At 51.3% G+C, this 120842-nt stretch overlaps 1 protein-coding gene across 2 annotated transcripts; it reads left to right on the top strand.

Moving 5' to 3' along the window:
- Positions 1-44289: 44289 nt before the first annotated feature.
- Positions 44290-118733, top strand: LOC123372400 (class I histocompatibility antigen, F10 alpha chain-like). Of its 2 annotated transcripts, XM_045020462.1 has the most exons (8): positions 69163-69289; positions 79613-79876; positions 90283-90558; positions 92247-92522; positions 108377-108478; positions 108895-108927; positions 116315-116356; positions 116915-118733. In XM_045020462.1, the coding sequence occupies exons 1-8, from the start codon at positions 69205-69207 to the stop codon at positions 116917-116919; spliced, it is 1083 nt and encodes a 360-aa protein (XP_044876397.1). In that variant the 5' UTR covers positions 69163-69204; the 3' UTR covers positions 116920-118733. The 2 variants fall into 2 exon arrangements, 1 of the variants encoding a protein (XP_044876397.1); XR_006580267.1 differs by lacking the exons at positions 69163-69289; positions 79613-79876; positions 90283-90558; positions 92247-92522; positions 108377-108478 and adding an exon at positions 44290-46953.
- The last annotated feature ends 2109 nt before the right edge of the window (positions 118734-120842 follow it).

Raw genomic sequence — 120842 nt, 5'->3', positions numbered from 1 at the left:
CGCATCCCTCTCCGCCGGAGAACTGGCAAGGTTTGCAGGGCAGGGTGGCGGAGCGGCTCCGGAAATGGACAGGACTCCTCCGGTGCCTTTCCCTCCGAGGGAGGGCACTGGTGTTCAATCAACTGGTCCTGTCCATGCTCTGGCTCAACACCCTGGTCCCGGCCCCGTTTTTTCTGGCCGACCTCCGGAAGGTGGTTCTGGAGTTCTTTTGGCCGGGACTGCACTGGGTCCCTGCAGGGGTGCTCCACCTGTCCCTGGAGGAGGGAGGGCAGGGCCTGAAGTGCCTACACACTCAGGTCCACGTCTTCCGCCTCCAGGCACTGCAGAGGCTCCTTTATGGTGCGGGTAGTCCGGCATGGAGAGCCCTGGCACACGCCTTCCTGCGCCGCTTCCGAGGGCTCCGATACGACCGGCAGCTCCTTTATCTCCATCTGAGGGGCCTTCCACAAGACCTCTCTGGGCTGCCGGTCTTCTACCAGGACCTCCTTCGGACCTGGAAGCTGTTCTTTGCGACCAGGTCCATGGCGGCCACCAAGGGGGCAGATCTCCTCACGGAGCCCCTGCTACACAACCCCCAGCTCCGTGTGCAGGTGGCGGAGTCCCCCGCGGTGCGCCAGAGGTTGGTCCTGGCGGAAGCTACCAGGGTCGGAGACCTCCTGGACTACGACCGGGGAGACTGGCTGGATCCCCTGACGCTCGCTCAGCGGATGGGGCTCTCCAGACCGTGTACTCCCCGGCACGTACTACAGGAGGTGAAGGCCGCTTTGCCGCCCGCTGCTCGGGCCTACCTCGACCGGGTCCTGCGTGAGGGCACGCCCCGCCCACCCCCCTCCCTGAACCCTCCGGACCTTTTCATAGGGCCCCTGCCCCGTGGACCTGACCGGCCCCCCCGCCCCTTCTCCGCAAGCCGGCTGCACGATCTGCAGCCGGTCTGTTTTCAAACCGCGCCAAGGAAACATCTCTACACACTCGTGCTCCATACCGTTCACTTCCTCACCCTCGTGTCCCGCCCCGACACCAAGTGGCGGGACCTTCTGCCACCTGTGGAGGGTGAGGAGCCCCGGTGGGCCAGCCTGTACTCCACCCTGGTCCCGAGGCCCGCCGGGGATATCAGCTGGCGGCTCCTTCACGGGGCCGTGAGCACGGGCGTGTATTTGGCGCGGTTCACCCCTGTCCCGGACACCTGCCCCTTCTGCGGCGTGAGGGAGACCCTGGCGCACATTTATGTTGAGTGCGCCAGGTTGCAGCCCCTATACCGGCTCCTCACCAACATCCTGTTACGTTTCTGGCTGCACTTTTCCCCCCACATCCTTCTCCATGCACTCCCTATCCGTGGCCCCACAAAGTCGCGGGACCTCCTGGTCAACCTCCTCCTCGCCCTGGCTAAAAAGGCCATCTACGTGACCAGGGAGAGGAGGTTGGCCGACGGAGACTCCTGCGACTGTGGGGCTTGTTTCCGGTCCCTCGTCCGCTCACGTCTCCGGGCGGAGTTCCTCTGGGCGGCGTCCGCTGGCTCCCTTGACGCCTTCAAGGAGCAGTGGGCGCTGTCCGGGGTTCTCTGCTCGGTGTCCCCATCAGGCTCCCTCCTTTGACCTCACTCCTGTCCCTGTTCTTCTATTCGTTGTCCCCCGCACTTAGTGGGTTTCCGTGGCCCTGTGGATCCTCCCCTTAGGCTGGGGGTGGGGGATCCGTTAGCATGGGGCGGGCTTCCGCCCGCCCCCTCTCCCGGATAACCCAATAGTACCTCGACCGGGTCCTGCGTGAGGGCACGCCCCGCCCACCCCCCACCCCGGCCCTCCGGATCTTTTCATCAGGTCCCTGCCCCATGGACCCAACCGGCCCCCCCGCCCCTTCTCCGCAAGCCGGCTGCACGATCTGCAGCCGGTCCGCTTCCAAACCGCGCCTAGGAAACATCTCTACACACTCGTGCTCCACACCCTTCACTTCCTCACCCTCGTGTCCCGCCCCGACACAAAGTGGTGGGACCTCTTGCCACCTGTGGTGGGTGAGGAGCCCCGGTGGGCCAGCCTGTACTCCACCCTGGTCCCAAGGCCCGCCTGGGATATCAGTTGGCAGCTCCTCCATGGGGCCCTGAGCACGGGCATGTATTTGGCGCGGTTCACCCCTGTCCCGGACACCTGCCCCTTCTGCAGCGTGAGGGAGACCCTGGCGCACATTTACTTAGAGTGCGCCAGGCTGCAGCCCCCATACCGGCTCCTCACCAACATCCTGTTACGTTTCTGGCTGCACTTTTCCCCTCACCTCCTTCTCCATGCACTCCCTATCCGTGGCCCCACAAAGTCGCGGGACCTCCTGGTCAACCTCCTCCTCACCCTGGCTAAAATGGCCATCTACGCGCCCAGGGAGAGGCGGTTGGACAATGGAGACTCCTGTGACTGTGGGGCTTGTTTCCGGTCCTTAGTCCGCTCACGTCTCCGGGCGGAGTTCCTCTGGGCGGTGTCCACTGGCTCCCTTGACGCCTTCGAGGAGCAGTGGGCGCTGTCCGGGGTTCTCTGCTCGGTGTCCCCATCAGGCTCCCTTCTTATCACCCTTTGACCTCACTCCTGTCCCTGTTCTTTTATAAGTTGCCCCCGGAATCAGTTGGGTTTTTGAGATCCTGTAGATCCGCCCCTTAGGCTGGGGGAGGGGATCCGTTAGCAGTGGGTGGGCTTCCGCCCGCCCAGTTCCCAGAAACCCAATAGGTACAGAGGCTAGCCCCCAGGCCTCCCCTTCTGCGTGTGCCCTTCCCCGTGCAGCCACGAGTCTCTTTCCCCCTCCCCCCCCACAGCCAGTGAAGGCCCAGGCCAGCCCAAGCCCCCAGTCTCCGCCTTGTCCCCCCCACCTGCCCAGAGCTGCCCTGGGCCAGCCAAGTAGCAACTCCCCTCCCCAGACCCCAACCCCTAAGGCCTCTCACTCTCCTCCGTCAGAAGCTTTTGCTATGCCCCATGCAGGCTCCCGGGCAGCGGAGGAGGCTGTTTGCCACTCAGCTTCCTGGAGTCCAGGGAGGTTACTGATGAACCCAGGGAGCGGAATAGCACATACAGCCTCCTCAGCCACCCCGGAATTGCATGGGGCACAATAAAGCAAAAACTTTGCTCCAAAATCCTGCAACCAGGGGTCCAGCAGCAGCGCCAGATTATACCCGCTACACCTGCCCATGGCAGTCATCGGTGCCAACTTTAGCCAGCACTGGTGGGTGCTCACACCACCCCAGCCCTGGCCACACACCATCCGTTCCCTGCCCCCAGCCCCACCCCCATTCCAACCCCTTCCCCAAATCCCCTCCTCCTCCCCCGGGCACACCGCAGTTCCCTCTCTGGCAAGCCTGGGAGGGAGGGGGGGAAGCGGAGTGGCAGTGCACTCAGGGGAGGAAGAGGAGAACAGAGGTGATCTGGGGGGCCCCACAGGAAGTAGCCCTTGGGGGGGCAGAGGAACTGCTCCCCACCCCAGCTCACCTCGCCTCCACCTCCTCCCCTGAGTGCACCACCGCCACTCCGCTTCTCCCCCTGGAGAAGTGGAGCAAGAGGGAGAAGTGGAGCAGCAGTGGCATGCTCAGGGGAGGAGGCGAGGTGAGCTGGGGGGCCATGGGGAGAGCACCCACCAATTTTTCCCAGTGGGTGCTCTGGCCCCAGAGCACCCTGGGAGTCGGCACATATGATGGCAATGAGTCATATCTCTAGTGGAAGCAAGTCATTGGAGGTGTCATCCTAGGGAGGAGATGTTAACCTCCCCTCTGTCTCTGGCAGTTTGTTGGCACCCTTGGGTGGGGGGAGAGTTTGGAGCCCCTGGCTCTGTGCATTAATCAGGTCTTAGTTTGGGCGTGAGTTCCCATTGCAGAGCACAGAACAGCTGCTGCATTTGTGCTGTTAGGTTTCAGAGTGGTAGCTGTGTTAGGCCTTGTCCTAAACAGATAGTTAAGGGTTAAAGTCTCTTTTACCTGTAAAGGGCTAACAAGCTCAGTAACCTGATGAACACCTGACCAGAGGACCAATCAAGGGACAAGATAATTTCAAATCTCTGTGGAAGGAAGTCTTTGTCTGTGTTCTTTGTTTGGATTGCCGTTCTCTCTTTGGATTTAAGGGAGGCCAGACATATTCTTCAAGTTCTCCAAGGTTTCCTGAAGTATTTTCTTCTATTCAGTTTAGTGAGTATTAGAAGGTGGTTTAGTCTTATAATTGATTTCTACATTTGCAATTGTGTGTTTGCTGAAGAAATATCTTTATTTCTGTTTGCTGTTACTTTGATTATTCTGAGAAAGGGGGTGGGGGGAGAGCCTCTCCAGGTTTATTAGTTAGACCCTGTATTTGTTCATCCTGGTAGTACAGAGATAGAAAAAAAAAAGTACACTTTCTTTAATAAAATCTTTTCTTTTTAGAACTTGATTGATTTCTTCCCTTGTTTGGATTTTCAGGGGAAGGGGAGGGGGGGAAAGTGAATCCCTCTTTGTTTCGATTCAAGGAGTTTGAATCCGTGTTGATCTCTCATAATGGCTAGGGGAGGGGAGAAGAAGGTGGAGGGGAATAGTTTATTTCCCTTTGTGCTGAGATTCAAGGAGTTTGGATCTGTGTTCCCCAGGGAAAGTTTGGGGGAACAGGGAGTGTGCCAGACACTAAAAACTTGGCTGGTGGCAGCTTTTACCAGATCTAAACTAGGATTTTAGTTTAGAGGAGTCCATGCAGGTCCCCATCTTGTGAACGCTAAAGTTCAAAGTGGGGAACAAACCTATGACAGGCCTGGTCTACACTAAGGGGGGGGGTCGAACTAAGGTACGCAAGTTCAGCTACGCGAATAGCGTAGCTGAACTCGAACTACCTTAGTTCGAAGTACTCACCCGTCCAGACGCCGTGGGATCGAAGTCCGTGGCTCCCCCGTCGACTCCGCCACTACCGTTTGCAGTGGTGGAGTTCCGGAGTCGATGGGAGCACGTTCGGAGTTCAACATATCGCGTCTAGCTGAGACGCGATATGTCGAACTCCGAGAAGTCGAACGCTACCCGCCGACCAGGCGGGTAGTGTAGACTTACCCTTAGTCTGTATCAGCAAAAACAACAGGAGTCCTTGTGGCATCTTAGAGACTAACACATTTATTTGGGCATAAGCTTTCGTGGGCTGGAACCCACTTCATCAGATGCATGGAGTGGAAAATACAGGAGCAGGTATAACTACATGAAAAGATGGGAGTTGCCTTACCAAGTGGGAGGTCAGTCTAATGAGACAATTCAATTAACAGTAGGATACCAAGGGAGGAAAAATAGCTTATCTAGTGGGTCATGACTCACCGGCGCAGCGCCTCCTGCTGGCCATCCTGGGAATTAGCTCTTCCAGCCCAGAGCACCCTCTGTAGTCTGGTGTCTCACCTATTGCTGGCCCCCCATGTCCCTCCTGGACGCCAGTGCCCCTCCATGTTGAGGTCCTGCACCCAGCAGTAACCTGCTGTCTGGATCTCCCCACCCCAGGGAACCCCCAACCCCTACCTCATTTCAGTGGCTACTGCCAGTCACTATCCGCCTCCCGCTCCCTGGGGCAGCCTGCAGTCTATACCACTCATCACTGCCGGCGGGGGGGTTGGACCTGCTGCCTTTGCCTAGATCTGGGCTGCCCCTCTGCAGCCCTAGTACCCTTTTGTGGGCCCTTATCTCAGCCTGGGGCTTTGCTAGGCTGGAGCTCCCCAGCTCCTTCTGCCCTTCCCCAGCCCTGCTCCACCCTAGGTACCACCCCTCCCCTCAGCTTCCCAGGCAGCCAGGTCCTCCTCCCTCCAGGAAGCTAGAGAGAGAGACTCCCCTGCCTGGTGGCCCTGCAGCTCTTTTATAGGGGCAGCGGGGCCATGATTGGGCTGGCCCCAGCTGTGGCTGCTTCCTCAATCAGCCTTGCTGTTCCCTTGCCACAGCCCTCTCCCAGGGCCGCTTGAAGCCCCTTGGGGCAGGAGCGGTGTTACCACCCGACCACACACCCTCCCCCTTAAGAATACCTGGGGAGGGGAGTCCCTGTCTCCCCAGCATCCCTCGCAGCTAGGCCCACAGGGAATCCCCCTCACGCCGCAGGCTTTCCACTACTTACAGCCACCTGCTTCCTTCAGTTGCAGTCTGGGTGCCAACCATAGCCCTCCCAGCTTCTGTGAGGGTTTCCCTCCCTGTTTGGGTCTCCACCAGGGCCTGTCTTGCCCCCGTGTGGATTCCCTGGCTTGTCAGGGGCCTCTCTGCCCCCAAAGCCCCTTGTTAGGGGTTCCAGCCTTGCCTGGCCCTGCAGCTGGTTCAGGCTCAGCCTGGGCCCCTTAGTCAGCACCCGCCTTTCCCAGGGGGCAGTGCCTTTTGAGATGGCCCCTCCTTGTGGCACTGGACGCACCTCTTGTGCCTTCCCTTGGCCACGGCCCTCACACCGTCGTCAGGGTTAGCCCTTCCCTACGGGCTAGCCCAGGGCCTGCCAGTCCCGTAGGGGCACCCTCTCCTCCCATGTCCAGGCTCCGCACAGGCCCAACACGTTTGGAGCCCCCCTGTTGCCTTCACAGGGGGGGCCCTCTCCTAGTTCTGCCTTTCCCAGGGTGGGGCCTAGTCTGTGCCCTGCGAGTCCCCTGAGGGCACTCCCTCCTCATCTGCCCCACTTCCCTACAGGTCCAACACGTTTGGGGGCCCCCGTTACACTCCCTCTGTTCCTTTCTCGTCCATGTGGGGTCTCTGTGCCCCAGCCCGGTAGGGGCACTCCCTTAGGTAGTGCCCTGGTCGCCCGCTGGAGGTCGGCTTGGAGCAGCAGAAACCTGGGGTGGGAATTCTCAGTTTTTAAATGAAGGGACCCGGGGTATACAATCTTGACCAAGGACAGCTTTTCTTTCTAGTGCTTGACAGGTGCTTGGTTAAGTAGGGCCTTTTCTACACTTCAGACTTGCTCTGGTTTAATTAAACTGGTTTAGATAAATCAGTGCAAACCCCTTTGTGGATCCTCTTATTTTGGCATAACCGTGGCCTTTTTTAGTTTAGCTTAAACTGATTCCCAGCAACTTAACCTGAACTGAAAAAAGCGCCTCTTACATCGGAATAAGAGTGTCCACGTGGGGCTTTGTACCAGTTTAGCTGAATCACTTGTGTTTAGTTATACTGGTGCAACTCTCCATGTGGACAAGGCCTAACCGACTTAAGGTAAACAGAAAACAAGACACTCTTAGGCTACACTAGACAGTTTGAAGTGCTGCCGCAGGAGCGCTCCCACGGCCGTGCTTTGACCTGACAGTGTGGGTACCCGCGAGCACGGGGGAGAGAGCTCTCCCTGCGCTCCTGGTAAACCAGGTCGACGAGGGGAGTAGCTCCGAGCGCTGGGAGCCTGTCTACACTGGCACTTTACAGCGCTGAAACGTGCTGTGCTCTGGGGGGTGATTTCTCACACCCAGCAACTGTACTCAAGGCTTAAATTGTCATAGTATTTCCCAGAGCCCCCCATGCTTCCCCCCATTCAACAAGATCAGGCTGGAGTCAAGGTTTGAAAATAATTCTGCTGAATTTAAGCCCAGGTTATATTGGTACAGATTGTTCCCCTACATTTACTGCTGTAAAGCACGGCTGTACCGATAGAACTGCACTTGCAGTAGGTATTTTAATTATTTTGATAGACTAAAACTCTTTTGGTATTTAACCAATTTAATTATTTTGGTCAAAAGAAGCAAACAAAAAAATGTAACAGTTAAAGCATAAGAAAAACTGTGTAGAGTTGGTCTCAGTGTAGGATGCCAACCCTCCAGGATTGTCCTGGAGTCTCCAGGAATTAAAGGTTAATCTTTAATGAAAGATTATGTCATGTGATGAAACATCCATGAATACGTCCAACCAAAACTGGCAACTACAATGAGTGTAATTGGTTCGGAGCAAGGACTGTCACTTGCTCTGTCTGTACAACACCCAGTACAATGGAGCCCCAGCATGATTAAGCTAGAATGTGCTACCATGACATGAAATAATAATTCCTTCCCCTCTCATTTTCTCAGTTTACACATCCGCCTCTCAAGTTCTCCAACTGACCGTAGAGTCTTTCATGCAAAACAGGGCCAACAAGATGGGCCTTGCTAGTGGGAAGAACAGGCCAATTAAAAAAGTAAAGCTCCCTGCCCTGCTATCGTCATCATTATTTATTATTGTTTTATGGCAGCAGCCAGGCGCCTCAGTCCTGGTCCTGGACCCCCGTGTGCCAGGTGCTGTACACATACAAAACAAAATATGGTCTCATCAGAGTATAAGGCAGATGGGGGATTATAAGGAAACAGCACTGGTTAGTGTGACAGGCAGTGGTCTCAGAGCACCAGTGGTCTAATGGTTATCCAGGTTTTTAGGCATCCTGCCAGAGGAGAGTGTTGAAGAGAGTGGGGAGGATAATGACGTAGTTTTGCAGCCATTTACCAGGAGCTCCTCCGAGGTGTGAGGGGCAGCATGGGACAAAAAGGGGCTTGTTTGAAAATGTATAAAGTGGGTGATGGAGGCCGGCATCATGTGCAGATCGGAGGTGGGAGTCGACATTTTGGTAGCAAATGAGAGATGATGGGTCAGGTGGGGTTAGGCTGTGAAGGGCCTCACAGCTGAAATCAGGCAGTTTATATTTGATGCAGTGGAGATGGAGGAGCTAGTGGAGGGAGGCAAAGAGAGGTGACATGGTCCGATCAACGGGCTAGGAAATGATCTTTTCAGCATCTTCTGAATGGATCTAAGCAGGATGAGCCTGCGTTTGTCAAGGCCAGAGAAAAGGATGTTGCAGCAGTCGAGACACGAGAGCCTGGAGCAGAGTTTTAGCTGTGGGGGTGGACAGGAAAGGCCGCATCTTAGAGAGGTTCTGCAGAAAGAGTTAGCAAGATTTAGACATAACCTGGATGTGAGGACCTAGAGAGAGATCCGAGCCAAAGATGACACCCAGGTTACGGACCTAAGTGACAGGCAGGATGGTGGCGTTGTCCACAGTGACTGACAAAGGAGGTAGCAGGGAGGTCTTGTGGGGAAGATTGGGAACTCTGTTTAACCACATGGAGCTTGAGCTGATGATGAGACAGCCACAAGGAGCCGTCAGAGAGACAGGCCAAGATTGTAGTTTGGGCAGAAAGGGACAAGTCTGGAGTGGATAGATAGATCTGTGAGTCATCAGCGTGGAGATGGTAGTTGAATTTGTGTTTGCAGATGACTTTGCCCAGAGATAAGGTGTAGAGGGAGAAGAGAAGGGGACAGAGTCCTGGTGAGGACGGAACCCCACGGAGGGCTGGAGGGGGGATGAGGAAGATCCTCTGATGGACATGGTGAAGGAGTGATTAGAGAGGTCAAAGGGGGCAGAGTTAAGGAAGCCAAGGAGGACAAGAGTTTAAGAAGAGTGGTGAATGGTGCCAGAGGCGGCTGGCAAACCAAGGAGGGTGAGGATGGAGTGCTCAGTCTGAGTGCTAGCTAGGAAAAGGCATTACAGCCTTTGGCAGGAGCGATTTCTGTGGAGCGCAAGGCGTGGAAGCTGGGATGGGGAGGGTCTAGGATGTAACCGGAGAACAGGAACTCCAGGCAGCAATTGCAGAGGCACATTCAATGAACTGAGAGATGAAAGGGAGAAGGGGCGGGAGCTGGGGAGGCAAATGGAGTCAAAGGTCTTTCTGATGGAAGACGCTAAAATGTGTTTGTGTTGTGAGGGGAAAGATCCGGAGCAGAGTGAGAGGTTAAAGAGAAGAGGGAGGGAGGGAGGAGAGTGGGTGTGAGGGAGATCAGGAGATGGGGTGGGGTGAGTGGAAGGTTTAGGAGAAGAGCAGATGAGAAATGTTGGCATCTGTGAAGGAGAGGGAGGTGGGAATTGAAGGAAGGGAAGGGAAGGCGGATGGGGGAGAGGAGGGGGAAGGTCACGTTTCATTGTGCGACAGGTGCAGTCACACAGCTCTAACCCCCTTAGGGTCACACACTCTCACTGGAGTAAGGTGCTTGGCTTCACCTCCTCCTGGGACAGAACTTCAGAGCCTTCAGCACCCCACTTCCTGCCATGAGCTCCCCTCAGTGGCTATACCGAAATCAGACACCTGGGGAGACCTGCACCCCCAAAGGGGACAATGTGCTCCCGACTTCCGGACTCGGGGGTGACTCTCAGCCAGTGCTGTACAAACAGGAGGGTTTGCTGGGTGTCTGGAACACAGTGTAGAAAATCTTTAGTTAACGTAGAGAATGGAAAGTTACAGCAAAGACCTGGGTCAGTCCAGAACCCAGAGCTCTCTCTCTAGTCCCAGTCCAGATGCTTCTCCTCCTTCCAGAAGCCCACACTTAACCCCAAGGGCCCCCGCCCGCCCCGTCCTTTGTTCTCGGCAAACACTGTCACCTGGCCTCCTCCTCAGCCCTTTGTTTCCCAGCTGGTCACAACCCGCTTCCTGCAGAGGATGGGTCTCACTAGTTGCTAGGTTCCAAATGTCCGGGCAGTCCCCATTGGCATGGGGCTAGTTTACTCTGCAGAGATCCAGGTGTGACTGATGCCTGGTATCAGTCACACCTGGCATCAGTCACACCTGGATCTCTGCAGAGTAAACAACCTTTTTCCCCACCTGTTTAACCATGCAGCTCATAGGGGAAACTGAGGCACACACATTACAAATCATGGGGAGAGGTGATTGGTGGGTGATGCTGAGAAAAAATGGGTGATGGTTGGAGAGGGGGAATCCGCACCAGAGAGCTCAGAGAACAGGGCTTGGTGAACCCAAGTCCAGTGCATGGCCCTTTTGGAGACTGGGGGAGCTGACCCAGGGCAGCTGGGTGAATGCAGAGGGGAGGGTGAGGAGATGGGAGCAGAGGGTCGGATGGGCCATCCCTTTGGAAGCCGAAGTTACCGAGGACGAGTGTGGGAAGCTGAGGAAAGGAAGGGAGAGCTGGGGTGGGGATCAGAGAGGGTGACTGAGAGGCAGGAGCGGGATCAGACTCTGATCCATAATGTCCCTGTTGCTTCCATCACTGCAGTGTCCAAGGGCTGCAGTGTAAAGGGACAAAGGTGCCTAAATCACAGAATCATCCCCACCCCCGGGCTGCTGCCAAGCCCTGTAGATGCCTGAACTCACTTGGCACCTCGGGATCTGTGTTCCTGCCTCTGGGCTTGTGCCCCGCAGCTTCCCCGCCAGGTGCCCAGATGCCTGAGCCCCAGAGCGATGCATGGACCGAGGGACGACAGGTGTCCTCCACTTAACTCGTCTGGGGGCCCGATGCGGTGGGTGTGCTCAGGCCGCTTGCTGGATCGGACCCGCACATGAGCTCACACAACAGTGTGGGAGGAGCCAAGTAGTTTGGGCATCACCTGGGGTGAGGAAGACTCCTGGTTCCAGGCCTCCTCTGACCAATCCCCAACTAAATCATCCCAGCCAGGGCTTTGTCAAGCGTGACCTTAAAAACCTCTAAGGAAGGAGATTCCACCAGCTCCCTAGATAACCCATTCCAGTGCTTCACCAGCCTCCTAGTGAAAAAGACTTTCCTAATATTCAACCTAAACCTCCCCCACTGCAACTTGAGACCATTACTCCTTGTTCTGTCATCTGGTACCACTGAGAACAGTCTAGATACATCCTCAATGGAACCCCCTTTCAGGTAGTTGAAAGCAGCTATCAAATCCCCCCTCATTCTTCTCTTCTCCAGACTAAATAAACCCAGTTCCCTCAGCCTCTCCTCGTAAGTCATGTGCTCCAGCCCCCTAATCATTTTTGTTGCCCTCCACTGGACTCTTTCCAGTTTTTCCACATCCTTCTTGTAGTGTGGGGCCCAAAACTGGACACAGTACTCCAGATGAGACCTCACCACTGCCGAATAGAGGGGAACGATCAATCCCTCGATTTGCTGACAGTGCTCCTATTTATACAGCCTAAAATGCCGTTAGCGTTCTTGGCAACAAGGGCACACTGTTGACTCATGTCCAGCTTCTCATCCACTGTAACCCCTAGGTCCTTTTTTGCAGAAAATGCTGCCTAGCCACTTTGTTCCTAGTCTGTAGCGGTGCATGGGATTCTTCCGTCCTAAGTGCAGGACTCTGCACTTGTCCTTGTTGAACCTCATCAGATTTCTTTTGGTCCAATCCTCTAATTTGTCTTTGAGCAGGGCATTGGATTAGATCAGTGGTCCCCAACCTTTTTGCCAGACGAAGGACCGGGGCGGCGGTGGCGCATCCGCCAAAATGCCGCCAAATTTCGGCAGCATTTCAGCAGCGACGCCTCTTGATGACGCCACTTGCCGCCAACAAGCGATGTCATCGAGAGGTGTTGCTGCTGAAAGGCTGCAGAAATTCGGCAGCAACGCCGAAATGCCGCGGAAATTCAGCGGCATTTTGGCGGATGCTCTACCGCCGGCCAGGACGTGGGTGCATTCATGGCGCCCGTGGACACCGCATTGGGGACCCCTGGACTAGATGATCTCCTGAGGTCTCTTCCAACCCTAATCTTCTGTGATTCTATGATCTTACAAAACTGGGTGACTGGGCAACAAAATAGTAGGTGAAATTCAGTGTGGATATGTTCAAAGTAATGCACAATGGAAAACATAATCCCAACTATACATATAAAGTGATGGGGTCTAAATTAGCTGTTACCTCTCGAGAGATCTTGGAGTCATTATAGATAGTTCTCAGAAAACATGCACTCAGTGTGCAGTTTCAGAGGGGTATCTGTGTTAGTTTGTTTCAGCAAAAACAACGTTTAAAGACTAACAAATTTATATGGGCATAAGCTTTCATGGGCTGGAACCCACTTCGTCAGATGCATACACGAAAGCTTATGCTCAAATAAATGCATTAGTCTTTAAGGTACCACAGGGCTCCTCGTTTTTCATGCACAGTGGCCATCAAACAAGCTAACTGAATGTTGAGAATCATTATGAAAGGGATTGATAATAAGACAGAAAATATCATATTGCCACATCTTGAATACTGCGTGCAGATGTAGTCCTCCCATCTGAAAAAAGATATATCGGAATTGGAAAAGGTACAGAAAAGGGCAACAAAAATGATTGGGGTGTGGAATGGCTGCTACATGAGGAGAGTGTAATAAGATTGGAAGTTTTCAGCTTGGAAAAGAGACGACTAAGGGAGATATGAACGTCTATAAAATCAAGACTAAGGCTATGTTTTTTTCACAGAGGTCGCAGAATTCCTGGGATCTGTGACTTCCAGCAAACTCCATGACTTCAGCCCGTGGCGGCCGAAGCTGTGGGGTCCCCCTGCCACCTGTAGCAGCTGGGAGTGGTGGGGGGGCTCCGTGGGCTGTGGGGGGACCAACCGCTCCCAGTTGCTGTGGGCGGCAGGGGGACCCCGGAGCTCTGAGTGGCCCGCAGTTGCCTGGCCCCTGCTGGTGGTATGTGGGTCACGCAGCTGAGCTCCCCATTTTGCCATGGATATTTTTAGTAAAAGTCACAGATAGGTCACAGCTTCCGTGAGCTTTTCTTTGTTGCCCGTGACCTGTACAGGACTTCTACTAAAAATATCCATAACAAAATCATAGTCTTCATCATGACTGGTCTGGAGAAAGTGAATACCCAAGTGTTAGGTACCCCTTCGTGTAACACAAGAACCTGGGAGCAGCAGATGAAATTAATAGGCAGCAGGTCTAAAACAAACAAAAGGAAGTATTTCTTCACACAGTGCACAGTCAGACAGTGGAACTCTTTGCCAGAGGATGCTGTTTTGCCAAAGAGATCAGGATAGTGGCACCAGACAGAGAAAGGACATGAGTCTCTAGAACCAGAGTTGTCAGGCCAAACCTTCATAGTGCATAAGAGCAGATTCACTACTTCAGCAATGACTACCTGAATCCCACCAAAGAGGATGAAAAGGAGATGGGGTGAAAGATTATTGATGCAAGGTCTAAAAAAGTGCCAGATCTAGAGGTCTCCTCAACACAGCTGAATTGAGATCTAGTGGGATGTCACCCAGTGTCCCGCTATCCCAATAAAAGACTCACTAGGGATTGATATGGGGTTCATCTACCTACCTCTGTTCCATTAAAAAAAAAAGCCCCGGGGGCTGAGGGAGCTGTGTATGGCAATGCGTACAGTCATGTAGGGGTGTGTGATCAAAATGAAAAATGTCTCTGAGGTTCAGTACTGGGTATGCTATGGCACCAATGGCACTGCCCCACCAGGCCCACACTCGGAGCCCACAGTCACTATATAGGGGCCTACAAATATGTTTGGTGCCGGGACCCACAAAAGGCTAATCCGGTCCTGACTGCCTGAGCACTATTTCAGCCCCACATTTTTGGGTGGACCTCCCACAGTGGGAGCTGCAGAGCCCTCCCCCGCAACACACACACACACACCCCCCTCCCTCCTGGTGTTGGGAGGGAAACAGGAGAAAGAACAAAATAAGCAAGAGAAGAAGAGAAAGGAGGGAGGAAGGGATGGAGGAAAAGGTGAAACAAAAAGGACAAACCCTAATGTCCCCAGTGATTCTAAGGGACAAAATCCCAGGTGCGCAATAAAATTCTGCCTCTTTAAGCTCGTGTTTTCCATGCCTAGAATTCAACTCTCACCAGATGGATCAGACGGAACAGGTTTCAAACCTCCAGGAGGCTCTTACCTTCTAAACAGGGACGGCTGTTTTCTAGTAAAATCACTACAAGGGAAGGAGAAAACTCAAAAGAGGTTCCTCCTGGCGCTCACGTCCGTGAACCCGAATACTCCCTCAGTTCTCAAAGAGAGACCTGGAGAAGGAGACTTGCTGAAGCAAAGCCACAGGGGTCTCTGAGGTTTCCCTGGCCCCTCGCCCCTGTCCTGCCTGGCTGATGTCAGCATCTCTCTGTGACGTCACCACCTCCCCACCACCTTGGACCAATAGTCTGAGGTCCTGCAAAAGGACTTTGTGATCTCACTGCCACACCCCTCCCTTGCTGGGCTAACGTCCTGCCCCTGGCCAGGCACTTTGCAGGTTTGAGCTACTCCCTGTGGATCACCCCACTCAAGAAGCTTTCGTTCTAGGCAGCAAGCCGCCTAGACAGGGAAACATCAGACGCTGCTCCCAATGCTACCCTCAGATTTTCAGAAATTAGTCGACTTTATGGCCAGAAGAGACCATTAGAGCATCTAATCTGACCCCCTGCGTATCACAGGCCTCCTGTAGGACACAAGAGCTACTTTTGGGGCAAACACATTCCAGAAAGGCATCTAGTCTTCATGAAATGACATCAGGAGATGGAGAATCCACCACTTTCCTTGGTAACTTGTTCCTGGTGAATCATCCTCGCTGTTGAATATTTGTGCCTTAGTTGTAATATGAATTTGTCTCTTTTCACCTTCCAGCCATTGGGTCTTGTTATGCCTTTCTCTGCTCGATTAAAGAGCACTTTAATACCCAATCCTTTCTCTCCATTAAGGCACTTCAATGAAGTCACCTTTCAATCTTCTTTTGATAAGCTAAACAGGTTGAGCTCTTTCAATAGCTCACTAGAAGGCATTTTTCTCCGGCCCTCAGAACATTTGGTGGCTATTTGCTGCCCCAGCTCCAATTTCATTGATGCCGTGTCACCTCCTGTGACATTACTGACATAATCTGTAACTGTATAGATCACTGTTGCGACCACTGTTCTATATTCGCAGCCAATATTGTAGAAAGGTTGTTGTGTAAGAGGTCTATGGAGAGGTTCTGATTGGCTGATTATAATGATGCTATCTCTCACTGTGTATCATTTTTGTAGTTGATGTTATGAATATTGGCTCTATGCTGCCTGTATTTCAAACTTGTGCTCTGCTTCCAGGGAACACCCCAGCCAGACAAGTTGGTGTCAGTTCTGCCTCGCCTCCTTGATGGCCCATTACAGACCATCAGCTCTACAATCGACCCACTGAGAGAAGGCAGATACGCCTTGTGACTCAGCAAGCTATGGAAGGACCTGCCTATGGACAGAACTCTAAGGCTTTTCTATGCCATGTGCTTAGGGAAGATGTATTTTCCATGCCCTGGTTCCTCGCTGACCCAGAGAGAACAAAGGAACATGAAAACAAAAACCTTCCCCCACAGATTTGAAAGTATTTTCTTCCCTTATTGGTCCTTTTGGTCATGTGCCAACCAGGTTATCGGAGCTTTTTAACCCTTCACAGGGTATTTAATGCTACCTGTAGCTATACGTTTATGACACCCTGTAAGTAGCAATCTGCAGAATGATTCTGAGAAAGGGCAGGGTGAAGGGAAGTGGCTTCAGCAGATTTACTGAGCATGCTCAATGCACCCTAAGTAGCAAATTCCTACACACAGCAGTTTCTCACACTACACCTGAGGCAGCATGAGGCAGGGGCTGCATCGCTGTCCAGACCCCACCCAAGAGCAGATCCCCAGGGGCTGCGAGACCCTCAGCTTCTGGGACCTGTGTGTGGAGTCTCTCTTCTGCCCACCCAGGGCTGCCCCTGGGGTCCCTCTGGCCCCTGGTACCTGCAGCCCCTGGCCAGGGGCAGCAGAGCCTGGGACTGGGTCCAGCTGGAGAAAGTCCCCACCTCGGATGGGCACAGAAAGTGCTTCAGTGAACGTCTATCCCTGGAGCAGCCCCTCTGGCGCCGCAGCAGCAGCCCGGAGCTCAGCCCCGGCTCCCAGCGCACACTGGAGGCAGCAGCACCAGCAGTGTCTGGTACCTTACAAAGCCCGGCCACCAGGAGCTGCCCCACGGCTCTTTTCCTTGTTTTTCCTGCTTCCTTCCTACCAGCCCCCCACTGCTCCAGCCCCTTCCTGGCTCCTTCAAGCCCAACCCAGGCTGCAGCTGCCGCACTCACCGGGCCAGGGACTGTCTGAGGTGGGAACTAGCCCCATCTCTGCTCCTCCTCCTGCCCCTGTGTGTCCCAGAGCCGCTGCAGGGACTGACCCGCACCCAGGCTCTCGCTCCTATTAGCGCTCACAGGGGCCAATCCAGCTACGGGAGAGCGAGCGCCCCTGGGAGCAGGGAAGTGACCACGTCTCCCTGCCAGAGGGTGGAGGAGGGGGAAGAAAGGGAAAGAGGAGAGACTGAAAGGGGATAAGGAGAAATAAGTGGGGAAAGCAGCACCCAGCTCTTTTCTACTGGATCACCCCTGAGCAGATTGCTCCTGAGCTCTGGGTAGATAGCCCCCAGTGTCTCCCAGATCCCCCTGCTCCCCAGGCAATGCACATCGGGATCTCCTTCCTGCCAGGCCTGATTACAAGGAGCTGTAGGTGTCACCCTTACGCCATGATTGGAGAAAGACAGCAAAGCTTGGGAACACGCCTCTGTATTTCCAGTCCAGTGTGACAATCCCGGCTCCAGGAGGGGTTTGTTCTCTGCTCCTGCTGGATGGGCACAGAATGGGGCAGCAACAGGTTTGTGTCAGTTTTTGTTGCTCCACGTTCCTTAACTTAGAACAGTGTGAAATGAAGAAAATGGAGATTGAATTAAAGGGAAATACACAAAGAAAAGTTCCAGCCCCCGTTGCTTATTGAAAGAAATGACTCAATTTCCCAGTTACTTGTTTTATTAACATGAACAAATAATCCCAAGAGCGCACGTCACTAAGGCTAAATGACTATAGACACCATTCAGCTAAGGGTTAAACAACACAGTGATAAAGTTCAGGTCAGATCAGGAAATCAATGAGTTAACAAGGATATTGCGCTGGAATCAAGTCGTCAATTTAGTCCAACCATCAGATTAATACAGTAGAAAAACCAACCCCTATAAATCCTAAAAGAGCAACCCAAGAAGGCAGGTGCACATTTAGTGATGCCAAAACCCCAATCAGAGATTTTGACCCAGGCAGTGCAACCCAGATTTACCCAGCTGAATATTTCAATGCTGAAACCAAATCATTGCTGACATTTAGCCCACAACCTCAAAGCTAATTACAGTTTTCTCCTTAGATTTCACTATTCTGTAGCTAATACTTCTCCTCCCCCGCTCGGCCCAGAACACATACAGACCTTAGAGAGACATTAGTAAAAGAAGTTCAAACAGCTCTCGCTGAACAATACGTATCTGACCGCTCAAGTCCTTCCACTGCTTGCGCAGGTGAGGAGCATTCGTTCAGTGATTCTGTAGGGCAGGGTTTTAAGGCTATTAAGATTTGGGGAACTATTCTTCCTAACATCTTCCCGTTGTAGATTTCAGAGGTGTTCACACACTGACACCCACTGAGCGACATTGTTACACTCCAATATAATAGAAAGGCTGGGAGGTCTCCAAGTTCATAAAAAGAAAGACAAAAAATAGAAAAGGGAACAAAGCGTTTCTAAGATAATAAGGGGTTGGATCTCTGCACCTCTCGGGCTTTGGATTCACCCAGAGTAGGAACTGTAGCTGCAGTTTAGGAACCAGGTAATGGCATAGATTTCCTTTCTCTCAGGAGCAGGGAGTGACCTATGTCTCATTCTCTCTGTCTCCCATCGGGTGATGGGACCGTGAGTGAGAATGAGGAGGGGAAACCCCAGCAGGAAGATGCTGAGGAATTAGAACCACCTGTGCTCTATTTTCACACTTTCTAACCTTTCAAAGAAGCAGGAGGCAGAGAGGTGATACAAATGCATTAGACTCAAGAGAAAAACTAAGGACAGGTCTACACTAGGAGGGGGGGATCGATCTAAGATACACAACTTCAGCTACGGGAATAGCAGAGCTGAAGTCGACGTATGTAGGTCGACTTACCTCGGCATCTTCACGGCGCTGAGTCGACTGCTGCTGCTCCCCTGTCGACTCCGCTTGCGCCTCTTGCGGTGCTGGAGTACCAGAGTCGACGGGAGAGAGCTCGGGGATTGATTTATCATGTCTAGACTAGATATGATAAATCAAACCCCGATAGATCAATCGCTACCCGCTGATCCGACGGATAGTGTAGACCTGCCTTAAGAGACGAAACCACAGACTCTGGACTCGGCATTCATGTATCCTGCAGTCTGAACTTGGAATTTGATACATTCCCCCATTGGCTACCACCATTTGCCCAGCATGGAAGTGCTTCTTGTCCAACCAGGCAGCCAGATTGGGCCCCATAGGCATGGAATGGCTCTGAAGGAATCAGCTGTTTTTCTCTCTGTGCTTCATCTAACTTTGGATCCAAATGGTAAAAGACAGTTGTTCCCAATTTAATCATGGCGTCCTTCAGGAGTGTGACCAATGTCACTTAACTAGGGAGCCGGGTTCTAAAAATAGTTTACCTGGGCCACAGGTCACCATAGCTTCCATCTCAGGGGTGAAAATCAACCACTAGTACCTGCAATTTCTACCTGAGCTCTTGTCAAATCTTTGACCTTCCTTGGAGTAATTTGACACTTCTCTGGTGTAGAATTCTTCACCAACCACACAACAGATCAGTAGCGACAGTGAGGCACAACTCCCTCAACTATGCCCTTTTATTTCTTTAATCTGGTGGCACAGATTTAAATTAGGGACTAAATTCAGGTGCGGCTTAGAGTCCCTGTAAGACACCAAATGTCAGGTCTCTATTAAAAATAGGTCTCTTTCTGCAGCAATATCACATTCAACACGGATTTCATTTTCTACACATTTGCAGCATCTCCCAGGGGTGAGCTGAACAGAAGTGTCACTTCCATTTTTCCCCATCTCTACCTAGATAGGGATTGCATTTCCCAAACAATAGGCAACATGCAGCTGATTAGGAAGGAGATATTTTCAGGAGCCACCTCCTGCAGCACCTGGGCCACAACGGCTTTGGGAGCCCAATGCATGGGTACTTTTCTTATGTACAATTCATTTACTAGGGTATAAATCTTCCCAGCCCCTTAGAAAAAATACTGACCTAACCAATTGAACAACAGGGGGGATTGGGATGGTGATGGGGAATAAGGGAATCCCTCTGACTTACACTATCTTCTTCTGTTGTTACAGAGGGTGAAATGACGTTTTCCCCTATCCCTGCCCTGTTCCTGCTCTTTGTTATAGTTCAATATATTTTAAGTGAGGAAAATGGTAGTAAAAATATCTGCTCTGCAGCACAACCTGAAGCAACATCAGAGCAACTGGGAATGAAACAATTGGTTTCCAAAGGGGGAACTCGATGACTAACACTTGGTTTGAAATGGGGGAACAGTATATCCGTGATGCTCAGGGTTTGTTTAGACTAGGGAAAGTGATGGAGTTTAGGTCAGGTCAAGGGGGAAGCTAATGCCAACCCCTGCACCTGGGCTGCATCTGCTCTACAACTATAATTGTCTTTTTACCCCAAGATCACTAACTCGAGCAGCCAATGCCATGTACAGCCCTAGCGGATGTCAGGCACAGGTAGTTTTTGCCTCAGTGTAGCTTGTTGGGAATCAAACCTCTCTCCCACCTGGAGCTGATGGAGTTTGGCTGTTCTCAGTGGGAGCAGATGACAGAACAAGGAGCAATGGTCTCAAGTTGCAGTGGGAGCCATCTAGGTTGGATATTAGGAAACTAATTTTGCTAAGGTGGTGGTGAAGCACTGGAATGGGTTACTTAGGGAGGTGGTGGAATCTCCATCCTGAGAGATTTTTAAGGCCCGGCTTGACAAAGCCCTGGCTGGGATGATTTAGTTGGGGTTGGTGCTGCTTTGAGCAGGGGAATGGACTAGATACCTACTGAGGTCCCTTCCAACCCTGATATTCTATGGTTCTATGACATACACTCCTACGGCTCAATAGAAAAGATCACAGGACTGACCCCAAAGAAGGGTGAGCTGGAAAAGGCAGAAGCAGGCAACTCATCTGGGGGAGCTGAGCTGAGCTACTACGGTGAAGATGGTGCAAAGATCACTATGTGGGAATTAGCAAATGTGATTTAAAAAACAAAAACAAAATCTTTGCTCAGCAAGGCATTTATTACAGTTCTCTCTTACGTGGATTTTCTGATGCCTGATAAGGGGTGAGCTCCAACTGACGCTTTTCCCGCACTCAGAGCACGTGTAGGGTTTCTCTCTTGTGTGGATTCTCCTATGTGTGATAAGGTGTGAGCTCCAATTGAAGCATTTCCCGCACTCAGAGCACATGTAGGGCATCTCCTGTGTGTGGATTCTCTGATGTGAGATGAGGGCTGAACTATCAGTGAAGTGTTTCCCGCACTCAAAGCATGTGTAGGGCGTCTCTCCTGTGGGGATTCTAAGATGTGTGATAAGGGGTGACTGCCGACTAAAGCTTTTCCCGCACTCGGAGCACATGTAGGGTCTCTCTCCTCTGTGCATTCTCTGATGAGTGACAAGGTTTGAGCTCCCATTGAAGCTTTTCCCACACTCATGGCATGTGTAGCGTGTCTGTTCCAAGTTGATTCTCTCGTGTGGAATAAGGTCTGAGAGGCTACTTAAGTTTTCTTCTGACCTCTGCTGAGTCTCACAGGCTGTTTCTTTTTCTGGGAGTGCACAACTCCCGGAAACGTTCCCTTTGGGTCTTCCTGATAACGTTCCATGTGTTTCTACTTGCTCAGCATCTTCCTGCTGGGGTTTCTGGTCCTCATTTTCACTCACCATCCCATCACCTGATGGGAGACTGAGCGAATCCAGACATAGGTCACTCCCTGCACCGGAGAGAAAGGAAATCTCAGAGAGAGGAATGGTAAAAGGGATGAACAAACCAAAATACGTGTGGGAGAGATCAAACCTATCAGGTGCTGATTTTCACCAGAACACTCTGGGGAAAGCTACATTGGGCAGGGACCTGCTGCCACTTGTCAGAGCATAGGTGGGAAGCCATGAGTCACATCTGCCTAATGATTCCACACCTGCAGGGAACAATCCTGAACTTGGAGAGCTCATAGGGTCTTTGTAGGGCATCCCAAATGTTTCCTGAAATCACAGACAGTTTTTGAGCTGGTTTAACCAATTCCTTACCCGTGCAGGCAGCTCTCGGGAGCACTTCTTTCTCAGAGCCCTGGAGATCTGGGATCCACGGCTCTTCCTCTCGTTCCAGCTGCGAGATCACATCAGGTGTGGAATCTGGAAGCCCTACTCCAGGCAAAGGAAACAAGGGAGGTGAGTGGAATTTGTGGGATACTTGTCACAAGGAATAGTCCGTGGTTTTACCCCCAGCTCATTTTTAAGCAGTAACATCCCAAGGCCAGCTTCCTTGGCTCAAAGTGGCAAGAGAGTTGTTAATCATATTCGTTACCTTAGTGCCTAAGAACGAACTAACAGTGAGTCCCCATTGTGCTCGGCAAAGTACAAACACAGAATAGTAGATGGCCCATGCCCTGAAGAATTTACAATCTGAATAGACAAGACAGACAGAATGGGGGAAAGGGTAGAACCCACTGTTAGAATAGAGATATTCAGCTCTGTCTGTAAAGCCTAGACTTTAAGAATTTAGGTGTATTTTTATCACTTAGCTAGTTACAGGGGTATAAAAACAAAGAATCAAAATCACAGTCCGCCTGTGTCTGGGCCGTCTCTCACTAGGATAGTCTGAGGTCTTGTTCTTAGGCTAAGGCCTTTGGCTAAGCAGCAGGGGCAGCCATAAGCTGGGAAGCGAAGGGTCACATCCTCACACCCCAAACCAGTCACACTGAAATAAGGTGCTACTGGGCTGTTAGGAAGTCGATCCTGTCCTGATAGTGCCCATCACCACGAGATAAAGAAACAGATCTTAAGATGGTTAAAGAAAACTTAGTTTGAAGCATTCTGTCTGGCAAGAAATCACTTCTCAATGGTTGCGGTTGTGAAACTCTTTTCTGTATTGCTTTTTCTTTATGTCCCACAATTTTCTATTGTTAATCTGTCTGGTTCTCTAATTGCTTCTCTCTGCTGTATAATGAGTTTTGCTAGGCGTAAGTTAATTAGGGTAGTGGGATATAATTGGTTAGAGAATTATGTTACAATCTGTTAGAATTGGTTCATTAAATTTCAGTACAATGATTGGTTAAGGTATAGCTGAGAATATTACTCTATAAACAGGAGGGGGAAGGGAAATTGGAATCATGTTTGTTAACGGGGGAATGTGGAACAGGAACACAGGCAAGGCTCTGCGGCATCAGAGCTGGGAAGGAAACACTGGGGAAACAGACTCTATGGGCGTATAGAGATAAGCCCGACTGGTGTGAAGGACTTCGGCATATGCTTGCTTAGAAACTAAGCCCAATAAACGTGGCATTGTCTGCGCTTCAGACTTCTGGTCTTTTGCTGCTTGCTGTCTGCGTGACAAGAACCAGGGAAGTGGGAGGCCTCTAACATAACTGACATGACCTGATAACTAAGAGGTAAGCTTTTAAGGAAGATTTTAATACACTTTGGGAATGATCAGGGATTCCCATGAGCACTGATGAGGGGACCATGGAAAATATGCATTTAGATCCTTGTCTTGTTTTATATCCTTTCCCCGTTAGGCACACTGGCACTGTCATGAATCCATGGGATCTGTGCAATGCCTGGGCTTTTAAACAGTGCTTGGGAAGCCTCTGGCTTCAACACTCTTACTTCAACCTGTGAGTTCTGCCAGCAGGTCCAGCTGAACGACACTCCTCTTCAGAGACTGTTCCTCAGACAATGCACAGAGCAAGTTTTTGCTGTGGCACTGGGCAGACTGTTAAAACATAGCAGGATTCATTAATGAACCGAAACACAGCACTGGAAAGTCCTTAGATTAGCACAGGAAGCGAAGAAGACAATACAGTCCATATTGGCCAATGCCCTTGAGCCAGGCTGCTGAAGAAAACGCTTTGGTTTCCTTTAACTGCACCTGTCCATTTGTCTTTGCTCCAGTAGAGCTCCCAGTGTGACTTCTATGAGCCCAGTTATTCCTGCTCCCAAAAATGTAACGAGTCCATGTATGCTTCACTCAGCCAAGCGGAGATCCTCCCATGGACAGGTGACAATCATTCCCTTGTCTCTGTTGGGTATTCCATTGATGTAGGTTGGTCCCAGCCTGTCCTTAATGACCCATTCATATCACTCCATAACAGCTATGTGACAAAACACCTCATGTCTCCTGCTTTTTATAATCATAGCAATACCAACCACAGAGGGAAACTATGATGTGTATTGGCATCATACAAGTATCACCAAAATTCCCACCTCTCTCTCACACACACTGCTCACAGCCCTTGGAGAGAAAGCAACGCACAGGAGCTGGACGTTAGTCCAGTGAACACAGTGGAGGACAAGCTGCAATCCTCAAACCCTGGTGAAAAAGGAGAGGCAAGCGCGTGCCCGGGATGGCAGGCCGTGGGGGCCGCCCGGATGGTCTCTGTGAGGGTGGCAGTCAGGCAGCCATCGGCGACTTGCCTGCGGGAGGTCCGCCGGTCCAGCGGATTCAGCAGCGGGTACGTTATGTGGATTGATCCTTGCCTATGATTTCAGTTATAACTGCCTCTATTAAATCAAGTTTCTGTGTGTTTCACCAAATTTCATCTTCTCCATTAACTTTGCGTAGCCATGTACAAGGGGGAGCTGTACCCCCAACACGTCATCTTATCGGTGTAAAAACTGTACAGGCTACATCACTAGCCTGTGACATCATCAACAAAGTGCCCATTTGTGCCTGGGTAGGGGCCCTGCTCTGGGAGGGAGGATGCAGCAAGGACTCAGGGTCGGTGGCCGGGGTCTCTGTGCTCAGAGATGGGGAGGTTATGTGGGGAGGGGGGTAATGAGCGGGAGAGGGAGGTCAAGAGTTAAAATAATAATATTTGGGGAAAACATGTATATAAGTGAAACAGAACAGAAAGAAAACTGGAGTGTGGGTCAATGTCTCCCTCCTTTAGAGGGTATTATTGGTGCACCCTGGGGCACGCTAACGAGTCCCTCCTCCCCCCATGGAGGGTATTGTTCACGCATTCTGGGCAGGGGCGGCTCTAGGGATTTTGCCGCCCCAAGCACGGCAGGCAGGCTGCCTCCTGCAGGCGTGCCTGTGGTGGGTCCGCTGGTCCTGCGGCTTCGGAGGACCTCCTTGCCTGCGGGAGGTCCTCCGAAGCCGCGGGACCAGCGGACCCTCCACAGGCAAGCCGCCGGAGGCAGCCTGCCTGCCGCCCTCGCAGCGCTGGCAGAGCGCCCCCCACAGCTTGCCGCCCCAAGCACGCGCTTGGCATGCTGGGGCCTGGAGCCGCCCCTGATTCTGGGGCAATTCATAAGACATTATATCCCAGCTTCCTGAACCCCACTTAAGCAGCACTTCAGGCGAGATTGACTGAGCACACCCTTGTACTCGGTTTACTCCAGCACACACCCTGATGCTCAGTACTTGGCAGTGCAGCCTTTGCCTCCAGCGATTCCTGCACCCCAACAACCTTGGCCACAAACACAGTCCCATTCAGTCCTCTTGCCTGTGCATCCTATATGTGGTTCATATTAAAAAAGGGGTGTGAAGGGGTGCCTCGGGGAGTCCCAAACCAAGGTGTGCGCTAGAGGTGGTAAGTAAAAAGGTCCTCATCTCTATCACTGGTTGTGAGAAACTCTCCGAGGATTCCCGATCACACCCTGCTCGCTGCGCCAAAACTGTTAGGCAAAAAGATTCTTTCCCCAAGAATCAGGCAAGCACAGACAGTACTTAAGGGGGTTTATTTACAGTACCGGGAAGACTGACAAGCAGCTTCAAAAATATGGTGCCATAGTGGTCAATTATATACATTTTTTATTAATTTATTTGCAGTTATTTGTATATACAGAGACAGACATTGTTACAACTCAAAAAAGAACCCTGAACAAAGATAAAAATAAGAACAATATGTACATATAGAGGTCATTCTAATTGCATTAAGCTTTTATGACTACCTTGTGGAGGAAAGAGATCCGGTGGGCTGTGAAGGGAGGGTTTATTCTGTTCTAAGAACTAAATTACTGAGCGGCATAAGCTTATCAGTTGTTTATAATGGTTAGTGCCTTTTGAGCTACTGAAACATTCCTGCTTGTTTTGCAGTTTTTTGTTTTAGCTTTTAGCTAAATTATTATGTATTGACAGAGACTATGTCCTTGCTGCTTAGCAGCTTTTGTCTTTTTTGCTGGCTAAATTTTAACTCCTTCCTGACAATTGGTAATGTTTCAATTTCTTTCTTAGGAGTTTTTTTCACTTAAACATTTTTCGTTTCCAATACTAATTATTTATTCAAGAATTCTTTATGCTGTTTTTTCCAATACATCTGTTGGGTTACCAGCATTCCTTACTTATTGTCCTGTATCCTTAGGACCCTATATGAGGGAAGAATGGAGGCACTAAGCTTTGTTCTTTTGGGCTCAACCCTACTATGACTGAGGGTATACCACCTTTAAATTATTCCCCAGCAACTGGGTTGGAGAGTGGAATACTAAACCTCCCTCCTTATTTGACTTTGCTACAACTGAAGGTGTGTATACCTTTAAGACAATTCCTTTCCCCTGCCAGGTGAGGGGTGGGAGAGCAAGAAGTCTAATTCTTCTCCTCTCTTTACCGGGGCTTCTACAACCGGGGCTGTGCACACCTTAATGACTGATCCCTTCAATACCCAAAACACTTCTGCAGTAGAAAACACTTATCACTGTGCTCAGACCCTTCTGCAGTATAAAACACATATTACTGCAGTCTATTTTCCTTTTACCACTGGTTCTTAAAAACAACAGTGCATGCTACCCCCCTTTCACAATTCTCCACCAAAAATGTTATGCTTATAAGAAGCACACGGGATCTTTTTCAGGGGATAAGGCAATACGCTGCGTTTATTAAGAATACACTAGTAAACAGCTAGAATGTGCTCACATAAACACACACACACATACATTCAGACACATGCACTGTCCCACCACTCAATGTTATAATTACCAGTCTGTAGCTCGGACTAATCTAATGCAGGGCCGCCCAGAGGATTCCGGGGGCCCGGGGTCTTCGGCGGCGGGGGGCCCTTCCGTTCCGGGACCCGCGGCGCCCCCCCCCCGCCGCTGAATTACCGCCGAAGCAGGACCCGCCGCCGAAGCGCAGCCCGGTCTTCGGCGGTAATTCGGCGGAGGGGGGCCCCCGTCGCGGGTCTTCGGGGCACTTCGGCGGCGGGTCCCGGAAGGGAAGCCCCCCCCCCGCCGAATTACCGCCGAAGACCGAGTTGAACTTCGGCGGCGGGTCCCGCTCCGTTTTCAGCGGTAATTCGCCAGCGGGGGGTCCTTCCGCCCCGGAGTGGAAGGACCCCCCCCCCTTGCCGGCGAAGACCGGGAGCGAAGAAGCTCCTGCGCCTGGCCCCGCAAGAGTTTTCCGGGCCCCCCGGAGCGAGTGAGGGACCCCGCTCCAGGGGCCCTGAAAAACTCTGGTGGGGGCCCCTGTGGGGCTCGGGGCCTGGGGCAAATTGCCCCTCTTGCCCCCCCCCCTCTGGGCGGCCCTGATCTAACGGCCAGTTAGATTGGTCACGAGTGTGGGAGTGGGGTCCTGTCGGTTGTGATCCGATGCTCCGAAGTTGTGGCAAGAGGAACCCAAAGCCCCTCGGCACTCGCCTATCTTTTATAGCAACAAATCCTCATGGAAGCTTATGAACTTTGCTATGTCGTGCTTGAATCATTAATCACAAACTAGTTGTTTCCGCAGTTTCTCTTTCATCATCAGCATGTTGTTTTCACAGCTATTCTCCATTTCCTTATCTTGTGTCTTGTTCTTGATGTAGGGCAGATGCCTGTGCACTTTAGGGTTGTCAATCTTCCACTCTCGTCCAGCCATCAGGGTCTCAGGATGACGACGCTGGCATCTTGTTTCTTCACTCCCCTTTTTGTAATTTACTGCAACTCATCACTCTGGGGTCCCACCAAGAGCCTTCAGGCCCGGATGCCTCGCAAATTCCCCCAGAGGCCCAAGTAATGGTGCAACCCTTTAAGGCCGACTCTTTTAACCTGCCTACAGCCAAGTTGCCTGTCCAGTACAAGAGCTGGTCAGGAATATGGACTTTTGCATTCTGTGACGATTATCCCATTCCCATGCTGCTGGAAGAAGACTTAGCCAAGCATGTGAGGCTAAACAAAAGGGTGGGGGATGGTCACCCACAGCCAGGCTAAACAGGCCTCCATACCTAACTCCATTCCTGAGCCTCCTGCAAGGGCCCAGTCTGTGTCCCCAGATACCACAGGCCCAGGGATCCAGGCAGAGGTGGTGGAATCCAGCCAGAGTCTATGGCAGCGGTTGTAAATCCAGTTCCTGGGACCCTGCCAGAACCAGCCCAAGCATCGGAACCGACGGAGCAGTCAGCACCAGATCCCATGCTTGCAACCCCACCAGAGTCAGGGGAGCCAGCACCAGAGGGCACCACAGAGCCTGCACCTGCAGCAGCAGATAAACCGGTGCAAGAGGCTCAACCGGAACCCGAAATACCACTTAGTGCACCAGCGGAGAGCGGTTCACAGTCATCACCTGCATCGCTTGCAGGGGGACCAAGCCCAAGTCCACAACCGAGCGAGGAGCTAATGTCTCCAGCATCAAGGGAGCAGTTCCAGGCAGAGCAGGAAGCGGATGAGAGACTCAAGGGAGCTTGGACGGTGGCACAGAGTGACCCACCACCTCTCAGCTCTTCTAATAGGTCCTGGTTTGTTGTAGATGGAGGACTTTTATACAAGGAAACCCCTTCTGGTGGGAACAAGGAGGACTGGCATCCTCAGAGACAGTTGGTAGTTCCAACTCAGCCCTGGTCTACACTTATCTGGAAGTTCGACGCGGCGAGTTCGACTGCTCGGAGTTCGAACTATCGCGTCTGATCTAGACGCGATAGTTCGAACTCCGGAAGCGCTAGTTCGAACTCCGGTACTCCACCGCGTCAGGAGGAGTTGCCGGAGTCGACCTGCGAGCCGCGGAGTTCGGTTCCCCGCCGTCTGGACGGGTAAGTTTTCGAACTAGGGTAGTTCGAATTCAGCTACGTTATTCACGTAGCTGAATTCGCGTACCCTAGTTCGACCCGGGGGCTACGTGTAGACCAGGGCTAAGTATAGGGTAAAGCTCTTGAGCTTAGCCCACGATCCTCCTAGTGGCCATGCTGGGGTGAACAGGACCAAAGACCATTTGGGGAAGTCATTCCACTGGGAGGGAATGGGCAAGGACGTTTCTACCTATGTTGTGCCAGCCACTCCCCATAATTGAGGTTCCATTTGTTGCGGAAAAATTGACCACACCTTTGATTTTGGGTCAGACACGCAAGGCACCTTTATTAGGGTACACAATACAATTATGCATAAAGGGAAGGTCGGCGTATCCCCAAGCAAGGGGAGTCAGCCGCCTTGCATAAACCACACAGCTTTAAGCTTATAAAGGTAAAAACCGCAACGCGTAATCATGCATTACAAATCTTATCAGCCTTATTTGGTATTTTTATTAGCAAGCCAATCAGAGCCCCTCTGGGGCCGTGACTCGGACCCCCTACCATCTAGGGGTTTTCCTGTTTTTGTCTCTAGGGGCCCCTGTTTTTCGCCACGTCCCCCCCTTCTTGTGATACCTTCTCTTGCGTTATCTTGAGCACTAACTTACCTAATACAATTATTTTCCATTAGAGTTGTACACTAAGCACTTTCCTAATTGAATGCACACCTATTTGCAGTTTCCATTGTACAAGACTCTTCTGCAATTATTAATTTTTCATAGCTAACAAGCTGTTATTTTAGGTCAGGTTACCCAATTACCAGTAGGCATGGGTTCCCCTTTTTCTCCTGTTGGCCTTTTGATTATGCCATACAGGCTTCTAATTGTGTCACACAAGCTCTTACAAATCTTATGCCTTAAGGTCAAATTGGCCTGCAGTGGCCTTCTGTTACCTATGTTTAGCTAACTTAGCTTGGGGCAGACAAGACACAGTTTCAGGGTAAACTCAATCTGGGGTACGGGGGGTCCCTGAAAATCCCCATCACATTTCAGCATGTAGCTGTGGATTTTCTGGGTCCTTTCCCTAAGAAGACATCCAGAGGAAAGCAGTACATACTGACTTTCTTGGATTTTGCCCCCTGATGGCTGGAAGCAGTAGCTCTAAGCAACACCAGGGCTAAAAGTGTGTGCTAGGTATTGACAGACATTTTTTCCAGGGTAGTTTGGCCCTCTGACATCCTTACGGATTCGGGAACTAATTTCCTGGCAGGGACCATGAAATGTCTTTGGGAAACTCAGGGGGTGAACCACTTGGTGGCCACTCCTTACCACCATTAAATTAATGGCCTAGTGGAGAAGTTTAATGGGACTTTGGTGGCCATGATATGTAAATTTGTAAATGAACACTCCAATGATTGGGACCTAGTGTTGCAGCAGTTGCTCTTTGCCTACAGGGCTGTACCACATCCCAATTTGGGGTTTTCACCCTTTGAACTTGTTTATGGCCATGAAGTTAGAGGGCGATTACAGTTGGTAATGCAGCAATGGGAGGGGGTTACATCTTCCCTAAGAACTAACATTTTGGACTTTGTAACCAACCTAGAGAACGTCCTCAAAGACTCTCTAGCCCTTGCTCGAGAAAACCTATAGGATGCTCAGCAAGAGCAAAACGCCTGGTATGATAAACATGCCAGGGAGCGTTCCTTCAGAGTAGGTGACCAACTCATGGTCCTGAAAACGCTCCAGGCCAATAAGGTGGAAGCGTCATGGGATGGGCCATTTACGGTCAGAGAATGCCTGGGAGCTGTTAATTACCTCATAGCGTTCCCAGACCCTACCCTAAAACCTAAAGTGTACCATGTTAATTCTCTAAAGCCCTTTTATATTCCTGCGAAATCAAGGGTCTCCAGTTTACAGCCCAGGAGAGAGATGATGCTGAGTGGCCTGAAGGAGTCTACTATGAAGGAAAAAGCAATAGTGGTGTGGAAGCCATTGTGTATGCTCTGGAGAAGCTACGCCCATACATTTTGAGGATGGCATTTCCACCCGCAGACTGATCATGCTGCACTGAAGTGGCTTCACACCATCAAAGAGACTAACAAGAAATTTCTTTGGTGGATTTTAGCTCTTCAAGACTTTGATTTTGAAATACAACACATTTCAGGAGCCTCTAACAAAGTGGCTGATGCACTCTCCCAGGAGAGTTTCCCAGAATCAACTGGTAAAAACTGTCACTGTATTCTAAGTCATTGTACTCCTTGAAATGTGGAAAATGCTGTTTAGTCCTTCATGTACTTAGTAGTAAAATTAGAGCTGCATGTATCTTATTAACTTTGTTTTCCTAAACCTCCAGGAAGAAATCACAGCCAGTGTGAACCCGACGTGGACCAGGCTGGCCAGCACTGTCTGTGATTTGGGGGGGCGTGTGGTAAATGGGGAGGGGGTAGCACCCTCTTATGGACACCCAACCAGTCAGTTAGCTATAAAAATCCTTCTCAGTAGTTGTTCTCTACTTGCCTTGCCTGTAAAGGGTTAAGAAGCCTCACTGAAATGCTTAGGTAAGAGGAAGTGAGTTGGCACCTGGCCAAAAGAGACAATGGAAAGACTAACAACTTTTAAAATTGAGAAAAAACTTCCCCTTTGTCTGTGTTGTTGATGTTCTCTTGGCTGGAGAGACACAGAGAGCAGCAGGGGATGCTGTAAAGCTTCGGCCAGGTATGAAAAATCATCAGCATCATACCTAGAAATCAGTCATTTGGAACCACAGATATGTAAGTAGAACAGGAAAGGTGTAGTTTAGACGCAATCAGGTTTATCTCTTTCTGTGCTAAACACAGGTGGTTTTGTAATCTTTAAGATGGACCCTAAGAAAGCCCTTCTTGGTGCTTAATCCTTGCAGGGTTGCTCTTTTAATATCTAGCAACAGCCTGATTTCTTTTTCTTTCATAAAATTTACCTTTTTTAGAACATGATTGGATTTCTGTGCCTTAAGAGGTCTGTGCATGTGTTTTTCAGTTAGCTGGTGGCAACAGCTGATTTATTTTTATTTTCCTTCTCTCAGCTCTTCCCTGGAGTGGGGGTACCCCACAGGAAGGAATTCCCCATTGTGCCTTCCTGGGCTCTCAAAGGGGTTCTGCACTTGGGTGGTGGCATCATTTACCAACCTAAGGCCAGGGGGATCTGTAACCTTGGGAGTTTAATACAAGCCTGGAGTAGCCAGTATTAATTTTTAGAGTCCTTGTGGACCCCCACCTTCTGCACCCTAAGTACCAGAGTGGGGAATCAGCCCTGACAGCATCCCAGATGGGGAAGTTTCCCATTAGCCTGGCTCCCCAGACCAGGAGAGACCAGCCCAGGGCAGTATCCAAACCCCAGTGATACTAACACCCACAGTAACTGTACTGCAGCACCGGGCAAACTTCACAGGCTCCAGAGCCTTGGTACCTCCTCTCCCACCAAGAAGAGGAGACTAACCAAAAATAGTTCCCAGAAATGATGTAAACAGCCCAGTGACTTGCAAAAGCACAGAAAATACAGGGGTTGGGTCATTAGGGAAAGGAGTGGCATCTAGTGGGTTAGAGCAGAGGCAGGGCCCCTGAGAACGGGTTCGGGCCCCAGTGAAAACTTTTTTTCCGGCCCCCCAAGGGCGGACTGGCTAAACAGGGCCGACAAAGCGAGGGAAGCCAGGCCCGGGCCCCCTTCCGGACCACCTGGCCCTGGTAATTTGTACTGGCTCCCCACCCCCCGTTGGCCCTGAGCCAGGGGCGGCTCTACGTTTTTGGCCGCCCCAAGCAGTCATGCCTGGGAGGCGCCCCGGAGCCGCGGGAGCAGCGGACCTCCCGCGGGCATGACTGCGGAGGGTCCGCTGGCCGCGCGGCTCGGCTGGACCTCTGGACGGTTGGCTGGTCCGGCGGCTCCGGTTGAGCTGCCGCAGGCATGCCTGCGGCAGGTCCAGCCGAGCCGTGGGACCAGCGAACCGTCCGCAGTCATGCCTGCGGCAGGTCTGGTCGTCCCGGGGCTCCGGTGGACCTCCCGCAGTCATGCCTGTGGCAGGTCCGCCGGCCCAGCCTGCCGCCCCCCTGGGAAAGGGCCGCCCCAGGCGGGTGCTTGGCGCGCTGGGGTCTAGAGCCGGCCCTGCCCTGAGCAGAGGGCTGGGAGCCGGGACTCCTGGGTTCTATCCCTGTATTTGCTGCATCACCGGCCTGGCTTTGTGCCGCTCTCCCCGCCCACAGACGGGGGGTGACGATGCTGCAGCCGTGCGGGGGGTGACGGTGGGAGTCGCACCCCAAGGGGGCAGTGGGGGGAGGGGCTAAATCCCTAAAGGGTTTAACGCTCCGAGCCCGGCAGAGCCCAGGTCCTGAGCCACATGAAGGCGTCGCGGGAGGGTCTCAGGCCCGGGGGCTGCTGGGGGGGGGGGCAGCCGGGCCGGGGGGTGCGGGGGGGGGAGCTGCGTGTCGGGGGGGGCGGCTGGGACGGGGGGTGCGGGGGGGGGAGCTGGGTGTCGGGGGGGGGAGCCGGGCCGGGGGTGCGGGGAGGGGGGAGCTGGGTGCCGGGGGGTGGCTGGGCCGGGGGGTGCGGGGTGCCAGGTGCTGCCAGGGGCGCTGCTGGGACAATGTGTGTAATGGGGGGGGGGCTGAGAGCCGCTGACCCGAACTGTGACCCCTTCATCTAATGCCACCGCCCCCACCCAGGGGGTGCGGCACCGTTGGGGCAGCACCTGTGGGTGCTGCACACGCTGACAAGCCCCTCGCAGCCCCGTGAGGCGCCCAGGCTGCGGGGAAATCCCCGGTTCCGGGCGCTGCCCAGGCTGTTCCATTCCCAGCGCCTCAGGGCAGGTTAGGGTTAGTGAAAGGGAGTAAATCACCCCCCAGATAGACCAGGGTTAACTGAAGGGAAAAGGCTTCTTGGATCTCTGACCTTTAATGGCTCCCAGAAGGTTCTTCACGGTGGGTTTCACCCCAGTGCCTGGAACTCCCCAGTGTGGCTTGTCCTTGGCTACGGACAGCTAAGTTGTGTCAGCATAAGTCTAGTTGCACCCACACTCAGCAATGGGTCATATCTGTAGTGGAAGCAGGTCATTAGAGGTGTCATCCTAGGGAGGCAGCAAAGAGTCCTGTGGCACCTTATAGACTAACAGACGTATTGGAGCATGAGCTTTCGTGGGTGAATACCCACTTCCTCGGATGCATGTAGTGTAAATTTCCAGAGGCAGGTATATATATGCAAGCAAGAAGCAGGTTAGAGATAACAAGGTTAGTTCAATCAGGGAGGATGAGGCCCTCTTCTAGCAATTGAGGTGTGAAAACCAAGGGAGAAGAAACTAATAATAGGAGATATACCAATCTCCTAGAACTGGAAGAGACCTTGAAAGGTCATCAAGTCCAGCCCCCTGCCTTCACTAGGGATCAATTTTTGCCCTAGATCCCTAAGTGACCTTTTCAAGGATTGAACTCACAACCCTGGGTTTAGCAGGCCAATGCTCAAACCACTGAGCTATCCCCCCATACTGGTTCTGTAGTTGGCAAGCCATTCACAGTCTTTGTTTAATCCTGAGGTGATAGTGTCAAATTTGCAGATGAACTGAAGCTCAGCAGTTTCTCTTTGAAGTCTGGTCCTGAAGTTTTTTTGCTGCAGGATGGCTACCTTTAAATCTGCTATTGTGTGTCCAGGGAGATTGAAGTGTTCTCCTACAGGTTTTTGTATATTGCCATTCCTAATATCTGATTTGTGTCCATTTATCCTTTTCCTTAGAGACTGTCCAGTTTGGCCAATGTACATAGCAGAGGGGCATTGCTGGCATATGATGGCGTATACTACATTGGTGGATGTGCAAGTGAATGGATCGGTGATGGTGTGGCTGATCTGGTTAGGTCCTGTGATGGTGTAGATATGTGGGCAGAGGTTTGTTGCATGGATTGGTTCCCAAGTTAGAGTTTCTATGATGAGGTGTGTAGTTACTGGTGAGAATATACTTCAGGTTGGCAGGTTGTCTGTGGGCGAGGACTGGCCTGCCACCTAAGGTCTGTGAAAGTGAGGGATCATTGTCCAGGATGGGTTGTAGATCCCTGATGATGCGTTGGAGGGGTTTTAGCTGGGGACTATATGTGATGGCCAGTGGAGTTCTTTTGGTTTCTTTCCTGGGCTTGTCTTGCAGTAGGAGGCTTCTGGGTACACGTCTGGCTCTGTTGATCTGTTTCCTTATTTCCTTGTGCGGGTATCGTAGTTTTGAGAATGCTTCGTGAAGATTTTGTAGGTGTTGGTCTCTGTCTGAGGGGTTGGAGCAGATGTGGTTGTACCTCAGTGCTTGGCTGTAGACAATGGATTGTGTGGTGTGCCCGGGATGGAAGCTGGAGGCATGAAGGTAGGCATAGCAGTCGGTAGGTTTTCGGTATAGGGTGGTGTTAATGTGACCATCACTTATTTGCACCGTGGTGTCTAGGAAGTGGACCTCCCATGTAGATTGGTCCAGGCTGAGTTGATGGTGGGGTGGAAGCTGTTGAAATCGTGGTGGAATTTTTCCAGAGTCTCCTTCCCATGGGTCCAGATGATGAAGATGTCATCAATGTAGCGTAGGTAGAGAAAGGGAGGAGATGTTAACCCTTCTCTGTCTCTAGCAGTGAGTTGGTGCCCCAGCATGGGGGGAGAGTTTGGAGCCCCTGGATTTGTGCATTAATCAGGTCTTAGTTTAGGCGTGAGCTTCCTTTGCAGAGCACAGAACAGCTGCTGCGTTTGTGCTGTTAGGATCTCCTGTACCTGCCAGATAAAGAGCTTCTGAATCCCAACAGGGTGTGGTGAGGAGAGGGGAAGGCACGTCCTGCTTTTGCTTGCATGGACTTGAATCTTCCTTGTTCCCCATGAGGCTGCAGCTCAGACCCTGGGGAGGTCAGCGGCCCGTGTTGAGCTGGGTGAGGCTGCGAGGTGGGTTTGGGGTTTGTTTGACATGGCTTAAGGTGCATTGGTGCCCTTGCATCACATCAGTAACAGGCTTGGTTTGACCTAAACAGGGTTAGGCCTGTGCAGCCTGGCCCTATGGGGTCATAGGGTATGGCTACACTGGCGATTTGCAGCGCTGGAAAGCCTCCACCAGCGCTGCAATTAGTAAGTGGCCACACCTGCAGGGCACTTCCAGCGCTGCAACTCCCTGGCTGCAGCGCTGGCCATACACCTCACTCAGCATGGGGAATAAGGATTCCAGCGCTGGTGCTGCAGCGCTGGTCATCAAGTGTGGCCACACACCAGCGCTGTGATTGGCCTCCAGGGTATAAGGTGTATCCCAGAATGCTTTTATAAATTACTCTCTTTGTTTTGTTATGTAGCCTCTCTTTGTTTTGTTGTGAACGAGCTCCGATCGGAGCTCCGTTGCCGTTGCCGCTTATCTAAAAAACAAACAGAGCTCCTGTTTGCTGTGATCATCTGTACCTGGCTGTAAACAATCAAATGAGATTGCAGGGAGGGAGAGTGAATGAAACAGAACGGAGGAGCTCCGTTGAACTGCTTATCTAAAAAAACAAACACTGATCACAGCAAACAGGAGCTATCTGTACCTGGCTGTGAACGATCAAATGAGAGGCAGGGGAAACAGCGTTGGATGCAGGGTTCGCAAACATTTTGTGATTTTTCCAATCTCTCTCTTCCCCGCTCCCTGTCACAGTACACAGCGGGGAGTCCGTGTTGGAGGCAGGCTGTTTGCAATTAAGAGTTAAGACTAAGGAGTCGGAAAAATGTTCTGATTTTTCAAGTCAGGAAGCTAAACACACAGTGTTGGCTCCAAAAATCCACTCTCTCTCTCCCCCCGCTCCCTGTCACACTAGACCCCACTCCACCCCCCTCTTTTGAAAAGCACGTTGCGGCCACTTGAATGCTGGGATAGCTGCCCATAATGCATCACTCCCAACAGCGCTGCAAATACTGCAAATGTGGCCACACACCAGCGCTGGTAGCTGTGAGTGTGGCCACACACCAGCGCTGGCCCTGCACAGCTGGATGACCAGCGCTGCAAACCGTAAGTGTAGCCATACCCATAGAATCAGAGAAGATTAGGGTTGGAAGGGACCTCAGGAGGTATCTAGTCTAACCCCCTGCTCAAAGCAGGACCATCCACAACTAAATCATCCCAGCCAGGGCTTTGTCAACCTGGGCCTTAAAAACCTCTAGGGAAGGAGATTCCACCAGCTCCCTAGGGAACCCATTCCAGTGCTTTACCGCCCTTCAAGTGCAGGGCCGCCCAGAGGATTCAGGGTGCCTGGGGTCTTTGGCGGTGGGGGGCCACCGCCGCCAAATTGCCACCGAAGACCCGGAGAGGAAGAAGCTCCAAGAGAGTTTTCCAGGGCCCCCGGAGCAAGTGAAGGACCCCACTCCAGGGGCCCCGAAAAACTCTCATGGGGGCCACTGCAGGGCCTGGGGGAAATTGCCCCTCTTGCCCCCCCCCGGGCAGTCCTGTCCAAGTGAAATAGTTCTTCCTAATATCCAACCTAAACCTCCCCCACTGCAACTTGAGACCATTACTCCTTGTTCTGTCATCTGCCAACACTGAGAAAAGCCAAGTTCCATCCTCTTTGGAACCCCCCTTCGGGTAGTTGAAGGCAGCTATCAAATCCCCCCTCATTCTTCTCTTCTGCAGACTAAATAAGCCCAGTTCTCTCAGCCTCTCCTTGTCAGTCATGTGCTCCAGCTCCCTAATCATTTTTGTTGCCCTCCACTGGTCTCTTTCCAATTTGTCCACATCCTTTCTGTAGTGGGGGGCCCAAAACTGGACGCAATACTGCAGATGTGGCCTTACCAGTGCCGAATAGAGGGGAATAATCGCTTCCCTCGATCTGCTGGCAGTACTCCTACTAATACAGCCCAATATGCCTTTAGCCTTCTTGGCAACAAGGGCACACTGCTGACTCATATCCAGCTTCTCGTCCACTGTAATCCCCCGGTCCTTTTCTGCAGAACTGCGGCTTAGCCAGTCAGTCCCCAGCCCATAGCGGTGCATGGGATTCTTCTGTCCTAAATGCACACCTCTGCACTTGTCCTTGTTGAATCTCATCTGATTTCTTTTGGCCCAATCCTCTAATTTGTCTAGGTCACTCTGGATCCTATCCCTACCCTCCAGCACATCTACCTCTCCCCATAGCTTAGTGTCATCAGCAAACTTGCTGAGGGTGCAATCCATCCCATCATCCAGATCATTAATAAAGATACTGAACAAAACCGGGCCCAGGACCGACCCCTGGGGCACTCCTCTTGATACCGGTTGTCAACTAGACATCAAGCTGTTGATCACTATCCGTTTAGCCTGACAATCTAGCCAGCTTTCTAGCCACCTTATTCTGTTCATCCAATCCATACGTCTTTAACTTGCTGGCAAGAATACTGTGGGAGACCATATCAAAAGCTTTGCTAAAGTCATGATATCATGTGCACCACTTTCCCCATATCCAGAGAGCCATTTATCTCATCCTAGAAGGCAATCAGGTTGGTCAGGTATGACTTGCCCTTGGTGAATCCATGTTGACTGTTCCTGATCACCTTCCTCTCCTCCAAGTGCTTAAAAATGGATTCCATATTTACCTTTTCCCAATTGTCCGGCACCTCCATCGATGGCCATGAATTTTCAAAGATAATGGCCAATAACTCTGCAATCACATCAGCCAACTCTCTCAGCACCCTTGGATGCATTAGCTCCGACTCCATGGACTTGTGTATGTTAGCTTTTCTAAATAGTTCTTAACCTGTTCTTTCACCACTGAGCGCTGCTCACCTCTCCCCATGCTGTGCTGCCCAGTGCAGCAGTCTGGGAGCTGATCTTGTCTGTGGTGATCGAGGCAGAAAAAGCCTTGAGTACTTCAGCTTTTTCCTCATCATCTGTCACTAGGTTCCCTCCCTCATTCAGTAAGGGGCCCACACTTACCCTGACCACCACATTGTTGCTCACATACCTGTAGAAACCCTTCTTGTTACCCTTCACATCCCTTGCTAGCTGCAACTCCAATTGTGCTTTGGCCTTCCTGATTACACCCCTGCGTGCTCGAACAGTATTGTTATACTCCTCTGTCCAAGTTTCCACTTCTTGTAAGCTTCCTTTTTGTATTTAAGCTCACTGAAGATTTTCACTTTTAAGCCAAGCTGGTCGCCTGCCATATTTGCCATTCTTTCTGCACATCGGGATGGTTTGTTCCTATGCCCTCAATAAGTCTTCTTCAAAATACAGCCAGCTCTCCTGGACCCCATTCCCCTTCATATTAGCCTCTCAGGGGATCCCGCCCATCAGTTCCCTGAGGAAGTCCAAGTCTGCTTTTCTGAAGTCCAGGGTCTGTATTCTGCTGCTCTCCTTTCTTCCTTGTGTCAGGATCCTGAACTCGACCATCTCATGGTCACTGCTGCTCAGGTTGCCACCTACTTCTACTTCCCCAACCAATTCTTCCCTGTTGGTGAGCAGGTCAAGAGGAGCACGGCCCCTGGATTGTCTGTGCACTGCTGTATTGCTCTCCCAGCACATGTCAGGGTGATTGAAGTCTCCCATGAGAACCAGGGCCTGTGATCTGGAAACTTGTTAGTTGTCTGAAGAAAGCCTCGTCTACCTCATCCCCCTGATCTGGTGGTCTATAGCAGACTCCCACCACAACATCACCCTTGTTGTTCTCTCCTCTAAACTTAACCTAAAGACTCAACAGGCTTTTCATTAGAGAATGGAAAGTTACAGCAAAGTCTATCTGGGTCTGTCCAGAGCCCAGAACTTTCTCTTTTGTCCCAGTCCAGAAGCTTCTCCTCCCTCCAACAGCCCACACTTAGCCCCAAGGGGCCCCTCTTTAGTCTTTTGTTCTTGTTCCTGTCAAACATTGTCACCTGGCCTCGTCCTCAGCTCTTTGTTTTCCAGCTGGTCACAGCTGGCTGGCTTCCTGCAGAGGATGGGTCATGCATGGTCATTAGTTGCAAGGTGCCAAATGTCTGGGCAGTTGTCTTCTGGGACTCCCCATCAGCATGGGTCCCAGACCCCAGATAGTGAGGCATCAGTCACACCTGGATCTCTGCAGAGCCATTAATCTTTTTCCCCACCTTGTTAACCATGCAGCTCATAGGGGAAACCAAGGCACACACAATATTCATTATAACACATGGGGAGAGGTGGCTGATGGGTGATGCGGAGAGAGACCTGGTGATGGTCGGAGCGGGGGAATCAGCACTGGAGAGCTCAGAGAGCAGGGCTTGGTGAACACAAGTCCAGTGCATGGCCCTTTTGTAGAGTCGGGGAGTTGACCCGGGGCGGCCAGGTGAATGCAGAGGGGAGGGTGAGGAGATGGGAAGCAGGGGGTCAGATGGGCCATTGCCTTGGAAGCTGAAGTTCCCAAGGATGAGTGTGGGAGGCTGGAAGGGAGAGCCGGTTGTGGGGATCAGACAGGGTGGGTGTAACTCCCCTGAGCCGTGTCTGGTGTCAGTGGGACGCTCACTGGAGTGAAGGGATCAGGGGTTCAGTCTCTGCAGCACCAGGCCCTCTGTCTGGGAGCTGTCGCCCTTCCCCACCCCCCGCTTTGGCCCTGATCCTGCCTGTGGATGTGTGGTGTGAACCCGACTGTAGGGACGGGTGATCAGCCTGTGAGCTCCATGGGGCAGGGCCTGTGCAGTGACTGGCACAAGAGGGGGCCTGGTCCCTGCAGGGGACCTAGGTGCAGCCACAGCATGAATAAGTTAAGTCCGAAGCAGACTGCGGAGCGTTACAAAGGGATCTCACAAAACTGGGTGACTGAGCAACAAAATGGCAGGTGAAATTCAGTGTGGATAAATGCAAAGCAATGCACAAATGGAAAACATAATCCCAACTATACATATCAAATGATGGGATCTAAATTAGCTGTTATCACTCAAGAAAGAGATCTTGGAGTCATTGTGGATAGTTCTTTGAAAACATGCGCTCAAAAAAGCGAACAGAATGTTGGGAATCAGTAGGAAAGGGATAGATAAGAAAATTATCATATTGCCTCTATATAAATCCATGGGATGCCCACATCATGGATACTGTGTGCAGATGTGGTCACCCTATTAGAAGAAAAGCTCTATTGGAACTGGAAAAAGTACAGCAAAGGGCAACAAAGATGGTATGGGGTATGGAACAGCTTCCATAGGAGGAGAGATTAATAAGACTGGAACTTTTCAGCTCGGAAAAGAAATGACTAAGGGGGTTCTAATTGAGGTCTATGAAGTCATGGAGAAAATGAATAAGGAAGTGTTACCCCCTTCTATTTATTTCCTCTGGGGCACCTGGCATTGGCCACTGTTGGAAGATAGGACACTGGGCTAGATGGACCTTTGGTCTGACCATAGGCACCAACTTCTCTTGGCACCAGTGGGTGCTCAACTGCCCCCCTCCCCGCCCCGACCCTCCCCCATTCCAACCCCTTCCCCAAAGTCCCCGCCCCAACTCTGCCCCCTCCCTGCCCCTATTGGACTCCCACCCCGGCCCCGCCTGCTCCCCTGAGTGTGCTGAGGTCCCTGCTCCTCCCCCCTTCTTTTCTCAGCTTGTTTTGCGATGGCAAGCGCTGGTAGGAGAAGTGGGGACGCAGCACGCTCAGGGGAGGAAGCGGAGGTGAGCTGGGGCGGGGAGCTTGGCTGCCGTTGGGTGCAGAGCACCCACCAATTTTTCCCCGTGGGTGCTCCAGCCCCGGAGCACCCACAGAGTTGGCACCTATGGGTCTGACCCAGTCTGGCCATTCTTATGTTCTTAATAAATTATAGTAAATTGTGTGCACAGCTGGGGCCCTGGCTCCCACCTGCAGTTTGGACACATTCCCCCTGCCCCCCCCTTGTGCTCCCAGCTTCAGCTCTTGCATCTCCTACAGCCCCAGCCCTTCTCCTGCTCCATCCCCCTCCAGCTCTGCCCTTCCTCCTGAGCCCCCTTTCCTTCTGCACACTCCCCTTCAGCCCCCGTGCACCCAATACACTCCCCCGTCTGCTCCCCTACTCCTCACACGCTCCAGACCCCCTCCCATCTCCCCCTCATTCCCCCCGTCCATCCTTGTCCTCCTTCTCCTTCTACCCCAATCTCTCTTTCTCCCTGGTCAGGCTATTCTGTGGGCCATTCTGCAGGTCTCCCTCCCACAGGAGCGCTCCTGGGGGCCAGCTCCGCCTCTCGTGTATTGCCAGGGGGTCCATGGCAGGGTTGGTGCAGGTCTGACCTCCCTGCCCCAATCTTCCTCCCCGCGGCCTGCACTCCAGGTGCGTATTGGACACGGTGGTGTCGGAGTCCGGCCCGGGGCTGCCCTGGTTCAGCCGTGTTGGGTACGTGGACGATCAGTTCATCTACGTCTACACCAGCGGGATGCAGAGGGCGGAGCCCCGCACAGTGTGGATGGCGCAGAACGAGGGTCCAGAGTTGTGGGACGTGAGGACCTGGTGGGCACAGCGCCACCAGAAATGGTACAACGTGAGTCTGAACACTCTGAGTCAGCTCTACAACCAGAGCGAGGGTGAGTGTGGGACACGGCCAACCTAGGGCCATGGGGACACAGGGACGCAGCGGGAGATGGTGGTATCAGTGTGAGCGGGGGAAGGGGACGGAGGGGCTCGCAGGGCATTCCAGGCAGGAGATTGTTGCTGTGGTGGAAGGGAAGGCGGTGGCCAAGGCATCCCTACAAGCCACCCTTGACACAGCGGATGTGGTGGCTGGGGCTGTGGCATCAGCAATCGCCACGCAAAGGGGCTCCTGGCTTCAGTCCTCTGGCCCCCAGACAGAGGTCCAGCAGGCTCTTCAAGACCTTCCGTTTGAAGGGACTTCGCTTTTCTCAGAGCAAACAGATGCCAAACTGCACAGCCTGAAAGACTCCAGAGCAGAACAGAAGTTATAGGTGCAGAGAGCCACCCCCATCTGCCTCAGCCTCACTGCCTGGCCCTCACGGATACTCAGGGGCTCCAAGCAGAGCTTTTGACAGGGTGCCTGAGGGCATTATACCAGTCCCCATACCAAATCCTGCCCCCCTTTTGTTTTGTTCAGGGACACAGCTTAGTGGGCTTGGCTCTCACCTGTGTCTGTGATACCAAATTGTATTTTAATCCCTTGGCCTACATTTTTCCAGAAGTGATTAGTGATATTTGGGTGTCTGATATGCAAAAGCCAGGTGCTCTCACTTTCTGATCAGGCCCCTTTAAAAGGTCTCAGTTGGGCACCCAAAATCACTAGTCATTTACTTCTGTGTATCTAATGGTGGGGGGTGGGGGTGTGTGTGGAAAATATTTGGGACCCTGTGTGAATTATTTTTGTGCCCCCACATTCTGCCCTGTTTGCCAAGCTAGGGGTCTGATCTGTTCCCCACACGTTTCAGTCTTCCTTGTGATCCCCACAATGTTCTCTGTTCACCACAGCCTCCCTCCCTGTCTCCTAAACTCTCCTGTCCCCATCCCCACAGCCCCTTGCCCCCCTCTCCCAGTCTCCCTCCCTGCCTCCTGTCAGCCCAGGAGTGGCTGTATTAACCGAGTCTGCACTTGGTTGTGTGCGAGATGGGGGCCGTTGCTGTGATGATTAGCCTGGCTGTGGGAAAATGGCGTCCAGCTGAACTAAGGGCCGTCAATGGTCTGATCCTTACAGGGAATCACCTTGAGACAGTGGCCATGTGAAAAAGAGGCCAAGCATCCCAAGCTGGTTCTTTGCCGTTCCTAGATTGAGTTGGGGGCACGGGGAGATGGGGCAGGGAACAGAGTGACCCTGTGGATTCTGTGAGGTCATTAAACCAGAGCAGAGGTTAGTGTGGGGGACAGACCTGTACCCCCTCCCCACAGGGACATGGGGGTACTGTGAATGGAGGAGGTGGGGGACCAAGTGACCCTGAGGACCCTGCAAAATTAATACAACCAGCGCAGGAGAGAGTGGGGTACAGACCCCCTGCACTCCCTCTTTTCTCCAGAATGACCCTGACTACCAGAACTGGGGGGATCCTCAGAGAGCAGAAGAGAGCTGGAGGGGACAGACCCCTGCAGTATCCGGAGTACTCCCTTTGGGGTCGTGCCGCCCTGCACCCCCTGCAGGGAGCATACAAGAACAAGCAGCAGTGAGTTACTCCTTGAAGGTTGTGAGCTCTATGCGGTGGGGGGTCTTGTAAACTAAAGCCCCAACATATGGAGAGGGCACCTCCTGCGAGTTTGGATTCCCTCCTGAAAGGAGCTGGGAGGGTGCAGGACCCAACAGCATAAGGAGAAACCCCTTTTCTCAGGGGAATGAGGGCCCAGTAGCAAGGAGAAGAACCACTGGGTACCTGCAGTGGGGTCTTGGTGAGATTTTCAGAGACAGGCTGCTGCTGACCCTCCGCTGTGTTTCAGGGTTTCACATTATCCAGACGATATTTGGCTGTGATCTCTGGGAAGACGACGTCATTCAGGGGTTTTACCAGGATTCATATGACAGACGAGACTTTCTTACCTTCGATAAGGAGACCATGACTTGGGTAGCAGCAGATATTGGGGCTCAGATCAGCAAGAGGAGATGGGATGTTGAAGTAGATGACAATGAAAGATGGAAACACTACCTGGAGGAGAGATGTACAGAACTCCTTAGCCGGGAAATAGAGTGCGGGAAGGAGACTCTGCAGAGGAAAGGTAAGATGGGGGACAAGCCTCACCGAGAAGGTCACTACAAATTACATCTCCATTCCCCAGCCCCAGTTCCAAAATGGGGCAGGGGGCGGATCAGCTAACCTTGCTCCCTGGGCAGCTCTGCTGGAAAAAAAGGTAAGAAATTGAAAATGTTAAAAGCAGCTCACTGTAGAGAAGCTGCATCTCCAGAGCCACTTGACCAAATGAGCCCAAATTCACTCCACAGATTCTACCTCTTCCCCTGGTGTGACGCAGCGTTATCAAGGCAATCTGCCTGTGCACGTGCATGATGGAGCACTCTGAGAAATAGACTCTGTAGAGAAAGTGCCACTGAACTTTGATCATGGAAGTGCCACCACTTCTATGGGCACCAGCTTCATTCACCATGTAATTCTTCCTCATTCACCGTCTGCACCATCATATTTGTTGTGTTACCCCCAGCCCCTGTGTCCCACCAATGACGGTAGCTTTGTTCTTGTTGCCTCTTTGTCCAAACTTCTCCCACAGTCATCGATGTGCTTTCTTTCATGCCATCCCCTACATATGGAATTGCCTTCCCCATATCAATCTGGAAGAAGGCTCCCCTTGTCCTTAAAGTTTTCCCCGTCAAGATCTACCTTTTGCTGCAACACTTTCATACTTATTACTTGGTTCTTTTATCAATAAGACCTCAGATAATCACACTCAGTCAAATTTATTACCAAAGCTTTTTAGTTAAAGATTAATCAGCACAAACATAGCAGGGGAAGAGGTTAAATGCTTTAACGCTTCAACTCAGGAGGACAGTTGCAACCTAGTCTGCTTCAAAATGTTAATTCACTATTGCCCATGTATGTACCTTGTCTGTTACCATGGCCACAAATATCCCAAATTAGTTAGCATCATTACACACCCTAATGTTTCCCTTCCCAAACAGTTTGCGCTTGCTGTTCAAGGTTACTTGAAATTTGTACCCAGTTTTTTTGCAACAGTTATACTAGTTGCTTATTTCTCTCACAAACCTCAGCAGAAAATGATCTTGTCCTTGGCCATCTTTACAAATGGCAACAAGAAACAGCCATACACAGCAATGTAATGTGTATTTCAGTGCCAAGAGGCTGGGAAACTGATTTTTCAACATGTGTAAATATTGGGTAAATAGTTTTGTTAACAACCTACAAGAAACTAGCCAATTAATATTAGCTAGTTTGAGGGGCAGTTTACAGCCATGTGTCATGGTTTTTTGTTTAACGGTCCTTTCCATCTCTAATTGGTCAGTTTATCTAATTCATTTTTTGCTTCCTGGCCAGGGCAAGATTCTTTTCTCTTTCAAATCCAGGGACTGAGAAGAGATGGGCACAAACCTAGCACATGATTGGCACCTGTATCTGGAGCTTAGTGAAGCCTTTCAAGGTTCTTGTGTCACTGTGGCTGGGAGCAGAGGCTTTTGGTTTCCACACATAGAATCTGGTCAGGGACCTGGATTCAGGGTTCACCATTGCTGATGCCATGAATTCAGCACAGAAATCCAGAAACATGGCTCTACGGGCCCTTCATTCTTGCCTATGTGGCCAGAGAGATGTTTAATTTGGGGAGCAGCTTGTTTCTGTGTTCCAGCATCACTGCAGAGAGGGTGTGGCCTTGGAATGGAGCGAGAAGGAAGGTTAGTGCCCTGCATCGGGGGGAGAGTCTCCTATGCCCCTAGCACAAGAAAGTCTTGGAAGAATTTTTTACACATGGAGCTGCCTTCCAGACAGCTTTTTGCTTGGTTAATTCAGATGTGGAAAAATGCAGCAGTTGGAAGTGCAAACCATTTCTAAAAGGGCAGCCTGCACTGGAAATCTAGTCATCAGATGGTTTCACAGCAAAATCCTACCACCACGTCCCCTGCCAATTTTTGTGTCATAAACCACATTTCCTTATTCTCTTAGAAATATTTTTCTTTTTGCTGTATTATTATGTGAATCCTTCAGATAACAGGAGAAGCTGATTAGTGAAACTGAAAGTGTATACAGAACTCGGGGTTTAACAGGTGTATATAAGCCAAGAGCAGTATTAAAATATCTCTATCGTCCCTTCTTCATTTCCTGCCCCCCTCAAAAAACACACATTGTGTCTGTACTCCATTCATGGCAGGGAAATCCAGAGCTTTGAGGTCAGTTTCCAGGTTGTCACCAGACTCCCACAGGGGGACTGTGTTCCGTTAGTTATGAAAGTCATCATGGTCAAGGTGGGTTAGAGGCTGGGAGCCAGGACTCCTGGGTTCTGTCTCTGGAAGGGGAGTGGGGGCTGGTGGGTTAGAGCAGGAGGTCTGGGAGCCAGGATTCTTGGGGTCTGTTCCTGGCTTTTGCACTGATCTTCAGCAAGTCTCCCCCTTTCCCGTTTAGGGACGATACTGACATCCCTGCTCTCCCATAGTTAGGTTTATGAAGATTGATTAATGCTGTAAAAGTCCTCTGTTTTAAGTGCTAAATATTTATTACGAATTGAAGTGGTAGAGGCTGGGTCTAGTGTCCAAGACTTTCTGTGGTGAGGTGCAATGCATGGTAGCTGCACTGGAAGGGGTGGAGGGTTCAGGACTCAGCCCTAACCTGGAGAGCTGACTGACTTATGCCTGCAATGGGATGAAAGGAGGGTTTTAGTGCGGAGGGGGGATTTCCCCCCATTGATCATTCTCTCCATTCCATTTCAGAACCAAATAACAGTCTGATTCCCGTTGTGGCTGGAGTTATCTCTGCAGTTCTCCTGATTGGTGGTATAATTGGAGTAGTCGTCTGGAAAAAGAAACGCCCAGGTAAAGAGCCTGGGATGGGGGGATTCCCTGGACTTGGTGGGCCCTGCCCGTACCCCTAAGGGCAACAGCAGTACAGGAGCCAGTGGTCAGTGCGGTGTAACTGCCCCACTGTGGGACTGAGCTAATGACACCCATGGGAGCTGCTGGAGGGCCAGACCCAGAAACTGGGTACGGGTTACAGTTTATATGGGGTTAGGTTTTCCAAAGAGCTCAGCAGCCAGTGCACCGAGGTCTTTGGAAACTGTCTGATTGTGTCTTTCTCTCCTGCTGATCATGAGCGCCTGGGATCTTGAGTCCATTACTGAGCGCCAGGGAGCTGTGCTGGGCCAGGGGCCCTGTTTCTGAGCTGCAGACACTGATTGCAGTCGGTTCCTGCCTTGGGAGCTGCATTCACTGACATTTGCCTTCTCTCTGCAGGGAGGAAGGGAGACGGCTACACTGTAGCTCAGGGTAAGTGACAAGAGACCCATCGCCTCTTTTTCAAGTGGCCACCTCTGAACAGCCATCAGTATTTCCTTGTGGATTTTAGGTTAGAGGCTCTGACACGGAAGTGGGCAAACTACGGCCCGCGGCTCACATCCGGCCACAGGACCCTTCTGCTCAGCTCCTGGCCTGGGAGGCTGCCCCTGGCCCCTCCCCCGCTGTTCCACCTCAATGGTTTGGCCGGTGGGGCTGTGAGCTCCTGGGGTAAGGGAGCAGGGGGGGTTGGATAGAGGGAAGGGGAGTTCAGAGTGGTGGGCAGGGGACAGGGGTGTGGATGGGGTCGGGGCGGTCAGAGGGCGGGGAACAGGGGGGTTGAATGGGGGCAGGAGTCCCCAGGGTGGCAGGAAGGAAATGAGGGATTGGATGGGGGGGCAGTCAGGGGCAGGGGTTTTGAGTGCTGTCGGGATGGAACAGGGGGGATTGGATGGGGCGAGAGCAGGAGGGGTCGGATAGGGGATGGGGCTGGGCCACACCTGGCTGTTTGGGGAGGCACAGCCTCCATTAACTGGCCCTCCATACAATTTTGGAAACCCAATGTGGCCCTCAGGCCAATAAATTTGCCTGCCCCTGCACTGACAGGAGATCCTTGCTCCCAATCATAGGCCTTGTCTACAATGAGGATTTTAGAGAAATCTCCAACTATTGCTCTAGTACCATAGAATCGTAGGACTGGAAGGGACCTCGAGAGGACACCCAGTCCAGTTCCCTGCACTCAGGGCAGGACTAGGTATTATCTAGACCATCCCTGACTAACCTGCTCTTAAAAACCTCCAATGAGGGAGATTCCACAACCTCTCTAGGCAATTTGTTCCAGTGCTTAACCACCGTGACATTATTTTTTTCCCTAGTGTCCAACCTAAACCTCCCTTCCTGCAATTTAAACCCACAGCTTCTTGTCCTATCCTCAGAAGTTGATGAAAACATTTTTTTTCACCTCCTCCTTGTAGCAACCTTTTATGTACTTGAAAACTGTTATCACATCTCCTCCTCGCTTTGAAACGTTTTGGTGAAAACTGAAACAAAAGTTATTTAGCCTGTCATAAACAGTTAGTTAAGGGTTAAGGTCTCTTTTACCTGTACTGGGTTAACAAGCAGTACCTGATGACCACCTGACCAGAGGACCAATCAGGGACAAGATAATTTCAAATCTCTGTGGAGGGAAGTTTTTTTCTGTGTTCTTTGTTTTGAGTTGAGTCTCTCTTGGGAGTTAAGGGAGTCCAGACATCTTAATCAAGTCCTCCCAGGTTTCTGCAGTATTTTTCATCTATTCAGTCTAGCGAATATTAGAAAGGCGTACTAGTATTTTTTTACTTTTATTTCTGCATTGGCAATTGTGTGTTTTGCTAAAGGAATCTCTTTATTTCTATTGCTGTTACTTTGCTTTTACTGAGAAAGAAAGCGGGAGGGGGAATTCTCTCCAGGTTTATAGGTTAGACTCTGTGTATTGTTCCATCCTGGTATTACAGAGATAGTGTACTTTCTTTTTGTTCTTTTAATAAATTCTTTTCTTTTCTTTGGACTTGGTTAATTCCTTCTCTTGTGGAAATTCAGGGGAAGGGGGAGGGGGGAAGAGTGAGTTCCTCCTGGGTTTGATTCACGGAGTTGAATCGGTGTGTATCTCTCCGGAGTAGGCTAGGAGAGAGAGAGGGAGGGGGGAAGTGGGCTGCTTCCCTTTGTGCTGAGATTCAAGGTGGTTGGATCTGTGTTCCCCAGGGAAAGTTCAGGGGAACAGGGAGTGTGCTAGACACTTAAAAACCTAGCTGGTGGCAGCGTAGTAGATTTTAGTTTAGAGGAGTCCATGCAGGTCCCCATCTTGGAACCCAACAGCTCCAAGTGGGGGAAGAAGACCTATGACATAGCCCTTTTCCCATTTTCACGTATTCTGTTACTGTCTTTCCTTCCTCATTGACTGATGGGTCTGCCCCGTCCTTGGTCTTCCTCTTGCTTCTAATGTATTTGGAGAATGTTTTCTTGTTTCCCTTTATGTCTCTAGCTAGTTTGATCTCATTTTGCACCTTGGCTTTCTAATTTTGCCCCTACAGACTTGTGTTATTTGTTTACAGTTATCCTTTGTAATTTAACTATGGGAAATATTTACATAAATTATGGACTGTCTTGGAAGCCATCTAATGCCTGGTACCAAGAGCCAGTATAAAGTGCGCAGGTCTGCCGGGTCCCGCTAGGGTGTAGGAGTCCAGCTCTCTTTACCCTCTCAGGGGTGCCTCCAGCGGGTAACGGAGGGGGTTTGAGAAGTGCCAACAAAACCTCCTCAGAGCACCACCCTTCCTCCTACAGTTGGCCCTCAGTTGCGCCTCCCTCGCTGCTCCTCGTTACTCCAAAAAAACAGAGGTGACGTGTGACAGATCACCCCATATTAGGGCACATATCAAAATGAATGGGGTGGGGCTGAGGGGTTTGTTTGGTGTGTGGGAGGGGGCTCCAGGCTAGGGCAGAGGGTTGGAGTGTGGGGGTGAGGGCTCTGACTGGGGGTGAGGGCTCTGAGGTGGGGCTGGGGATGAGGGATTCAGGGTGCAGGAGGGGGCTCGGGGCTGGGGCAGAGGGTTGGGGTGTGGGGGGGGATGAGGATGCTGACTGATGATAAAAATAGATAAATACACCAGCCAGATTAGATTTACCAGAAACTATAAACTGTTCAGCCCCAGTTTGAGAGTGTGTGTTAAATTGTCTTGCTGTCAGACCCTATCTGTATAAAAATTGCATTAAAGCATAAATGTACGTGAATTGAAAATGTATACGTTTTATATAGGATCAAAGAGACTGTTGTATTGGGACTAGCTGGCCTTTCCCAACTCTTCTCCATCCCTTGCAGTCTGATGCTTCCCACGCAACTCGAACTCTGCCCCAGTAGGTCTGGGAATAGGAACAGGAAGTAGAACAGCACCAGGCCAAACCAAACTTGCCCTTGTCTGTGTGCCCAGCACCACCCCAGATCAGCATTCCTCTTCATACCGTCCACACTGCTCTGTGCAGTGCCGTTGATTAAGGCAAGAATTTAACTGATCTTGATTGGCAGGGGGACTGTTCCCTCTAATTTTTTTCATTCCTGTGCGCAAAGAGTTTTGTTATGTGCACCAATATGAAAGTACTGTGCAGATACGTGCCACCAGTAGAAACAAAAAACCTAGATTTGATTTTTTATATATAGATATATATATATATTAAAAGTTACCATAGGGATAATTACTCCAGCCAGGGTTGGTTAGGCATCTTAGAACTCACTACTCAAAGAATTAAACTTAAGTATAAGAGAAATAAATGTTTAACTGCACAGACCAGTCAGAAACCTAAAATAGCAGCACTTGGAAAGAATAAAATTACAGAGAATATCTGTGCATTGCAGGAAGTACAAAGAAATAACGAACAACACCACAAGTATGTGTTGGAGGTGAGTGTGAAAGAGACAGTGTGAGGGAGAGGGAGAGTGAGTGTGCTGGCTGCTGGGGAAGTCCATCCACTGTCTCTTTAAGGCACTCACACCAGAAGGCTCAGACCACAGCAGCTGAGCTCTCCAGCTCCTGAGGCTTGTCCCCAGCTCCTGCACTGCAGAGATGGGGTACATGGGTGGGGGTAGAGGAAAACCCTGACATCAGCCCCACCCCCTCCTCCCTGTTCTGCTCAGCCAGCAGGAGGGTCCCAGGAGCAGCTGGCCAGAGGCTCTGAGGCAAAGTGCAGAAGCAACGTGGCTGCATGGCTCTGCTAATTAAGTGCTCAGGATTTGATTCACTCCTGGGTGGCCGTGCGTCAATGGTGTCCTTAGCCTCTCTTTGCCAGAAGCTGGGAATGAGTGACCAGGGATGGATCATTGATGATTGTTCTGTTCTGTTCATTCCCTCTGGGGCACCTGGCACTGACCACTGCTGGAAGACAAGAGACTGGGCTATATGGACCTTTGGTCGGACCCAGTACGACCGTTCTTATGTATCCTTAGCCCAGCATCTCCTGGTTTGCTAGCCGTTGAATGTTGAGTATTCAGTGCTCCTGTTCTGAAGAGGCGTGAGAAGCACAAAGCAGTGCTGACCCCCTACAATGGTAACGTTTTTTGCATGTGAATAATGGAAATCCAGGGAAGCTGCACTGTAGACTGATCTGTGCACCAACCGCCTCACTGCTAGGGAAGAGTCAGGTGATGACTCTTCCCTTGGGATAAGAGTCTAACTACGCTGAAACCTGCCTTGTGAGAGATGCTAATATACTCTCTCTCCTCCTCCTCCTCTGCACAGCAAATGACCAAGAATCTAGTGGCTCTGACCATAGGCGGCAGGTTTGTATAATTTTTGGTGGGACCCAAAATGGTGGTGCCCCCCCGCTCCTGCCAGGGGCAGCTCTAGAAATTCCGCCGCCCCAAGCAGGGCGGCGCGCTGCGCCGCTTCCGCCACCCTTCCCCGGTCCCACGGCCGGGGCTGAAGTGCCTGCGGACGGTCCTGTGGTCCCGCAGCTCCGGTGGAGCATCCGCAGGCATGCCTGCGGGAGCTCCATCCGAGCCGCGGGACCAGCGCACCCACTGCAGTCATGCCTGCGGCAGGTCCGCTCCTCCCAGGGCTCCTGTGGACCTCCCGCAGGCATGACTGCGGAAGGTCCGCCGGAGCCAAATGCCGCCCTGCCAGGACAATGCCGCCCCACGCTCCTGCTTGGCACGCTGGGGTCTGGAGCCGGCCCTGGCTCCCGCCCTGTAAGCCGATATAAAATGAAGCTACAATGCATCAGTGCCACAAGATTACAAAGGTCAATTAAAAGTAGAAAGTCAGAAGCAGCACTTGCCTACTTCAATATACAGTATTATATTTTGTTGCACCTGTTGTGATGAAGTGGGAATGTTCTTAATATTTTCTCTGAATACTGTATGGGTGCCTCAGTTTCCCCTGCAAGATGCCAACTGAAGGTGTTGTGGCCAAAGATCAGGTGGCCTCCTTGTCCGGAAGAGAGACAGAGGCCAGAGGAGGGAGTGTCAGTTTGGAGCTGGCTGGGGAAATGGGGAGAGACCCAGAACTTGGTTCTGGGCTCCCCACCCCCCAAGATGCAGCACCATTGGAATCAAATCTATTTGATCCTTGCCTCTGAAAATCAGGCCACTTATTTAGCCACCTAAATTAGGTTGTAGCATCTAACTTTAGCAACCCAGGTTTGAAAATGTTGGCTTCAACCTTTCTGTGTCTCCGTTCCTCCATCTGTGAAATGAGGCTAATACTGAACAGTAAAGCAAGTTCAGCTCAGCTCCATCCGGAGAGTGGAAGGGTGTTTGCTAGGTCATTGAAAAGCAAACCGCTGAGCAATGCAGGGGTCTGAATGGCTCAGAGAGGTGGTAAAGGAAGACTGGCCCTTGTAGGCCCTAGTCCAAGTGGGTAGAGTTGGAAAGATGCCACCATCCGATGGAAAAGAGCTGTAGACAATGTCCCCTGTCGTTGGCTATCTCAGCCGTGAGGCCTGCTTCTGCCAGCTGAGAGCCACTCTTTTCCCAGATGGGCCAGGGTCGAGGCACATTTGTGGCTAGCAGGGGTATACCTGTTCCCTAGACAGAGGTCTCCCCCCCACCCCAGGTCAAACAGCTCAGCAGTGACATTCTTAGAAGTAAAATCCCACTCCCAGCCCCCCCCCATTTAAAGAAACTCCCTCCCCGTGCAGCACAAGGGAAAGGAACCCCCCCCCAGCCCAGAGCCACCCTAGCTCACCTTCAGTTGCTCTATCCTCGGGGCTCCTCCTCTCTCATGTGCCAATGATGCTGCCCTGGGGACTCACCTGTGGCCACCCGGCTGTGAGAGCTCACAAGTATCATGCAAGAGTCCCCGCCCGCCCCCACGCAGTGATCTCTCCCTCCTAGGGAGCAGCATGGGAAAAGAGTGGAGGGACCCAGCCGCAGCCCTTTAAACAGCAATGGCTTCAACCCCCCCGCCCCCCCAGCACAGGCTGAAAGAGGGGTGTTGTCTGCATGTGTAGCCCGGTGCTGGGCGGGTGGATGGGTTAGACATGCAGAGAGAGAGATCGCTTCGGGGTGCCCACCCGGGGGCTTCAGCCTCCCAAACTCTCCTGAGGGGGCGGCCCCGCCCCCAGGACAGGGCATGCCGGCAAGCACACACCTCGCTCCTCCCTGCACAGATCGGACCGGCCGGCAGCACCTGTGAAATGGGAGAGAAATAAGCCCTGGTTCAGGCCAGGCCAGTGTCATTCCCGGGACCTGGTGCATCCTCTGAGTGCCTCTCCGCTGTTCCTGCAGCAGCCCCTCCTTCCCGCAGCGGGGCCGGGCTGCAGCAGCGCCGGGTGGCTCACGGGTGATTCGAGTTTGCAAGTCATCAGCCTGCGCTGGTCCCTTGCCCCCAGGAACAGGGCCCGTGCAGCAGCGATCGCCGCCAGGGAAGTGTCCCCCGGTCCCCACTCCCTCCGCAGGCTCCAGCTCGGGGGAGTTACAATGAGGCGCCTGGTTTCTTTCCAAGCGTTTGCCCGTGAGCGGGAGGCCAGAGCAGGCCAGCGAGCCCGCCACGGAGAGGAGCGCAGGCCTGGGAAGAGCTCCTAGCACAGCTCCAGGCCCCTGCCCCTGCTGGGGACGGGCCAGTGACCAGCCTGTCCTCTAGCCCACAGCGGCAAAGCCCGGCGGCGCGACCCCTGCAAGCGCCGGGGATGGAGCGGAGCGGCCGAGCGGCGGGGACCTGCCGCCCTCCCATCACCTGAGACACACAGACACAGCTGCCTGCGTTCAGGCAGTTAAGCTCTCTGGGGCCGAGCGGGGCGGGGAGGGGAGGGGGGAAGCTCTCCAGCCCTGGCGGCGGCGGCGGCGCGCTCCAAGCAGGGGAGAAAAAACATTGGTGGGGCAGAGCCCCTGCTTGGGATTTATTCATGGGGCTAAAGCCCCAGAGCCCCATGTAAGTCAGCGCCTATGGCTCTGACGTATCTGCCAAGGGTAAGTGAGGGGGGCTCTAGCCTACGAGTTCACTGCTCTCACTGAGGCCTCTGGAGAGAGACACCTCGTCCAAGTCATTGGACCCCGAGTCTCACTGGCCCATCCCCTCTAGCAAACCAGCTCCAAAGAGCAGAACAGAGAAGTTCTGAATCTCTTATTTCCCTTTTATTCACACGGGGGGTTCAGGAACAGGTTTGCAGCCAAAACCTCCTTGTTTTCTCTGAGATTAATTTAGGTGTGAAAGACTCTAGTGAGAGGGATTTCTCTGTGGCTGCTGGTACAGCCTGGGCTGAGATCAGCTTTTGTAATGATAAATCCAGCTGCTTCAGAGAACAGTCTCCAGTGAAACTGCAGGGAGGAAGCAGCAGGGCTATAGCCCAGCACCTCATCTTCAGGAACACAGGATCTCTGAGGGCTAGTCTACACTTACCTGCCGGGTCGACGCGGTGAGTTCGACTTCTCGGAGTTCGAACTATCGCGTCTAATCTGGACGCGATAGTTCGAACTCCCTGTGCGCTCCGGTCGACTCCGGTACTCCACCACTGCAAACGGCGGTGGCGGAGTCGACCTTGGAGCCGCGGACTTCGATTCCGCGGCGTCTGGACGGGTGAGTAGTTCGAACTAGGGTACTTCGTAGCTGAATTTGCGTACCCTAGTTTGACCCCCCTTCTTAGTGTGGACCAGCCCTGACACTGGAGCTAAAAGCTTTGTCAGCAGGTTTAGGAATTTTGTCCACTGAACACTGCAGCAGCTAGAGGGCGACCGTCCCACAGCATATGCACTTAAGCATTGCAAAACATGGCAGTTCTTAATAGATGTTGCCTGTGTTTAATTTCTGCAGCTTAACAGAGCCTGTTGGAGTCTGTGTCACAACCTGAAGGGATCCCAGAGAGGAAGACCCAGGACACCGGACGAGAGCTTTCCAGCAAGTTGAAAGAAGATATAAAAGGAGAAAGGAACACACATAAGTGACCTCACTTTCCCCACAATGCCACACCTACAAGGACTGGGGGAAAAAGACTGAACTGGGGGGGAGTTGCTGGTCTGAGGCAGGAAAGAAGGAAGCCTGCCTGTGTATGCAAAAGCTAACCCGCGTGTACTGGGTAAGACGCTGCTTGATACAAATCCTGTCTAGTGTATAAAACCTAGCTTGCAATTTTCTTTATTTGCTAGGTCATGTACTTTGGTCGGTTTGCTATCTCTTATAATCACATAAAATCTATCTTTCTGTAGTTAATAAATCTGTTTTATATTTTACCTAAAACACTGCGTGTTGTTTGAAATGCAAAGAGAAAACTCTCAGCCCAGGAGCAAGAATTGGTGCATGTCCACTTTCCCTTGTAGAAGTGGTGAACTGGTTAATAAATTAATACTGGTCGGGTTTTGCCCAGGGCAGGACGGTACAGCTCCGGGGTCCTAGCCTGAGGAGTTTGGGGGTATTTTGGCTGTAGCCTGTCTATTGTGGGTTCATGATTGGCCAGACCATTCATGAACATAGCTGGGTGTGGTTCCTACCGGTGGATGTTGGAGTGAGTGCAAGCTTGGAGGGCTTTGCAGCTTGTCACAACATCACAGTGTAAGAGGATCCCAGATTGGTGAGACAGAGGGCTCAGCTGTGCCTCAGAACCCAGGAGTCCTGGCTCCCAGACCCCCCTGTTCTAACCCACAAACCCCGCTCTGTAGCTGCTGACACAAATCTCCCCCCGACCTCCCATGGGGCTGTTCCCATCTCAGTCGCTGCTTTCCAGCCATGCTGCAGCCTGCTTTGTATCTCCCGAACTGTCTCTGGCCTGCCCGCCTTACCCAAGGAGGGACTGATGGCCAGACTGTCAGGCAAGAGGGGTAGGGAGCCTTGTGTCTCTGATCCCTGCCCAGCCATCGCACAGGGCCTGGTTCACCCACCATCACCCTGCTGCTGGCCAGCGTAGAACGGTGGGAAATGCTGGCACCAGGGTGGGGCTGACTGGGGGGTGTCGATGCCTGGTCTGCAGAGGTGCCACTGGCAGTACAAGGTGCCTGGCAGGGGAAACCCAGGCCTATGGGGATAGAGAGCCATTGGCCTGGCTGCCCCTGGTATCCGTCACTGGCAGGGCCTGCCCCAGGGTGGGACAACATGGGGGGGGGCTGCCCCAGCAGCATGTCAGTGCTAAGCAGGAACATTCCCCCTTGTATCGCTAGACTCAGCCAGACGGGAACTGACGTCTGGGCTCAGACCCCGGGTTCCCCTCAGCCCAGCCCTGCATGACGCCCTTTCAATTATAGGTCTCCCCAAATCCTGGAGTATTGCTCGCCTTTAATAATGCCTCCCCCTCTCCACAGCCCCCTCAAGGCTGACGGGGCTGCCATCTGTCTGGAAATGTAATGCAGGGGCAGTAACAGGATAGTCTGTGATGAAGCTACTGGCCTGGGGATCAGGACACCTTGGTTCAGTTCCTGGCTCTGTCTCCGACTCTGTGTGCAACTTTAGACAGGTCACTGAGTCACTTTGTTGCCTCAGTTTTCCCATTTGCACAATGGGGATAATAATCCTTCCTCTGTCTATTTAGAATGTAAACTCGTTGGGGAAGAAAGTGTCTCTGTGTGCATACAGCACACAGCTCATGGGGCCCTGATCTCAATGTGCCACTTATGCCCTCCAAAAATCAGAACACTGATTCACAAATAATGAGACTTTGAACAAAAGTGTGGAGTTTATTTGCCTTCTGGGTTTTGCGCCTCGGGCAATCATATTGTCAAGATTCTCCCTCAACTATGAGGACTAGACATTTACTTCTTTTCTTTTTAAAGCTGAAATTCTCACATCGTCCCATGACTCGAAGAGCTGGGGTCCTTAGGAAAATGCCAAATACTGTGAAATTTTCAATACAATACAATGGCCAGAACTGTGTTTAGACGAGCTCTAATTCTCAAATATGGATCAGGCTAAAGTTTCCCGTAAACACAGAGTGATTCCTCTGAGTGGTGGACGGTGTTCCCCAGCCCCTGAGACAGGAATGGTCTCCCCACTGCATTGAAGGGGGCGGGGGGGGGGATCTGGGCCCAGACCTATGGAGAAAAGGCCCAGCAGAGTCAGCCAAAGAGAGGAACTAGAATGAAATTCCCCCTCTCCCTCCCCGGCTCAGCCTGTATCTTTGCTCCTGGATTCCCGGTATCAGCCCTACAGACAGCTGTGCTGAAAAAGGGTCAGCTGTTTAAATGGCTGCTGGGCCGATGCTGGAGTCAGGCAGTGCTTTGTAGTCACAGCAGCCTGCAGGGATGATTCAGGGCTGTGAGTGTGTGTGTGTGGTAAGCCCCAAGGTGTGTCAGATGGGTGTAGGTTGAAGACCTCATGGGGCACTTTCCATAAGTGCAGGTGTTTGCCCCATAGCCCTTGGCTGACATTTCCCCTGTGTGTTTGGCTGATGTGCTCTTCCCCAGAGGTGGCTGCATCTCCATGGGGGTGTGGGGGCTGTGCACAGCCAGTGAGGCACTTAGGGGTTAAAGGAACTATAGAAATGGCAGGAAAGCAGTGAACCCCAGTGTGGGGGGAGCTCACCCTGCTAATAGAGAGCTGGGAATACAGGACACCCCGTCCCTGGCTCTGTGCTTTGCCTGTAGGGCTCTGATGCTCTCATGGTCCCTCTGTGATCACACCCCCACCCCGGCGGGGCTCAGAGGCAGGTAAGGAGCCTGCTTTCCCAGCTTGTAACGGTCAATTACTGGCCTGGCTGGGTGAACCTGGGACCATCCTGAATCCACCGCCCCCTCTTGCCTACGTCTCGGCCCAGGGAGGGTTTTTCCCACTCCACGTTCCCAAAGAAACCCACCGGGACACATCCCATCCCCTGAGCCTCTGGAGCAGGGGGAGAGAGGGGAGATCCCCGATGGTGGTGGGAGCCCCTTGCAGAGGGGCTGCTGAGCCATGTTCCGTGCAGGAGGCTCCCAGGGTGAGGAATTTCAGGTATTTGCATTGGCATACCCACCCCACCTAGCATAGCCCACAGCAGCCTGGGATGGTTATTTTGACAGCTCTAGGATCCCCAATTTCTTTGTTATTGGGGCAGGAGGAATAAAGTGTTGTCACCCTGATTATGTGAATGAGGAACTACGAGACTGCCTTATGACAGAGATGTCTCAACACCAATTATGTAGCACTTGCTAGACAAGGGATATGGGTGCCAAAACTCCATGAATTGAGAGAGGTTGGGGACTGGTGTGTGTATCTGATGGCATGGGCCCCCTTTTGAGGGCTTGGAACACCAATTGCACACCCTCCTCTCTCCACTGTTGAAGAGCAGAGCTAATTTTGATTCTGTTAGGAGTCCATCTAGAAGCTGCTGAGCTGAATTCACGTTGGGCCAATGGTGCACCAGCACTGGGGCTCCCCTACTACAAGCTGAATCACTAAGAGCTGAAATTACTAAAAGAGCTAAGCTTACTGAGCTGAGATCACTGAGTGCTGTGTTAACTAGTGGGGGAGCCTGAAGATCTATTGCTAAGCGGCTGGCAAAGCGGAGCAGTTTGCAGCACAGTTGGAGCAGCCCACGGAACAGTGAGCGGAGTGGAGCGGTTTGCGGGGACGGCTGGAGCAGCTCACAGGTCGGCTGGTTGAGCGGCACAGCTGGTGGAGTGGAGCTGGTCGTGGTGAAGGCTGCAGCAGAACCCCACGGAGAGGCGGAGCAGTTGGCCCTGGCCCACGTAAGGTGCCCCTTAACACCCTGTGTGTCCCCCCCCCATTTCCACCCAGGCTGGGGGTGTAAAACTCTGCAGATAAACTTGAACTCTAGGGTGGCACTGACCAGAGACTTTTGGGTTGTTGGACTTTGGGGTGATTGGACTTAAGACTCTAAGGGGGAAAGGACATTGCCAAACGTACTTGGAGGTGGGTTTTTTGCTTATGGTTTGTGTATAGTCCTGTTTGTGGTGTTTCTCCAACGAGATGCCGCATTGTTTCCCTCCTTTATTAAAAGGATTTTGCTACACTCGGACTCTGTGCTTGCGAGTGGGGAAGTATTGCCTCCTGGAGGCGCCCGGGGGGGTGGTATGTAATTGTCCCCAGTCACTGGGTGGGGGCTCGAGCCGGTTTTGCATTGTGTTATTGAAACGGAACCCCTGGATACTGAACCCGGCCCTTGTTGCTGCCAACTAAGAGGGGCAGAAGGGTTACACTTGCATTCACTCATGCATGTCAGATATACAAAATGGCTGCCTGGCCCAGAATGGGGCCAGAAATGTCCCGCCTTTAGGGTCAGTGCCAGCAGCTCAGAGCCACCCATGGGAGACAGTCAATCTGGGAGTCATTGGGCTTGTGGTTGACCTCAGCCAGTGTAGGGGGAGGCTCTGAGCAGGGCTGTGGGGAGCAAGAGGTGTGCACGGCCGGGGGGGCAATGCTGGTTTATGTCCAAACTTCCCTGTGATACAGCAGAACTGAAAGCAAGTGAGAGATCCACCGATATTATTGGGAGCTAAGAAACAGGAAGCTGTGTTGGGGCTCAGCCCCTGTGAACACCCCCTTGACCCGCCCAAGTGGGGTGAGCATCCCAGATGGTGGAGTCTCCCATTAGCCTGGCTCCCAGACCAGAGGCAGTATCCAAACCCCAGTGATACTAACACCCACAGTGACTGTACTGCAGCACAGGGAAAACGTCACAGGCCTCAGAGCCTTGGTCCCTACCCCCAGGGGAGGAGACTAAGCAAAATAGTTCCCAGAAATGTTGTAAACAGCCCAGTGACTTGCAAAAGCACAGAAAATACAGGGGTTGGGTCATTGTCCACCTGTGCTTAGAGCAGGACTCCTGGGTTCTATCCTCTGCTCTGGGAAACAAGTGGGGTCTAGTGGGTTAGTGCAGGGGGCTGGGAGCCAGGACCCCTGGGTTCTATCCCTATATTTGCTGCTTCTATGGCAAATCACTGTCCTCTGTGCCTCTCTCCCCAGCCACAAACTGGGGGCAGTGATGCTGCAGAAGTGCCAGGGATCAGGCCTGGCTTTACCATGAGGTGAACTGAAGCAGCCACCTAAACTGCCAGATGGGGGCGGGGGGAAGGGGGCACCACTAGGACCCAGAGTGTAGAAAATTGTGTCTGGTGCTGGTGCATATGTATTCTCTCTGCTCTAGATGCACAGAGATGGTGGAGTGCTGTGCTGGAGGAAGGAGGGCACGAGAGACATAACAGGCAGGCAGGAGAAAAGGTGAGAGGGAATAACAGAAAGCAACAGGAGCTGCAGGGAGAGAGAGGAGGAGGCGCCTCTTATGTACCTCTCGAGCACCCCCAGGAGTCTGGACTGATTCACACCAGCTTCTCAGGGAGCTTCCTATTTCCTGCTGCTTCCCTGAACCCACTTGAGGAGAACAGGCAGCCAGCTGAAGTAGTAGGAGCCAGTTGGCCCTTAAGATGCTGATATCTTCCCTCACTCAGGCCCTGCTACCAGCCTGCTTATTTGTCCCCTTCAAGTGAGTGTTGAGAGCCACTCTAGCTGGCACAGAACAGCAGTCATGAGTGGAAGAAGAAAACGCCCCTCTGGGGCAGCATTCAGAAAAAGAAAGAAAGCAAAGGAAGCTTTTCTGTCTAAGCAGGAAGGAGCTCTCCTGAGATACACAGACACCAATGTTCACAGTGAGCCTTCTGGCCCCAGTGAGGATGTGAGTGGTGAGGAGATGCCTGATCTTCCAGTAAGTCAGAGTGCAGGTGACCTGGCAGCTACTGCAGCATCCATATCGCCATCTCAGATGGATGTAACCATGCACATTCCTGAAGAAAAGCGTAGATCAGAGAAGAGTGTGGTGGAGGCGCAAGAAACAGCTGCTGCTGAGTTTAGTTTAGTTCCTTAAGTCTAGATGATCCAGGACTGTGGACCCACTTGAGCAGTAGCCTGAGGGACTTCCTTGTACTGCATGGGCCACAGCTAGTGAAAAACGTCATGTTCTTCTTCGAGTGGTTGTTCATGTCCATTCAAAGTAGGTGTGCGCGTGCTGCGTGCACACCAGTCGGAAGATTTTCCCCTAGCAGCGTCCGTAGGGTTGGCCCTGGCGCCCCCTGGAGTGGCGCCACTATGGCGCCCTATAAAGGGGCCTGCCGACCCTCCACCCCCTCAGTTCCTTCTTACCGCCGGTGATGGCTAGCTGGAACTTCTCTTGCGCATAGCAAGTTAGCAGTGTCCTATCCTTGTGTATAGTCCATGTATATAGTTGTGTTATAGTTAGTTTACTTAGATTATTGTATATAGTTCTTCGTAGTTGGGGGTCCCCCCCGCAAGTCTTCGTCGCCCGCTGGGGCATGCCCGGGTCCCCTGGGTTTAAACTCTGCAAGGACTGTGGGAAATTCATGCCCAAGAGTGACCCGCACTCTGCTTGTTTGAGGTGCCTCAGAGAGAACCTCCAAAAGGACCGGTGCTCTATCTGCAGAGGCTTCTGCCCGAGAACTCTCAAAGACAGAGCTCAAAGACTTAGAGTCCTCCTGATGAAGGTTGCCCTGAAGCCACCCTTGGACCCGGAACCGGCCGAGGCGGTGCCCAGCACGTCTTCCTCGGTGCGGAGCGCCCCGGCACCGACATCAGGACTTAGGGCCCAGCCCAAGTCGTCTAAAACCTGGCACCGGACGGAGTCAGGTCATAGGAAGTCAGCCTCAGTACGGCACCGCTCACCGTCGCCGGTGCCTGCCAAGAAGAGAAATCCGGTGAGGGAATGGTCACCCCACCAGGATCCGAGGCCAACGCCGTCCGCGGGTGGCAAGCGGACAGGCTGGGCTACAGCCCTCGGCTGCTCTGTCGACTCCCGCACCGCAGAGCGGGTGGTGGAGTCCGGACCGGACTAGATCCCCGGACCTCAGCGGAGACTTGCGCCTCCCTTCAACGCCAGAAGCGTTCGAGGCGGCCTCAGACTTGATGGGACTCTCGGCACCTGCCTCCCCGCACCGTAGGGAGTTGCCTACCGCGGCCTGTCCCCCGGTACAATCAAGGGGCAAGCCGGCCATGCTGTCACCTCCCTCCCCACACCGCGCCGCTAAGGTGGCACCGGACCAGATAAGAGGCTCCCCACCGCCTCAGCACCGCTCTCCAATGGCCAACCAGCGGGAGGGTCAAGGGTTTCAGGGGTCAACACCAAAGAGCAGGGACGCTAAAAGACTCGACCTCTTTGGTAGGAAGGTGTATTCCACGGCAGGCCTACAACTCTGCATTGCCAATCAACAGGCAATTGTAAGCCGATATGGTCATAACACGTGTTCGGCCATGTCGAAGTTTATGTAGCTCCTTCCCCAGGACTCGAGGTCAGAGGTTTTGGCCCTAGTGGAGGAGGGGAAGCTGATCTCCCGGGCCTCTCTCCAGGCTGCCTTAGATGCGGCGGACTCAGCCTCGCGCACCCTGGCCACGGGCCTGGTCATGCGGCGGGGAGCCTGGCTCCAGGTCTCGGGCCTGCCCTATGAGGTCCAGCAGACAATCCAAGACCTCCCCTTCGAGGGGCAGATGTTATTCTCAGAAAAGACAGACAAACGTCTGCATAGCCTAAAGGACTCGAAGGCCATGCTCCGCTCGCTGGGCCTGCATACCCCTGCGACCCAGCGCAGGCAGTTCAGGCCGCAGACGGCCCCACGCCCCTACCAGCCTCAGACTTGCCAGGAGCTGGGGCGCAGGCGGGGCAGAAATATCAGGAGGCATCACCAACGCCACCCCTCCGGCCAGACGTCCGGTCAATCCAGACCACCATCAGGGCCTAGACCCCCTATTTGATGGTACGGTCAAGGGCGACCTACATATCGAGACTCTGGATCCTTCTACCCCTACCTTTGAGTCACGTCTGTCCCCCTTCTACCGTGCCTGGTCCCGAATCATGTCGGACAGCTGGGTGCTCCACACTGTAGAGAGGGGATATTCTATCCAGTTCTCCTCCCTCCCGCCCCACCAGCCCCCCTCCCCGTCCCTCTTCAGGGACCCATCTCACGACCAACTTCTAATTCAAGAAGTGCAGTCCCTCACGCAGGCGGGGGCGGTGGAGGAAGTCCCTCGGGAGCTCAGGGGCAAAGGCTTCTACTCCCGGTATTTCCTAATACCAAAGGCGAAAGGGGGCCTGAGACCCATCCTAGACTTGCGACGGCTGAACAAGTTTGTGCGAAAGCTCAAGTTCCACATGGTCTCCCTGTCCTTGATTATTCCCTCCCTGGATCCAGGAGATTGGTATGCCGCCCTCGACTTAAAGGACGCTTATTTCCACATTGCCATAATTCCCCGACACCGTCGGTACCTCAGGTTTGTCGAGGCCGACGCCCATCTGCAGTTCACGGTGCTCCCGTTCGGCCTGTCAGCTGCTCCAAGGGTCTTCACGAAGTGCATGGCAGTCGTGGTGGCCTTCCTGGGCAGGCAGGGCATCCAGGTATTCTCCTACCTGGACGACTGGCTCATAAAGGGCCGCCCCAAGGAGCAGGTGGAGACCCAGGTGTTGTTCATCAGGCGGATCTTCCTCGATCTCGGCCTCCTCTTGAATGAAGCCAAGTCCACCCTGTCTCCGACGCAATGAATAGAGTTCATAGGAGCAGTTCTGGACTCCACCCACGCCAGAGCGTACCTGCCGGAATCCAGGTTCCGTGTGATTTCCGAGCTCATCCTCGGACTACACTGCACCCCGATTACCACGGCGTGAGTTTGCCTCCAGCTGTTGGGTCACATGGCGGCGTGCACCTATGTGGTAGACCATGCCAGACTCCGGCTTCGCCCGCTACAGTCCTGGTTAGCGACAGTTTATCGCCCGGCCAGGGACCCCTTGGACTCGTGGTGTCCATTCCCCGCTCGGTGCTGAGCTCGCTGCGGTGGTGGCTCGACCCGCAGAAAGTGTGCATGGGTGTCCCCTTTGCTGCCCCTCAGCCCTCCCTCTCCCTGGTAACGGATGCCTTGGATCGGGGTTGGGGAGCGCACCTGGGACACCTCAGGATGCAGGGCTTGTGGTCGCCGGAGGACCTTGAGTTGCATATCAATGTCAGGGAGCTGAGAGCGGTTCGCCTGGCTTCTGGTCCCACCTGGCCGGCAGATGTGTTTCAGTCCTCTCGGACAACACGGCGGCAGTCTTTTATATCAACAAACGGGGGTGCACGCTCCTCTCCCCTGTGCAGGGAAGCCCTCGCGCTGTGGGATTTCTGTGTCCACAATGCTACCTACCTGACGGCGTTCTACCTTCCGGGGGAGCAGAACGGTTTGGCGGACACCCTTAGCCGCTCGTTCCGGGGTCACGAGTGGTCCCTCCGACGGGACGTGGTACGCTCAATTTTCCGGCTCTGGGGCTTTCCCCAGTTAGACCTGTTCGCCTCGAGGGAAAACAGAAAGTGCCGACAGTTCTGCTCGCTCCTGGGCCAGTCAGGGGTCTCTGTCGGATGCCTTCCTACAGTCTTGGGGGGTCGGTCTGCTCTACGGCTTTCCTCCAATCCCCCTGATACACAGGGTGATTTTGAAGATTCGCAGGGATCACGCGCGGGTAATCCTGATAGCTCCGGCGTGGCCACGCCAACATTGGTACACGTCACTCCTGCACATGTCCGTTCAGGCGCCCCAGACGCTGCCCCTGCTCCTGGACCTGATCATGCAGGACCGGGGCTCCCTCCGCCACCAGAACCTCAAGTCCCTTCACCTCACAGCATGGATGCTCCGGGGCTGAACCCGGTGGAGATGCAGTGCTCCCAGCAGGTCAGACAAGTGCTGCTCGGTAGTAGGAAACCGTCAAGTAGGGCCACCTACCCGGCCAAATGGAAGCGCTTCTCCATATGGTCGGGTCAGCGAGGTCACAATCCGCTGGGGGTCCCAATCCCCATCGTCCTAGACTATTTGCTCCACCTCAGACAACTGGGCCTCTCCCTCTCTCCTCGATTTGTGTTCACTTGGCGGCCATCTCGGCTTTTCATCCGGGAGAGGGGGGTACCTCGGTGTTTGCACACCCGCTGGTCGGGCGTTTCCCCAAAGGTATGGACAGGCTATTCCCGCATGTTCGTCAGACAGCCCCTGCCTGGGACCTGAATCTGGTCCTCTCCGCCCTCCCGGGACCTCCCTTTGAGCCTCTGGCTTCATGCTCCCTGTTGTACTTGTCGTACAAGACCGCCTTCCTGGTGGCAATCACCTCGGCCAGGAGGGTGTTGGAGCTCAGGGCGTTAACATCCGAGCCCCCGTACACTGTCTTATATAAGGACAAGGTCCAACTTAGACCTCACTCAGCTTTCCTACCCAAGGTCGTCTCACAGTTCCACATGGGTCAAGATATTTTTCTCCCGGTGTTTTATCCGAAACCACACTCTTCCAATGAGGAGTGGCAGTTACATTCCCTGGATGTCCGCAGGGCCTTGGCTTTTTACATCGAGCGTACCAAGCCGTTCAGACTCTCAACTCAGCTCTTCATCGCAGTGGCGGATAGGATGAAGGGGCTCCCGGTCTCCTCTCAGCGCATCTCTTCATGGATCGCGACCTGCATCCGGGAATGCTATCATATAGCTAAGAACCCGTCCCTCTGGTCACAGCCCACTCCATTAGGGCGCAGGCCTCCTCTGCGGCGTTCCTGGCTCAGATCCCGACTCAGGAGATTTGTAGAGCGGCCACGTGGTCCTCCATCCACACGTTCTCGTCACACTACACCATCACACACCAGGCTAGGGATGATGCAGCCTTCGGTTGTGCAGTACTCCAGTCAGCAGTGATCTCCAACCCCCCACCTAAGGTTAGGCTTGTGAGTCACCTACTTTGAATGGACATGAACAACCACTCGAAGAAGAAAAAACGGTTACCCACCTTTTAGTAACTGTTGTTCTTCAAGATGTGTTGTTCATGTCCATTCCAATACCCACCCTCCTGCCCCTCTGTCGGGGTGCCGGCAAGAAGGAACTGAGGAGGTGGAGAGTCGGCGGGCCCCTTAATAGGGCGCCAGGGCCGATCCTACGGACGCTGCTAGGGAAAAATCTTCCGGCTGGCGTACACGCGGCGAGTGCACACCTACTTTGAATGGACATGAACAACACATCTCGAAGAACAACAGTTACTAAAAGGTGAGTAACCGTTTTTTCCCCAAAGACAATGAAAATAGAGGTTTCCATCCAACACATTAGTGACGTGAAATCCCCAATGGTGACAAAGTGGAGAGGCCATGACTTACGTACTCAAAAACCCAGAATGCTGCATACTGTTTTTGTTGCAAACTCTTCCAGTCTAATGTTCTCGCCACATTGGGTTCTGCAGGAACAAAGGACTGGAAAAACCATAGAATCATAGAATATCAGGGTTGGAAGGGACCTCAGGAGGTCATCTAGTCCAACCCCCTGCACAAAGCAGGACCAATTCCCAACTAAATCATCCTAGCCAGGGCTTTGTCAAGACTGACCTTAAAAACCTCTAAGATGGAGATTCCACCACCTCCCTAGGTAACCCATTCCAGTGCTTCACCACTCTTTGAGTGAAAAAGTTTTTCCTAATATCCAACCTAAACCTCCCCCACTGCAACTTGAGACCATTACTCCTTGTTCTGTCATCTTCTACCACTGAGAACAGTCTAGATCCATCCTCTTTGGAACCCCCTTTCAGGTAGTTGAAAGCAGCTATCAAATCCCCCCTCATTCTTCTCTTCTGCAGACTAAACAATCCCAGTTCCCTCAGCCTCTCCTCATAAGTCATGTGCTCCAGCCCCCTAATCATTTTTGTTGCCCTCCGCTGGACTCTTTCCAATTTTTCCACATCCTTCTTGTAGTATGGGGCCCAAAACTGGACACAGTACTCCAGATGAGGCCTCACCAATGTCGAATAGAGGGGAATGATCACATCCCTCGATCTGCTGGCAATGCCCCTACTTATACAGCCCAAAATGCCATTAGCCTTCTTGGCAACAAGGGCACACTGTCGACTCATATCCAGCTTCCCGTCCCCTAGGTCCTTTTCTGCAGAACTGCTTCCTAGCCATTCGGTCCCTAGTCTGTAGCAGTGCATGGGATTTTTCCGTCCTAAGAGCAGGACTCTGCACTTGTCCTTGTTGAACCTCATCAGGTTTCTTTTGGCCCAGTCCTCTAATTTGTCTAGGTCCCTCTGTATCCTATCCCTACCCTCCAGCGTATCTACCACTCCTCCCAGTTTAGTGTCATCTGCAAACTTGCTAAGGGTGCAGTCCACGCCATCCTCCAGATCGTTAATGAAGATATTAAACAAAACCGGACACAGGACCGACCCTTGGGGCACTCCACTTGAAACCGGCTGCCAACTAGACATGGAGCCGTTGATCACTATCCGTTGAGCCCGACGATCTAGCCAGCTTTCTATCCACCTTATACTACAATCGTCCAGCCCATACTTCTTTAACTTGCTGGCAAGAATACGGTGGGAGACCGTATCAAAAGCTTTGCTAAAGTCAAGGAATAACACATCCACTGCTTTCCCCTCATTCCCCAATTATCTCCTCATAGAAGGCAATTAGGTTAGTCAGGCATGACTTGCCCTTGGTGAATCCATGCTGACTGTTCCTGATCACTTTCCTCTCCTCTAAGTGCTTCAGAATTGATTCCTTGAGGACCTGCTCCATGATTTTTCCAGGGACTGAGGTGGGTAGAAATGTGGCATGCCATGAGAAGGCAGCAAATCACCAGAGAGCATTCCATACGTGGAAAGAGCTTGAGATGAGACTAAGGTTAAAGGCCACCATAGATGATCAGCATCAAGAGAAGATTGCATCAGAGTCTCTTTACTGGCAAAATGTTCTGAAAAGCCTCATTGCCATTGTGAGCGTGCTTGCTACCCAGAACCTAGCACTGCATGGCACTTCAGCTCATCTGTATGTGCCAAACAATGGAAACTTCCTTAAAATTGCAGCGCTGATGGCGGAGTTTGATGCTGTACTCCAGGAGCATCTAAGAAGAGTCACCACCCACGAAATGTATGCACACCACAACCTTGGAAAAACAATTCAAAATGAAATCATATAGTTACTGGCAACAAAAGTCAAACAGAAGATGGTGGCAGATCTGAAGTCAGCAAGACTCCCCTGGTCTGGGGAGCAGCCCCTGGGCAGGCCGGCCCCTGAGGTCTGTAAAGGCTCATTGGGATTTGCCCCTCAATCAGGGGCAGCTCTAGGCATTTTGCCGCCCCAAGCATGGCAGGCAGGCTGCCTCCGGCGGTTTGCCTGCGGAGGGTCTGCCGAAGCCGCGGGACCAGCGGACCCTCCGCAGGCAAACCACTGAGGCAGCCTGCCTGCCGCCCTCGTGGCGCCAGCAGAGCGCCCCCCGCGGCTTGCCGCCCCAACCACGCACTTGGCGTGCTGGGGCCTGGAGCCGCCCCTGCCCTCAATGAACCGATGTGTGTGTGTGTGGGTGCAAGGTGGAAGTTTCACCTGGGGCACAAAACATCCTTGCACCGGCCCTGCTCCTGTGACAGCCGAGTCAGCAGCAGGGCCGGGATTCGGGAAGGTCTCAGGCCTGGGGTGCGGGGGGTCAGACCAGATGAGCTGAGGGTGCCGGGGTGCACAGGGAGCAATGGGGGGGGCTGAGCGCCCCTGAGCCGAGCTGTGACCCCCCCCGTGTGCGATGGGAACCCTGGGAGCGGGGCCGGCTGGCCTGGGACCCCTGTCACAGAGACACCTGCAGCCAGGGCCCAGCCTCGCGCAGCGCCGCACGGGGCTGGGCCTGAACTGCCGCTCTGGTCATTACAGCCCCGGGGACAAGTTCCCCGCCCCAATTCCGCTACCCATTCGCCAACCCGCCCGGCCGGTTCTGCCCAGCGACCGGTGACGCAGGCGGGTCCGTGCGTCGCTATTGGTGGGCTGTTCCCCGCTCAGCCAATCCCCGCAGCGCAGAGGTTCCGCGGCCGGTAGCGGGGACTCGGGCGCCGGCAGCGCAGCGAGGTTCCCGGGCCCGGGCCGGGAGCGGCCGAGAGCGGGTCCATGGGCCGAGTCCTGCCGCGCTGCGGGGCGGCGCTGGGCCTGGCGCTGCTGCTGGGGGCTGTAGCCCTGCGGGGGGGCCACTCCCGTGAGTATCGGGGGGAGACCCCGGGCCGGGGGGGGCGGGGAGGGGGGAGCTGGGTGTCGGGGGGTGCGGGGAGGGGGGAGCTGGGTGCCGGGGGGGGGGGCGCTGGGTGCCGGGGGGTGCGGGGAGGGGGGAGCCGGGCCGTGGGGGTGAAGGGGGGGGAGCTGGGGGTCCGGGGGCAGCCGGGGGGGTACGGGGAGGGGGGAGCCGGGCCGGGGGGTGCGGGGGGGGGAGCTGGGTGTCGGGGGGCAGCCGGGGGGGGTACGGGGAGGGGGGAGCCGGGCCGGGGGGGCGCTGGGTGCCGGGCCGGGGGGGGGGAGCTGGGGGCCGGGCGGGAGCCGGGCCGGGGGCTGCTCTGGGCTCTCGTTATCCCGGCACCTCTGCACACACACCGCGCCCCCCCCCCCCCCCCAGCACTGAGCGGTCACTGACAGGGAACAGTGACGTTGCTATAGTGACTGGGGGGGTCCCGGCCCCCCTGTGCCAGGCGCTGCTGGGACAATGTGTGTAATGGGGGGGGGGGGGGCTGAGCGCCACTGACCCGAACTGTGACCCCTTCATCTAATGCCAACCGCCCCCAGCCAGGGGGTGCGGCACTGTTAGGACCAGCACCTATGGGTGCTGCACACGCTGACAAGCCCCTCGCAGCCCCGTGAGGCGCCCAGGCTGCGGGGAAATCCCCGGTTCCAGGAGCTGCCCAGGTAGGGTGACCAGACAGCAAATGTGAAAAATCGGGACAGGTGGTGGGGGGTAATAGGAGCCTATGTAAGAAAAAGACCCAAAAATCAGGACTGTCCCTATAAAATCAGGACATCTGGTCACCCTATGCCCAGGCTGTTTCATTCCCAGCGCCTCAGGGCAGTGTGGGGCTTTCAGACCTGATTCCTGTTTTGCTGAAGGTTAGTGAGAGGGAGTAAATTACCCTCCCCCCACCACCACCATAGACCAGGGTTAACTGAAGGGAAAAGGGTTCTTGGATCTCTGACCTTTAATGGCTCCCAGAAGGTTCTTCATGGAGGGTTTCAGCCCAGTGCCTGGAACTCCTGAGTGTGGCTTGTCCTTGGCTACATACAGCTGGGCTCTGTCAGCACCAGTCCAGTGACCCCACGGTCAGTGATGGGACGTGTTTGTAACAAGTCTAATTAGAGGTGTCAGCTTAGGGAGGGGTTGTGTCCGGTCTCTGATCGTGCATCCAGGGCAAGGGGAGTCCAAGGATCTTTGCATTAATCAGGTCTCCGTTTGGGTGCGAGCTCCCATTGCAGAGGGTGGAACAACTGCTGTGTTTGTGCTGTTGGGATCTCCTGTGACTGCCGGATAAAGAGCTTCAGGTGCCAGTAAGGTTGGGAGGGGCAGGCACAGGCACATCCTGCATTTCCTAGCATGGACTTGAATCTTCCATGGCCCCAGTCTTGGCCCAGAGTTCAGGGTGCGGCAGCAGCTCAGGCCCCAGGGAGCTCAGCAGCCCTTATCCAGCTGCATGAGGCTGCGGGTTGGCCTAGGGGGGTTTGTGTGAAGTGGTCTCAGGCATATTGTTGCCCTTGTGTCACCTCAGTAACAGGCTTGGTTTGAGGTAAACAGGCTTAGGCCTAGTGCAGCTTGGCCCTGCGGAGTTTAGTTAGGGGCCAGGAACAAAAGGGAAGTGGGGGTGGGTGGGTGTATGTGTGTGCGTGGCCAGAGAAGGATGTTGATGATGATCAGAGAGGGTCTGGGCCAAGTTCACATTCTCACTGGCTGGTTTGGCTTTTTTAATGCATTACATCCAGCACCAGCTCCCGTCGGTGCCTGGCTGGGCCTTTGTTGAAAGAAAAATCCTCTGTGCCCATTACATTAAAGGTGACCTGAGAAGGGGGAAATAGGGTGTCCATTTCTGTTGCTTCCTAAGGGATAGAAAAGACCTGAAAGGGTTTTTTCCCCTCCTTGTTTTATTCTTTCTCATTTGCCCTGTTTTGCTGGAGATCTCCTTGGAGTACCGGAGACTTGCAGTGGGAATTCTCAGTCCTCAAATGAAGGGCCCGGGGTGTTGAGTCTTTACCAAGGACAGCTTTTCTTTCTTCTGCTCGACAGGTGCCTGGTTTAAATGAGCCTTTGCTACACACAAATTTGCTGCGGTTTAATTAAACCGGTTTAGTTAAATGAGTGCAAACCCCTTTGTGGACCCTCTTATTTTCGCATAACCATGGCCTTTTTTCAGTTTACCTTAAACTGATTTCCCAGTAACTTACAACCTGAACTGAAAAAAGCTTCTCCTACATTGGAATACGAGTGTCCAGGTGGGGCTTTGTACAGTTTAACTGAATCACTTATGTTTAGTTATACTGGTGCAGCTCTCCATGTGGACAAGGCCTAGCCGACTTAAGGTAAACAGAAAAAAGCCATTCTTAAACTGGACACTTAGGTTTGAAACTGCCCACAGAGCATCTTGCATTGATTTAACTAAGCCAGTTTAACTCGCACCTTAATTTAAACAGGTGTGAATTTGTGTGTAGAGAAGGCCAAAATGTTAACAATGAAGTTTAAACAGGTGGAATAAACTTTTTAGGGCTGGTCTACATGAAGTGTTTGTACCACTTTTGTACAGTTTGAAACCATCCTAGCTAAGAGCTTGTCTACACTGGCAATTCACAGCACAGTAACTTGCTGGCTCAGGGGGGTGAAAAATCACCCCCCAGAGCACAGCAAATTTCAGTGCTGTAAAGCACCAGTGTAGCCAGGCTCCCAGCACTCGGAGCTATTCCCCTCGTCTCCCTGGTTTACCAGGAGTGCTGGGAGAGCTCTCTCCCCTGTGCTCGTGGGTGACCACACTGTTAGGTCAAAGCACGGCCGTGGGAGCGCTCCTGCGGCAGCATTTTCAACTCTCTAGTGTAGACTTAGCCTAAATCACCACTTGGGCTATGTCTCCACTGCTCACCTGACAGCTACAAGGCACTCAGTGTAGCCGCTCTTTGTCGGCAGGAGAGAGACCCCCGCTGAAAAAATAAAACCACCCCCAACGAGGGGTGATAGTTGTGTCGACAAAGTGCTGTCTGCACTAGCACTTTTCACTGGTAACACCTTTGTTGGTCAGGGTGTTTTTTTCACACCCCCGTGTAGCAAACATTTTACTGATGAAAGTGCAGTTCAGATATAGCCTTAGTGTGGACACAGTTATACTCAAGGCTTAAATTGCCATCGAGTATTTCCTGGAATGCCCCAAAGTTCCCTCTCTGTCCCCCCATTCAACAGCATCAGGCTGGAATCAAGGTCTGAAAATATTTACCTGTGCTCCACTTTGGACAGCTCCTGCTGAATTTAAGCCCTGGTTATACTCATACAGATTGTTCCCCTACAATTACAGCAATAAATTACATTGGTGTAAAGCACGGCTTTACCGATAGAACTGCACTCGCACTAGGGGGTTTATTTAACTATTTTGGTAAAAAGAAACAAACAAGAAAACTTAAATAGTTAAAAGCAGAACAAAAACTGGGTAGAGGTGGCATCAGCATTGGCAACCCTATCTTCCAGGATTGTCCTGAAGTCTCCAGGAATTAAAGATTATGTCATGTGATGAAACATCCAGGAATACGTTCAACCAAAATTGGCAATTACAATGAGTGTAATTGGTTCGGGGCAGGGACTGTCACTTGCTCTGTCTGTACAACACCCAGTACAGTGGAGCCCCAGCGTGATTAAGCTAGAATGTGCTACTATGACATGAAATAGTAATTCCTTCCCCTCTCATTTTCTCGGGTTACACGTCCTCCCCTCAAGTTCTCCAGCTGGCCATAGAGTCTTTCATGAAAAACAGGGCCAACAAGATGGGGATGTCTTGTGGGAAGAGCAAGCCAATTTAAAAAAGTAAACCTACCTGCCCTGCTATCGTCGTCATCATTATTTATTAGTGTTTTATGGCAGCACCCAGGCGCCTCAGTCCTGCTCCTGGACCCCCGTGTGCCAGGTGCTGTACAGGTACAAAAGAAAATACAGTCCCATCGGAGTATAAGACAGGCGACAATGGATGGATATAGATGGATGGGGCATTATAAGGAGCCAGCACTGGCCAGCGTGACAGGCTGTGGTCTCAGAGCACCAGTGTCCTAATATCAGAGGGATAGCTGTGTTAGTCTGGATTTCTAAAAAGCAACAAAGAGTCCTGTGGCACCTTAAGGACCTTTAAAGACTGTTAGTCTTTAAAATGCCCTAATAGTTATCTAAGTTTTTAGGCACCCTGGCAAAGGAGGCCATTGAAGAGGGTTTTGGAGCATGAGGTAGTTTTGCAGACATTTACCAGGAGCTCCTCCCAGGCGTGAGGGGCAGTATGGGACAAAAAGGGGCTTTTTTGCAAATGTAAAAAGTGGGTGATGGAGGCCGGCATCATGTGCAGATCGGAGGTGGGAGTCGACGTTTTGGTAGCAAATGAGAGATGACAGGTCAGATGGGGTTAGGCTGTGAAGGGCCTCACAGCTGAAATCAGGCAGTTTATATTTCATACAGTGGAGAAGGAGGAGCCAGTGGAGGGAGGCAAAGGGAGGTGACATGGTTCGATCAACGGGCTAGGAAATGATCTTTTCAGCATCTTCTGAATGGATCTAAGCGGGATGAGCCTGCGTTTGTCAAGGCCAGAGAAAAGGATGTTGCAGCAGTCGAGACACGAGATGCCGAGAGCCTGGAGCAGCGTTTTAGGTGTGGGAGTGGACAGGAAAGGCCACATCTTAGAGAGGTTCTGCAGAAAGAGTCAGCAAGATTTAGACATAACCTGGATGTGAGGACCTAGAGAGAGATCCGAGTCAAAGATGACGCCCAGGTTACGGTCCTAAGTGACAGGCAGGATGGTGGCGTTATCCACAGTGACTGACAAAGGAGGTAGCAGGGAGATCTTGGGGGGAAGATTGGGAACTCTGTTTTAACCACATGCAGCTTGAGCTGATGATGAGACATCCACAAGGAGCCATCAGAGAGACAGGCCAAGATTGTAGTTTGGGCAGAAAGAGACAAGTCTGGAGTAGATAGGTAGATCTGTGAGTCATCAGCATGGAGATGGTAGTTGAATTTGTGTTTGCAGATGACTTTGCCCAGAGATAAGGTGTAGAGGGAGAAGAGAAGGGGACCAAGGATGGAGTCCTGGTGGGGACAGAACCCCACAGAGGGCTGGAGGGGGGATGAGGAAGATCCTCTGATGGACATGGTGAAGGAGTGATTAGAGAGGTCAGTGGGGACAGAGTTAAGCCAAGGAGGACAAGAGTTTAAGAAGAGTGGTGAATGGTGCCAGAGGCGGCTGGCAAACCCAGGAGGGTGAGGATGGAGTGCTGAGTCTGAGTGCTAGCTAGGAAAAGGCATTACAGACTTTGGCAGGAGCGATTTCTGTGGAGCGCAAGGCGTGGCAGTCGGTGGGGTAGGGTCTAGGATGGAACCGGAGAACAGGAACTCCAGGCAGCAATTGCAGAGGCACATTCAATGAACTGAGAAATGAAGGGGAGAAGGGGCGGTAGCTGGGGAGGCAAATGGAGTCAAAGGTCTTTCTGATGGAAGACGCTAAAATGTGTTTGTGTTGTGAGGGCAAAGAGCCGGAGGAGAGTGAGAGGTTAAAGAGAAGAGGGAGGGAGGGAGGAGAGTGGGTTTAGGAGAAGAGCAGATGAGAAATGTTGGCATCTGTGAAGGAGAGGGAGGTGGGAATTGAAGGAAGGGAAGGCGCGGGGGGGAGAGGAGGGGGAAGGTCACATTTCATTGTGCGACAGGTGCAGTCACACAGCTCTAACCCCCTTAGGGTCACACTCTCCCATTGGAGTGAGCCGCTTGGCTTTACCTCCTCCTGGGACAGAACTTCAGAGCCTTCAGCACCCCGCTTCCTGCCATGAGCTCCCCTCAGTAACTCCACCAGAACCAGAGACCTGCACCCCCAAAGGGGACAATGTGCTCCCGACTTCCGGACGCGGGGGTGACTCTCAGCCAGCGCTGTACAAACAGGAGGGTTTGCTGGGTGTCTGGAACACAGCGTAGAAAATCTTTAGTTAACGTAGAGAATGGAAAGTTACAGCAAAGACCTGGGTCAGTCCAGAACCCAGAGCTCTCTCTCTAGTCCCAGTCCAGATGCTTCTCCTCCTTCCAGAAGCCCACACTTAACCCCAAGGGCCCCCGCCCGCCCCGTCCTTTGTTCTCGGCAAACACTGTCACCTGGCCTCCTCCTCAGCCCTTTGTTTCCCAGCTGGTCACAACCAGGCTTCCTGCAGAGGATGGGTCTCACTAGTTGCTAGGTTCCAAATGTCCGGGCAGTCCCCAGAAGCATGGGGCTAGTTTACTCTGCAGAGATCCAGGTGCGACTGATGCCAGGCATCAGTCACACCTGGCATCAGTCACACCTGGATCTCTGCAGAGTAAACAACCTTTCCCCTACCTCTCTAAGCATGCAGCTCATAGGGGAAACTGAGGCACACTCATTACAAATCATGGGGAGAGGTGATTGGTGGGTGATGCTGAGAAAAACCAGCTGATGGTTGGAGAGGGGGAATCCGCACCGGAGAGCTCAGAGAACAAGGCTTGGTGAACCCAAGTCCAGTGCATGGCCCTTTTGGAGAGTGGGGGAACTGACCCAGGGCGGCCAGGTGAATGCAGAGGGGAGGGTGAGGAGATGGGAGCAGAGGGTCGGATGGGCCATTGCCTTGGAAGCCGAAGTTACCGAGGATGAGTGTGGGAAGCTGAGGAAAGGAAGGGAGAGCTGGGGTGGGGATCAGAGAGGGTGATTGAGAGGCAGGAGTGGGATCAGACTCTGATCCATAGTGTTCTTGTTGCTCCCATCACTGCAGTGTCCAAGGGCTGGAGCTGTAAAGGGACAAAGGTGCCTAAATCACAGAATCAGGCCCCCTGGGGTTCACAGAGTCATCCCCACCCCCGGGCTGCTGCCAAGCCCTGTAGATGCCTGAACTCACTTGGCACCTCGGGATCTGTGTTCCTAACTCTGGGCTTGTGCCCCGCAGCTTCCCGTCAGGTGCCCGGATGCCTGAGCCCCAGAGCGATGCGTGGACCGAGGGACGACAGGTGTCCTCCACCTAACTCGTCTGGGGGCCCGATGCGGTGGGTGTGCTCAGGCCGCTTGCTGGATCTGACCCGCACATGAGCTCACGCAACAGTGTGGGAGGAGCCGAGTGGTTTGGGCATCACCTGGGGTGAGGGAGACTCCTGGTTCCAGGCCTCCTCTGACCAATCCCCAACTAAATCATCCCAGCCAGGACTTTGTCAAGCGTGACCTTAAAAACCTCCACTACCTCCCTAGGGAACCCATTCCAGTGCTTCACCACCCTCCTAGTGAAAAAGTTTTTCCTAATGTCCAACCTAAACCTCCCCCTCTGCAACTTGAGACCATTACTCCTTGTTCTGTCATCTGGTACCACTGAGAACAGTCTAGATCCATCCTCTTTGGAACCCCCTTTCAGGTAGTTGAAAGCAGCTATCAAATCCCCCCTCATTCTTCTCTTCTGCAGGCTAAACAATCTCAGTTCCCTCAGCCTCTCCTCATAAGTCATGTGCTCCAGCCCCCTAATCATTTTCGTTGCCCTCCGCTGGACTCCCTCCAATTTATCCACATCCTTCTTGTAGTGTGGGGCCCAAAACTGGACACAGTACTCCAAATGAGGCCTCACCAGTGCTGAGTAGAGGGGAATGTTCACATCCCTCGATCTGCTGGAAATGCCCCTACTTATACAACCCAAAATGCCATTAGCCTTCTTAGCAACAAGGGCACACTGTTGACTCATATTCAGCTTTTCATCCACCGTAACCCCTAGGTCCTTTTCTGCAGAACTACTGCCCAGCCATTCGGTCCCTAGTCTGTAGCAGTGAATGGAATTCTTCCGTCCTAAGTGCAGGACTCTGCACTTCATAGAATCATAGAATCTCAGGGTTGGAAGGGACCTCAGGAGGTCATCTAGTCCAACCCCCTGCTCAAAGCAGGACCAAACCCAACTAAACCCAACTTGTCCTTGTTGAACCTCATCAGATTTCTTTTGGCCCAATCCTCTAATTTGTCTTTGAGCAGGGCATTGGACTAGATCAGTGGTCCCCAACCTTTTTGTCTGGCAGGCGCCAGACGAAGGACTGGGGCGGCGGTGGAGCATCCGCCAAAATGCCGCCGAATTTCGGCAGCATTTCAGCAGCGACGCCTCTTGATGACGCCACTTGCCGCCAACAAGCGATGTCATCGAAAGGCGTTGCCGCTGAAAGGCTGCAGAAATTCGGCGGCAACGCCGAAATGCCGCGGAAATTCAGCGGCATTTCGGCAGATGCTCTACCGCTGGCCAGGACGTGGGCGCATTGATGGCGCCCGTGGATACCGCATTGGGGACCCCTGGACTAGATGATCTCCTGAGGTCTCTTCCAACCCTAATCTTCTATGATTCTGTGATCTTACAAAACTGGGTGACTGGGCAACAAAAGAGTAGGTGAAATTCAGTGTGGATATGTGCAAAGTAATGCACAATGGAAAACATAATCCCAACTATACATATAAAGTGATGGGGTCTAAATTAGCTGTTACCACTCGAGAGATCTTGGAGACATTATAGATAGTTCTCTGAAAACATGCACTCAGTGTGCAGTTTCAGAGGGGTATCCGTGTTAGTTTGTTTCAGCAAAAACAACGTTTAAAGACTAACAAATTTATATGGGCATAAGCTTTCATGGGCTGGAACCCACTTCGTCAGATGCATACACGAAAGCTTATGCTCAAATAAATGCATTAGTCTTTAAGGTACCACAGGGCTCCTCGCTTTTCAATGCGCAGTGGCCATCAAACAAGCTAACTGAATGTTGAGAATCATTATGAAAGGGATTGATAATAAGACAGAAAATATCATATTGCCACATCTTGAATACTGCGTGCAGATGTAGTCATCCCATCTGAAAAAAGATATATCGGAATTGGAAAAGGTACAGAAAAGGGCAACAAAAATGATTAGGGGTATGGAATGGCTGCTACATGAGGAGAGTGTAATAAGATTGGAAGTTTTCAGCTTGGAAAAGAGACGACTAAGGGAGATATGATGAACGTCTATAAAATCAAGACTAAGGCTATGTTTTTTTCACAGAGGTCACAGAATTCACGGAATCTGTGACTTCCAGCAAACTCCATGACTTCAGCCCGTGGCGGCCGAAGCTGTGGGGTCCCCCTGCCACCTGTAGTAGCCGGGAGTGGTGGGGGGGCTCCGTGGGCTGTGGGGGGACCAACCACTCCCAGTTGCTGTGGGCGGCAGGGGGACCCCGGAGCTCTGAGTGGCCTGCAGTTGCCTAGTCCCTGCAGGTGGTATGTGGGTCACGCAGCTGAGCTCCCCATTTTGCCATGGATATTTTTAGTAAAAGTCACAGATAGGTCACAGCTTCCATGAGCTTTTCTTTGTTGCCCGTGACCTGTACAGGACTTCTACTAAAAATATCCATAACAAAATCATAGTCTTCATCATGACTGGTCTGGAGAAAGTGAATACCCAAGTGTTAGGTACCCCTTCGTGTAACACAAGAACCTGGGAGCAGCAGATGAAATTAATAGGCAGCAGGTCTAAAACAAACAAAAGGAAGTATTTCTTCACACAATACACAGTCAGACAGTGGAACTCTTTGCCAGAGGATGTTGTGAAGGTCAAGGCTATAACATAATTCAAAAAAGAACTAGCTGAGTTCATGGAGGATAGGTCCATCAATTGCTATTAGCCAGGATGGGCAAGGATGGATCACTTGATGGTTACCTGTTCTGTTCATTCCCTCTGGGACACCTGGCACTGGCCACTGTTGGAAAACAGGAGACTGGGCTAGATGGACCTTTGGCTTGACCCAGTATGGGCCGTTCTTATGTTCTGAATAAATTATAGTAAATTGTGTGCACAGCCGGTGTCCTGGCTCCCACCTGTAGCTTGGACACATCCCTCTGCCCACCTTGCCTTCCCCAGCTTCAGCTCCTGCATCTCCTGTCCCCCGGTCCTCCTGCCCCACACTCTCCCATAACACACCCTTCCTTTTTGCCACAGGGCACTCCAGCCCTGGCCCTCCTCCTGGGCCCCCTTTCCTTCCTCACGCTCTCCTGTACCCCCAGTACACTCTCCCCATATGCTCCCCTACTCCTCACACATGCTGCAGCCCCTCTGTACCTCCCCACCCCTTCCCCTCCTCACTCCCCCTCCAGCCCTGCCTCCCTTTCTCCTTCTACCCCACCATCTCTTTCTCTCCGGTCAGGCCGTTCTGTGAGCCCTTTCCCAGGTCTCCCTCCCACAGGAGCACTCCTGAGGGCTGGCGCCGCCTCTCGTGTATTGCCAGGGGCTCCCTGGCAGGGTCAGGTTGGATCTGACTCCCTCCTCCCCCCACCAGGCCTGCACTCCAGGCGCGTATTGGACACGGTGGTGTCGGAGCCCGGCCCGGGGCTGCCCTGGTTCAGCCGTGTTGTGTTCGTGGACGATCAAGTCATCTATGTCTACACCAGCGGGATGCAGAGGGCGGAGCCCCGCACAGTGTGGATGGCGCAGAACGAGGGTCCGGAGTTCTGGGACGAGATGACCTGGTGGGCACAGCGCCAGCAGAAATGGTACAACGTGAGTCTGAACACCCTGAGTCAGCTCTACAACCAGAGCAAGGGTGAGTGAAGGACATGACCTGACCTAGGGATGCAGGGACATGGGGTGTGGGGGGGTGCAGTTGATGTAAACAGGGTGAAGGGACACAGGGATGCGTGTTGGAGATTTGGGGGGAGGAACAGAGCCCAGAGGGGCATTTTCTCGATGGAGTCAGTATGAATGTGGGGGACAGAGGGGCATGGGGTGGGGGGAGGGGCTGCAGGATGGAGGGTCCATGCGAAAGACATTTTCTGACACCTTCCAAAGTGGGACTCTCATACTGTTCCCTCCCCAAACACCCCAGATTTCTGCTACCAATCCCACTTGCAGCTGCCCCTGCCCCCATGTGTGGTTATTTCCTGGGCAGAGTGACAGAGGTGAGAAAGCCAGAAGTTCCCATCAGACTCTGCTAATCTGGCCTCCTGGTGACCCAGGCCAGAGAATCGCACCCAGTGATTCCTGCACGGAGGGGTTTATTCCTCCCGGCTACGACAGTGACACTGTCGGACCCTATAGCTAGAACAAGGCTCTGAGACGTCTTGTCTCAATTACCAGACACTGAGTGATGGGGAATCCCAATATCGACAGCCCCAAGTGTTCAGACATCACGAGTCAGGACCCCAAAATCCTGAATTTGACTTAAATGTTGTGAGTATTTTGGGAATAATATTGGAGGTTATTTTTATTTACCCTCTGGTTTGAGCCTGTAGGAGACACATTTCTAGGGTTTTCCCTGCTCCTAGGAGAACTAGAAGTTACTGCTGTAAGAAAAGAGAGCTGAGACTCTCCTCTAATCCCATGAGTCCAGGAACTGGGGATTTAATAAAATCACCTGCTATCATGAGACGCACAGTAAAGTCACAGGAGCAGGCAGTGCTGCATTCACCCAGCCCTCGGGGGAAGCTGCTCACCGGTGAGCCTCCTTAGAATCATAGAATCTCAGGGTTGGAAGGACCTCAGGTCATCTAGTCCAACCCCCTGCTCAAAGGGGAACAAATCCCATGACTGATTTTTGCCCCAGATCTCTAAATGACCTCCTCAAGGATTAAACTCACAACCCTGGGTTTGGTAGGCCAATGCTCAAACCACTGAGCTATCTCTCCCCCCATTGTTCGCTTTGTGTTGTTTCCAGAGTGAGTTTACTGAAGGTCAAATTCCTCCTCACTCCTGAGGAGGAGGGTCTGACATGGATTTGGGCTGGAGAGTTAGTTAAAGAATCAGCCCTGTAATGTGCGGAGACTCCCGGGCTTCCTTACTCCTGGCAGCACAAACCTCAGCACGTGTCCCCTGGTTGGAGCCCCCGGTGTCAGGCAGGTTCCCCTGCACACTGTCGATAGATGTGTAAAGAGCTGTTCTTCCTTGTGGCGATGCGAGACCCACTGGTGTGCCTCCTGCTGATCGTCCTGGGAATTAGCTCTGTTTCCAGCTCCGGAGCGCTCTCTGCAGGCTGGTGTCTTACCTGTCGCTGGCCCCGATGCTCCTTCTCTCAGGGTTCTGCCCTCTGCAGTACCCCACAGTCTCTCAGTCTCCCCTCCTGGGGAACCCTCAACCCTCTATCCCCACCTCGCCTCAGTCTACGGCTGCTGCCAGTCACCCTCTAGCTCCCCCTCACTGGGGCAGATTGCAGTATACGAGCCATTCATCATTGGCAAAGTGGGGGTTGGACCTGCTGCCTTCGCCTACCCTGGGTTGCACCTCTGCAACCCCAGTACCCAGCCTGGCCTCTCACAAGGCCTGCAGCCTGGGGGTTTTCCAGGCTGGAGCTTCCCAGCTCCTCTCAGCTTCCCCCAGCCCTGCTCCACTCCTGGTACCTTGCTTAGCTCCCCCACAGCAAGGCCCATCTCTCTCAACAGCCAGAGAGAGACTGCGTGAGCTCCTGGCCCACAGGCTTTTATAAGGCCAGCTGGGGCCTGATTGGGGCGTGGCCTCAGCTGAGGCTGTTTCCCCAATCAGCCCAGCCTTCTCAGCTTTCAGCCCCAGCCCTCTCTAAGGGCTGGCTTTTAACCCTTTCAGAGGAGCGGGGTTACTGCCCTGCTACATTCTTGCTCGGTCCCCAGTGTGCAGGGCTGTAGCCACCTGGCCAGGCCCCCGGTTGTGCTATCTCACTTAGCTTGGTGATGATCTGTAAGGGTTCAGTGCCTGGCACTGCTGAACTGTCCCTGGCAGGTGAGGGTGTCTCTGATGTAATAGCTCTGCCCTTCCTGACAGGGGACTGGCGAGTGACAATCCCTGATTCCCCCGTGTCAGTGGTACTGGCCTGTCACATTGGTCCTCACCCAGGAGTGTCCCCAGCCCCTCCTGGTACCCCTCCCCCAATCCCTGCTGGCTCCCAGCACTGTGACAGCAGCAGTGAGAACTAATTCCCATCCTGCCCTGGACACCTGGGTTCCTGGCGGCCCTGCCCCAGGACTAAGTGACAGGGCAGAGCCTTGCCAAGTGTCTGCCCCCCTAGCGCAACCCCTCTGTAGCTAGTTTAACCCTCTCCTGACTAGTCTCACCCATTGGTCCCCTGCTGCTGAGCCTGTCCAGCCTGACCTGCTCATACGGACACCGGCCTCCCCAGTGCAGGCTCTGTCCACACTGTCCCCTCCCCAACCACTGTCTTGACTGCCCCCTCCTGCCCTCCTTCCCCCATTCACCCCCTCCTCGCAGTCCTGGGGCTGCCAGCTCGCCGGAGACTGTCCCGAGTCCTGCACTTTGGCCACCAACAGTGTTCCCCTCGCTAGCTGCGTCTGCCCCCAACACGCACATGGGGGAATTCGGGGTCTGGTCCCTCTGAGACCCCATCGGTGCCCCCACCCTGCTCATCCCTGTGGAGTGCAGCACGGAAGAGAACAGGGGTGGGTGGGGAGGTCTGACTCACTCCACTCTTCTCGGGTGCCTGGCTTGGGATCTCTGCGTGTTCTGTGACCAGCCGCCCTGCAGCTCTCAAGAGTTTCAGTGGTTCTCTCGTTACTCCATCCCTTTTCCCCAAAGTTGTTTTCTTGCTTTTTGACTTCAGTTGATTGGTGTAAATAGTTATTTGGACTCTCGTAGCAGAGTTTCCTCTCCTCCTGGAACTGGACATGCCTCGGTCTTCGGGCTTCAAACCCGGAGCCTTCTGCGGCAAGCCCATGCCTTTGAGCGACCTGCACTCTCGCTGTCTAGAGTGCTTGGGTGAGACTTGTATTGCGGATCGCTGTCAGCTCTGCCACCAGATCAGTCCACATATGAAAAAGGGCGGGGAGGCCAGGCTGAAGACCCTCCTGATGGAAGCGGTTCTCAAACCTTCTTCGGAACCAAGCCAATCAAACTTGGCACCGTGTATCTCAGTGTTGGTACGAAGAGCTGCTGCAGAGAGAGTCCTTACGAGACTCCCGGCACCGTTCCCCATGCCAAGTGCCAAGAAAGAAACATAAGAAGCAGCTGTCTGAGAGGTTCCCCATCTCTAAGAATGGACAATCATGGGGAGCGCAGGGGAGCGCGACCTGTGTCTGGCCACTCCTCTGCCCCTGCTCCGCAGGCGATACCATCAACTCCGTCCTGTTCACAGGCTCTGTTGAGTCCAGTACCCGACCAGCCGCTGGCACCAGAGGGGCAGTGAGGCACCAACAGGGTTGCGGTACCATCCATCCCGGAGGCATTTGTTGTTGCGAGGGACTTGCTGGTATATTTGCTACCACCATTGCTGGCAATTTAACAGTTGGTGCCAGCAGTGCGGGCAAGCAGAAGGGAGCATGATGCCCTGAGCTCCCATTCGGTACCAGACCCCTTGCTCTCTGCTTATGCCGAAGCAGGCTTCCCCATCTCAGCACCGATCCCTGTATCCACAGCACCGCCCCTTGGAGCCGACAGGCGCCACACACCCCTCGTTCCCACAGGATGACTCATCATCCAATTTGGAGTTTGAATCTTGCACTCAGCCGAGGGACTGGTACCGTACCTCACCAATCAGCCCTATGCAATGGTGGATCCCAGGGTGGGGGTTCCTTCGAGCGCCTGTCCTAGTGGGCAATGGCCCATGCAGGTACAGTGCCCTTTTTGGAACCCCTGGGGTTTTCCTCTGCTGCCTGGCCCACCGTCTACGCACTCCTACTCAGTGGTGTCTAAGAGAAGGATTCCTCTGTCACACCAAACAGCAGCTGATCCCGACTACAATATTGAACTAGGTACTGACTCTCAAAACCTGGAGCTATGGGATCTGGTTGGTGCAGAAGGAGAGGAGGAAGGTCCTATTCTGGTGCAGGCTGCCTCCTCCTCCATCCAGAAGAGACAGGAAAGGGTGTTTCACTGCCCAAAGACACTTCAAGGCTCACCAGGAGTTATGGAAGAAGGTGACCCCAAACATAGGGCTGGAAGTGAAGGTATTTAAAAAATCCTCCAACAGCCTGGTCAACATCTGGGCTGCAGTGGCCCTGTCAAAGGTAGCTCTGCCTCTCAATGAGGCCATCATGGGTCCAGTTAAAACCCTGGGCAGACCCCTTCCTCTCTGCCCCTGATGTCAAAGAAGGCAGATAGGAAATACTATGTCTCTGCCAAAGGGTAGGAGTATGTATGTTCCCATCCCCCTCCCGGATCCTTGGCGGCCTCGGCAGCCAATGAGAGGGAAAGGCTAGGGTTGTAAGGGGCAACGCCCAAGTCAAAAGACTCAAAAAAGCAAGACTATTTTGGTAGGAAAACGTATTCTACCAATGGACTACAGCTCCAACCAACAGGCACTGCTGGGCAGATATGATTTTCACTCCATGTTGAAATGTAAAGACTCGCTTCCCCAAGAGTCCAGGCAGGAGATTGTTGCTCTGGTGGAAGGGAAGGCAGTGGCCGGGTCTTCCCCACAATCTACCCTTGGCACAGTGGATGTGGTGGCCAGGACTATGGCATCACCAGTGGCCGTGCAAAGGGGCTCCTGACTTTAGTCCTCTGGCGTACAGACAAAGGTCCAGCAGTCTCTTCAAGACCTTCCATTTGAAAGGACTTTGCTCTTCTCAGAGAAAAGGACACCAAACTCCATGGCCTGAGGGCCTCCAGAGCCATCCTCAAGTCCTTGAATCTCTGTGCCCTGGTGCCTTTGAGGAAACATTTCAAGCCCCAACAGCCTGCCCACTTCCCAGGCCTGCTGCCTTGTCAGGACCTGTTCAAAAAGCAGAACAGAAGTTATAGGTGCAGATATCTGCCTCAGTCTCACTGCCTGGCCCTCCCAGATACTCGGGGCTCCAAGCAGAACTTTTGATGGGGCACCCGAGGGCATTACACCAATTCCCATACTGGATCCTGCCCCCCCTTTTGTTTTTGGACCATCTCTCCTGCTTCAGCGCAGAAGGTCCCTTATCACCACAGACCATTGGGTGCTGAGTGTGGTGGAGGAGGGTTACACGCTTCAGTTCATTTCCATGCCTCCCTCCTACCCCCCAAACCCCGTTCCTCTTCAGCGACCCTTCTCATGAGCAACGTTTAGCCCAGGAGGTGCAAGCCCTTCTCTGTGGAGGACCCCTGGAGTAGGTGCCTTGGAACTTAAAGGGGTTTCACTCCTGTTATTCCTGTGACAGGTTCGGTCACAGAGATCCCCTCTAAGCCAGTTTTCCCTGCCAACTTGGGAATTCCAGAACCCTGTCTGGTTGAGCCAGTCATGCCTAAACTGTTTACACAGACCCAGGGTCTGGGCCACGCTCCCAGAGCTGCAGGCTTTAGCTGAAAACTGTCTCTAGCACCCAGACACCCAGTTCCCAATTGGATCCAAACCCCAAATAAATCTGCTTTACTCTGTGTAAAGCTTATACAGGGTAAACGCATGAATTGTTCGCCCTCTATAGCACAGATAGAGAGATATGCACAGCTGTTTGCTCCCCCAGGTATTAATCACTTACTCTGGGTTTATTAATAAACAAAAGTGATTTTATGAAGTATAAAAAGTAGGATTTAAGTGATTTCAAATAATAACAGACAGAACAAAGTAAGTCACAGAGCAAAATAATACACGCAAGTCTAAGCCTAATACAGTAAGAAACTGATTACAAGAAAAATCTCACCCTCAAAGATATTCCAATAAGTTTACTTCACAGACTGGACTCTTCCCTAGTCTGTGCCCAATCCTTTCCCCTGGTACAGTCTTTGTTAGATCCAACAGACATTTCAGGTGGTAAGCAGGGGTTTTCTCACAACTGGCACAGGAAGGCTTTTGAGTAAATAAACCACTTACCATCAATTGTCCTAATCAGTGGGAGCCATCAAGTTCCTAATACGCCATTGATGGCCCTCACCTGGTGTGACTACAACAGTGATACAAGTTTATCTTATTTCCCCAACTCCAGATATAGAAATACATACATGCAAATAAATAGGATGAACACACTCAGTAGATTACAAGCTTTCTAATGACATCATACAAGAGACCTTTTGCATAAAGCATATTCCAGTTACATCATATTCACATTAATAAGCATATTTCCATAAAGCATATGGAGTGCAACATCACAATTCCTTAATCCTGAGTGCCAAAGGGGGTCTCTGACCCATTCTAGACCTGCAGCACCTCAAAGGCTGAAGTTGTGCATTGTCTCCTTGGCCTCCATCATTTCTGGTACGCCACCCTTGATTTGAAAGATGCCTATTTCCAAATCTCTATTTTCCAAGGCTACAGAAGGTTTCTCGAGATCATTGTGAACCTGGCTCATTCCCAGTTTACCATCCTCTTGTTCAGCCTGTGAGCAGCCAAATGGGTCTTTATGAAATGCCTGGTAATAGTGGCAGCCTTCCTGAGAAGGTGAAGGGTGCAGGTGTATCCGTACCTCAGTGACTGGCTGGTCAATGGCCAGTTCAAGTCCGAGGTATAAGCCAGCATCACCTTGTACAAGCAACATTTCAAGCACTCAGCCTGCTGATAAGCGACCAGAAATCAACACTCCTCCCGGCTCAGAGGATAGAGTTTATTGGAGCGGTGCTCAATTCTACCTAGGCCAGGGCCTTCCTCCCAGAAGCCCAATTGCAGTCAGTGTTGTCACAGGTCAAAGCCCCCTCAGGCTGTTGGGTCAAATTGCCTCATGCATATACATGGTGCAGTATGCGAGGTTGCACCTCAGATCCCTTCAGGCTTGGCTGGCCTCAGCGTACCAGCTAAACTGCCGTCAATGGGACTCATTTCTCACAGTGTTTGCCCCAGTCCTTGCCCCCTCGACTAGTGGACAGATCCCTGGTTCGTAGGCTTGGGTGTTCCCTTTTTCAGGCCCCGACCCTCAGTATCCATAATCTCGAATGCATCCAAGCTCGGTTGGGGGCCCATCTCGGGCACCTCAGGACACAAGATCAGTGGTCCGAGCTGGAACTCTTGCTACAGATAAACGTCAGCTCAGGATGGTCCGCCTAGCACATCAGATGTTCTTACCCCGCGTCGCAAGCAAGTTGGTGCGAGTTCTTACAGACAACATGGCAGCCATGTTTTACATCAACAGGCAGAGAGCGGCCCGCTCTTCTCCCCCCCGTGTCAGGAGGCCATTTGCTTGTGGGAGCTCTGCATAAAGCACTCGATCCACCTCGAAGCTTCTCACCTTTTGGGAGCCCAGAAGGAGCTGGCAGATCAGCTATTCTCACCGCGAATGGTCCCTATGCCCTGACATAGCAAGGACCATTTTCCAGTGGTGGGGTGCTCCCCTCGTAGACCTGTTCACAACCAGACAGAACAGGAAATGTCAGCAGTTCTGCTGTCTGTGTGACTGCAACCCAGGCTCGCTCCCGGATGCCTTCTTACTTCCTTGGAGAAAGCACCTGTTCTGTGCCTTTCCACCTCCTCTGCCCCCCCCCAACATTCCTTTAGTGCACAAGGTCTTGCTGAAGGTCAAGGGTGAAGGTTATTCTCATAGCCTCAGCCTGGCCACGTCAGCACTAGTTTGGGTTAGATCTAGACCTGTCAGTAGCAACTCCAATGCCGCTCCCTCCCCTTCCAGACCTGGTCTCGCAAGATCACGGCCAAATGTTCCATCTGCCTGACAGCTCCACGGTTAAACCTGCAGAACTGGCCTGTTCGGAGCAGGTCTGCTAGGTCTTGCTAGGCAGTAGGAAACCATCTACCAGAGCTACTTACCTGGCCAAGTGGAAGCGTTTCTCCATTTGGTCTCCCCAGCAGGGCCTCTCACCAGGGTGCCAGAACCTCCCTGTGAGTGGGGGGCCACCAGTGCTGAAAAAGTGACTCCACCTCTTCCTCTGACACACACACACACACACACACACACACACACACACGAATATGTTGCTAATTTGGCGTTAGGGAGTGTGAGAAACTGACATGCAAATTTCTAGGATGAGGCTAATTCTTATCTGCTGGTAGGCAGTAAACAGGATAATAAATTAGAAAGTGGGATGGGATGACAATTACCCTATGAAGTCACAGCTGTGCTTGTTTGTACCTTGTTAACCAATTAGCAATTGCTTGATTGCTTGACCTTAATTGTATATAAGAGCATGCTGGAGAGAAATAAATGACTTGGCTGCCAATCACACAGATTGTTGAGCTTTGTTCATATACGCCTGCAATGCAACACACACACACACAGTTCCACCTCTTCTCCTCAGGCTCCATCCTCTTCCCCTTGATCTCACCTGCTGCTAAAGTGGCAGGGCCATGGCCCTTCGTTCCCCCTGCTCCGGCACCGCTGCCTCTCACCCACTGAGTCATCTCTCAGATGAAGCAGATACTCCAGAACAGTCTGGAAACAGCCAGGTCTAGTGATTTCCTCTGTTAAGGCACACACAGCCGCGATCTCCGCATTCTACCCCCTGCTGGGTGGTCGATCAGTTTTTTCACATGAAATGTCCATTCACTTCCTCAGGGGCTTTGAAAGGCTCTGCCCCCAAATCTGGGAACCCATCTGTGTAAACGAGGGTGGGTAGGGTTGTATCCTTCCTGGAAGATCACCTTTCTTGTAGCAATTACTTCAGTCAGGAGTGTCTTGGAGATAAGAGCTCTTATGTAAAAACTTCAGTATACAGTGTTCTTTAATGACAAGGTACAACATCGCCCCCACCCTGTGTTCCTCCCAAAGGTAGTCTTGCAGTTTCATAGTAATCAGGCTGTTTTCCTGCCCATTTTCTTCCTTAAGCCACACAAGAATGGGGAGGAATGACGTCTCTTACTGTGGATATTAGGCACGCCCTAATGTTCTATCTTGAGAGGACTATATGGAAGGTTGATCCGTAAATCCACACAGCTCTTTGTGGTAGTAGCTGATAGGATGAAAATCCTACCCATTTCGCCTCAGAGAATTTCATCCTGGATCACATTGTGCATTCACATGTGCTATGAGCAGGCAGGTGTCCCACCACCTGCCTTCCTGACGTCCCATTCTGTGGGAGCACAAGCTTCCTCAGTGGTGTTCAAGGCCCAGGCCTGATCCAGGACGTTTGCAGAGCAGCCACCTGGGCATCAATACATACTTTTTCTTCCAACTATGCCATCACCCAGTAAGTTAGAGATGACAGTGCATTTTGTTGGGCAGTGTTCACCACACGTTTCAGTCTTTCTCGTGATCCCCATGTGTTCTTTGTTCACCACAGCCTTCCTCCCTGTCCCCTAAACTCTCCTTCCTGTCCCCATCCTCACATCCCTCTGTTCCCCCCAGTCTCCCTCCCTGCCTCCTCTCAGCCCAGGGGTGGCTGCATTAACTGAGTCTGCTCTTGGTTGTGTGCGAGATGGGGGCCTTTGTTGTGAAGATTAACCTGGCTGTGGGAAAATGGCTGTCAGTGGCCTGATCCTTACAGGGAATCACCTTGAGATAGTGGCCATGTGAAAAAGAGGCCAAGCATCCGAAGTTGGTTCTTTGCCATTCCTAGATTGAGTTGAGGGCATGGGGAAGATGGGGCAGGGAAACAGAGTGAGCCTGGGAATTCTGTGAGGTCATTAAACCAGAGCAGAGGTTAGTGTGGGGGGCACCTCCTGAACCCCCTCCCCACAGGGACATGGGGGTACTGTGAATGAAGGAGGTGGGGGACCAAGTGACCCTGAGGACTCTACAAAAATTAATACAACCAGAGCAGGAGAGAGGGGATACAGACCCTCTGCATTCTCTCTCTTCCCTAAAATGACCCTGACTACCAGAACTGGGGGAATCCTCAGAGAGCAGAAGAGAGCTGGAGGGGATACACACCTGCAATATCCGGAGTACACCCTGCACCCCCTGCAGGGAGCATTCAAGAACAAGCAGCAATGAGGTTGTGAACTCTCTGCAGTGGGAGGTCTTTAGTGTACAAAGACTCCACATATGGAGAGGGCACCTCCTGCGAGTTTGGATTCCCTCCTGAAAGGAGCTGGGAGGGTGTAGGACCCAACAGCATAAGGGGAAACTCCATTTCTCAGGGGAGGGAGGGTCCAGTAGCAAGGAGAACCACCACTGGGCTAACTGCAGTGGGGTCTTGGTGAGATTTTCAGAGACAGGCTGCTGCTGACCCTCCGCTGTGTTTCAGGGTTTCACATTATCCAGACGATATTTGGCTGTGATATCCGGGAAGACGACAGCATCCAGGGGTTTTACCAGGATTCATATGATGGACGAGACTTTCTTACCTTCGAGAAGGAGACCATGACATGGGTAGCAGCAGATATTGGGGCTCAGACCAGCAACAGGAGATGGGATGCTGAAGTGTGTGACAACCAGGGATGGAAACACTACCTGGAAGAGGAATGTATTTCCTGGCTAAGGAATTGTCTAGAGTACGGGAAGGAGACTCTACAGAGGAAAGGTAAGATGGGGGACATGCCCCCCCCAGGGGACACTACAAGTTACATCTCCATTCCCCAGCCCCAGTTCCAAAATGGAGCAGGCGGGTAGGGGGCCGTTCAGCTAACCTTGCGCCCTGGATGGGAGGGGAAACAACCCCTCCATCCCCCCCCTCCACCCACAGCTCTGCTGGAAAAAAAGAACAGAAATTGAAAATATTAAAAGCAGCTCACTGTAGAGAAGCTGCATCTCCAGAGCCACTTGACCAAATAAGCCCAAATTTGCAGCACAAATTCTACCTCTTCGCTTGGTGTGACGCAGCGTTATCAAGGCAATCTGCCTGTGCGTGTGCATGATGGAGCACTCTGAAAAATAGACTCTGTAGAGAAAGCTCCACTGAACTTTGATCATGGAAGTGCCACCACTTCTATGGACACCAGCTTCATTCGCCATGTAATTCTTCCTCATTCACTGTCTGCACCATCATATTTGTTGTTACCCCCGGCTCCTGTGTCCCACCAATGACGGTAGCTTTGTTCTTGTTGCCTCTTTGTCCAAACTTCTCCCACAGTCATCTGTGTGCTTTCTTCCATGCCATCCCCTACATGTGGAATTCCCCTCCCCATACTAACCTGGAAGAAGGCTCCCCATGTCCTTAAAGTTTTCCCCCTCAAACCTACCTTTGCTGCAACACTTTCTTACTTCTTGATTCTTTTATCAATAAGACATCAGATAATCATACACAGTCAAATTTATTTCCAGATATTTTGTTACAGATTAATCAGCACAAACATAGAAGGGAAGAGGTTAAATGCTTTAACACTCCGACTCAGGAGGACAGTTGCAGCGTAGTCTGCTTCAAAATGTTAATTCACTATTACCCATGTATGTAACTTGTCTGTTACTATGGACACAAATTTCCCAAATTAGTTAGCATCATTTCTCACATTTCACATCTCTCCATTCCCAAACAGTTTGCAACTTGCTATTCAAGGTTACTTGACATTTGTATCCATTTTTTTTGCAACATACTAATTGCTTATTTCTCTCACAAACCTCAGCAGAATGTTATCTTGTCCTTTGCCATCTTTACAAATGCCAAGAAGAAAAAGCCGTACACCACAATGTAATGTGTATTTTAGTGCCAAGGGGCTGGGAAACTGATTTTTCAACAGAAGGGTAAATCCTTTTGAAATCCAGAATATTGGGTTAATAAATTTGGTAACAACCTACAAGAAATTAGCCAGTTTATATTAGCTAGTTTGAGGGAAAGTTTAGCACTGTGTCACTTTATGTTAAATGGGCCCTTTCCAAGTCTAATTGGTCAGTTTATCCAGTCCATTTTTTGCTCCCTGGCCAGGGCAAGATTTTTCTGTCTTTCAAATCCAGGGACTGAGAGGAGATGGGCAGAAACCTAGCACATGATTGACACCTGTATCCGGAGCTTAGTGAAGCCTTTCAAGGTACTTGTGTCACTGTGATTGGGAGCCGAGGCCAGGTCTGGGACCAGGATTCACCATTGCTGATGCTGTGAATTTGGCACAGAAATTCTCTAACATGATGGTTCTCTCTCATAGGAGGGTTTCCATCTCATGGACTCTCATCCTCTCCCACTGCTGGGGTCTCAGAATTTCATGCTGCAAAGCTCCAGCAAAGACTGCCTGGATTAGAGCTTGAAAACAGCTAACTTCAGTTTCTTCTTTTTCCCAGTGCGCCCAACAGCTAGAGTGAGTGACAGGTCATCTCATGACGGCCTCACCACCCTCTTCTGTAAGGTCAGTGGGTTCTACCCCCAGGACATCACCGTGACCTGGCTGAGAAATGGGGAGAGCAGACAGCAAGAGACCTACTCTGAAGGCATCCTACCCAGTGGGGACGGGACCTACCAGACCTGGGTGACAATGGAGATTGATCCCAAGATCAAAGCCCATTATTCATGTCATGTGGAACATGAAAGCCTGTTAGAGCCACTCTCTGTCTCCTGGGGTAAGGAATTTGTGTGTTTGTCTGTTTTCGTAGTGGAAGAGGGGGAATCCATTAAACTCAACCTCTGAAAAATTCTCATTCAGATTTTTAGGCTGAAGCTGGAATTTCCTCAGGGCCTGTGAAGCCCTGTCCCCTTTGGCCCTGTCCCTCTGCAGTCAAGTTCTTGTGCTAGAGTTGGGACTCACAGTGCCTGGGGCTCATGCCTTGCTCTCCAGTTTGCTGCCTCTGGGGCTGTTGGATACATCTCAGCAATACAGTGTCTCTGAAGGGAGAATATTAACAATGAGACATTAAGGCCTGAAGGGACCTTTTTAATCATCGGATCTGAGCTCTTGAATAGCCCTGGGCAGGGGGGAATCTCACCAGGGACCCCAGAATCCAGTCTGGTCATGTGGGGACAAACTAGATCTGATCCTTCAGAAGGAGATGCCCATTCCAGATGTAAAGTCTCCAAGGGATGGAGAATTTACCACATCCCAGGGGAAGCTCAAATCTGCCCCTTATTTCCAGACAGAATTGGTCTGGCTTCAGCTTGCAGACCAGTCTCAACTTCATGCACTAGTGATCCCCCCATGAGTGCAGGGGACTGGACTAGATGACCTCTCGCGGTCCCTTCCAGTCCTATGATTTAGCAGGTTCTCAGAAACATGGCTCTACGGGTCCTTCATTCTTGCCCCTGTGGCCAGAGAGATGTTTAATTTTGGGAGCAGCTTGTTTCTGTGTGGAAGAGAGGGTGTGGCCTTGGAATGGAGTGAGGAGGGAGATTAGATCCTGCATCGGGGGGAGAGTCTCCTATGCCCCAGCACAAGAAAGTCTAGGAAGAATTTATTACACATGGAGCTGCCTTCCAGCCATCTTTTTGCTTGGTTAATCGGGATGTGGAAAAATGCAGCATTTGGAAGTGCAAACAATTTCTAAAAGGGCAGCCTGTACTGGAAATCTGGTCATCAGATGGTTTCACAGCAAAATCCAACCACCATGTCCCCTGCCAATTTTGTATCATAAACCACATTTCCTTATTCTCTTAGAAATATTTTTTCTTTTTGCTGTATTATTATGTGGATCTTTCAGACAACAGTAAGGAGGGAAATAGGCTTCTAGGATGGAGGCTGGCACAACTGATTAAGAGAGCTTTAAACTAGGAATTTGGGGGAGATGGTTGGGAGATGTCTAGGTAATATCCACGCCGGAATTCAACATTGAGAGGGAAGAAAACAAAGTAAGAGAGGATACAGCCATGGGCAGAAGAATGGACATAAGGAGGAAGGGTAGTGTAGATACCAGTCTAATAGGTGATGCTGGTGGTAGAATGTCTGTGGCTAACCGGGTAAAGAATGTCCGTGAAGCCAAATGGAAAAAATTAAGCTGTCTGTACACTAATGCGAGGAGCCTAGGAAACAAAATGGAGGAACTAGAGCTACTGGTGCAGGAAGTGAAACCGGATATTATAGGGATAACAGAAACATGGTGGAATAGTAGTCATGACTGGAGTACACGTATTGAAGGCTATGTGCTGTTTAGGAAAGACAGAAATAAAGGCAAAGGTGGTGGAGTAGCATTGTATGTCAATGATGAGGTTAACTGTAAAGAAATAAGAAGTTATGGAATGGATAGGACAGAGTTTGTCTGGGCAAAAATCACATTGGGGAAGAAAGCTACTAGAGCCTCCCCTGAGATAGTGCTTGGGGTGTGCTACAGACCACCGGGATCTGATTTGGATATGGATAGAGACCTCTTTAAGGTTTTTAATTAAGTAAACACTAATGGGAATTGTGTGATCATGGGAGACTTTAACTTCCCAGATATAGACTGGAGAACAAGTGCTAGTAACAATAATAGGGCTCAGATTTTTCTGGATGCGATAGCTGATGGATTTCTTCACCAAGTAGTTGAAGAACCAACAAGAGGGGATGCCATTTTAGATTTGGTTTTGGTGAGTAGTGAGGACCTCATAGAAGAAATGGTTGTAGGGGACAACCTTGGTTCGAGTGATCATGAGCTAATTCAGTTCAAACTAGATGGAAGGATAAACAAAAATAGATCTGGGACTAGGGTTTTTGATTTCAAAAGGGCTAACTTTAAAGAATTAAGGAAATTAGTTATAGAAGTGGATTGGACTGAAGAACTCGTGGATCTAAAGGCGGAGGAGGCCTGGAATTACTTCAAGTCAAAGCTGCAGAAACTTTCAGAAGCCTGCATCCCAAGAAAGGGGGGAAAAAAATCATAGGCAGGAGTTGTAGACCAAGCTGGATGAGCAAGCGTCTCAGAGAGGTGATTAAGAAAAAGCAGAAAGCCTACAAGGAGTGGAAGATGGGCGGAATTAGCAAGGAAAGCTACCTTATTGAGGTCAGAACATGTAGGGATGAAGTGAGAAAGGCTAAAAGCCATGTAGAGTTGGACCTTGCAAAGGGAATTAAAACCAATAGTAAAAGGTTCTATAGCCATATAAATAAGAAGAAAACAAAGAAAGAAGAAGTGGGACCGCTAAACACTGAGGATGGAATGGAGGTTAAGGATAATCTAGGCATGGCCCAATATCTAAATAAATACTTTGCCTCAGTCTTTAATAAGGCTAATGAGGAGCTTAGGATGACAAATGGGAATGAGGATATGGAGGTAGATATTACCACATCTGAGGTAGAAGCCAAACTCGAACAGCTTAATGGGACAAAATTGGAGGGCCCAGATAATCTTCATCCAAGAATATTAAAGGAAGTGGCACATGAAATTGCAAGCCCATTAGCAAGAATTTTTAATGAGTCAGTAAACTCAGGGGTTGTACCGTACGACTGGAGAATTGCTAACATAGTTCCTATTTTTAAGAAAGGAAAAAAAAAGTAATCCGAGTAACTATAGGCCTGTTAGTTTGACATCTGTAGTATGTAAGGTCTTGGAAAAAATTTTGAAGGAGAAAGTAGTTAAGGACATTGAGGTCAATGGTAATTGGGACAAAATACAACATGGTTTTACAAAAGGTAGATCGTGCCAAACCAACCTGATCTTCTTTGAGAAGTGTGATACAGCATGGCCAGAGGACAGCAGGAGAGTGTTAGCAGGGAGCCTTATTCCCTGCAAGGGGAGGAAGGTTTGCTATAGATTAACTAGAGCACCTGAAGCCAATTAGAGCACCAGCAGTCAGTCACATGATATAAACCCCTGCTTCAGTCAGACAGTGTGGGGGTTGGAGCAGAGAGTGGTTTGAAGGAGTTGAAGCAGAGAACAGTTTTGAAGAGAGACAAAAGGAAAGTTTGGAGGAGTGCTGCGGTGAGAAGTCCAAAAACCCTAGGTAAGGGGCACTTGGCTTGTGTAGAAGGAGGGCAAGAAGACCCTCCACATGCTGAAGGGCAGGAGAGGGAAGTAGCCCAGAGGAAGGAATCACCAGTTCAAGTGGTTCACCACTAACCTCAGGGCCCCTGGGTTGGGACCTGGAGAAGAGGGCGGGCCCAGGTCCCTCCCTCTCCACTCCACTCCTCAAGGACACTAGTGGGGTACTTAAAAATACCAGTTCAGAGGCAAGCAATGGCACCCTGAACCTTCCCCAAAGAAGAGAAAGTGCAAGACCCAGCATAACAGTACTGGCAATTTGCCACACGTGGTGTCAGGGGTGGGATTTGCGCGCTGGGGACATGGACCAGAGTTAGGCAAAACCCTCCCATCCTTAAGATGGACGATGTGGTCAAGGCCCTTATACAAGCCACCACGGCCCAGCAGGAGGCTACCCGGGTCCAAGCCACTGCCCAACAGGAGGCGACTAGAATGCAGCAGGAGACCAATAATTTGTTGATGAGTCAGGCTGCTCAGGACCGAGCCCTGCTGAAAGACCTGGTGAACCAGATGAAGGCCCTTATGGAGCAGAATCACAATTGGGAAGGGACTCAAACCATACGGGCTAGCCACTGCCTACAGAAAATGACACGGGAGGATGATGTGGAGGCATACCTCCTGGCTTTTGAAAGAGCAGCCCTGCGGGAGGCCTGGCCCCGAGATCAATGGTCTGGTATCCTTGCCCCATTCCTGCGTGGGGAAGCCCAGAAGGTCTGCTACGATATGGCTGCAGAGGCTGCAGCAGATTATTTCCAGCTGAAGGCAGAGATCCTGGCCAGGTTCGGAGTAACGACGGCATTGCGAGCCCAGAGGTTCCATGAGTGGCGGTTTACGGAGGACAAGACACACCGATCACAATTGTTTGACCTGATACACCTGACCTGGAAAAGGCTGCGCCCTGAGGCCCTTAGCTCTGAGAAGATGATGGACGTACTGGTATTGGACTGATATGTGAGGGGGCTACCACCAGGTCTTAGGTCTTGGGTTGGCCAGAATGATCCCTCTACCTATGATGAGTTGGTCTCCCTCATGGAAAGACAGCTGGCAGCCCACGAACTGTTCCAGACCCCAGGCGGGGAGTCACGGCCATCCAGGAAGCCAAACCCAAGGCCTTGGACTGTCGAGACCTATAGGAGAACTGTAACCGGGAGGAAAGACACCGAGGAATGGCTCGAGGCCAGGAAGGGACCTGGGGGGTTGGGAAAAGAGGTGGGGGGCCGGCCAAATAGCCCCAGGCAGAGGGTGACAACCGGAATAAGGGGGCGGTGTTATGAGTGTGGGGAATTGAAGTATATAGCAGCCCAGTGCCCCAACAAGGAAGAACCTATGCAGTGTAATCTGGGGGATTATGGGGAGCAATGTAGCCTAATCGGCCTGGTAGGGGTCACAATGACCTCACATGGATATACCAGACCAGTAAAAATGAATGGTATAAAGACCATAGCATTAATAGATTCTGGGAGTGCTGTCACGCTGGTCTCGGGGAAGTTGGTGGGAACAGACCAACTAACCCGGGCCAAAAATACAGGGGTAACGTGCGTACATGGCACCGTGAATTTTTACCCTACAATTCCGGTACAGATTGAGATCCAGGGGAATACTACCAGGGTTTCTGCAGGGGTGGTCCCCAAGCTCCCCTACCCTGTTTTAATTGGTAGAGACTTCCCGGGTTTGAGAGCTTACTTACCCCAATAGAGCCAGGGGAGGGTCGCAACCCCCAGGCTGAGACGGAGGCAACTACAGATAGCCTCACCCCAATGTTTGCCGAATTTGCTCCAGAGTTATTCTAATCCCCTGGGAAACCTCGAAAGTCTAGGCAAGAATGAAGGGCAGATAAAAGATTAGGGACCCGGCTTCTAGCAGAGAATCAAAAAACTTCCCTTGTGGGTAAGTGAATCCGCTCAGGAGAGCAGGAGATAATTCAGGCCAAGGAAGACTCGGAGGCGGTTCCTAGCCCAAGTGGGAGCACCCCAGAGGGAAGAGTAGAAATAGGCCCCCTAGAATTAGGTCAGTTCGGTACTGCACGTGAGACTTTTGGGCAGGACCAGGCCGATGATCCGTTATATGTAAACGTGAGGGAGGAGGTAGTAGAAGTAAATGGTGTGCCTGTGGAAGGAAAGATCAAAGGCCCAAGGCCATATTATGTGCTCAAACGCGATCTTTTGTACAGAATAGAGCAAATACGAGGGGAAAAAGTAGAGCAACTCTTAGTCCCACGGAAACACATAAGGGCAGTACTAGAGTTAGTTCACGGCCATCTATTTGGGGGACATCTAGGGGTAGACAAGACACTGGCTAGAATCCTAAGGAGGTTTTATTGGCCAGGGATACGAGCAGAAGTCCAGCGTTATTGTGCCTCCTGCCCTGAATGCCAGTTGCATAGCCCCCGACCTCACTTGCGGGCCCCATTAGTACCTTTGCCTATTATTGACATCCGTTTCGAGAGGATAGCCATGTACATAGTGGGCCCATTAGAAAAATCGGCACGGGGCCACCGAAACGTACTAGTTATCCTTGACTATGCCACGCGGTATCCAGAGGCAGTTCCTTTAAGAAACCCCACATCCAAGGCAATAGCAAAGGAACTATTACAGGTATTCGCCAGAGTGGGCATCCCTAAGGAGATCCTGACAGACCAAGGAACCCCATTCATGTCAAAACTAATGAAGGACTGATGTGCCCTGCTCCGCATCCAGGCCATACGGACCTCAGACTACCATCCACAAACAGATGGATTGGTCGAGCAATTTAATCGTACCCTTAAAAGTAAGATCCAGAAGGTGGTAGCACAGGATGGAAAAGACTGGGATACCCTTCTAACATATCTAATGTTCGCTATACAGGAAGTCCCCCAGGCATCCACAGGTTTTTCTCCCTTTGAACTACTATATGGATGCCACCCACGCGGGATATTAGATATCACCAAGGAAGATTGGGAGGAACAACCCAACCCAGGAAAGAATGTCATTGAGCACGTGACACAGATGAGAGAGCGAATAACTCGAGTAACCCCGATAGTACGGGAACATTTAGAAAAAGCACAAGAGTCCCAGCGGATGTATTACAACCGTCGGGCGAAAGTACGGAGATTTCAGCTGGGGGAACAGGTGATGGTGTTAGTGCCAACAGCAGAAAGCAAACTTCTAGCCAGCTGGCATGGACCATATGAGATAGTGGAAGCCATTGGGGAGGTGAACTATAAGGTTAGACAACCAGACCGCCGAAAGCCAGAGCAAATCTACCACGTCAACTTACTGAAGCCCTGGCATGACCGAGAGACGTGTCTGGTCATTCGAGGAGCTCCATCTCAGACAGACGACCCACAGGGGCAGGTAAAGATATCTCCTGAATTAACCGCAGAACAACGAACAGAGGTCATTGAAATGATCCACCGGAACCAGGACGTATTGTGTACACAACTGGGCCGAATGACACTAGTCCAACATCATATTGTCACCAGCCCCGGAGTAAGGGTGGCGATAAGACCATACCGAATACTGGAAGCTAAAAGGGAAGAAATTAGGATGGAAGTGAAGAAGATGCTGGAACTCGGGGTCATTGAAGAATCCCACAGTCAGTGGTCCAGCCCAATCGTCCTAGTCCCCAAGCCTGATGGCACCCTGAGGTTTTGTAACGACTTCCGGAAATTGAATGAAGTATCCCACTTCGATGCCTACCTGATACCATGCATTGACGAGCTAGTTGATCAGTTAGGCAAGGCCCGATACCTAACCACTCTGGATCTGACCAAAGGATATTGGCAAATTCCCCTGGCCAAGGATGCCAAGGAAAAGACTGCCTTCTCTACACCCGATGGCCTTTTTCAATACACTGGCCTCCCTTTCGGACTCCAAGGGGCCCCTGCAACATTCCAACGACTTATGGATAAGTTGCTCCGACCCCATGCCAAGTATGCCGCCGCCTATCTAGACGACATAGTCATCCATAGCCCTGACTGGGAAACGCACCTAGGAAAAGTAGAAGCAGTGCTGGATGCCCTGCGAAAGGCCAGTCTCTCTGCTAACCCTCTCAAGTGTGTGATAGGACTAGCTGAGGCCAGATATCTCGGGCATGTAGTAGGGAGAGGTTTGTAAAACCCCAGTGGAACAAAGTGGAAGCAATACAAGGTTGGCCTCAACCAATCCGCAAAAAGCAGGTCAGAGCATTTTTAGGGATAGTAGGGTACTACAGGAGATTCATCCCTCATTTCGCCACAAGAGCAGGGCCATTGACGGATCTGATAAAAGCTCGGGGCCCCGAAATAGTTAAGTGGACTGCTGCGACAGAAGAAGCATTTGCTGATTTACGGACAGCCCTATGCTGCCATCCAGTACTCATAGCCCCAGACTTCGAGAAGGAATTCATCCTACAAATAGACGCCTCAGAGGTGGGGCTTGGTGCTGTCCTTTCCCAGATGGTAGGGGAGGAGGAGCACCCCATATTGTACCTCAGCCGGAAGCTCCTCCCCAGGGAACAAAAGTACGCTGTTGTTGAGAAGGAATGTTTGGTGATAAAATGGGCTACTATCTCCTGGGGCGGCGATTTACCCTCGTGACAGACCACGCCCCGCTCCAGTGGATGCACAGGAACAAGGAGAAGAATGCCAGAGTGACGAGGTGGTTCCTCTCTCTGCAGCCTTTCCATTTCCGGGTCCAGCATAGGGCTGGAAGCCAACATGGCAACGCTGATGGCCTATTGCGACAACACTGCCTCTTGTCCCAAGTAGTGCAACCCCTTGGTGTTGAGCGGGGCGGGATATATGATACAGCATGGCCAGAGGGCAGCAGGAGAGTGTTAGCAGGGAGCCTTATTCCTTGCAAGGGGAGGAAGGTTTGCTATAGATTAACTAGAGCACCTGAAGCCAATTAGAGCACCAGCAGTCAGTCACATGATATAAACCCCTGCTTCAGTCAGACAGTGTGGGGGTTGGAGCAGAGAGCGGTTTGAAGGAGTTGAAGCAGAGAACAGTTTTGAAGAGAGACAAAAGGAAAGTTTGGAGGAGTGCTGCGGTGAGAAGTCCAAAAACCCTAGGTAAGGGGCACCTGGCTTGTGTAGAAGGAAGGCAAGAAGCCTGTCCACAAGCTGAAGGGCAGGAGAGGGAAGTAGCCCAGAGGAAGGAATCACCAGTTCAAGTGGGTCACCACCAACCTCAGGGCCCCTGGGTTGGGACCTGGAGAAGAGGGCGGGCCCAGGTCCCTCCCTCTCCACTCCACTCCTCAAGGACACTAGTGGAGTAATTAAAAATACCGGTTCAGGGGCAAGCAATGGAGCCCTGAACCTTCCCCAAAGAAGAGAAAGCGCGAGACCCAGCATAACAGTACTGGCAATTTGCCGCAGAAGGTAACAGATTTTCTAGACAAAGGAAACACAGTTGATCTAATTTACCTCGATTTCAGTAAGGCATTTGACACGATTCCACATGGGAAATTATTAGTTAAATTGGAAAAGATGGGGATCAATATGAAAATTGAAAGGTGGATAAGGAACTGGTTAAAGGAGAGACTGCAACGGGTCATACTGAAAGGTGAACTGTCAGGCTGGAAGGAGGTTACTAGTGGAGTTCCTCAGGGATCGGTTTTGGGGCCAATCTTATTTAACCTTTTTATTACTGACCTTGGCATAAAAAGCGAGAATGTGCTAATAAAGTCTGCGGATGAGACAAAGCTGGGAGGTATTGCTAACACAGAGAAGGACCGGGATATCATACAGGAAGATCTGGATGACCTTGTAAACTGGAGTAATAGTAATAGGATGAAATTTAATAGTGAAAAGTGCAAGGTCATGCATTTAGGGATTAATAACAAGAATGTTAGTTATAAATTGGGGACACATCAGTTAGAAGTAACAGAGGAGGAGAAGGACCTCGGAGTATTGGTTGATCACAGGATGACTATGAGCCGCCAATGTGATATGGCCGTTAAAAAAGGAGGTCAGACTACATGATCATAATGGTCCCCTCTGACCTTAAAGTCTATGAGTCTATAACAGGAGAAGCTGATTAGTGAAACTGAAAGTGTATACAGAACTCGGGGTTTAACAGGTGTATACAAACCAAGAACAGTATTAAAATATCTGTATTGTCCCCTTTTCACTTCCTGCCTCCTCAAAAAACACGCATTGTGTCTGTAACTCCAGTCATGCCAGGGAAATCCAGAGCTTTGAGGTCAGTTTCCAGGTTGTCACCAGACTCCCTCAATGGGACTGTGTTCCATTAGTCATGAAAGTCATCATGGTCAAGGGGGGTTAGGGGCTGGGAGCCAGGACTCCTGGGTTCTGTCCTTGGCTCTAGGAGGTAAGTGGAGGCTAGTGGATTAGAGCATGGGGGCTGGGAGCTAGATCTCCTGGTTCTTTTTGAGTGCTGTCCCTGTAGGTGCTCCACTCCAGGTGATGGTGCGTCCCAGCACCGTTGATTGGAGATCTTTGGTAACAGTGCCTGGTCAGGACTCATGCGCTCAGATGCTGTATCGCAGCATCATTAGGGTCTTCCTGAGCACGCGCGTCCCACACCCCCCTCAGTTCCTTCTCAACCATCCTCTGCTGAAGACGGGGCTCGGGGCAGTGCTGAATCTCTTCCCTGGTCACTGAAGGAGATAAGTACAAAGGCATAGAAATAGTCAGTTAAAAACATCCCAATTATTTCCCTTCCTTTAGAATAGTTACCTAGTTTAAAACAAACAAACAAAAAAACCTTTTTTTTCTCAAGTTCGTCTCCTGTTGAGACACTCGACCCAGGCATTCCTAATGCAATAATGCCAGGGTCTTCAGGATTTAAGAAATGTGACTCCTGTCAGGAGCCTATGCCACGATCCGACGGACACTCACGCTGTGTGAAGTGCCTCGGCGAGACACATGTCCCTGCCAAGTGTGTCCATTGTACCAGCCTGAAAACCAGGGCTCGTTGTGAGAGGGACTTGCACTGAAAATGCTCTTGATGGAGAAATCCCTACAGCTGCCTATGGAGACAGGCAATAGCAAACCCTCTCCCTCATGCTCCCCGTTGGAACCGGGGAGCAAAGAGGCAGGAAGCCCAACTACCTCTGTGCAGAGACGTTCAAAAGGGGGTCCTTACCCTCCGTGCTGACAGCGCCAAAGGCAGGTGCTTCCGATCATCCTAGCACCTCAGCCATGGCTCCCGCGGAGCGCAGAAGCAGGGACCCAACTTCCCACAGTGGGAAGCTCTCCTCGGCACCGAAAATAGACCCGGTGCCGACAGCACGTTCTACCCCAATGTCAACAAGAATGTCGGCACCAAGCCTGCCTATCACTCCAGCAGCAGGAGCGGACCTCCTACAGGGCATCTACAAATGGCCCGTGGTACCTGCAAAAGCAAAGCAAAAGTCTATATGTGCTTCTGATCACATATTCCGCTCAGCAGGATCATAGCCCATGCAGCAGCAGCAATTCTTAAATCAGGACGACATCTCAGTGGCCCTTGAGCCTGACTCTCCGCTCCTTGACGCACAGCGCTCACTGTTTGACCAGCCGCTCCCCACCTGACCTGGCCACCTTCACTGACAGCGAGCCCGGCATGCAGCAGCAGTTCTCCCTGCCTGCCTCTCCTCCTCCACCAGAACCATTTATATCCCAGGACATGGCTCACCAGTACCACCTCAGTTTCCCTACTTTGTTCCCCCGCGGACGGGACCTCACTTCTCTTATCCCATACCTTGGCCTCAGTGATACCCTTGGCTGGCTCCTGCTGCCACTCGTCCTCATGACTCTTCCTCCAGACCATGAGCTTGTTCTGCCTCTCTATCTCCAGCTCCATCTACATCTAGAGCACCTGAACTCCCCTCTGAAGAGGTGGGCTATGAACCATACCCTGATTCACCGACTCCTAACTCTCCATTAGCTCCAGATGGAGCCCTCATGCCTCCACCTCTACAGAATGTGGACTACTTTAAGCGATTCCAGGAACTTTTCAAGAGAGTGGCACTCAGCCAGGACATCCCTTTAGAGGAAGTCCAGGAGACACAACATAGACTCCTCAAAATCCTCCAACCCTCTGCACCCTCAGAGATCACGCTCCCCATAAATGAAGCCCTCCTGGAACCAGCTGACCCCCTCTGGCAGACCCTAGCCTCTATCCCACCAACATGCAAAAAGGCTGAACCTAAATATTATGTTCCTGCTAAGGATGTAGATTTCTTATTTTCTCATCCACAACCAAATTCTCTTGTAGTGAATGCAGTGACACACAGGACGAAACAGCCACACTACCAACCCACCCCACAGGACAATGACCTCAAACTCCTTGACCTTCTGGGCTGCAAGGTTTATACCTCCTCCACTTTGCAATTCAGAATTGCAAACTATTCCGCCCTCCTTGCAAACTACGACTTCAACAACTACAACAAGCTCTTTGATTTTACCTCCCATATCTCAGAGGACAGGAGAGCAGACTTTAAGTCAGTCCTTGTCGAGGGCCGATTGGTGTCCAGGACGGCCCTACAAGCATCTCTGACATGGCGGACACAGCAACCTGCAGTACCGCAACTGCGGTGGTTATATGCAGATCTTCCTGGCTGTCTGCATCCGGTATCCCCAAAGACCTGCAGACCAAAGTGGAGGACCTCCCCTTTGATAAAGATAAGCTTTTTTCCACTAGACCTTCTAGGTGCAGACAAAACCAGGCGCAACCAACTATCTCCCATCCATCGGGAAACAAACAACAATTTTGAAGCATTGGTCAAGGGGCTGCACGATCACCCCTTGACTCCGCCACCTATTTGCCCATTTGGCCACCACCTCCGGGTTTTCCACCATGCCTGGCAGCAGGTCACACAGGACCACTGGGTCCTGGAAATAGTTCAGTCTGGTTACTTCATCCCTTTTATATCCTACCCTCCTACCCTTCCCCCTCCCCTCTTCAGGGACCCCTCTCACAAGCACCTACTTCGCGTAGAAGTGGCTCACCTCCTCCAGCTAGGCGCAGTGGAACCTGTGCCAACGCAACATCGAGGAAAAGGTTTCTACTCCCACTACTTTCTGATCCAGAAGAAGAGCGGGGGATAGAGGCCTATACTAGACCTACGCCAGCTGAACAAATTCGGACGGATACAGAAATTCAAGATGGTCACATTGGGCACAATAATACCCGTGCTGGAACAAGGGGACTGGTTCACAGCCCTTGATCTACAAGATGCTTATTTTCACATATCCATTCATCCAGCTCACAGATGCTTCCTGTGATTCACACTCGGACACGACCGCTTTCAGGACAGGGCATTCCCTTTCAGACTCTCCACAGCACCGAGAGGATTCTCCAAGACCCTAGCCGTAGTTGTGGCCCACCTCCGCAGACACAGGATCATACTTTTCCCCTACCTAGACAATTACCGTATCAAAGGTAGTTCATACGATGAGACGTTACGAGCTACCCATTTCGCCATCTCCCTCTTCCAGCTTAGGTCTCCAAATAAACTTCCAAAAATCCACCCTGACACCCACACAGTGGATTGAGTTCATCAGAGATCACCTGGACTCAATTCAAACCAGAGCCTGACTCCCACACAACAGATTCCTCACTATTACACATCTTATACGCATGCTCTCCATTCGCCACAGGATACAGGCAAGAATTTGCCTAGTTTCTTGGCCACATGGTAGCCACCACCTTCATGTCAAGTATGCCAGGTTGCACATGAGATGTCTTCAGGGTTGGCTCAACTCCAACTACAAACCTAGCAAACACAGCTTCTGCATGATGCAAACTCCTCCAGCGAACATATTATCCTCCCTATAATGGTGGGCAAAACCAGAGAACCTCTGCATGGGCATTCCCTTCCAGCAACGCTCCTTGGCACTCACGCTTACCACGGGTGCTTCCATGATCCACACGGCACAGGGCCGCTGGTCCCTGTCAGATACACATCTGCACATAAATCTCCTAGAGCTCAGAGCAGTGGGACAAGCCTGCCTTCACTTTCCCCCCCCTCATAAAGAACAAATCCATTCAGGTCCTGACAGACAATATAGTATGTATGTTTTACATCAACAGACAAGGGGGAGCACGATCGCACTCCCTCTGCATGGAGCCCATCAGCTTATGGAATTGGTGCATACAACACCACATAGAAATTACCATTTCATACCTACCTGGATGTCACCACACTACTGCCGACACACTCAGCAGACACTTCTCCGAGGAACACAAATGGGAATTACATTCCACAATACTACGACAGCTCTTCTCCCGCTGGGGCACCACGTCGATAGACCTCTTTGCCACAACCCAGAACTGCAAATGCCATCTATTTTGCTCCAGGGTGGGACTCAGGATTACATCCCTAGGAGACGCGTTCCTCATCCTGTGGAACAACTCCCCATGTATACTTTTCCATCGATCTCTCTGATACACAGGATTCTACACAAGATCAGAGGCGACAAGGCCCAGGTCATACTTACTGCCCCAGCTTGGCCCAGATAGACATGGTATCCTTATCTGCTACGCATGTCCATCCGTACTCTAAGGACTCTCCCCAACAGACCAGATCTGCTTTCCCATGACGGCTTCTTCATCCGCAGCTTCAGAAACTCCATCTGATGGCATAGTTCCTTCATGGTTCCAAACCCATGAACTAGCTTGTTCTGAGCAGGTCCAGTACATCTACTGCACAGTAGAACAGACTCCACTCGTAAGACTTACCTGAAAAAGTGGAAATGCTTCTCCGTATGGTTCTCCCATAAATGCTTGACGCCCCACACTGTGGTCCTCCCTAACATCCTAGACTACCTTCTGAAACTAAAACAGGATGGGCTCTCGCTCAGCTCCATCAGAGTACACCTCACAGCCCTCACCATCTTCCATGATTTGTTGGACGGATATTCACTCTTTGCCCATCCCACAATAAAACCCTTCCTCATGAGCCTGTAAAATCTCTACCCTGAGATTCATCCACCAGCAGCCACCTGGAATCTCAACCTAGTTCTCTGTGGTCTTATGAAACCTCCCTTCAAGCCCTTAGCTACCTCATGCCTTCTCCACATGTCTATGAAGGTAGCTTTCTTGGTTGCCATAATGTCAGCGAGAAGAGTAGGGGAAATAAGCACCCTGATGGCCTTTCCTCCCTACACAACCTTCTCTAAAGACAAGGTTACCTTGTGACCCCACCCTAAATTTCTCCCTAAGGTGGTGTCTACCTTCCATCTTAACCAGCCAATATACTTACCTGCATTCTATCCCAAACCTCATAAGACTTCGCAGGAAGCAGCACTACATACCCTCGACGTTTGATGGGCAATCACCCTTTATCTAGACAGGACTAAACCATTTCATAAATCCCCTCGGCTATTTGTCTTCACTACCGAGCGATCAAAGGGTGCGGCTATCTCTAAGCAACAACTTTCCAAGTGGATCTCTGACTGCATCAGATCCTGTTACCGAACCCAGAATGATCAACCACCTGAGGACATCAGAACCCATTCTACTCAGGCGATGTCAACATCCGTTGCCTTTCTCCATAATGTACCTATTACTGACATCTGCAAGGCGGCCACGGGGACATCTGACCACAATTTGCCAAACATTGTTATCACACAGGATACCATGGCAGACACCATAGTAGGTCACACAGTGCTGTCTATAGTTGTCACTGCCGCAAAGCCAAAGTCCCACCAACCATAGTGGGTACTACTTCGCATTCACCTGGAGTGGAGCACCCACAGGGACAGCACTCAAAGAAGAAGAGGTTACTTACTTTGCAGTATCTGAGGTTCTTCGAGATGTGTTCCCCTGTGGGTGCTTCACTACCCGCCCTCCTTCCCTTTACTTTGGAGTCCTATTCTGACATCTCTACATTAGAGAAGGAACTGAGGGGGTGCGGGATGCACACACTCAGGCAGACCCTAACGATGCCATGAGACAGCAGCTGAGCATGTGCGTCCTGACCAGGCACTGCTACCGAAGATCTCAGATCAACGGCACCAGGATGCACCGTCACCTGGAGTGGAGCACCCACAGGGTCACACATCTCAAAGAACCTCAGTTATTGCAAGGTGAGTAACCTTCTCTTTTTATCCCTGGCTCTGGAAGGGGCGTGGGGTCTCGTAGGTTAGAGCAGGAGGTCTGGGAGCCAGGGCTCCTGGGTTCTGTCTCTGGAAGGGGAGTGGGGGCTGGTGGGTTAGAGCAGGAGGGGCTGGAAGTCAGGATTCCTGGGGTCTGTTCCTGGCTCTTGCACTGACTCTGTGTGATCTTCAGCAAATCTCCCCCCATTCCCATATAGGGACAACACTGACATCCCTGCTCTCCCACAGTTAGGGTTATGCAGATTGATTAATGCAGTAAAAGTCCCTCTAGTTTAAGTGCTAAATATTTATTATGAATTGAAGTGGTAGAGGCTGGATCTAGTGTCAAGGACTTTCCATGGTGGGGAGCAATGCATGGTAGCTGCATTGGAAGGGGTGGAGGGTTCAGGACTCAGCCCTAACCTGGAGAGCTGACTGACTTATGCCTGCAATGGGATGAAAGGAGGGTTTTAGTGCGGAGGGGGGATTTCCCCCCATTGATCATTCTCTCCATTCCATTTCAGAACCAAATAACAGTCTGATTCCCACTGTGGCTGGAGTTATCACTGCAGTTCTCCTGATTGGTGGTATAATTGGAGTAGTCGTCTGGAAAAAGAAATGCACAGGTAAAGAGCCTGGAATGGGGGGATTCCCTGGACTTGCCGGGCCCTGCCCGTACCCCTAAGGGCAACAGCAATACAGGAGCCAGTGTCAGTGCGGTGTAACTGCCCCACTGTGGGACTGAGCTAATGATCCCCATGGGAGCTGCTGGAGGGCCAGACCCAGAAACTGGGTGTGGGTTACAGTTAATATGGGGTTAGGTTTTCCAAAGAGCTCAGCATCCAGTGCACCAAGGTCTTTGGAAACTGTCTGATTGTGTCTTTCTCTCCTGCTGATCATGAGCGCCTGGGATCTTGAGTCCATTACTGAGCGCCAGGGAGCTGTGCTGGGCCAGGGGCCCTGTTTCTGAGCTGTGGACACTGATTGCGGTCGGTTCCTGCCTTGGGAGCTGCATTCACTGACATTTGCCTTCTCTCTGCAGGGAGAAAGGGAGACGGCTACGCTGTAGCTCAGGGTAAGTGACAACAAACCCATCGCCTCTTTTCAAGTGGCCACCTCTGAACAGCCATCAGTATTTCCTTGTGTATTTTAGCCTGGAGCCACTGACAGGAGATCCTCACTCACACTCATAGGCCTTGTCTGCACTGAGGATTTTAGAGAAATCTCCAACTACTGCTCTAGTGCCATAGAATCGTAGGACTGGAAGGGACCTCGAGAGGACACCTATTCCAGTTCCCTGCACTCAGGGCAGGACTAGGTATTATCTAGACCATCCCTGACTAACCTGCTCTTAAAAACCTCCAATGAGGGAGATTCCACAACCTCTCTAGGCAATTTATTACAGTGCTTAACCACCCTAACAGGATTTTTTTCCTAATGTCCAACCTAAACCTCCCTTGCTGCAATTTAAGCCCATTGCTTCTTGTCCTGTCCTCAGAGGCTAATGAAAACATTTTTTTCCCATCCTCCTTGTAACAACTTTTTATGTACTTGCAAACTGTAATCACATCTCCCCCTCAGTCTTCTCTTCTGCAGTCTAAACAAACCCAATTCTTTCACTCTTTCCTCATAGCTCAGGTCTTCTAGATCTTTAATCATTCTTGTTGGTCTCCTGTGGACTTTCTCCAATTTGTCCACATCCTTCCTAGACACAGTACTCCAGTTGAGGCCTGATAAGCGCAGAGTAGCCTGGAAGAATTACTTCTTGTGTCTTGCTTACAACATTCATAGAATCATAGAATATCAGGGTTGGAAGGGACCTCAGGAGGTCATCTAGTCCAGCCCCCTGCTCAAAGCAGGACCAATCCCCAATTAAATCATCCCAGCCAGGGCTTTGTCAAGCCTGACCTTAAAAACCTCTAAGGAAGGAGATTCCACCAGCTCCCTAGGGAACCCATTCCAGTGCTTCACCACCCTCCTAGTAAAAAAGGTTTTCCTAATATCCAGCCTAAACCTCCCTCACTGCAACTTGAGACCGTTACTCCTTGTTCTGTTATCAGGTACCACTGAGAACAGTCTAGATCCATCCTCTTTGGAACCCCCTTTCAGGTAGTTGAAAGCAGCTATCAAATCCCCCCTCATTCTTCTCTTCTGCAGACTAAACAATCCCAGTTCCCTCAGCCTCTCTTCGTAAGTCATGTGCTCCAGCCCCCTAATCATTTTTGTTGCCCTCCGCTGGACTCTCCAATTTTTTCCACATCCTTCTTCTAGCGTGGGGCCCAAAATTGGACACAATACTCCAGATGCGGCCTCACCAATGCTGAAGAGAGGGGAATGATCATGTCCCTCGATCTGCTGGCAATGCCTCTACTTATACAGACCAAAATGCCATTAGCCTTCTTGGCAACTAGGGCACACTTTTGACTCATATCCAGCTTCTCATCCACTAACCCCTAGGTCCTTTTCTGCAGAACTGCTTCCTAGCCATTCGGTCCCTAGTCTGTAACAGTGAATGGGATTCTTCCGTCCTAAGTGAAGGACTCTGCACTTGTCCTTGTTGAACCTCATCCGGTTTCTTTTGACCCAATCCTCTAATTTGTCTAGGTCCCTCTGTATCCTATCCCTACCCTCCAGCGTATCTACCACTCCTCCCAGTTTAGTGTCATCTGCAAACTTGCTGAGGGTGCAGTCCACGCCATCCTACCAGATCATTAATGAAGATATTGAATAAAACCGGCCCAAGCACCGACCCTTGGGGCACTCCACTTGATACCGGCTGCCAACTAGACATGGAGCCATTGATCACTACCCGTTGAGCCCGACAATCTAGCCAGCTTTCTATCCACCCTATAGTCCATTCATCCAGCCCATACTTCTTTAACTTGCCGGCAAGAATACTGTGGGAGACCGTATCAAAAGCTAATACATCCCAGAATGATGTTTCCTTTTTTTGCAACAGTGTTACACTGCTGACTCATATTTAGCTTGTGATCCACTGTGACCCCTAGATCCCTTTCTGCAGTACTCCTTCCTAGGCAGTCATTTCCCAATTGTTTATGTGTGCAACTGATTGGTTCTTCCCAAGTGAGGTAATTTATTGTCCTTATTGAATTTCATCCTATTTACTTCAGACCATTTCTCCAATTTGTCCAGATCATTATGAATTTTAATCCTGTCATCCAAAGCACTTGCATCCCCTCCCACCTTAGTATAGTCCACAAACTTTATAAGTGTACTCTCTATGCCATTATCTAAACCATTGATGAAGACATTGAAGAGAACCAGACCCAGAACTGATCCCTGAGGGACCCCACTCGTTATGCTCTTCCAACATGACTGTGAACTATTGATAACTACTTTCTGGGAACGGTTTCCAACCAGCTCTGCACCCATCTTATAGTAGTACCCTCAGGCTGTATTTCCCTAGTTTGTTAAGGTCCTGTGAGACAGTATCAAAAGCCTTACTAAAGTCAAGATATACCACATCTACCATTTTCCCCCATACACAAGGCTTGTTACCCTGTCAAAGAAAGCTATTAGGTTGGTTTGACACAACTTGTTCTTGACAAATCCATGCTGACTGTTACTTGTCACCTTATTATCTTCTAGGTGTTTGCAAATTGATTGCTTAATTATTTGCCCCATTATCTTTCTGGGTACTGAAGTTAAACTGACTGGTCTGGCATTCCACGGGTTGTCCCTAATCCCCTTTTTTATAGATTGGCACTATATTTCCTCTCTTCCAATCCTCTCTCCCATCTTCTATGACTTTTCAGGGATATTGGCTCAGATATCTCTTCTGTCAGTTCCTTGAGTATTCTAGGATGCATTTCATCAGGCCTTGGTGACTTGAAGACATCTAACTTGTCTAAATAATTTTTAACTTGTTCTTTCCCTATTTTAGCCTCAGATTCTTCATCAATTTCACTGGTGTTCACTATGTTAGATGCCCAATCACTATGAAACGTTTTGGTGAAAACTGAAACAAAAACATTATTTAGCCCTTTTCCCATTTTCATATGTTCTGTTATTGTCTTTCCTTCCTCATTGACTAATGGGCCTACCCTGCCCTTGGTTTTCCTCTTCTGATGTATTGTAGAATTTTTTTGGTTACCGTTTATGTTTCTAGCTAGTTTGGTCTCGTTTTGCAGCTTGGCCTTTCTATTTTTGCCCCTACAGACTTGTGTTATTTGTTTATGTTCCTCCTTTGTAATTTGACCTAGTTTTTACTTTGTGTAGGACTTTTTTTTTATTTTATTTTTAGATCATTGAAGATCTCCTCGTTAAGCCAGCCTTTTCTCTTCCCATCCTTCATTTCTTTCCTGTGCAGTGGGATCGTTTGCACTTGTGCTCTTGATAATATCTCGTTGAGAACTTTCCAACTCTCCTGAACTGTTTTCCCCTTAGACTTGCTTCCCATGGGGTCTTACCTATCAGCTCCCTGAGTTTGCTAAAGTCGCCTTCTTGAAATCCATTCTTTTATTGTGTGTTTTCCCTCCTACCATTCCTTAGAATCATGAACTCTATCATTTCATGATCACTTTTACCCAAGCAGCCTTCCACTTTCAAATTCTCAGCCATTTCCTCCCTATTTGTCAAAGTCAAATCTAGACCAGCCTCTCCCCTAGTAGCTTTCTCCACCTTCTGAAAGAAAAATTGTCTCCAACTTGTGCCCTACTCTCTTATTTTCCCCAACAAAGGTCTTCTTCAGTAGTGTAGAGTGGCTTTAGACACATGTTCTATAACCTTGTTCAGAGGAAGTCTAGATGATACAAGTATCAGAGGGGTAGCCGTGTTAGTCTGTATCCACAAAAACAAGAAGTCCAGTGGCACCTTAAAGACTAACAGATTTATTTGGGCATAAGCTTTTGTGGGTAAAAAGCCTCAGTTCTTCAGATGCATGGAGTGAAAGTTACAGATACAGGCATTATATAATGACACATGAAGAACCAGTGGAGAACCTGTGTTGACAGGGCCAATGATACAGTGATTAAAAACACCTGAATCCCATCTCTTCAATTGCTCCACCTTTGCTATCACTGGTGGAATTGCATTGCTTGTGGTTATGGGTCCAAATTTTGCTTGTGTAGACAAGGGGATAGTCAGGAATGTATATGGTGGTGTTGGGCTGAATTATTATGCCCCTAGAGCTGTGCTGTGTGTGGCTGAGTATGACCCTGAAGGTGTCTGACCTGCTTTTAATTTTACACTTCTTCTGACCTACCTGAAAGTTGCTTTGGTGCTTGTGTAATCTGGGCATGATTCAAAGCCTGTTGAAGCCAATGGGAGTTTTTCCATTGATTTCAGATCAGCACCTCTGCCCCCTTGATGACCACGAGTTCAAATCCCCTCCTCAATTGTCTCCTGTAATTAACATTAGGAACAGGACCAAGACTGAAACTATGGGAAATATTTACATACATTCTGGACTGCATCTGAGGCCATCTAATGCCTGGCAGCAAGAGACGGTATAATGTGCACAGATCTGCTGGGCCCCGCTAGGATGTAGGAGTCCAGCTCTCTCTTTACCCTCTCAGGGGTGCCTCCAGTGGGTAACAGAGGGGGTTTGAGAACTACCAACAAAACCTCCTCAGAGCACCACCCTTCCTCCTACAGTTGGCCCTCAGTCACGCCTCCCTCCCTCCTTCTTGTTACTCGAGAACAACAGAAATTCACACTCAAGAACTTTGTTCACGTGGAGTTAAGATTGCAGGTGTTCAGCCCTTTCCTGGGCTCCCTGTGCCCTTTCAGAATGGGAGTGTTGAATTCCCAGAAGTCAAAGGTTGGCAAACCAAGATATGCAGAGGTATTATGGCCAAATTCACAGCCACAAAAAACGCATCACGGACCATGAAATCTGTACGGATTTCATAGGGGGAGACCAGCGTTTCTCAAACTGGTGGTCCTGACCTAAAAGAGGGTTGTGGGGGGCGCAGGGTGGTTGCAAGGTTATTGTAGGGGTTCACAGTATTGCCACCCTTACTTCTGTGCTACCTTCAGAGCTGGGTAACCAGAGAACGGTGGCTGTTGGCCAGGCACCCAGCTCTGAAGGCAGCGCCCCACCTGCAGCAGCATAGAAGGGTGGCAGTTCCGTGACCCATCTACAATAACCTTGCCGCCCCCCGGCCCCTCTTTGGGTCAGGACGCCTACAGGTACAACACTTTCTGAAATTTCAGATTTAAATAGCTGAAATAATGAAAACTACAATTTTTAAAATCCTATCACTGTGAAATGGACCAAAACGGACTGTGACTTTGGTAAGGTCTTAATTATGATGCTTCCAACGCAACTCGAACTCTGCCCCAGTAGGTCTGGGAAGAGGAACAGGAAGTAGAACAGCACCAGGCCAAATGAAACTTGCCCTTGTCTGTGTGCCCAGCACCACCCCAAATCAGCATTCCTCTTCATGAGGTAGGTTCAGGTGCTAAAATAGGGAAAGAACAAGTTAAAAGTTGCTTGGACAAGTTAGATGTCTTCAAGTCACGTGGGCCTGTTGAAATGCATCCTAGAATACTCAAGGAACTGACTGAGGAGATACCTGAGCCATTAGCTATTATCTTTGAAGTTATGGAAGACAGGGGAGATCCCAGAAGACTGGAAAGGGGCACATATAGTGCCTATATATAAAAAGGGAAACAAGGGCAATCCAGGCAATTACTGACCAGTCAGCTTAACTTCTGTACCCAGTAAGATAATGGAACAAATAATTAAGGAATTAATTTGCGAACATCTTGAAGATAATAAGGTGATAAGTGATAGTCAGCATGGATTTGTCAAGAATAAATCATGTCAGACCAACCTAATACCCTGTCAAAGAAAGCTAACAAGCCTTGTGGATAGGGGGGAAGTGGTAGATGTGGTATAGCTAGACTTTAATAAGGCTTTAGATACAGTCTCTCACAGGACCTTCCCATTAAGGAACTAGGGAGATACAGCCTAGATGGAGCTACTATAAGGTGGGTGCATAACTGGTTGGAAAACTGTTCCCAGAGAGTAATTATCAGTGATTTGCAGTCATGCTGGAAGGGCATAACAAGTGGGGTTCCGCTGGGATCAGTTCTTGTTCTGGTTCTTTTCAATGACTTCATCAACAATTTAGATCATGGCATAGAGAATACACTTATAAAGTTTGCATATGATACTAAGCTGGGAGAGGTTGCAAGTGCTTTGGAGGATAGGATGAAAATTCAAAATGATGTGGACAAACTGGAGAAATGGTCTCAGGTAAATAGGATGAAATTCAATAAGGACAAATGCAAAGTGCTCCACTTAGGAAGGAACAATCAGATGCACACATGCAGAATGGGAAATGACTGCCTAGGAAGGAATACTGCGGAAAGGGATCTGAGGGGTATAGTGGATCACAGGCTAAATATGAGTCAACAATGTAACGCTGTTGCAAAAGAAGGAAACATCATTCTGGGATGTATTAGCAGGAGTGTCATAAGCAAGACATGAGAATTAATTCTTCTGCTCTGCTCCATGCTAATTAGGCCTCAAGTGGAGTATTGTGTCCAGTTCTAGGCACCACATTTCAGGAACGATGTGGACAAATTGGAGAGAGTGCAGAGAAGAGCAACAAGGATGATCAGGGGTCTGGAAAATATGACTTATGAAGGAAGATAGAAAGAACTGTTTGTTTAGTCTGGAAAAGAGAAGACAGAAGGGACATAACAGTTTTCATATACCTAAAAGGTTGTTACAAGGAGGAGTGAGAAAAATTGTTCTCCTTAACCTCTGATGATAGGACAAGAAGCAATGGACTTAAATTGCAGCAAGGGAGGTTTAGGTTGGACATTAGGAAAAACTTCCTAACTGTCAGGAAGGTTAAGCACTGGAATAAATTGCCTAGGGAGGTTGTAGAATCTCCATCATTGGAGATTTTTAAGAGCAGGTTGGACGGACACCTGTCAGGGATGTTCTAGATGGTGCTGGTCCTGCCATGAGTGCAGGGGACTGATTTGATGACCCCTCGAGGTCCCTTCCAGTTCTCTGATTCTATACCATCCACACTGTTCTGCGCAGCGCTATTGATTAAGGTGGGAATTGCTGTTGGTAGGCAGGGGGTGAGGGTGAAGTCTGTGGTCTGCTTAAGGGACCCATCTGGGCACTGATTGAAGGGGACAGAGTTGAGGTTGTTTGGCAGGAGTATCCTTAACCCAGCATCTCCTACTTTGCTAGCCGTTGAATGTTGAGTATTCAGTGCTCCCATTTTGAAGAAGCATGAAGAGCACAAAGCAGTGCTGACCCCCAACAATGATAAAGGTTTTTTTGCATGTGAATAATGGAAATCCTGGGCAGCTGCACTGTAGAGTGATCTGTGCACCAACCGCCTCATTGCTAGGGAAGAGTAAGGTGATGACTGTTCCCTTTGGATAAGAGTCCCCGTATCTACTAACTATGCTGAAACCTGCCTTGTGAGTGATGCTAATATACTCTCTCTTCTCCTCCTCTGCAACAGCAAATGACCAAGGATCTAGTGGCTCTGACGTATCTGCCAAGGGTAAGTGAGGGGGCTCTAGCCGAGGGTTTCACTGCTCTCACTGAGTTTTCTGGAGAGGGACACCTAGTCCAAGTCATTGGACCCTGAGTCTCACTGGCCCGTCCCCTCTAGCAAACCAGCCCCAAGGAGCAGAACAGGGAAATAAGAGATTCAGAACTTCCCTTCTGTTCACACTGGGGATGCAGGAACAGGTTTGCAGCCAAATCCCCCCTTTCTCTACAATGAATTTAGGTGTGAAAGACTCTAGTGAGAGGGATTTCTCTGTGGCTGCTGGTACAGCGCAGGCTGAGATTTGTAATGATAAATCCAACTGCTTCAGAGAACAGCCTCCAGTGAAACTGCAGGGAGGAAGCAGGAGGGACAGAGCCCAGCACCTCAGGCTCCAGGAACACAGGGTCTCTGACACTGGAGCTGAAAGCTTTGTCAGCAGGGTTAGAGATTTTGTCCACTGAACACTGCAGCCACTAGGGTGACCGTCCCACAGCAGTGTGCACTGTCATTGCAAAACATTATGGCAGGTTCCCCTTAATAAATATTGCCTGTGTTTTATTTCTGCAGCTTAACAGAGCCTGTTGGAGTCTGTGCCACAACCTGAGGGGATCCCAGAGAGGAAGATTGATGAGCTCTGCTCTGTCTCCCTAGAAGAACCAATCAACCTCTCCCTAGTTTTTCTCTGGCACTTGGAGCGTCCCGTGTGGGATTTCTGGCCTCATCTCTCTGCTCACTGGACCACTTTTTACTTTGCAGATGTAATAGTTTTCTGTAATCATGTTTTATTTTCAGAAAATAATTTCCAAAATTTTAATGGATAAAAACTTTTAGTAAGAGTTTAGTATTTGCTACATTTAGTGTGTGCACTCAGTGCTCTGTGCTGTGCTGTTTGCACACCCTTTACCGTACGCTAGATATGTGAGCAGTAACTGCTTGTGTGTATATGGTGGGGGACGTGGTTTTTTTTCTGTAGAATTTCATGATTATAACATGATAAATTGCCTCGTATACTCGCAGCTGGTAGCGCTGTTGCCATCATCAGCTGAGGGCGTCTGTTGGACAGGAAGAAGTGTCTGTGTTTAGTTTATAAGTGCCTCTAATGTCCTTTTCACCATTCATAGAAATGCTGGGTTAGTAGGGACCTCAAGAGGTCATCAAGTCCAGCCCTGATCTCAGGCAGCACCAAGTAAACCTAGACCATCCCGGGACCCTGACAGGTGTTTGTCCAAGCTGTTCTTAAAAGGCTCCAATGATTCCACATCCTCTCTAGGCAACCTGTGTGGTGAAGTGGGATATTTTCCTAACATTGCGTATGTATACTGTGTGTGCCTCAGTCTCCCCATGTGCTGCATGTCTAACCAAGGTGGAAGGGGGGTGTCTGTTGTTGCAGAGGACCAGGTGTGACCCAGTCTAGCAGCCTGGACCCCAGGCCGTGGCCTGGACACTTTGTAACTTAGCAACTGATGACCCGAAGGCCCATCCCAACTTGGAGCCAGCCAGTTATGGGCAGCAGAGAGAACAAAAAGCTGAAGAGAGAGTCGCCTGGAGATTGGTTTGCCTGGGAAAGAAGACAAAGGATGGAGGTGGGGCCTTGGAGGTGATACAGGGTGGGCCACAGAAAGGAGGAGTCACTCCTGGGCTGGGAACAAAGAGCGGCCTCAGCCCACCTGGACGGGGACAGACCCAGATGGACGCCCCTGAGAACGTCTTGTGCTGTGCTCCAGACGTACAATAAACACATCTGTGTTGCACTGGCTGAGAATCACTGCAGGCTAGAGAGAGGCAGGCATGCTGAAGGCTCAGACGTGCAGTACTGGGAGGCAGAGGAGAACCCTACAGCTTAAACCCCGAGCAAAGAGTGTGACCTGATGTAGGGTCAGTACTCTGAAGGGCGGTTCCTCCCAGGGGCCATACGGCACCAAGAGAGCACTGACCTGTGAATCTGTGACAACCTGTTCCACAGTGAACTGTCCTTATAGCTAGAAAGTTTTTCCTAATGTCTAACCTAAATTCCTCCTTCTCCTACTATCAGTGCAATTGGAGAACAATTGATCACCGTCCTCTTCATAGCAGCCCTTAATGCAGGGGTAGTTAATTATTTTTTGTCAAGGTCCAAATTTCTTGGTCCAGATATAGTCACGGTCCAGACTCAAGAGAAACATTTTTCACACCACAAGTGCCCATGTTCAATGAACACATACACTGCTGTGAAATATACCCAGGGCCTATATTGTTTATATTCTTAGTGCATTAAATGAAAAATAAAATAAAATCACTGTATAGCCTAAAATAACCTCCAAGAAAGATTTAGTTTATCTGAAACTTTAAGTATTTAGAAAAATGTCAAATAGATGCAAATATTAGCATTAAAAATACTTTCAGGCAACAGTTTTAAGTTTTGTATGAGTTTTGTCAAATACAGGTATTGTAGGCATATCTGCATAGAGATAAACATATTCAAAACTTTTTCAGCATTTTGGGGTTTATTTACCATAAGTATCAGAGTTTGAAAGAAACACTTACTACACATGAACGCTTTATCTTTTATGATTCAAGCCTTTCCAATAACAAATACACCCCCACCACAATTCCCAGATCCTTCTCAGCAGTGCTGCTGCCAAGCCAGTTTTCCTCATTCTGTATTTGTGCATTTGGTTTTTCTTCCCTACGTGCATAGGCACCAACTTCCCCTCTGCCTAGTGGGTGATCGACCCCCTCCCTCCGTCCCCTGGCCCCACCTCTTCCTACCCTGCCTTTTCCCACCCAGCCCCGCCCCCTTCCCACCTCTATTCCACCCCCTTCCCCCAAGTCCCCACCCCTGCCCTGCCTCTTCTCCACCTCCTCCCCTGAGCATGCAGCATCTCCACTCCTCCCACTCCCTCCTGGAAAGCCCTAAGCGCCGCCAAACAGCTGTTAAGCGGCAGGGGGGCAGGAAGCGCTGGGAGGGAGGGGGAGGAGTGGGGACATGGTGTGCTCAGGAGGGGAGAAGGAGGAGAGGAGCGGGGAGCTTGGCTACCGATGGGTGCTCAGCACTCACTAATTTTTCCCCATGGGTGATCCAGCCCCAGAGCACCCACAAAGTCAGCGCCTATGCCTATGTAACGCACCTCACATTTGTCTTTGTTGAATTTCGTTTTATTGTCTGTTGCCCAGTTCTCCAGTTTATCAAGATCCCTCTGAATTTTAGCTCTATCCTCCAAAGTGTTGGCTACCTCCTCCCACCCCCAGCCACTTGTGTCATCTGCAGCATTGATCAGTATGGTCTCTATACCTATATCCAGGTCATTAATAAAGATGTTAAACAGTGGACCCAGAACAGATCCCTGTGGAACCCCACTTAAGACGACCTCTTTTGCCCTCACAATTTATAGCTCTCTCCTCCCCCTCTAGGTGCAATGACCTCGGGTTAACAGGCCCTTTTTCCAGTGAAAGAGCCTTTATCACCGATTGACTATTCTAAACATGTACATGTATTTGTGGTGGGCTACCACTGAGAACAACCCTCCTGCTGGAACGGGCACCCCTCCACTCCTGTCATGCTGAGCCAGACACTCCACTCAGGTCCAGCACAGACCCAGAGGTTGGGCCACACACCCCTGCAGGTCACAGAAACAGATTCACTCAGCCCCAGGGCTTCTCAATTAACAGGGACTTTCCCAGCACCCAGTGTTCAGCCTTTCTGGGAGCCTGAACCCCAAATACATCTGTTTTACTCTGTATAAAACTTATACAGGGTAAATTAATAAAATGTCTGCCCTCTATATCACCAGTAGAGAGATATGCACAGCTCCCCCAGGTACCAATTACTTACTCTGGGCTTATTAATAAACAAACGTGATTTTTATTAAGTATAAAAAGTAGGATTTACATGGTTTCAAGTAATAACAGACAGAACAAAGTAAGTCACAAAGAAAAACAAAACACGCAAGGCTAAGCTGATGATACTAAGAAATCAGTTACAAATGTTAACTTCTCACCCAAGTTGTTACTTCAGATAAAATCCTCCAGTCAGATCCCTTCTGTGACCTGAGTCCAGCCTGTTCTCACCCACCTCTGTGGTTACAGTCCTTTTGTTTCCAGGTGCTTGCAGGTATCTTTATGGGGAGGAAGGTCATCTCTTAAGCCAGTTTAAGACTCCTATTGTTTGCGTTCCCCACTTTATATAGAACTTCCCTAAAGTGGGAAACCTTTGTTTGAAATCCCATCCCCCTCTGGAAACGTACCAGCTTCCAGAGGAATTTCAGTATCAGGTGACAGGGTCACATGTCTCTGTAAGACCCCAGCCTCCATTCTTCCTGGGTTAGCCCACAGTACACAGGAAGGCTTGCAGGTAAACAGGGCCATTCACAACTCATTGTTTCTGGAGCACCCTTAATGGCTTCCACTTAATATGTTTACATCAGTGATACAAGTTTGTATCTTATATTTCTAACTTTAGATATAAGAATGATACATGCATACAAAAAGGAAAATCAAATTCAGCACATTATAACTT

The sequence above is a fragment of the Mauremys mutica genome, chromosome 6 (genome assembly GCF_020497125.1).
Source record: "Mauremys mutica isolate MM-2020 ecotype Southern chromosome 6, ASM2049712v1, whole genome shotgun sequence".
NCBI classification, from domain to species: domain Eukaryota; kingdom Metazoa; phylum Chordata; order Testudines; family Geoemydidae; genus Mauremys; species Mauremys mutica.
The sequence above is the reverse complement of the archived record's forward strand: the minus strand, read 5'-3'. Positions and strand labels throughout refer to the sequence as shown.

Bases quoted from the DNA above. Each gene is read 5' to 3' on its own strand.
- LOC123372400 (XM_045020462.1), top strand. From the start codon at position 69,205: ATGGGCCGAGTCCTGCCGCGCTGCGGGGCGGCGCTGGGCCTGGCGCTG. The intron at 79,877-90,282 runs GTGAGTGAAGGA...GCTGTGTTTCAG, and splicing joins GCTCTACAACCAGAGCAAGG to GGTTTCACATTATCCAGACG. The intron at 92,523-108,376 runs GTAAGGAATTTG...ATTCCATTTCAG, and splicing joins GCCACTCTCTGTCTCCTGGG to AACCAAATAACAGTCTGATT.